The sequence below is a fragment of the Lonchura striata genome, chromosome 3 (assembly GCF_046129695.1).
Source record: "Lonchura striata isolate bLonStr1 chromosome 3, bLonStr1.mat, whole genome shotgun sequence".
NCBI lineage: Eukaryota > Metazoa > Chordata > Aves > Passeriformes > Estrildidae > Lonchura > Lonchura striata.
This window is the reverse complement of record NC_134605.1, coordinates 11,435,611-11,579,789: the sequence shown is the minus strand read 5'-3', so window position 1 is coordinate 11,579,789 and position 144,179 is coordinate 11,435,611.

The following is a 144,179-nucleotide window of genomic DNA, read 5'->3' as shown; positions in this document are numbered from 1 at the left end:
TTCAACAAAGATTTAGGCACACAACATAGATTTTAAAAGGTTTATCCCAAAAGGACTTCCACGTGGTGCCTTTCATAAAGTGGGAAAAATTAACCACATAATTACAACTACCATTAATTGTTATTGCCCCTTTTGCCTAACCTATGAAAGAAGTGCTATTCCATATTGTGTTAATTCTGCTGAATTTTCTCCTTTGCTTCCATATGAACACACCTCTTGTCTCTCTGTTAGGATGTCTAGATTTTGCCCTTTCCTGTGTCATAAAGTTCTGGCAGTCTCTTGTGTGTTTGTCACCGTGTGGGTAGGCTGCTGTAACGTGCTTAAACAAAGCTACTTTTGCAGGCAATTGAGAAGCCTGTGCTGGATCAGAGCATCCAGCCCAGCTTTCTCCGAGGATGTGCTGCTGAGAGCGTGCAGCACCTCTGTTCTCTCCTGCTGCTAAGGCAGGTCTACATGCTGTTGACATGCTCATTGTGGTGTGTAGCCTTCCCAGATGCTCAGGAGTGCTGCTTTTCTAAGTCAGAGAGAGGTGAAGATGCCTCACCTCTTGAAGGACTGTGTTGAGAAAAATTGTATAAATCCTCCAGTTTTATTCTAGGTGCTGCTTGCAGCACTGCAGCCCTACCATTGCCAGAACAGAAAAAAAAAAACTACTAATATCTCAACCATTATTACTCCTGAGGGTTTCAGCTGTATTTTGTCAGGAGGAATGAAAAGCAGGAAAAGAGCATCATATTTATTTCTGTAATTTCTCCTCCCTTTCTTTTTTTAATCCTTTAACATCTTGCAGCAGAAAGAACTGAGGAGGTCTACAAATTAACTGTTTAGATGAAAAGTAAGAGATGTAAACATTTAGCATCTACAGGTTACATTTCTTGTTCTCTTCTCAAACCTCAAGGCTCCCTTTTTAGCATGCTGACTGTGCTTTTAATTTAAGTAACTATAGTTCTCTGGGAGGCATTCTTCTCTGCAGCACTGGTGGGGATATACCACACTTTGTACATTTGTGCTAACTAACATCAACTGGAGTGATTGAGGACACATTATTAAAAGTGCTTTTCTACTTTCCTTACACATCATAATACTGTCCTAAACATTTTATTTTGAAGGCATGCAGATACCTGTGATTGCAAGGTATCACTCAGGCTTCTGTGCCAGGGCAGACCTGTGAGTGGATTCAGTGATGACAGCCCTGCTTAGAGCAAACATGTAAAGGCTGATCTTTAGTGCAATACAGCACAAACAGTCTTCAGAAGCACTCAAAATCCATTCTCTGTGTCCCATTCCCAGCCACCTGCTTTGTATCTCTAGATATTCTGCAGATATTCTGTGTGTGTTTTTGTGTCCGGCTACCAGCTGGCTGAAGCTCCTGACATGCTCCCATGTAGAACCACGTGTCCCTGCTTGAGCTCTGATAATTCTGGCCTTCCCATGGTGCAGATAAAGCTATTGGGAAAGATGATCCTGAGGAGCATGTAGTGCACAAGTGTATCCATATCCTGTTATTTCATGTGGCTGTGGTCTTCTAAACTTGTCCTAAGGGTGAAGCTTACTGTGAATGGAGTCTCAGACCCACAAGAGGAGTCTCAGACCCAAAAGAGGAGTTGTACCCGATTGCTATGAATCTGGACAGAATTAGTTCTTCTCTCCTACAAGAGGCAAATCATCAGCAAACTCAAATAAAGGGTAGTATGTAGCTGTCTACCTTTTAGGTACTTAGTCCTTCTCAGCAAATGAGTATTTTTTGTGTTATATCCTCCTGGATTAACTAAGCAACATAGATAAAGGTGGGGAAATAAAATCAGGCCTTATGGTATGTTATTTGACATTGATACTGCATTTGTTACTGTTTCCGGACATTTTCAGACAGATAGAAGGAAAGGGGTAGAACTTTTACTTCAGAATACATGAAACGTGTGTTTTGAAGAAGTAATATTGGCATTTTTTGTTTAAGTGGAATCTTTTTTTTAAAGCCAGAAATGAATGTCAAATGGCACATTCAGCTTGAAATCTGTATAAACAAGTGAATTAAAGCAGGTTCAGTTCCTAGACCTGCTTCTTAGGCCTCCCAGTAACTTTTGGGTATTATGGTTTCCAACTCTTCTTGTCCCTAAGTAGTTTTATTTTCTTTGTTCTGTGAAAAGTACCAAGGAAAACTTAGTTATATAATGAGAAAGCACTGAGTGGACCAGGAACTAGTCCATCAAAAGCTGAGATGTTAAAGAAGATTGTATTAGAGAAGATTGTCCCACCCTTATTAGCAGAATTAGCAGAATGTCCCACCCTTATTAGCAGACTTTTATTTGCAACTGTGCATACAAGAAAAATTAATAAGCTCCAGGAACAAAAGCTTCATCCAGTATTGAAGTCTCAGCTATGTCACTGGGACATTTGGGTTGATATATTTTATCCCTCCAGAATATTTTAATTTTCTGTACTAGTTCTGGCAAGATTTTTGGCCCCACTGCACAGAAACAACACTGAGTGCCACGGCAGGAAGTGTCACAACACCTTTTTTGGTGGCACAGTGCCCACAGAGAGACTGGCAGCCTAAAGATAGGTGTGCAAGTTTGGTGTAAAATCTAGATGGAGTTCAGGAGCTGGCCAGGGAGAGACCATTGCAAGGTGCTGCCCTCCAGGCACAGACTCTTTAACTGGCACTGTCACCCTGTACCTCAGCTTAGCTCAGTATCTGACCTTTCTCTCAAGAACTAACAAGGTAACAACAGTAATTTGATACTTTACTGGTTTGTAAATTCATCCAAAACATTGGAGTTCACTTTCCTTTTCTCCTGCCTTAATTCCTTCATCTCTTTTTTGGTAGGATTAGATCCTACACATCAAGCTAATCTTAGGCAGAGTGAGAGGAGAAGACACTCTTCATGACTCTTCTTAAAACAATTATTGTTGCAAAATTCAGGATTAATGGGGATAGAAAAAGGATGTGAGGAGAGCCTAACTCTGTAGCACATTAGTTAGCACACCTACTTTGGAAAGAAGGTTGTGTATCAAAGACTCTGAAGCATGTAACAGAAATCCAATGCTGCCACTGCACTAGAGGTGTGTCTTCCTCCTGTAGCCCTGGTGTATAGGAAATGGAGAGTTCTATAGAGATGGTTTTGCATGGAAGGCCCTTCCAGCAGATGTTCCAAAGGTACCTATAAGACCAGGCTGACCTCCTGAGGTAGATGGAAGGGTGTGGATGCATGCTGGGCCAAAAGTACTTGATCCCCATTGAGTGACTGGGCCTGTTCAAGACAGCATTTTCTAGCCATGCATAGAAACAAAATTGGGGAAACTGGGCAAAATGTAATGCAATTGATTGATGTGCCAAAAGACTTCTGGGTGTTGTGAGGCTTATATCTTTGCCATGCAGGCGGGTTACAGCTTTCCAAACACTGTTGTGAGTCTGGTCCAGAGAGTTTTCTACCAGTAAACTGCAGAAAGCCTCCTTATCTCCCCAAGGAGTTCAGTTATTGTACGTCATTATCAGATAAATAGTTAAAATAAAAAGGACAAAGAAAAGTTTAACAGTATCCCTTTCAGACTGCAAGCTGCTAGGAAAATATAATTTCAACTTGATGTGGGATGTTTTGACAGGCAGAGAGGAAAAAGGCAACATTTCAAAATTGTAGGTAATTTGTGAAGAGATGAATTTGTGATTTTTTCCAATCTTGGTTCTGAATGGTCCTGAGAAGCCAATGGGAACTACTGGTTCCCAGGCTTTCTGAGACCAGACCCTAGGAGCTGCACCTGAGTCCCCTAAAAATTGAAGATTCTGAGATCAGTGTGAGAAAAAATTTTGGCGGAGTACCCTATGTCACACAGTGGGCTTGTGCCGAAGCCAGGGCCCAGCATCCTTTCTCCAAGTTCTCGTAACAATAAGAACAACCTCCTCAGCAATTGCCTTACAAAAGGTTTGAACATCAGGTTACCCAGAGACATGAGCAGATAGTAGAGCAGTGATGTACAAATGAAAGTCCTACACTTTGACCTCCAACCACATGAAGCCCCATTACAATAAATATCCAACAACACATCCCTTTCCACACCACATGGATGCTGCCTTAGGTACAAAGGTACTAAAATGACTGTTCCATGTAATAAAACATGGTGGGAGAAATTATGAAGTATAAAGTGAGGTTATTGCCTTCACTGCTAATTAAAGTTTACTGTATCTTCTTGCAGCTTTGTTTAATGGGCTCCTACATATCATGGGGTGTTTCTTTAAAGAAATAAAAGAAAGCTCTTTTTAAGGTCACTCACTTGACCTCAATTCATTGTGTTGTGAATGCGGTATTGTAGTAGCACATATTGTGTGGGGTACAACACCATGTGCTGCTCCAAGACTCCTGTGGTAGCTAAGCACAAAGGGCTGCGTTAACGATGATGTGTCAGCCTTAGCTTTGAATTTCCTTGCTTGAGTGCTAGTTTTCATTACCGACACATAATACATGGTGTTAACCATTTCAGCACTGAACTGTGCACAGGGACACACCACCGTTTGTGCTTGGAAAGGGCCATTTCTGAAGTGCCAATGATCTGAGGTACAATTATTATTTTATTACTTAATGGCACCAATTAGGGCAAGCATTGTCAACTAGCACACAATGATCTCAGCACCACAGTGTGATATTACTATTACAATGAGTATCATAGCCTGATACTTATGTCATATAAGGAATAAAAAGCTTCAGCCTTTTTTTTCCTCTGATTTGGCAAAAAAAATCTAAATCTGTATTCTGAGGTTTTCAATTTGTGCCTTCATTTCCTCATCAGATAAATTCTGTAAAGCTCTTTAAATATTGTTTGCACTTTATGTAACGTTTCCTACCGCAAAAAAAATTTTAGTAGTAACTCATACAGCTCTGTTCTTTGATGGCTAAATCCTTGCTTATTTTCTGTTTTCTCTTCAGTCCATTTCCCAGTCTGCTAGCTGAGTCTAGATCCGTGTTTACATCATGCATCTCAAGCTGCAGCTGCTGTGGACTCTCTTGTTTGGTGGAACTCTGTTACTTTGGTATCTTGGCTCTTTATCTGGCTCGGGTTGCTTCCTCCTCAATACATGTTCCACTCATGAGGCGGGTGATCCAAAGCCCATTGAAGTAAATGGAAAAATTGCTGTTGATTAAATTATTTCACATCTGCACTCCCTGGCTCTACCAGCTTCTTCTATTGTCCACACATCCTGATTCACAAATGTTTTAAATGACAGCTTTAGGAACATGAAAGCCTTTGGGGCAATGGCCTAAAGAGACAGCAGAGGGTAAAATTTGTGAGCATTATAATGCTAGAGCTGTAGTGCTTCCATTAGTCAGTGCTGAGCACCAACTGAAAAGCCTGCTTCAGTCAGGCAAGGAAGGCTTGCATTTCACACACACAGGCAGCCCCCATCTCAGAGTGTAGTTCATCAGGAGGATTATTTCTTTCCAAGTGCAAACTGAGCATCAGCTATGCTTGTCCTCCAGCCCTGGAAATCACAGGGAAAAGCTGGGAGCACGTGGAGGGAGGAAACCAGCTCCTGTATACCTGATCTGCTGTCAGGCTCACAGATTCAAAACAACAGGATGCCTACACCCTTCATTTAGGTGCTGCCCCAAGTTACTTCTTTAAAGTGACTTCTTGTGGGGATCCTTTATAAGACTGTTATAATTTATACTGGAATATCAATGGACTTCTCAAATGGTTAAAATGGTAGTGAGAGGTATCAGTAGACCTCATTTTCAGATGACAGTGGTGAAAATTCAAGTACATTTTCAAGATGAAGAGGCTGTTTACTAACATTTGAAAGCAGACAGGAATGCCATGTACAGTTATGGCAACATTTGGTAAAGGTCACATGCACTTAACTGCTCAACAATTCAAATATAATTCCCAAGGTTTTCTCATTTGTTTTTTTTTTTCCCTCTTTCTCTCCTGTGCCCGCTGTCTCTTGGAGTGTTAATTCAGGCACAAAGATTATGAGGTAATTACAGCCAGGCCCAGATGTGGGGGATAGAAATTCAGCACTAGAGCTCACCTGTCCTGAGGAGAAAGTTTGTAAGCATTTGGGAGCTGTTTAAAAGCATTTACAAATCTTTTGATGTGTGTTGTGTTAAGGCATGGATTCAGCTTTACCAATGGAACAGATGCTGGTTTGTATGCCTGAATTATATAACTTTGTACCAAACCTTTCCGTTCATTGCTAAAAGAATAGCAACATCATTAGAGTTATAAATATAGTTACCAAGGAAACCAGTCTATCATAATTGGTTATCTTTCATTCTTTATCCCAGTCTCTTTCTGTTCTCTATCCCATGGCACATGACTGTGTTTTACCCCCAGTTAAAAGATATGATAACCTGCTATCAGACTGGCTTACTTGTTGATCTGCATCTTAACAGAGATGGATAAACCTTGCCTGCAAAATTTAAATCAGGTTTTCTTTCATTTTCCACTTTAGTTTTTGGGGTTCTCAGGGGCATCTGTCAGTTTATTGTGCCCAAGCTACTGAGGAGTGACTTGGATTTCTAGTATTTCCAAATTCATGTGCTGCCACTAAAAACACAATCAAGGAAAAGAGGAAGCAATTCTTGGCTAACAGTTGGAATTATCTCCCTTGAAATGTTTAAAATAATCAAGGAAAAGAAGATGTAATATCCTGTGGTAGAGGAAGGAAAGGACTTGGATTTCTTTGCCAGGACCTTGAGGCATTTATTTTCTACAGCAATTGTCTGGGGTGATTTTTTGGGTGTCTTTGGTCCTGATTTCCTACCCATGTCACAGGTGTAAGCCATGCCATTGATGAGATCAATGACATTATTTGCACAAACGGAGTGAAACACTTTGTTCTGTGAAGGCTGATGGGAAGGCTTCCTTTCCTTGAATTCCCCTGCATTGTCATTTTATTAAGATAGGTGAAAGCTTAAGCTTTAACTGAATGTCACATCAATTTTATTATGTCTGTAGGCGTCTTTGTTTTTAAAATTCATGACAAGTTCCTTGCAATACATTTTTACTACATTACAGCCACCTGTTCTACCTTGGTGGGTGGCTGTAAATCTGGGACTGTCCTTTCGTGTGTGTGCACATGAATGATTGTTTCTTTACACAGCATATTAGGAGCTTCCAAAATATATTCATAGCCTGGACCATTCTGGGGGGACATGTGCATGTTTTATGGATGGGCTTTCCTTTTCTGCTACCGCAAAAGGAACACCTGGGGTCCCAAAGAAAAACTTCCTGTCCTTCCCATGGGGCCACCATATGCATTTTATCCATTCCTAGCCACAGTCAGTTCTCTTGTCCTGTATGTTGCCATTAAAACAGTTTGCTCCTAGATCAGCTTCAAATAAATAATTCAGATTGGTGTGATTCTTGACATGCCTTTACATTTTATTGTCAATATCTGGCTTACCCAAAGAATGTTAACTATAGATACTATGTGTTAGGAAAACATGCAAACACTTCCTTAATGTCTCTGATATTTCTGGGGTTGGATTAGTTGATGTGTTAGGGCATGGGTTGGACTCAATCATCTTTAAGGTCTCTTCAACCAGTCATTCTGTGAATTCTGTGAAGAGCCCTCATGGAGCTTCCATGGAGCTGCAGACAGACCGGGGCAGGACTCCACTTCTTCCTGAAGGGAAGCCCACTTAGCACTGTTGTTCAGTGGTGCAATTGGCTTGTAGGGGTGAGGTGTGTTGAATGTGAACTCAGGATGACCAACCTTCTGTCCCTCTTGTCTGGGTCAGGCTTGGACCAACCATCTCACATCTGTGTGCCGTAGCTTCCTAATTTTCAAATGGAGATATTGATATTTGATATTTGCTCTCTGCATTTTTTCTCCTGTCAGTTTAATTGCTACTCTTCATTGGTGTGTGACACCTGAAAATTCTTGTAAAGCTGTTTGTTTCAATAGTGTAGCTTTTTGACACCATTTAAGTGCCAGAGGCCTAAAAGATAAGTGTGTTTATTTAGTGGGAAGAACTACAAATAAACTAACTCAATACATTATTAGAACACTGGGCTGATTTCAGGTGGAGGCTTATGGGCTTGTTTTGTTCATGGCCAATGGAAGCTCCTGGAGGCAGAATCTTCTCCCTCTGTATATTTGTTTTTAAGAGCTGCAAAATAATATCATTATGCAGAGGCTGTCCAGTCCCTTGTACAATATTGTAACCCAAATTCGTGGGCCACATAGAAGGCTTGTGATGATAGAAAGCAGTCTCAAGAGTCAATGCTGCAGGCTAGTCTTTTATTAATCTCCTGCAAAATGAGGTCCCACAGCAGCAAATCACCCAGTGCTGACACATTTAGTGCTTGTCTTCCCTAGTTCACATAAGGGGAAGAGCTCTGCATCCCCATTTCTGAGAGAACGAGGTGCAGCATGCGCTGTGTCTAAGGAAGAGGTTGGGTTTGCCAAGAGCACCAGATGAGACATTGATGAAATCCTGGGAGCGCCTGTGTACTTCTGGTGGTGTGGATTGTAAATCACAGTAAGGGATGTCGATGCTTTAATTATGTGTATGTGATGGTCTATGTGTTTGTGCTTGTGGGTTTTTTATAAGTACGGTAAATGGAGAAGAGAATCTGGCCTGGCTCTGAGGCTGCTGCTGCTACTGGCGAGGCAGGAGAACATTTTGGCAAAGCAGTATATTTATTTTTTTTAAACCTCCCTCCACAGCCCCTCCTGCTGTACTATATTTTTCTTTTTTTTTCAGGGTTTTTTGTGTTCCTTATCTGAGGTGCTGCTGGGACTGGCCGTGTGCTGCAGCTTAGTGAGCTTTTTCCCATTTATCTGGTGTGGTTCCCAACCTATGATTTAACCGTGGTGTGTGCACCAGAAAGAGAAAAACAATGTTTGATCTGCTAAAACGTACCTTAAGAGCAAACACACACACATTGATGAAGGTATCAGCTGGGTTCTGCCCACAGTTATGTCAAACAAAGTATGCTAGGAAGTGCCAACTTTCCTTTTGTGCTGTGACACCAAGCGCTGCCAAAAGATATTAAAAAGCTTGCGTGAACTAGGTGATGGCAGCTGTAACTATCTAAGTTATTGCCTGGCAGCTGTAATGCTTCTTCAGTGCTGCTGGCTGCTTTTTATATTTGGTTCCCCATTTGTTTGCCCTTATTCTAGCAACCGATACCACCAAAGCAGGCAATCAGTGTGTTACAGCACATGGCCACTTGCTACTGCAAAATAGGCAGCTTAGTAGTGGCAATTGAGAGACTCTCATGCAGCAGCTGATATAAGTCATATTTCTTTTGGAAGAGAACCAACCTAGCTTTTTTTTTTTGTTTTGTTATGTGTCAGTGTGAATCCAAGAAACCTTAGATGAGCTGATGGCAAAAGGCAAACACACACACATGCACGTACACACAGACATTCACATGCATACACACAAAAAAATGCAGCTTTCCGTGTTCTTTCCGTGTTGGCTCTAAATGTGCTAGAACAATATAGCCAGCTCCCAGCCCCTGCCAATCCTACATCTGCTCTCTAAAACCTCCAGCAAATAAGAATTACTGTGGGGTTGTTTAACCAACGCTTACAATATACACACTTTTCATTTTTCCGTCACTTCTATCTGTACACTGGTGGCAAAGGTTTGAGAGATAATGGAGAATGATACCCACTGGGCACTTGCTTTTCCAGTGCTGTGAGGTGGGCAGTAGCCACCTAGATCTCTCTGCTGGCATGATTTGGGGCAATATAAAATGTTTTTCATTGCTGTGAGCTTTTGAGAAATTGTCTGTACAGTGGGGAGTGGGTTTCTGCTGCTTTTAGTTTTTTTTTTTTTTTCCTGAGGGGAGGGCTTTATATCTTTATATTGTGTTCTTCTTTTGTGTTTCCTCTTTTCAGTAATCTCTTAAATAATTCCTACCATCCATGGATGCAATATTTCTGGGAGACATGTTATTTCTTTTATCTTTTCTCAGACCATTTTTGAAAATCCTACAACATGATAATATTTTCACAGTGTGATCAACCTCAGAGCAATTTCTTCAGCATGGAAAATGTACTGAAGTAGTAGTTGCATCTTGCAGAGGATAGGGCAGAAGATCTCAGTGGAGCTTTTAGATTTTTCTTCCTTTTCTGCTTAGGCTCAGCTGTTACAGAGACCTGAGACAATTGCATGTTGTCTCACAGTAATAAGACACCATAATAATTATTTCCACCAAAGAGTCCCAAAGCATTCATGAGTGTTTAATTACCTATTCCATTTCACAGATGAGGATGCTGAAATGCAGAGCAGTTAAGTGATGTGACAAAAGACACCTAGGTATTTGATAATGTAACTTGAAAAAGAAACATCATGTTATCAATCCATTTTGAATCACGGAGACTGGACTGTGCTTACCATGATTGTTTCTAAAGAAATACACATGGCTTCAGAGCCTTGACTCCAAATTAATTACTTAACTGTTGGTTTTTACGCTCCTAATATGCTGTGAGTTTAAAAATCCCCTGTTAACTAAATCTATTTTGTCTCTGAATTTTGCAAGACAAATTATCACTATTACTTCAAAATGCTGGAGAGATTTGCAGAAAGTGCTGTAAATGGTAGGGTGTTGTTATGACTAGGGAGAGACTCACATCTGGCATTACAGATTATACCAATCCTATAGTGTGTACTCTGGTGCTAGGAAAGATCTGTGTTGACCCTCTAAATTTTCTGTTAATTTCTCTCTATAAGGTGAGATTTCTGGGAAAACATAATTCCTGCCTTCTGTTGCAGGAGTCATACCTGCCTGCAGCAGTGAAGTGTGCCAAAGAAGAGGGCGTTTATTTTGAGAATTCAGATGAGTTCTGCTAGTTCAAAGTTCTCTTGGACTAGGTGGAAACCTGCACATGCACAATAATCTCATGTGGAAAGTCTGGCAAAGCTTGAGGAGTGAAATCACCTGGGGGGTCTGTGAAACAGCCCTAAGGGGCTTAACCTCATGCCTATCTTCTTCCAGAAGGTTTCTTTGCTGAAATAAGCTAACACTTGTTTTCTAATTGTCCCAGCACTTGCTTTTTTTCTGTTCCTTTTGTGGATAGAAAGCAATGCTCATGAGTCAGATGTGTGTGTGGGCAACAGCTCCCACAAAGCACCAGTGGGATGAGTCTGTGTCTTGCAGACTGCAGAAAGTGTTACCCTTTATATCCCACACATATCAGAGAGGCTGGGAACACCCACCCGTAGGTTCTCAAACCACTCCTGGCAGCAGGAGATCTTCATTACCCCTTGGTGTTCTTGACTGCCTGCAGAAAACATGTCCTTCTTCTTCTGGCCCCTTGCTCCACTCTGGTGTGACCCCACCTAGGGTACTGAGTCCAGCCCTGGGCTTCTCAGCACAAGAAAGACATGGATCTCTTGGAGCAAGTCCAGAGGAGGCCACCAAGCTGAATAGAGTGATGGAGAAACTCTCCTACAAGCAAAGGCTTAGAGAATTTGGTTTGTTCAGCCTGGAAAAGAGGAGGCTTTGGGGTGACCTAACTGTGGCCTTCCAGTACCTGGACAGAGCCTACATGAAAGTTGGAGAAGGACTTTTAACAAGAGCCTGTAGTGACAGGTTAAGGGGGAATGGATTCAAACTGAAAGGCAATAGGTTTAGATTAGATAGTAGAGGAAATTTTTTGCTGTGAGGGTGGTGAGGAGCTGGAACAGGTTGCCCATGGCAGTTGTGGATGCCTCATTCCTGTAAGAGTTCAAGGCCAGACTGGATGGAGCTCTTGAGTAACTGGTCTAGTGGAAGGTGTCCCTGTCCATGGCAGTAGGGTTGGAAAGTCCCTTCTAACCCAAACCAGTCTTTGACTCTGTGATTACCACTCTCAACTTAGAAATCTGAGGCTCCTGATATGTATTTAGAGTTGATCACCCACAATTGCTGATCTGTTCATCAAATCTTGTCTGAGATGTTTTTAAAGTAGTATCCTATCATCTAAATTAATTTCCTGAAAGAAGGTGCTTGGTAGGGAACAATTACCTTGTTTAGATTTTGTTTCTTTGTCTTCTTTTTGGCATTGTTGCTTTCTCTGTGATCATAGAACAATCTAAAACAACTTTCACCATTATTTGCCATTGCTAATGCAAAATAGGTTACTTGGAGCCTTTTGCATCTCCATTTCTTTTTTCTCAAATAATTCCATAAAATCAAACATGCAAATGTTTTTTTTCTGACACACTCATACCATTGTCAACCCCAAAATACATTCAGTATTTTTTTTTTTTCCTAGAGGCTGATTTGAGCCATTCCTTTCCTCAAGAAATGCATGTGTGTGTGTATGTGTGTAATGGAAATGCTGACAGACCCTTAACTATAACAGCACGAAAGGCGCCACTAAAATAACAGAGGAACAGATGCTGTCACCACTGCCCCTGGTGGGGAAAGAAGATGAAACAGAAGGGCATTAGAGTTGGTGGATGGCAAATTAATCCTATTGTACTAGCAGCTGCAACCACCAAGATGCTCGCATTCATGCTTAGACACTTCCAGTACACCAAGCTCTGGTAGGGGTGGTTGGAAAGGATAAGGCAATCAAAGGTCACTGGAACTGTTTATGTCTGAACAAGAACAACAATAATAATCATAAAAAATGTTGGTGAATGTTCTCTACTGTGACTAGGCTCTTTTCACTGTGGCAACCCAATCTATCAATCTGGTATTTTGAGACTCTCAGTATTTCTCGAATGCTGAAGTATAATGCCAATGTAATTTTTGTTTTCTTTTTTCCCCTGCACCCAAGCTTCCATATGCTCAAACTCTGATTTTAGATCTTTTTTTAATGCTTATATTAGCAGGAAAAAATATCACTGTTATTTTTAGACAGTGAGTAAGAAAGTTATAATTTTCATTCTTAAGACAAACTGGTTGATTTTGTGGGGGTGTTGTGGAAATTGAAACTCAGAAAGACCTGTGACCTTAAATTGTTGGATTAAAAAAGGAATCTTGTTTCCAATGAAGTGGATAGTGTAAATCAGAATTTTAGGGGCTCAATTTATCTCCCCAGAATTTTTTTTTGGTGAAAACTTGTTGAAGGGAGCTGTGCAAACAATAGCTTGTGTAAGCCAAAGCTGGCATCTAGCAATTCTTAATGTCTGAATGAAAGTGCTTTTTTTTTTTTTTTTCCCCTTCACAGTACATGTTGCCAAGAAAACAAGGAGTAGTTGCTTTAAGCATTTACAAATGGTAATGCACCAACAGCTGGTCTCAATCCAACTGAGCTATTGTAGGGGTATTAAAAAGACAGGCCAGAGTTTGAGATCTCCTGCCAACCTCCCTTGTGGAGTTAGGGAACATTTTACTTGGGAAAAAAGGTCTTCTCTTCCTGCAGAGATCCACGGCTGTATTCTCCTGCAGAGCCTGAGCCCTGCCTGGCAGAGTAGGCAAAAAATACATCGGTAGGCCAAATGCTTCATTGACATGAAAGTGTAGAATCTAATAGGTCTCCAGCTAGATTATTTATCTCAGTCTAATATTATTGTCTTCATCTGTGTTTCACACATTCTGTTTGTTAGATGAATAATTTTTTCATGTGGCTGTATTTTTATAAATTTTCTTGCTGTCCTAGAAAAATCTTTCAACTTAGTGAATATAATACAAGAATTAAGGAAATAAAGTTAATTCTTCTGAATTGAAGGATTGTTCTAAAGGGGATTTAATCTGACAGACTTTTCTGCTTTCTGCAAAAAGTACTCACAATATTTTCTCCAGCTAGCAGGAATTGTAAAATATTATTTGACTTCTAAGTTTGTAGGTAACTATAATACTTTTTTTGGAATATAATTGCAGATGAAATATGTTTACAGCAAATGTCCTAGAGAGAGCAATAAAAATTATTATTTTTCATGCTAAAGGCCTCTGCTATTAGCAATACATTTTATATATGCTACCTTTTCTGAATAGAAATGCAATGTTTGGCTTTTCCCTGAAAGATAAATGAACCCATTTGTTGATGTGGCACACTTGAGCTGGACATTTATGTGAAATAAAAGGGGCCAAATTAATTGTAAAACAAAACACCCTCATCCGACGAAAACAGGAAAACAGACCATCACATGAGCAAATGTGAAAAATATACATTTTTCTTTCTTTCTAGAGATATTTGCATTTCAAGGGTGTTCACAGAGAGTGGCACAATGCCCACTTGTTTAGGTTTGTGTGTGTGTGTGTGTATTTATTTAATTTTTTACAATCATATGGCTTGGTTCTGTTTTCCAGATCTCGTCCGAGAGCTGCTATTCGAAATAAAAATGTTTGTATCCATTTCCTCATTAATCATTGTAATACAACCTGCTGCAGCTAAATTACAAAACAGATGCAACGATGAAAATTAAAAGTGATGGATACTTATCTTTGGCTATAAAAGCTGCTAACAATTTAGAGAACTAGAGTGCCTTTTGGAGCTAGAATGTGGCAAATGAGAGAACAATAATACGGTTAAAGAGTTTACTGTTTGTAAACCAGATAACTGTGGGGAGGCTGCATTGCTGTCTAGCACCTGTTTTATGTGGTTTGTCTTTTCTATTGAGTGAGATCAAGTGAGGTATTATTTTAAAGTCTGATATGTATAGCATTGTTGGAGCTGGATGTAACCTAACCCCAACAAAACTGCTAGAAACATAACCTTGCTTTTGTATGGTGTTTTGAACTTGAAAATAGGCCTCTTTATTTTTCTCTACCACACACACTGGCTTGGCTTGTAAGCTTTTCCCTGAAAAATGGGGTCCTTTTCCCTAATGAGAGCAGACCTGTCATGATATGAAATCTACTTTTGAAATGTCATACTCTAAATCTGAATTCCTTGTGGGTTTTTTTTTGTGAAAATGCTATTTTTTTCAGTGCATTTTGTGGGGATACTCACCCTGAAGGGTGTAAAAATACAACAGTCAGAGTCTTCTAGTGAAAATATTTATGGCAGCTCCCTTGGGAGCTCCATTCTTGTATGCAGTAAGAAGTATTCTCTCATTCATCTCTAGATGCTCTCCTGCTGCAGCTGGGACTCTTAGAGATTGCTCTATGCTGTGCTATGCCTGTGATTTGGCTGTATGCTTCCAAAATTCTCATATACAGCTCTGAAATTGCAATCAAAACCTTCAGGTGCATGCAGTGATTGTCCTGCATGAATATTTTTAAATGCGCAAGGAAGACGTACAGATCCTTCACATTCACTCATATTTGAGAGAATTGGAAAGAGGGTCTCTGGAATCACAGAATAACAGGATATTCTGGGTTGGAAGGGATCCACTTGGATCATCAAATTCCAGCTCCTGATCCTGCACAGGACACTGCAAATAGTCACACCATGTGCCTGAGAGCATTGTCCAAGCACCTCTTGAGCTCTGCCAGGCTGGTGTGGTGACCACTGCCCTGGGGAGCCTGTGCCAGTGCCCAGCCATCCTCTGGGTGAAGAACCCTTTCCTAATATCCATCCTAAACCTCTCCTGACACAGCTCCAGGCCAATCCCTCAGGTCCTGTCACTGGGCACCACAGGGCAGAGATCAGTGCCTGCCCCTCCTCTTCCCCTCATGCAGAGCTGTAACTGCAGTGAGGTCTCGCCTCAGTTTCCTCCAGGCTGAACACACTAAGTGTGGCTTCCCCTCTAGATCCTCCACCATGTTCACTGCCCTTTGGACAATCAAATAGCTTCACATCCTTCTTACATTGTGGCACTCAAAACTGCACCCAGGACTCGAGGTGAGGCTGCACGTATTTTCTCTTATGAGACACTCTGCTCCAGGATGAAGAGCAGTGTAACAATACAAGTTCTGTTCATTTCTCATGCTCTGCCTCAGATGCAACTTCTCTCAAAATATTACTTTTACCCATGTGGTCTCAAATTTAAATAGAATAAAGATTGTGATTTCTCTATTTTCTACTATCATGATTTATTTGTTTAATTATTTCCTTCTTTGGAAATAGAAGTGTTGTCTTGCAATACAGAGAAACTAAAATGAGGAAGGACAAAGCCTCTTAGGGCATTTTTAACAGGTCTGGAAACTATTTTCTCCAGATAGTTAGTTGGAATCCACCCTGGGGAATCTAGAGGTGGTGAGTACCTACTTGTCATTAAGGAAGAAGTGATATCAGCTACTAAGCAGGAAAGAAGAGAATGATGTGCAAGGAAAATTATTAATAGGAAGTGGCAAAAGATAAGAGAAGCATAAAACTTCTTTTACTTCCTCATCTGTCACCAGGTATCTTACACTGTTTTGATTCTTTTCAGATCTGTTCTGAAGTTGCTTATTTCTCCATGCATCACCTGTAGTCTGTTTGAAACATGTTGGTCTTACTCCTGGCTGCAAAACCAGAAAATCCTTCCTGGAAGCAGGGAAGAGAGCATCCCTCTGGATGTGCAGCAGCTGTACCTTTGAATGAAGAGTGAAACTGGCCCTCATGTTTGACTTTAACTCCAGTGGATATCCTATGTGCCATGACAAGCTGCAGTAAGAGAAGTCACAATACCAGACTTCTTCCCATTCCCTTTATGTCAAATCATGTCTGCAGCCCTGTGTCAGTGAGACCTGTGGTGCTATAGCCTGGGGTACACTTGGCTCCAATATCTCTCTGGGAAAAGAGTGCCTGCTCTTATCCTTAGCAGCACAGCCTTCACTTGGGTGTAGTCAGAGAGCAAATCCCGATGCTCGGTGAAGCCTGTCCAGTGTTAGCTGATGGTGGTAGAAGTGTCCCTGCTGGAAGCTGCTGCACTCAGATCCTGCTCCATGAATTGAGAGCGAATGCCTTTGCATGGTTTTCTGTGCATAACTGAAGGAGTGTCTAAGTCATGCCATGGTGTCCTTAAATCTTGGTGTATTGATCACAGCTGAGTCCACTTTGTGCACTAAACCATGGCTCACTCGCCATCAAGCAGTCCTGATCTGAGCTGGTTTCTTCATTCACACTGTTGAACTACAAACCTGCTAATTCTGCCAGATATTATGGTGTGAAGTATTCCTATGGGTTGGTTATTTATCTTATTTCTTAAAGTCCAAACGAAATGTATGTTATTGGTACTTTCAGGAACCATCCCGTTTACAACATCTTGCTATCCTTTATCTCATCCCATAATTTCCCATTACCTAGTACAAGAAACTTGTAAACATTTTTGCTTGAAAAAAAAAAATCCAGAGTTGTGTTTCTTCAGATTCAGCAGCAAATTGAAGCTGAGTGTTCTGACTTTTAGAGCTGTTCTCCCCACAAAGGATATATTTTTGAGGACAGAGAACATCTCTGTTATGTGAGTACATGCCTAGTATAAGAGACACCCTAGATTTACTGGCCAACTTTGAAGGAGAGCCATAACATAAAGCAATAACAGCATCACCTTCTGAAAATTTAGTCATCCCAAAGATTTACTCTCCAAAATATCAGCAATCAAGACTTCAGAAACTTTCTAAACTTCTGACTATATTGTATTTTATAGTCCTCATAGATTTATTTATGCATTAAATTTTCTGGAACCCATTTATACTTCTGGCTTTCACAACACCCTGTGACAGCAAATACCAGAATTTGCGTTGCATGAAGAATAATTCTTTAAAAAAAGTTTTTCTATCCAATAATTTCATTGAGTGCCCCAACTCTTTGTACTAACATAATCATTCCCTGTTCACCTTCTTACTACCATTCATGCTTTTGTAAACTTTATCACATCCCTCTTTTGCTGTATTTTTTTCCAGTCTGATGAGCTGTAGTCTCATTTCTCACTGCAAAAAAAGGTCCCCTGTGCCTATGGTCAGCTATTCCACCCCTCTTCATAACATTTCTATGCATTCTGTGCTCTGAGATAGAGACTAGAAGTATTCAAGATGCAGATGCACTGTGGATTTATGCAGCAAGATTTTTTTTTTTTTTCCCATTCTGTTTTTCTCTCATTTTCTTTCCTGGCAATTCCTAAAAGTCCCTCTGGGCATTTCTGACAGCAGTTGGCACTGAGGTGACCTTTTATAATTATTCAAAGTGACTCCAAGATCTCTCTCCCAGGCAGTGCTGATCACTGTGTACCTGTAACTACCCACATGTGTTAGTTGCCATTTGCCACCACTGAGTTTCATCTTAGTTCATGACATCCTTCAGCAGCTCTTCACAATTAGCTTCAGCTCTGGCTCTTCTGAGCAATGCTGTATTGTCAGCAAACTTTGTCACCTCACTTGTACTGCTTCCCCAGGTTGTTTATGAGAATAGTGAAGAACATGCTTGAAACTTTTTCTGTTGGGAAAACTAATTGTGCAGTTTGATTTCTGCTATTAATTTCTTATTCTGAGAATGCTTAGCTTTACTGCAAGTAGAGATGTTCTCACTGTTTTGACCTGGTACTGTCTTAGCTCACTGAATACTTCAAAAAATTTGTGAGGCATGACTCCTTTTTGTAGAAACTGTTGATCTTTCCCCAGAACATCATATTTATATGTGTTTACTAATTTTATTCATCATATTGGTTTCTAGCAATTTGTCTGCTGCAGAGGTCAGGTTTCCTGATCTCTCATTCTCTAAGTGTTCTATGGAGCCCTTAGGAAACACACCAATATTTTCACACTTTTGCCTATTCTTTCTTCAGATGCTGGGGCAGAATTGAGGTCTTGGTTACAGGCCTCCATTCGGTAACTTAGTAACATCTTTGTTTTGGAGCTCTTAAATATGTATTTTCTAATCCAAGCAACCACTTAATATTCATTTATTGATTTATTCTAAGGACTCTTCAACTCACCTTTTATTTCCAGCTGAATCTTTTTTCACTTTCTTTAATACTTTTACATGAGTTTTGCTGAGGTAGCAGCCACTGGAGGCCATCTGAAAGCCTGGAAAACAGGAGGTGTTGTCCCCAGTAAATTGGAAATGTCCTGGACTATTTCTGGATATCTGTGCTTTTAAGGGTAGTGATTACTGCAAACATTTCATTACTCTCAGCAAGGTCTCCTTTCAGCCTTTCTGTATTTCTAGGGGGATTTTGCAACCTCACATTCTGCTTCTGCTTTTCAGGAGAAATTACGTGTACCAGTAAGTTCTGTTTTGTCTGTTTTCTATACACTTCAGCTAGGGCTTGAATATAATATCTTACTTTTTGCTTATTTTTTCCATCATGGATATTGCTTTTAATTTGAATGCCTGTGTCTTTTTCTAGCACTGCTGGAGAAACCAGTGTATTTTTTTCATCAAACACTTCTCCAATAAATGATGAGTATATCCTGTTTTGGGGTTTAATTCTGCTCCTTCTCTAGGCTAGTCTTTAGAGAATTATTAACTATCTCTCTGTGGTTTGGAATAGAGCTCATTTAAATAAACAAGAGGTCTGCACTCTTACATGTTTTATATTTGTTTACATTGCATTGGTGTGAGATGGATCCCTCTCCAGATGTGTGAGGGGATTTTTACACCCCGCTGGTATTCCACTCTTGGACTGTATGTTTGCAATTGTAACATTACATGATGAAAAGTAAATTTTTGAAACAAACTCCCCATTAGTTTCAACTTGGCTTCTGCAGTTATTTTCACTCCTAAGCAAATGCTACTAGGACTCAAATCAGCTGTACACAATTTCCAGCATCATCATCTTGATCTTCCCGCTTCATTTAGGGATCTTAATGAAAATGCAGTTGGCTGCTCCTCATGTATATAGACAGGATCTAATCATCCTGAAGACACATCTTTTGGCAGAGCAACTGATCTAAGTAAATCAGGATGTCTCTGATATTTGTGGACTGATGATCCATGTTTTTACATTGATCAAATATCTCCTTATAGCTGTACTTTAAATCAAGCAAAGTCACTTTGTAACATACCCTTAAAAATCTTGCCAAATAACTTTGTTATTAAGAATTTCTAAAAATTCCCCCTGCATTTGACTTATTTTGATTTCCAGTTCAGACATTCTGTATTGAGTATATCAGGTACATTATCACATTTCTTGGGTCAGTCTCTCACTAGATAAAAATGGATGGTGAAAAGCTTGCATATTTTTAAAAGTTATTATTATTTTAATTCTGCAAGTATTTGATCTTAAATTAAGCTTGCACAATATCATAGCCCATGCATTGACTCCTCTTTTACCCATGGGGTAAAAGACTAAGAGAATATTGCCTGATATCGACCCTCATTTAGTTTTTCTGTTCTGCATTAATGCCTATGTAAATAAGGCCTTTCACATGTAAATGTGAAACACTTCTGTTTCTTAGGATGTCTTTACTAAATGTTTCTTACATTTCTCAGTGCTGAAAGGAATGTTTTGACTGTCAAATTTTTCATGCAGCATTTTTGCACTCCCAAATGACAGAAAGAAAATGCTTCTAACTGTGGTCCAGTCCTACATAAAGGACGCAAATCTCAGGTTGGTAAGAAAAGAACTTGTCTGCCTACCAGATCAATCTTGAACTTGTTTGGGCTTCCCCAGAGCTTCTTCAGAGCCTGTAAACAGGTCCTCTTTTGCTTTAAAATTGCTCTTCCTAAATCTTGGTAATTTACACATTCAACGCCTGACAAGTGCTCAAGAATCAAACCTGACTTTGGCCTAAGGGATTCTCTGCCAGTAACTTCGAGATTTATTTAAAAGTAGGCAAGTCTGCCTGTCTTCAGACAGCATAGCAATGAGGAGGCATTGAAATTAAGTGATTTACAAGGGAAAATTCTAGTGATAATATTGATATTCACAGTTTCCTGGCTTTTAGTCCTGTAATTGGATCCATAAGCAATTCTTCCTCTATCCTGTAGTTGTGCTATCCTGGCTAAAAAAAGAGGCCAAACCATGAGCCTGAAGCTCAGCATCCCCCGAAGTCAGGAAGTAGCCTGTGGATTCTCTCTTAAATAGAAGTAAAATATGTGTGAAGTAAACTATGTGCAGATCTCTGAAGACTAGTTTGAGCTTTTATTTTCTCTACTAGTTTTTATTTATACTGTTTTTTCTGAACTGTTTGATGTTTGCGAGTCTGGAGGGGGGCTAGAAGTGAATAGTAGGTTGGTCACCAACCGTGTCTGAGAGTTGTGATGAGAAAAATTCTGATGATAATTCTTCAGCTGGGCAGCCTTGGAGGAAAAAGAGATGAAATCACTTTGGCTAAAATAGATGTCTGTAGCTTCATTAAATCACTCACAAAGAAACAAACTCTTGCCTGATAGTTTTTACAAAGGCAGGAACAGCCAGAATGCCAAGAGAAAGCTCAGTCCAGACCAACATTTCAATGGCATTTCAGTGCAAAATTGCTGATTTCCTCCCTGTGCTGCAAGAACCAAGAGCAATACAAAGTCTCAGGCTTAGAATATTTTTTTAATATATTTTTTCCCCTGTTACAGTCAGCTTAAACTCAAACACGAGGCGGATGGTGGATTTGAAAGTGCAGCTTTCAGAAGCAGTGAATCTGGCATCCACACAGTGCATTGTGCTGCCAGTCCTCTTTGATGTAGCAACTCGAGTGCTCCCTCCTGCCTTACGAGCTGGGGCTCTCTGTGCCTGTTGTGACAATGACATCGCCAGTTGCCTGCACCATCACATCCTTTTTGATTTGGAGTTACAAGAAACAGCAGATTGGAAAAAACAAGTAAATGTCAACTCTCTGGACTTAAAACTCATCCTTTCTCTTGAGGATCTCATTGCACTTTTTATAGCTAGGTCAATATTCCTGGGAATTATAGAATTAGACGTTCTCACCTCACAGGTATAAAGAGCCACAAGTTGAGCAGCTTGCCTGGGAGAATACCTAAAGAGTTTTCAATGCAAGAACATATTCACCCATACTTTGTGCTAGCCAAATAGCTGTTCTTGTCCAGAAGTCCTCTGAGCTGGGGCCTGATGAGTCCAAGTTATGAATCTAGTAAAATAACTTTTATTGTTGCAGGACACCTCTTAAGGGGAAAGCAGCTGCCTTTGATCAATATGAGATTTATGATTAGAAGCTTAGGACTTTTGAAAATCAGGACATCTGCTAGTATATAACATCCTGTGCTCAAATACAGATTACACTGGCTTGGGATCTCCAACTCAGCTGTGGAATGATTCACGTCTATTCTAACAATGATAAATGCTCTCTAACAAGGAAATAGAAAAATACATCTACTACATATCCTTTGCTGTTGTCTTTCTGAACCTGGATAGCTCATTTGTCTCTCTGGTTCCTCATGGATTCAGCCATGTTCAAAGCCATGAACAAACCATGTTTGTTCTTCCCTAAGCTGCTGGTTACCCACAGTTACACATGATCTACCTATTCAGCTTTGGGTTTCTGTTTTCCTCCTTCTCTGAGAATTCCTCTCCCTCCCTCTTTCTCCCTGCATAGTTTCCTTGTCTGGTCCTTCCTTTGCTTTCATGTCTTTTTTTTTTTTTTTTTTTTTTTTTTTTTCCTGTGCTGTGCATCTCTTCAGTCCTCCCTGCCTTCATTCTGGGTATATCCTGTGCCTTCAGCCTGTCTCCTGAGGAGGGCTGAGCCATGGTGATGGCACATTCCTTACAGAACCTCACAGTTACTCACATGTCAAAGACTCCTCAAGTGTGCTGAGAAAGCTGAGGAAGTTACTGGAGTAGGGGGAGATCTCTGAGCAGATAGTTGGAGGCAAACTAACTCATGTCTGTAGTCATGTGGTAACAGAGATCTGCAAGCTCAGTGTCTTGTGAGAACATCCACTGAACCCAGCTAAAACATTTTGGATTCTCATACTTCCAATGCGCAGCAGCCCAGAAAGTGGGTTAGGCAGAGTATTTTGCACAATGCTTTGAATAAATTAACTTGTATAATTAGCAAATAAACTTTTCCACCAGCTTGTCAACAACCCACTTCATTTTCTTGCAGTGGTTTCCAAGGTCAGCTGCAAAAGTAGTCATTTCACTTCAACCTGCTTCTGATAAGCTTTTTCCTCTGATTAATATTACAGTCTTTTCTCTGGTCCCTGCTTATTGTCCTCTCTCAGTACAGCCTCTTGGCTTGGATGGCATTTGCAGGGCTGCATGAAAACACCTGAGCTAACCATTTAGCTTAGGTAGTGAAAATAGTTTTTACAGATCACTATGTTACCTTTCCAGGGCTAATGAATTCTTTCTCTCTCTCTCTCTCTCTTTTGTTCTTTTACAGGGGTATTAACCTGGGAAACTCTTTCTTGTACCTGTGCTTGACCACTGAGAGTTATCTTGAGTATTTCTCCTTACAGAACTACTGTGCTCTATCCTTGTCTCCCTACATGTCTGAAGCTTCTTCCAGGCTATTCTAATGGCTGGCTTCATATTTCTATTCCTTCAAAACTCTTCTGAGAATTCACTTCAAAGACTCTTAGAAATGACAGCTTCAATGACAGGTAAAGTAATTAACCTACTGATAAAAGTAATTAATAAAAAACCCTAAACCATGTTTTATATTTTGAAAACTGGCCATAGTCAGACTAACCATTTACTGATTCTTCCTGTATTTCTATGTTGTCCCTTCTTGTCTCATCTAATCTACATCATGGCTGAATCCATGCTTACTTCTGTGTATTTTTGTGTATTATTAATGCACATGGGAGGCCTGATAATACAGCATGTACGTGTGATTTGGAAAATATATGCATGTGAATATTGCCTTCCAACTGAACTAGATCCAGAGAGAGAGACATGGGAGGCAGATCTTCTGCTCCCGCAGCTAGTGTGTGTATGCAAAGCACCAGACTGAAGGAGCATCTATATTACTGCTTGCTCAAAGCAGCAGAGACTCTGTCATACATAATACAGAGACATCATTACTAATATAAAACACTGCTGGGGAGAAGGGACACATGGGCGGGCCAAGATGGCAGATGGCTTTTAGTGGCATGCTGCTTTCAGTTCTTCTACCTTTGTAATTTGTGCAGTTTAAAGCTTTTGGTTACTGTTTTTAGTCTGCTGTCCATTGGCCCTTGTGGGAGTTTTTGTTGTTGTGTGAGAATGCAGTGTATTTTTAGTGAGGGCCACAGCCAATCCTAAGTGCTGTGTTCTCCTGGTGACTGGTGTTACAAAGGCAGCCTAGTCAAGAATAGTTTTTATGATCAGCTGGTTTGCTGAAGAATTGATGAAAAGAACAGTTGTCCCGGCCATAGAAGCTCTGCTCTGTTGTTCTGCAGGGTTTTGTGGTTGCTCTGTAAGGCACTAGTGCTGAGGTGGAAAGCTCTTTGGCAGCTAAAGAGGGACGGTGGACATAAAATATACCTCTATGAGAGGCAGTTTGTAAGTGGGGAAAGGGATGTATGGGAGCATCTTCCCTCATTTGCATAGTGATGGAAAAATCCTTTGAGAGGGTAGGAACATGAATAAGCCAAGGGGCCCTTCCTGTGCTTTAGGAAATCTGGGGCTCCTTCTGGCACTGTTGTGTGGCTTGACTCAATAGTGGAAACACAAAACTGCTTTTAAGGAACCCACTGCAGAAAGGAGAACCAGGAAATGGTGGAAATTTTGTGAGGTACTCTCTCTTCTGCTCTAAATTCTAGACTGAAGAAATTAAAAAAAGCTTGGAGAAGGTTTCATGGATGCTTCTGATCAAGAAAGAAGCCCAAGATGCAAAGCCTGCTATTTGGATCTTTCTCACTTTCTTCTTTTTTTGGTGCAACCTTTCTGAATTTTCTGATACTCTACTTCCATCTCTGATTTTTATCTTTTATTTATGTGAGGCCTTCTCTAATTACAGCAGGTAAAATCAGCTCAGCTAAGCATAAGCTTTATTGTACTGCAGTGTGGTTTTAACCTTTACACAGTGTGCATTTTCAAGGCAGTTTTAATACCAAACCCTATTTGCACAGGTAAAAATTCATATGCATGTTACCAAGTGTGGGACTTCTTATACCGAAAGGCCAATGCTCAAGCAAGCAGTCTTGCCATGGACTTTGGTTGCATTTCTGTTGTTCAATGGGCTCAAACCATGAGAAATAACAAGAACTTTAGTTCAGACTCACAACTCAGAGGAATTTTGAAATATCCTTTCATATGTATGTTAGTTCTTTTCAGCTCAGATGGTTTTTTCCACCTGGAGCCTAGGTGAATTCTTGAAATTAGTTTAGGAATTTTCTAGGCATGTTTTTGGATTAATTTTTAGAATCCAGTGCATTATATTTTTATCCATTTCTTATACTCTCAACGTACATTATAAGTGGATTTTTTTTCAATCAGAATTTGAGTGAACATGAAGCAGGAATCTAACAGCCTCTTTTCAACTGTATTTTCAGGAGTTGCTATAATTCACAATGCATACAGTAGCTATAAAAAGACACATTATATTTTCAAGGTCTGTCACATTGTTTACAATGTGAGAACATAAAACCTCCCTGATGTTTCCTGATAAACAGTCAGACCCAGTAGCACTGCTGAACAACGGGTTAGGTACCTCAGGTGCACAACCAGCTTCAGGTGGAGTAAGAAGCCAAGGGTATAGAAACAGACTCTTTTTAGAGGACAAGAGGGTACTTCAATATCTGCAGTTTCAAATGCTGGAGTATATGGGTTAACAAAAACATTTCTGGTATTATGTGGTCTACCACTGCTACCTTCCAGGCAGTCAGTCATCTAAGCAAAATTTCCACATGAGTGGCTGCTGAAAAACACAATGCCCCTTACCCTAGGGTGAATCCTAATTTTGTTAAAGTCAATGACAAAACTGCCTTTGACTTCAATGGGGTCAGAACTGGCGATGTCTGATTTCCATCTGAGTTTAGGATTGGAGGTATCTTTCAGGAAAACAACTCGGTCTTCCACTTAAGGATTTGCAGGTTTTTCACCTTCATGGCCAAAGAGAGTTTATCCTCCTCTGAATCTAGATGCACCCACAGAAGATATAACTGCCCTCCTCTTCAGAGGTCACTGTTTCCTCACTCTTTAAATTGTTTTAAGGTTAGTTACACAACTGGAAATTGTGGTTTCAGCTGGGATATTGACTTGGAGTGAACTGGGGAGTGCTCACACCTATTGCATAGACCATGGATAAAACAAAAACCAGGGGGTGCAGATTTGGTTGTGAGTGTTAAACGCTGTGTCAGGGAAAGGACATGTGCCTATAGTTTGGGTCCTTAGAAGAGTGCCACCAGCTTGTGACTCCTTAATGTGCTGAAGGCCACCACTTAGCAGAGCTGTGAGCACAGCTAATTCCTGTCAGGAAGAAGTTTATATGGATAGAAGGCTACATGGGGTTTGACAGCCTGCCAGAACCAAATCTTTTTCTTAAGGCTGAGTGAGAATTTTGTCATTGGGGTTCTACATTCATGTTGGAAAAGCTTTTCTTGTGCTCCTTCTCTTCTGGTCCTGGTACTCTCATTGAGCTGCTGCCACAGGCTGGGGCTGCTGGTGGGATGAGTTGTCATTAACATGTTCTTGTGCTGCATGCTTTGTGCACCTTCAGAGGGTGGGAGGTAGCTCACCACAGCTGTGTTGCAACAACCACATATGACTTTTTCTACCTTAATGTAGCTTTTGTTAGTGCTTCAAAATGACATTTCAAACAGCAAACTTCCCAACTTTTGATACAGTGTTTCTGTACTTATGTTTAAGAGCCACCTATACACTCCTAGAAAAATGTGTGTGGTTGCACACAATAGAAACTGAATCAGGACTTACAATGAGGTGTTTTCCACAGGTTAGTGGAAGGTCCTGGTGGGCACAGCTGTCCTCAGGTGCTGGTGAATGCTCTGCTGTATGGAACCAGACTGGTGTCTGGTATCTGCCATTTTAATGCCCCTGCAGGGTTTTGTTTATTTCTAAAATGGAAGCTGCTGGGCTCAATCACTGGAGAATGGTATAAATCAGAGTAAACCAGAAAAATGGAAAACATAACAAAATTTCTGGGAAAATACAAAAGGACTTCTTCAGCAGGGCTCAGACCGTTAATTTATTAAAAGAAAACTGACTGATTCATTCAGGCAGTGGCCGCTCTGATCCCTTACATGTGCAAATAGCTGACAAACGCAGGCTTCTAGATTTGCAAGTGACAGAAATAGTTTTGTTATGCAGTATGTGTTGCAGAACTGCAGGCTCAGATGTGTTTTATAAAAATACAAGGTTTCCCCTAATTTTTATTACATAGCTCTTCCACACTAGAATGTCCTCTTTTTGTTATCTGCTGCATACCTGTGTACCAAGTAAACAGGTATAGATGGCTGACCATAAACAGTTTTGGTATCTCTAATCTATATCTCCCCCTCTGTGGAAGAAATCTATTCTTATTTACATGAACATTTATGTAGCATACAATTTACTTTCAAAATGATTCCGTAACTCCATTATTCACAAGACTGCGCCACTTTGGTGCCAGCATTTCTTTTGCATCTTGTTTGTTTGAAAGAAGATTCTTCTGGCACTTTTTGAATTATAAGTTGGCAAACAAGAATTTTTTTCCTCTTGACTTCAAAGCAAACACAACAATAAAGACTTTACAGGTAGATCCTTGTGGGAAGCCTGCTGACACTTTATTTAGTGTCTGATTTTAAATTATGAGAAGAAGAGTGAACTTGTTCAATGTACTTTATGCCATTCAAATTCTGACTGCGAGGTGCTGTATCCTATTAGAGCAATGAAAGTGTGGCCCTTGTGAATGCAAGGCAGCTGGGATCTTGAGGATGGGCTTGTGGTAAGTGTGCCACAGCTGTACAGTGTGCAGCTGCTGACCCCTGTTCACCCAGGAAGGTCCTAGGGCTTAGATGGAGCCGTGTGCTCAGACCAGAAGCTGGCAGGGAGTGCAGAAACAACACCACACTTCATTTTGTGGTAGCTTTTGGGCTGAGTGGGTTGATCTGCACATTTATTTCCAGGACAAACAATTGACACAGCAAACTCACAAGGGATGTTTTGGACTCTTCTGTCAAAGTTTTAAAGTCCAAATTCAGCAGTTATCCATCAGACAAGGTGTAGATAGTTGATCTTGCCTGGCTACAAGGAGCTGGACCAGCAGATCTCTTGAGATTCCTTTTGGCTGTATACTTATCTAATTTTATTATTATAAAATGATGAAATTTGGGGTAAGAACAACTGAAAAGGAGACAAATTCTACTAGGTGACCAATAACAGAAAATGGAAATGCTTCTCATTTTTCCTTTCTTTGGAGGTGATTGCTTTTAAAATGAGCAGTTACTGTAATACTGTCATCCTTTCCATTATAATTTCCTTTGTGATTTATCCGTGTTGGGTCAAAAGGTGACCCAAAAGATTGGTGAAAATTGGTGATTTACAGCTGGCTCCACCAGAAACTCAACTTCTCAGCCTCAGAAAATTCAAGAGTGTTTTGTATGACTGGTTATATTTGCAGCTGTGATCGAAGAGCATCAGAGGGTTTGGCAGCACATCCTTGAAGTGATCAGCTTTTGGGCTCTTCTGTGCTATTGTACTAGGTTGTTGCATATTTTTGGTAGAGAAAGTTTTATTGCCCAATTCTGGGCAATTTTGATTGTCAGGTGCAGGTGAAGGCAGTTGAATTGTGTTGAAGGTTGTGGCTGGAGATGCCACAGCTGAAGTGTCAGGATCCTGCCTGTTTCTTGGTGCAGAGGGTCAGAACCTGATTTGAAGGTTGCTGATTTGGTGCCCTGAAACTTTCAAGGTGCAGCAGGCACAAGGCTCACCAGCATCCAACCTGTCTGGCATGACTGCTTCACATGAAAGGGAAAAAAACAGCTACTAGAAGGAGGTGCTTCCACCCTCATATGGACACAAGGTCAGCCTGACCTATTATCTATTTCTGTCTGAGGTAAACAAAACCACTTATTACCAAATGGCAGCATCCACACAGGTGATCAATATGGGGAGGTCTGCAGCTTGTTCCTTTTGTGAATGTAATAGTCTCCTCTGTTTTCTTTCCTTTGATATTTTCATCAGAATAATGCAGTCTGACAATGTTTCTAAGTTACTGAGAACAACCAAGGGATAAACAGTTCAGTCACCTTGGCCTCTTTCTTCTCCCACTATTAAAAAAGAGGCTAGCAGTTACTATGATATAGTATTTTACTCATTGACTTTCTTTTGAAGGTTCATAATGTGGAAGCTATTTAAAAAATCAATTTGCATAAATGCTTTTTAACAACAAAAAAAAGTTTACTCTTCCTTGACTTATTAGTTTTTTTACATAGCAATTAGATACAAAATCTTGTGTTCTTGTGCAGATATATGCATATATATTCACATACACATGCACAAATGTATGCACAAAACTTGTCTCCTGTAGCTGGAAACAGTTCAACTGAGAAAAATTATGTGCACACCAAAACAATTGTGATTTTTCAACAAGATCCCAGTGTTTTCTTTGTAAAAAACTAGGATTGGAAAAACATGAGGTTTTCCTGCCAGATTCCATTCATTTTCAGCAGGAACAATCTGCTCCTCTCAGCTGAACGTTTTACAGCAAGAATGGCTGGAACTGAGGAACCAGCTCCTGTTTGGAAATAGTAATTGTTTTTAATGAAAATGCCTGCCTACCATTTGGAGCTAATACCAGAACCACGATTCCACTAGGACAAAGCATCAGCTGGACAGAAATATACAGTGCAAGAGGGCAAGATGTCACATTACCAGGAAAGCAAAGGAGAAGGTCTTTCTTTTTTTCCTGCTTTTTCTTTTTCTCTCCTTGTCTGTTGGTTTCATCTGTAGTTCCCTAAGTGATACCAGATAATAAAAAGGGCAAGGGCCAAAAATCACCTGGTGGTGACTGGAGTCATGCCAAACCATTGTATGTTTGAAAACAAAACTGGTGGTAAAGGAACAGTGTGTTAGACCTCCCTGATAGTTAGGGTTTGCTTGGGAAAAAATAGAGCCAGCTTGGCAGAAATAATATGATATACAAGAAGATGGATGGGATTGAAGAAGCCTGGGAGTTCAGCTTTGTACAATCCTGTCCACTTATTGCAGAAGACAACATCTAAAGATACAGTAAAGTGTTTCAAGCAGAGCTAGAGATTCAATGATTTCTTTGGTATCTCTATTTGGAGCCAGGTTTTACTGCAGTTCTTATGACTGGATACAGATTGGGAAATCACAGAAGCAGAATATGTTTGGCTACATTTAAAGCCAGATGAATATTTATAAGAACAATGACTCCCCAGATCAAAAAATCTATGGTTGGACAAGCCTATTAATGGAAATAATGGCTTTCGCATAGCATGCTTTCCTTGTCCAGCTCAGCTTTCTACCCTTGAAAATGATGGGCTCTGACAAGGTTTTTAATGCATTGCATCTCTTCCTGTTTTCAGTGGTGTGAATCACCAGCACTACTATTAAAGACATCTCCCAATTAACAATAGAAAGTTAAAGCTGGCCCTTTCACCCACCCTTGCTGCTTACAAGGTTTTCAGCATTTACTGGTTTTGCTGGCTCAAGCTTGGCTGTGAAGACCAGGTTTCTCTTTTCTACTCTGACATAATTTTTCTGCAATTCAGTTTATACCAAGTAGCTAACAAGCTCAGAATATGGTCTATTAGCACAAGGGCAGTTTACTTTATGCAATTTATTTACGTTTTATTTTAAATTGAAGGAGTATATTAGCTAAAAAGGCATGAAGTATAGAATTATATCCATGATAATCTGAGAATATTAGAGAGGACTGAAAGATCTGAAGGGACAGGTGTTACCTTTTTCAGGTGAGATGATACAATACAAAATAGATTATAATAGAAATTATAATACATAGTATTATATATAAAAATAATATATTTTTTTAGAAAAAATTACATTAAAGTAATTTTATAATAGGTTATAACAGATATATGATATAATAAAAATATTATATTTTCAGGCAGAAGTTGCTGTTTTATCAAATCAGTGAAATGGACTATCTAGAACTTAGGCTATGATTCCATCTATTAGGGAAAATATCTATTTGGATACATCTCAACGATGCTTAATACAATGATGGCACTATCTATTTTCACAGCACATGCAGGATGGCTTTTGATATCAGTGACCATAGGGAACAAAGGCAAACAGAAGTGTGAACTCACTCTCACCCCAATAATTCCACTGTGATAACACAGGTTAATGCTGAAAATAATTCAGGTCACTGTGTGAATCTACTAGACCACATCAGGTTCTTTACAGGCTTTTCAGTTTATCATGCTGTATTTTAAGAAGTCAAAAAAAAGCCCCTTAATTTGTGGCTGTCACAGAAAGCTGTCCCATTGAGAAATTGGAGTTTCACCTACAAATCTTTGAGTTGTCTTCCTATATGTTCAATGTGTCTTGGAATAGAAAAGAAGGAAATAAAGGTTGTAGCCAGCTTTGAAAATGCCCAAATTTGGTAGTGCAAAGTGTCAGTTTGGTCTTGTGGTAGAACTGTGTGTACTCTTGGGATGTTGCAGGGTAGCCAGCTTGGATGGCTCTCACCCAGGCTTCCGCCTCCTTCTTGGAGGTCTGAATGGCTGCATGTGCTGGAGTATTAGAAATATATTCTAAATTGTTACATGTACTGGAGTATTAGCAATATATCCTAAGTTGCTTAATTTGCTTGGCAGTTGGCTGTCTTTTAGCCATCACAATGAAAAGTTCTTGGCAAAGTAACAGTTAATATTGATTTTTTAAAGTTTGCTGCTGGTTTATAAAGTGTTAGCCATACTCAGAGAAAAAAATTGAAATTAGGAAGACAAACTAATGCCTTGGCAGGGTAGAAATAGGACAGAAATCCTTTCAAGAGTCATCTCCTCTTTTTCTGAGTTTACTGACAACACAGAAGAGAACTGTGGGGGTGCAAGTAGATACCCTTAATTTGTGACTGCTTTTTAAGGACTTACAGAGAAAAGGGCATTAAAATGTGGTGCTTATATTTGCTTACAAATATGATCTGTTGATTTAAGATCCAGATTTTGCAATTTAACCCCAAAGCCACAGAAAGCTGCTCCCAGAATTCTCTAGTTGAACATACTGATGGGCCAGATGTAGTGACTTGGCAGGGAGGGCTCAGATGAACAGAACAGTGTCTTGGATTGAGCTGCTGTCTTGGATTCAGCAGGAAGACTTTTCAGCCTGGATTGCATCTGCAGCCCTGTACATTTGGCAGCTGATGAATTTTTGCTGTAAAACCTAGGTCCTGTGTTCTGACAGGATGTAGCATTATGGAATATACATTTTGGTTCAGATGCTTCTTGAAGTTTATCTTGTGGGCAAGCAGTAAATAATAATTTTATTTTTGTTTTGGTGAATGCTGTTCATCTGGAAAGAAGTTGTTTTGCTGCTCATACCTGAATCAGCCATCCAAGAAGGATGAGTAAATAAGGGTTTTCAAACATTAGCCTGCATGTTTTGTTAATAAATCCCAGTTTATTAGTTATTTCCTGTTTTTCCCTAGAAAAAGCCAAAAGAATATATTAAGAGCCTATCCATTGATTTCTAAGTGGGAATTAGAAAAGATAATAAACTGTGCAACTGCTTCTTTGAATTGAAGGAATTAGACTGATGCTATTTTCTTGTTTGTTGGGTTTGCTGTAAATGGGTATTTCTGTGCTGAGTACTTAGAAATCTGACATTACTGAGCATGTCCAGATCCATTAATAGTAATAACTTTGTGTATGGAAGAGGCTTATTGTGTTAGATGCAGTAAACTTATGCTTTGAAAGCTTGTAGTAGATTTTGAGGAAGACAATGGTGCAAAATTGGATGCTTTTATACATAATTTCCATGGGTGTTCTTTGAGTTTTATTTGCTTCTGACACTCACACCAGTTTCACACCAATATTTATCATAATAAAATACCTTTAGGTAATTAGTAGTCAGTATTAATAGTTGTTTTCCTATGACTTTATTGGAATTGAAATTTAAATTTCAATTTAAAAGGTACATTTTTCATAATTTGCTATTTTCTTTATTTCTCCTCACTTCTTTTTGATTTAAAAAAATTTAAAATACAATTTTAAAATGGAAAATACAAAATAGAATAAAAACTTTAAGAAAGTTAGAGATAATTGTGGAACACTGGAGTTCACTCCTTTGGATGGCCTTCAGAAAGAGCCTGTCGCCTCTCTATTGATTATATAGGGTCTTAGTGTGGGTATCTGAAGTTAGACTTTTAAGTTAGACAGTGTAAATTCCTCACATACTCTGTCACATTTATGCTGAATTCATTTGTGGATCAAAGCATATGGCCATGGCCCTTAGTTAGGCAACTTTAAAAAAGTTTTTGTAGAATAGCAGGCAAAAGAGAAGATATTGTACTTTTAGAAATATGGTTGTGAAGTCTCAGACATCATGGGAAAGCTAAAATAGAAAATCCTGAACACAGTCTATTATGCTGCCATTAAATTATGAGAACATTTTCTCAGGTTCGAGTTCATATGGTTAGTTCTACCTTTATACATTAGGTATTGTGCCTTCTCTAGGCTGCTTTCACTACTGAATTTGCTGTCTGTGGAGTAAATCTGGATTCATGCTGAGGGTTAGGATGATGAAGTCCTTTGTTTTCCAAATGGCTCTTTGTAGGCAGTACAACTGTTTTGCAGTGTTTCCCTTTGCATTGTAATTGAGTCTTTGCACTGACACAGTCTCTATACTTAGCCCCTATGGGTCAAGATATGCTTCTGAAGTTTGCTTAATAAAAAAAATTGCACAGCCAAAAAACAATGAAGTCAATGTAGGCAAGTATTCCCATACCTTTAGTACTATGATAAAGCACTATGCTTGAACATAACTGAAAAATATTTGGGAGAACATGGAATATAGCCTGTTATCCAGCTGTTGGCTGACTGGGAGTATTATCCTTCAAATCAGCTGAAAGTCCTGAAATGCTCAGTGCTATCACATAAATGTCCTATGAAAGGGCACATGTACCATGGGTGTTTTCTGGGCATTGCAAGTCCTGCAGCTTTCTTACTCCCAGTAAGAAAATCAGTCAACCCTCCTTTAATGTCTTTGGCCCTGGGCAAGTGCAGAGTTGCATGGTAGGTGAGGGCTTAATGACATGCACGCAGCTGCTAATACTTAACTTCTGAGGCAATATGGTCTTCAGGGGTAGTTTCCAGGCTGGCTCTGACATGTCACATTTACCATCAAACACAGCTAGGGCCATTGCACATTTTCTTAGGGCTATCAGGTGCTCCTGTTGGTCTTCTTCCTTTTTGGCCTGCTGTACAGATTTTCATTAACCAGTTGGACTCTTTATTTCTACATCTACTTCTTCTGAGTGTCTGTGTACGTATGGTAACTCCAAGTTTCCCTGACTGACTAGACATGGTTGCTGTTACTCAGTGACTTATCAAAGAGTATTGAGTCCTATTTCCCCAAGATGAGATGGGTCAGGAGAAGTAACTGTGAGAGAAGGTGTCAGTGACAAAATATGGAAGGCCAGATAGCACTAATGGTAAGGAGAGCTCAGGAGATATTTGAAAGTTTAAATATATAAAAAAGTAGAAAATTTTTGAAGTTAATTAGAAGAACAAAGAGATACTGACTGAAGTGGCTCTGTGAAGCAGTGGAAGACAGCCCCAAATGCATCCCAAGGCTGTGCTGTAGATTGAGGTGGGCAGATGCACTTGCCTTGCTACTCTAGCCTGGGGTGTAGCTGGTTTGGGTGGAACTCCCAGGAAGGCAGGGGCCTCATTTGCAGGTGCCAGAACTCTGGCATTCTTCTTTGGCCTGTGTTGACACCTGGACACTTCATACAAGTCCAGATCTTTCATGAAGAGGAAGGCAGGAAGGTCCTGCAGTCACACCCCTGACTGCAATGCAGATCTATCTTCCCTTGTGCCACTATCTGCTCTATCAGCTCTGCTCTCTCTTACTGTGAGGATAAACCCACAAGGACTCTGACATTCAGTTTGTCACACAGACCAAGAATTAAAAAAAATAAAATGAGTTAGAATAAAGGGAAGCAAGGTAATTACACTCATCTTCACAATATTCAATTCAGCTCCATCCAGATCTCTAATTTAAGGTCAGCCCAATAATTCAGTGAACAAAATAGAAGTGGATGCCATTAAAAACTGAATATTTACCAGGCTTCAGAGCTCACTGAATATAGCTTTTCTTTACCTTTGTAATTTACTTTCTTATTTGCCAGGCTAAAAACTGAAAAATTCTCCAAATACTACACAAAATATAACTACAATTTGGATTTGAATGGCACCAGTGCTAGTTGTTATTGATTTTCACACACAAGGTAATAATTTCAGCTTAATTCTAAAGGGAAATAGTCACACCTATGCAAAGAATTTTCTCAGTACCTGGATAGTCAGGGATGGATTATGGAACCGTACCTTCTTGTGAGCCTGAATTTTATTACACTCTGTGAAGGTTAGTCATTGAGGCAGGAGGCAGGTGAATGAATGCATGGTCTCTGTTTACTTTTTAATCTGCACATTACTTTAGCTGCTGTCTTTGATGGTATTCTCACCAGAGAAGCCAGGGGCTGGTAATGCAGCAGAGCAGAATTTTTCTACATTAAAATTTCCTACTGTTACCAAATAGGTCCAAGTGCAGCTCCCAGAAGTAAAAGTGATGAATAAGCAAAGCAATATCATCCAACCTGGAAAACAAGAAGACTAAAAGACATAATCATAAAAATGTTGGAAGTGATGAGTGTCTTGTCTACATTAGAGTTCCCATCAGCAGTAACAGCAGTGGGAAATTTTTAGGAAAATCTCAGTGATGTGGAGCCATTAAAGTTGGTTCCTGTAGCTCAGGACCAAGGAATGTTTCTGTAGGGCAGTTTCAGACAGGACTGATTTGTTTCTGGATTATCTATCCTCTAGATAAATCAGACATTGATTTTCTTTGGTTTGAGACCTTTTAAGCATTCATCTACATTAACACATCTATAAATTCATCAAAACATTAATCTATCAAGAATTTAAAGATGTTTATTAACTGAGGCATGCCCCCTCTTCCTACTGGTGTGTCAATGAGTTTCCAGTGCTACCTGGCTGTGATGTTTAAGGTGGCTCTTTGCCAACACGTGGTTCTGTGGCACAGGCTCTCACTGAGAGATCTAAATGGAAGGGGAGGCTGCAGGGAAGCAAGAACATACTCAGGTATTAGCAGCATCAGTAATTAGCAAACAGTAAAGAGAAAGAAATATAGAACAATAGGTTGTATGTGTGGCCTTTTATTTCAGAACTCTCTCTGTTTCAGGACTTGTTGCAATGTGAAAGTTGAGCCTTTGAAAGCCCTGCCCAAGGAGTCTTCCTGGTGAGAGTTATGTGTCAGATGAACAAGACATAGGAGGCTGGCTATATTCTCAGGTGCTGCTGAGCAGATGATGCCAGCAGGTTTGGGGACTTCTGGCTGTAGCAGGGAACCTCCTTGTCCCTGCAGCTACAAGTGCTGATCAGACGTTCCCTGTGCTCAGAGCTGGTGTCCAAGTGCTGTGCCACTAAGCTCTGGGAGGAGAAAGTGTGAGTCAGCCCATTTAAATGGAATCACCTGTTGTAAATACAGACATTTGGATTTTAGAGGGCTGCAGGAACTGGTTTTCTGGCTCAGCTGACAATAAACAATCCCCTGAATCCCGGGAAAAAAGGGAGGCAAAAGTTTTTTTCCCACTGTGGTAAATTCATGGCATTCTGAATCTGAGTGAATGGTGCCTATGTATTTCCTCTGAAAACCAATACCTGTTCCTTGAAAACCACTCCTGTTCCTTGAATATCAGGGCCAAATGCAGGATGTGGGATGGGAGGCTGAGGGCAATTCTCTTTCCTATGGGGTATGTATGTGTATAAATTTAACCAAAACAGGGCTGATATTTCTGCTAGCTCCTGAACAGTATGAGTCTGTAGAAAGACCTTAGGACACCTCCTAACTGTCCCTAGATCTGCAACAACAGATAAGGGAGTAGTTTAAATTGTTCAAAACTATAATTTTGGTTACAAAACCACTGAAGTATGTAAGTTATTCCAAACATTCTGGGATTAGTACTTTTTTTCTTTGTTATTAGCATCAGACAAAGATAAAGCAACAGTGTAAATAGACAACTGAGTGTTCCTTGGGCTATGTTTGCTGATGAGACACTTGCATTTCTCTCTGTATCTCTCTTTCAAGATGCTGAGGCTTTACTCGGTAGTTGCTCTCAATGTGGGTGAAGTTGGCCATATGGCAAGCAGAAAACAGTGCTGGAAGAACTTTCACACATAGCTATTGCAGTGCTTTCCTTGCTAAATGAGGATTTTCTTCCTTGAGTTCAGATTTCACAGTCAGATCTCTGGGGTGATGCATTAAACCAAACAAGGCTGAAGTGTTTGCATCAGCCTGTTGTAATGCCCAGGAGAAATCCACCTTCTCTTTCTCTTTTGTGCTATGGGGGTGTTTTGTTAAAACCTCTCTGGTCCAATTGATATGGAAGCTGGGGGAAGGAAGAACTCCATTAGATTTGCTGTTAAATATACACCAGGATCATCAACAACTTTGTTGCCAGTATGTTCTCTTAGCATTGTCCCTGCGGGGTTTCTCTGAATCCTCCCTCAGTTTTGCTTGCAAAAGTTCATTATGCTACTGTAAGTTTTAGATTAATTTTCCCATTTCTCAGATCTACAATGTGTTTCTCTAAGGCACCTGTTTCAGCCAGAGCATCTGTTTGAGTGTGATTGTGTGTGCATGCTTGTCTTTGTATGACTTAGCTTGTCATATTTCTTTCATTCTCTCTGTGGTATCTATCCATCCATGTGTCAAGCTGCAAACCAGTATTGATTTCAGAGACCATATGTTATCCTGATGTCTACAAGCATTTCTCCTGGTAGTATCAATGGGAGTTCTTCCTGTGGAGTTGGGGCTTTCCAAGCTTGGACTCTGCTCTTGGTACTTCTTGTGTTGGCTTATGAACTTTTCTTCACAACAGACAGAAATTTAGGTGCAACTGAAAGTAAAACATGCTTGGTCAAATAGCTACTATTTTATTGTGAATCACAGTTCACCTTTTAGCAGCATTTAACTGCAAACTTTATGAACAAAACGTTGTACTATGAATATGCCATAGCAGTTAGCATAAGTAACATCAATAGACATCTTTTGGCCTGTCTGTGTATGATGCCTGGTTTCAACCTGCTGAAGTCAACAGAAAGATAATAGTGTTTTTTAAGAAATCAGGTTTATAGTTACCTATACCCTCTAGTTAGAGGAGCAGGGTATTTTGAAGCAGTGCTTCTTCACCACACCCTGGCACAAATTTAGGAAGTCTGTGCTACCTTAATTTAAGTCTGGCTCTCCCTCCATGGCCCCACAAGATATAGGTTTGTCTCAGGCTTTTGGGCAGCCCTCTGACCCTGCTAGCAGGGATGGAGCATGTGAGATGGTCTATGGACAGCACATTCTCCTCCCTGGAGTTCAGGGACTATTCAGTGGGACTGACTCTCCAGCAGTTTTTGGGTTGTTTTTCTATGAGGCTCAGCCATGTGGGCTTCCTTCCTTATTCAGCCATGAATATGAACTATATTGAAGGTCACAAATTAATTAGACTCTCTTATGTAGCCCCCTCCTCAATTAAAGAATATATTAGAGTGCCATCTTCCACTGTGAGTGCTTTTGTGCTGAAAGATGAGTGGCACCCTTCTAGTCCTGTCAAAAAGGTCCTCCAGCTACCCCATATTTCCTGGGGTGTTTTTTGTTTTGGTTTGTTTTTTTGGGCTTTGTTTGTTTATTTTGTTTAGTTCTTGGTTTTGTTTTTAAAATATTTTTTCACATGAAATGCTATGGTCTTCAGCGTTGCACTTCTGTAGCACTTGCCTAATTTCAATGTGTTTTTACCCAATAAATGTCGAAGAATTTAAAAAAAATAGGTATTTCTCCTGACACAGACCTTTAATTCGCTGTCTTTTAGAGACAGTTCTTTCTCAAAAGAGATTATGGAATGCAGGCAAAAATCTACCACCTCCAAGTGCTGGCTGAAGGATGGCAGGTCATATCACAGAATATCTCAATAATATCTATTAATAATATATTTAATAACCAAATACATATCTAAGCATAGACACAAGACCCCAGTGTTCAACTTCAGAAAGAATTATGCTTCCCTTAGCCCAGAAGAGCAAAATGTTGGGGAAATATATCCGTTTTAGCCTATCTCTTCAAAAAGGCAAAAGGCAGAAAATCTAGTGCTGAATGGTTGTATCTACCCAGCTCATGGTCATACCTAGCCCGTGGTCATAGCTACTACTGCAGGTGTAAAAAATACAGGGACTGGAATCACTGGGATGAATACACCTTTAGTCATGAAAGTCTGTTCAGTCTTGATTTGTTGGACTGTTGGGGAAAATTCCTCCCAGACTCTTGCAGAAAATTAAACTGATACTTCTTCATAGCACACAAAATGGGCATCTAGAGGTGTTAGTCATTAACTTCAGGCGTGCACAGGCCTGTATGCCAAAGACTTTAAAATAAAACTTTCAAAGAGAAGAAATCCTAAAGTGCTTATTTCTGGATTTCTTCACCTGGTCAGCATTAAGCTGTTAACCTGTAGTCTGTTGTTTATTGCATTTATGTATTCACATTTCTGTGGTGGGCAAATACTCTATACAATAATACGTTATATGAGAGCTAATGAGAAACACATGCAGCCTGCTTAGTTTCTTTTAAAACATCTCTCAGGTTTACCCACTGTATCTGTGGTGATGAAAATAAGCTAGGATGAAACAAAATCTCTGTAAAAGGTAACACAAATCCTGAGTACCTCTGAGTGAAACGTTATGAAAATACTGTCCTGCTTTTGCTTATCTTTGCTACCATTTTCATTTCTTTATCTGGTTAAAGAAAGAGAGTGATGGTGGAGGAGGAGGAGGAAGATGGGGTGGGTTTGGGAGATGGGGGGCAGGGAGCAGACCTCCTGAATAACATGCTCAAGAGCTCTCCTGCACAATGAGATTAGCACGATGTGATCATTTTGGTGCCAAGGTGCTAACACAATAATACAAGCGAGTTTGCCAACTTTTCAAATTGAATGTATTTGATTATTTGCTTTTAATTAGTGTGAGTTTTGGAGTATGTACAGGATTGTTAGAGATACATGAAAAGCCTCCTATGGCAGGAGAGTGTATTCTCAGTAAAGGCGGTACAGCATTGTTCTTTTTTAGCTGTGGAGAATGAGATTTAACAGCTATGTTAAATGTTTTAGCCCGTTTCTATTGTGCCTCCATTTCAACCTATTGGCAAGCCCAAGTGATGCGAGAAAATAAACCTCTCATTTGATCTGAATGTTGAGTACTTTGCTATAAGAATTTCCAGCCTACCTTCAGGATACAGAAAATATCACTGTTTTATTTACAGGAGGCTCCTACATTTTCCCCCTTAACAAGATCTTGAGTAAATTAATGCTGTCATTTTTTTTCCATGCAGTGCTCTCCTTTATGTTCATTTATCTTGAATGTTGTTGTCAAGATTGTAAGTATTTAAAAATCCTTTTAAATGGCAGAAAGAGATTGCAGCTCTGTAGGAACTATAACAAGACAAAATATTTCTTTTGACCTCTTTCTCTTTTGAAGAAGGAAGGCAGAGCAAAGGTGTCTCAGGGATTGTTTGGCTGATTTAGCACTGGCTCGCTACATGACCTGCTAGTCACTGGGAGTAACTCACCTCCCTGGATCAGGAGATGTGTCAGCAAAAGGCAGAGTAACTCCTTGTTCAGCACAGATCAATGTCCATTTCTCAGTTTTAGCATTACCTGCCTTAACCAAGTTCAGACTCTTGGGCTTCCAACATCCAAAGAACAGGAATAAGAAAGACTGAACACATTCTACATTGTGTGTAGCAGCAGAACCTTCTACCTATAGTGTTTGTCAGACAATTATACACAGTTATATATGCACACACATATATATATTTTAAATACTCTCCCCTTAAACAATAGAGAAAAACAAATGGTTGACAATAACAATGGCAGCAGCTCTCCAACAAAAGCATGCAATTATTACAATTACACTATCCTTGATTAGGCTCCCATGCATTGCATTTCAATGTAATTGATGTTGTAGGTTGACACATTGGACACCAAATATTCTCGCCTGTCCCTTCACTCTTTTGTTTCAGAGCCTGATTTGCATTTTCTATGCTTTTAGTAATGAAGACTTAGCACTTTTCCTCCATTAGAAAAAAAAAGAGAGACACAATAATCTGCAACTCGGCACTTGTTTAAGGATTCTGACCCTCAAAAATACCACTTTGCTTCACACATTAGCTGCTTACAAAGAAGGAAGCTAATGTATCATCTAATTGGGCAAACCACTGCATCTGATTTCTCTCAATCAGACTATTAGCTTCGTAATTACCCATCTGCCTCATGTGGAAAAACGGCAAGGCGAACACCCAGCTAATAACATTCTCAAGAGCTCTCTACCACAATGAGATGAGCATGATGTTGTGGGATATAGTCCCTAACCATTTAAATGCCAAGGTGGTCTCACAATACAGTGGGAGTCTGCCAACCTTCACAGTCTGAATGTGCTTAATTATTTGTCTTTAATTAGTCTGAGTTTTGGGGTCTGTTCAGGATTGGTGATGAAAAATGGACGTCAGGAAATAAAGCCTCTCGAGCTCCCTGGCAGTCTGTTTTGAATCCTCTTGTCTGCTAAAATAGCAGTATGGATAGTAGGATTTATCTCCTGACCCGCTAAAGTTTCCTCTCACTTTACTTTTTATGGATTAGAAAAAGTTTTCTGGGTACATAAGCTAGTTAATTTTTTCAGAATTCAGATGGAGGATTCTCAAACAAAATTCAGCCTTGAATATCTTATTTCCTGCAGTTTTACACTCTTGACCCTTATGAAATTATTGTCAAATGACACTAATTTAAGTGAGGAGATGCTCAGATCTCTCTTCAGCAGAGAGAGATGCCATTCTCTACTTCCAGTCCTGGTTCTGCCCCTCCTGGATAGTTCACAGTATCTCTGAGCATGTCTCCTGCTCGGTCAGCTCGCAGATTGCAAAAGGCTGGAATGCCCTTGCTACCTGACTCCAAGGTTGAAACCATATGGTCAAGTCACAGGTGATTTTCTGAGAAGGGCCCTTGGCTCTGTTTTCACTCCCACATGTGGTTTAGTAAAGCCCACATCTGGTTGCAGGTAGAGTGCAGAGCAAGACACATCTGCCTAATCAGTGTTCTTTTCATTGATTTGGAAGCTTAGTGGAGATTCGTTAAAGAGAAAACAATATTGATCCATATCGACTAATTACAAATAATTGAGTTTCCTTCATGTGTCCTACCAAAAAACATACAGCATTCCTCATTTTATTGTAATTTGTTCTTTTATCCTTGTACCTAGGATGCTGGTTATGGGCTTGATCATACAAATACTGATGATCCCAGCAAGGAAATTAAAAACTCTTACAAATAATCTTACTGGAAAGGGAAAAACACTCTCCCATTAAATAATGCTTAAAGTTTCTTGTAAGAAAGCTGTCACATGTACCAAATTATTTTGCAAATTTATATATTTCCATTGAAAAACATTCATGCTTTGGCCTTTCCAGAAACCAGTATCCAAAATGCTGCCACAACTAGTGATATAATAATATATAATGGTATAGGAGGTATAAATGCAACTATTCATTAGTAACTCGATATTCCAACAACCCTCTCTGCCTTTCTAGCGGCAGGACTAGCAAGATGTGTACACAGCAAATGGAAACAACCAGATGGTCTTGCAGTTATGACCCTCACTCTCTTCTCTCCCATTGTTTACTGTTATCATTCATTGTACTACGTCCAAACTCCTTTACGGGTGTGCCAGCATGGATTGCTGGATGGAGGCCCTAAACTGCAAACTCTTCACATGCCTGTTTCTGATACTGCATAAACTCAGCTTGGGCCATCACAGATGATCTGAAAACTTGATCCTATAATGCTTAGTTCAGGTATTAGTTTTTGTCACAGAAAAACCCACTGCCGTGGTTGGGTCATGCGAATAGCTTTGTTGACATAGGAAATTATTACATGAAATTTTGATTCAAGGCTTCTCAGCAATGTAGACACCACTGAATATGAATGCCCATAGTGTGACAGCTAGGAGAAGCCACCTCTGCTCCCAGAGGGAAAGAGGCATGAGAAACGGCCATGCAGGGTTGATTCCAGTGATTCATGACAGGTTTGGGAGAAGTGGTGACTCTTCCTGAGGGGAGAAGCCTCTTCCTCTCCTCAGCAGTGGAAAATGCCCTGGGCACTGAAATACTTCTCTTGGAGACAGGAAAAGCTGGTCTGGCTTTCTGGACAATTGTAGTGAAGTCCTTGATTGCCTGTTTTGCTGACCCTGGCAGTTTGTTGCCACAGACAATTGCTTGCATTGCCTCTGCACAGAAGCAGCTCTGGGAATTTCATGAGTTCCTGTGTTTTTTTGCTGCTTGGTAACTGTGTCATATTAAATAATACTTTTCAGTTGAAAGGCACACAGAATTTTAGCCTCCCAAAACCTTCACCAGATATCATTACGGGATTCCCAGCTGCATCTCTGTGAAATGGTGTCCCTGTTTTATTGACTGCAAAACAGACACGAGGCCTTGGGCAATGCTGTGTAGTCATCTGAGCATGCTGTGAACAGCCTGAGTGTTTGCCTGTTTATCAGAATGAGTGCAGGGCATTAGATAACTTCAGCTCTCTTACTTATGCATGTTATCCTCACCCAGGTGGCATTCTGATCTTCAGGGTATGGCTTGTCTGAGTAAGGATGTGAGCCTGTCACTTCAGCTGCCTCAGTGTTTTGCCTTCACCTTCTCCCTAGTGACCTCTTTGGGGGAAAGATGTGCAATCTTTGGTGAGACATGCCACTTTAGTTGAGGTGTTGACTCACTTATGGCTTCAAATTAAACTGGCATGTCTTAAGTGTTGGTGCCCAACCAGTTGCCCTCCCCTGTGCTTCCTTCTGCTACAGTTGCTGGCTCCAGAGGGGATGTCCCAGCAGCTCTTGAATTCATACTATTTGTCATCCAGAATACTGCAGCAAATTCACATTGGCTCCAGTTTTCTTTCATATATAGGCCTGTAAAATGCAGCAGTTCAAGAGCTTTTCTGCTCTGAGGTTATTATTGTCAGCCACAGACTGGATAATCCCAGGAAAAAGGTTCCAAGCCTGTGTCCTAGGGAAGGATCCACTACACCATCCCTGCAGAAGGTGTCAGCAAGGCCAGTTCTTGCTGACTTGCTCTGTTTGTTGTGGCATGGATGTGTTGAGCACGTACCAGTGACAGTGGTTATTTATGCGTGGAAGTGTTGCTTGGAAAGATTCAAGACTGAGTTAAGAATGACATTAAACTTGATAAAACCATCCTGTTGGACCAACAAGAAGTTTCTTCTGAGTCACTCTCCAGAAGCTGCTGCTGAATATGACTCCTGTTTTCAGACATGCATGCATATTAACTGGCAGTAATTCAGAGGGAAAGCTGATGATGGGAGCTGTCTTGAGTGTCTTGAACTGCATGAGTGGCCTGTGTTGTGGCTGTTGTGAGGGGAGAATCATTGATGAGGTAGAAAAGAAAATATTTTACAGGCTTAAACTTAAAGGATGACTGAGAGACCCTAGGAACACATCTTAAGCATAAAAATGTTTAGGTTTTTCAGAAAAGTTCTCTAAGTTAAAGATTTCAGTTTAAATATTTTTCTTGGACATATTTTTGCTATCAGGAGGATTTTCTTGCTAGAGTAGGATTGATTCCTTCCAATCTAGATATTCATTGTACTCATAAGCAATGGTTTACCTTTCACTAAAAAATAAGTGACTTTTTTCTCCTGCTTTTTGTCTCCAGGAAATGAGTTTTGCTCTCCTTTTAATGAATGAATGAGGGATGGGTTAGCATTTGTAATTGTTTCTTAGCAAGGCAAGGCAGTAGTTCATCTTCTTTTCTGGCTCTGAACTGCCCTATTACTTTTGCTCTCCACTGGCCATCAGTATTTCAGCTCAGTATGACCTATTCCTTAAATCTCTGCGAAGTTACACCACTGGTAGTTTGCTTCAGTTCCCTGCTTGACCACGGTGTTTCAGGGTTTTCTTGATGTTCCCACTGAACTCTTGGTGCATAATAGTGCTTGTACTTTCTTGGATATTACATGTTTCATGCAGTTGTGAGATTTTCAGATGCTGAGGAAAAAAGGACATTTTACATGCCTGGGACGGGTAAAAATGTACCCTTCAGAGGTAATAAATGTACAGGTCATAATCTGAAGGGGATTCTCTTATGGTGTGTGTGTGTTCATGGAATCCCTTGTCTCAGCTGCTTTCTGTGAGTTTCTGATGGATTTGAGCATATTTTGTAACTCTGGACCATTGCTCTAGCCCACCTTAGAAGACCAAATACCCTTATTGGCCCCAAATTTTCAGGGAACAACACATCAGCAGATCCAGTGATGTTCTTGATTAATTTAACTCCCACAGCACAAGTGCAGTAAGGAACTCAGTCAAATTAAAGCCTTTTTCATCATTCCTTTTTCCTCTTAGAACAAAGCTGCCAGGGCAACTGCCCAGCACATATGAATCAATGTATTCATACTTCTGGGAAGTAATGTCTTTCTTTCATTATTTTAATCATTAGAAGCTGTTGGTTAACTAGGCTGAAATACAGAGTAGACAAAGGAGCCAGAAGGGTGTGTTTTGACTTCAGGCAGAGCAATCCAGGTGCTCTTCCCAGGGAGAGATTAGTAGCTCTCTTGCTGAGAGATTCTGGTGCACAGCCAGCTCTGAACAGCCACTATTGCATGCAGCCACCTCTGGAGTAGAGAGAAAGTGAATTTAGGAGAATTCTAATAAGGGTATTAGAAATATCAGACTAAAACATCAGAAGAAGCCTTCTGTGAATCATTTGAAGGAACTTCTTCCTTCCATGATTTAGTTTTTCTAAAAACTGCTAATACCCAACCAGTTTTGTCTAAATACTCAGGCTCCAGTTATTCCACTGAGGTTGTGTTTGGTGCCAGGCTACAAGGTCACTTCACAAAAAGAGGGCACTGTCTCCATCATAACCTAGACCTATTTGCAATTCACCTTGGCAGCAAAGCTGTTTGTTCTTGTCAGGACATAAGCTGAATATTTATAATAATAAGCCTTGATTGAACGGTGGTGTCCAAACTTACTTGCAGCAACACTTGGGGAAATGAAGAGTTCGGTATTATCAGTCACAGACTTGGTTTTGATTGCAGGGTACTGACTTCTGCTATGTGGAGAGACTAATGTAGCTGGACTGAAAAGGACTTTATAAACAGCAGTTTTGCTTAGGGCATCAGCTGTCAATCATTTTCTGTGAGAGCTTCCAAATGAGGTTAGTGTGCTGGATAGGCATGTTGTTTGTTGTTTAATCAAGTCCTTGATGCAAACTTCATGGTCCTTCTAGATTCCTGGAGGAGACTCTGGACAGGGATCTAAAAGAATTGTCAAGAAGTACACCTGGAGTGACAAAGAATGATCGAAAACTCCAGTCAGATGACATCCTCAGAGAGGTTAGTGAGCTTGACTTGGTGACAGATGAACTGGAGGGTGATGTCTGATTTCAAAGAGAATGACTTTTACATTTTTGTCTGACAAAGTGAAGCTGAATGGACTGGAATTTATGAAAGATAATATCGATAAAGTTATTTTAATCTGTAATGAAGTTTCCTATTCCATTAAGAAGTAATTCAAGTTTACACTGCAAATGGGCTGCTATTCAAACTGCACTGCTGGGTCATTAATTACAGTGTGAATGACTTTTATGGTAGCTAAATTAAAGAGACCTATGTCTACCCATATTCCAGTGGCAGCTACTCCCTTCTTGGCCATGAAGATCAGTTGATGGTTGTATGATGCAATCCCATGTTTTGTACCAGCTTGTCCATCTCCTGGTGAGGAGAGAGTCTTCCTGTAACACTCTCTTATTAATGGATCAGGTAGCTGCTGCTGCACTGAAGACCAATGAAAGCACACAAGAAATTTGCCAGTTAGGTCTTGTGAGGAGATAAGGAGCCCGGCAGGAAAATTGCATTTTCCCTCTGCTTAATAAAACAGGCTGAAGCCATATTTCTTCATCTTCTTCTGCCCTGGTGCAAGTTTTTGATAGGATTTTATTTGGTTGCACAGCAAAAGTGGCCTTTTGATCTTCATGCAGGCTCCAGGATCTTGAATAGTAAGAATCAGTTTTTAAAATTAAATCTTTAACAAGAAGCTACTATTTTAAATCAGAAAGGACTACTTGTTGGGAAAGGAATATACCTTTGGTTCCACCTGGCCAACAAAGTGGAGTTGCTGCCTGCCTGGTGCAAGGGGAGCAGCCAGGAGCAGTAACCCTTGCAGTGGCTGCACAGTGGCTGGCTCCTGGGAATTGCAGGGTCTCTGCCCAGTTCCAGTGGACAGGTGTCATTTCCACACAGTCAAAAAAGCCATCCTCTGAAGCAGGCACTAATTGGCCCCCTTGTTGGCAATCTCAGCAGAGATGCCAGAGAGAATGGGCATGAAATCTCACTCAAACCCTTCGTGGTTTTCTCCTCAGGTCAAGGTTGAGGTGCTTTGGCAGACAAGTGTGAGGAAAGCTGACACTGCTGCTGTCAGTCTCCAGGTCTGTCAAGCTGCCACCTTTTCTAAGCACTGGAACACAGGGGTTTGGGCTTTTAAGATGTGTTTTTATTACTGTGTTCAACTTTTTGCTTTCGGAAGTGCTGTCCTTTGGGGGGGCTGTCAATGCCAATGAACAAGGGAAATTTCTAACCTGCTTCTAAGGCAATATATACAGCAATTTATTGCTTACCTAGAGCCTGCCTTCCCTAACAATCCAAACACACTCCCTCACAGCCTGCCACCATCTTTTATACAGAATAAGGGAGACCCCACTCCTTTATAAGCAGTCTGTGTGACCCAGAATATTTCAGGACAGTAAGTTACACTTGTTCAATAGATACTTCATAAGGCTTGGGAATTTATCTTCTAAACAGAACTTTCATCAAATACACTACTTTAACATCAAATATATCAAGTATAGAAGCTTTTTAAGGCAGTATAATGATTTTTAGGGAATGTGATTCAAGATACTTGATAGTATAGAGCATACAAGGACACATGTAAAAACTCACTGATTCCTTAATACACACAAATGGTTTGTAAGGCATGTAGACATTTAAAACTCCTCTAAAAGATTGTGCACAGTACAAAGGCTTTAGCTTGGTTCTGCATTTACACACAAGCTAGTCAGGGAGTCTGTGGGGACAACATGCAGAGCAGTCAGTCAGCAAGACCTCTGACACCAACTTTTGCAGAGCTTGGATTCATCCCTGCAAGTTATTTCTTAGAAAAGACAAACAATCCATTAAAATGGTAAGCATCTTGACTATTTTTCTGTTTTCTGAAACCTTCTTAGAGAGGCTTACAGTGACTACTAATGCTGTTTTAGTACAAATTTCTGGCCCAGACCCTGAAGGCTCTTTACTTGCTGTGAGATTTTTTTTATTATTATTATTTTTTTCACTAATGCCTTGCAAAACCACAGAGGGTATTAGCCCATCTGAGTGCAGGTAATGTTGCAGAGGGAACCATTTTTTGTGCCATTTTCCTCCTTAATGTTCTTTAAAGCTTTTGTGCTGCAACTAGCTGAAATAAGCCCTCTGCTCTGGAATTTGTGCCAGATAACCCGTTTCCCCAAACTTAGTGCTCCTGTTACAAGAGCCGTACATTATCTATATTGAATGCTTCCCTGCAGATTTTGAACATGTGTTTTTTGTGCTCCTAATCCAAAGGAACAAGTGAGATGGAAGGCTTGCCTAAGGAGATGCTGTATGCACTCAGATTTTGGAGCTTACTGGTCTGCTGTGGCTTCTCCCTGTGCAGCATTAGCAATATAAACTTAAATCAGCCCCAAAGCTGCAGAAAGCAGCTTATGAGCTGCACCTGTGCAGGGCTGAATTCAGGACAGCAGTGGAAACAAACCAAGTGCACAGACTTGCCTTTCTTCACAACTTTTCTTTCTGTTTCCTTTCACCTGGTTCTTCTAGCAGCCAAATCACTTTATATGATACTAGAAATCTGCTGAGGCTCCAGCAGAGAAATTCTGGATTACAGCTGAATGTGGCCAGAAGGACAAATCCCTTGACTTGGAGAGAGAAAAAAACTTTAAGGAGAAGCAGCTGCTACTGTGTCTGTTCCAAGAGGCCACACTTTACAAGGAAGTTAAAAAGCTTAGAGTTCAGGGAAAAGTGGCAGAAAGAATTACCTGAAAGGAAAGCTGGTTTGGAATAAGGGAGCAAAGGAATTGAATAAATTTTATTAATCAAAGAGAAGATTATACAGAGATTAATCTACAGATATCTAGATATCTACAGAGGAAAAAAAATACAAGTACTGATGGGAGCAAGAAATTGTAAGAGTCCAGAGTTGTAAGGTGAGGCTTGACTCATTCAGACTAGATATAAGGCACATTTCTATCACGAGGATCATTAACTGTTGGAACAACTTAAGGGCTGAAGTGGTTTCTCTGTCGCTGGAAAATATTGCTGTGTTGTGCTGAGATGTGCTGCAGTTTAATCATGGCTTTTGGCTTCAAAATGGGAGATAATAGAGATTCAGTCAGAATGGAAGGGGAGAAAATAATAACATTGATGCTTGTCTACTGTTTATGCAGTTTATCAAGTCTGATTTGCAGAGTATGCATTTTTTCTTTCAAAATTATTGGCAGAAACAAAAATTTCTTTTTTGCCATATCTTTATATTTTAAAATGTTGTTCTGTGACATACACAGCACTTATACTAATCTGGATAAACAACTTCTTGAAAAATAATTAGTAAAGAGCATCAAACAGTTTTAGTGTCAAACAGTTTTAAAGCATCCAACCTGGAGAGAAGATTCTATTCCAGGAGTTTTAAGTAGCAACTGGCTCAATCTTTTTACAGTGAAGTGCAAAACCCACCAGGTATAATTCTGTATTTTTATGTATATGCACTGTAAATATTGACATATTGGAGAAAGTACCAATACAATTTTGAAATTAGGCTCTTCCTAATTTTATTAAAAATTAAATTGTATGGGGTTTTTTTGTTTGTGGGTTTTTTTTTGTTTTTTTTTTTTTTTTTTTTTTGCAATACGAGACTTTCATCAACATCCATTTCTTTTTCTGTTTGCATCAGGATGGGTATGGTTGTAGGAATACCTATGTAACAGTATAATTTGCAATAATTGTAAGTGGAGCTCTTTTCTTGCATTTGGAAGAATGTGATCTGCTTTTTTCTTAGGTTTGTCAATTTTTAAATCAAATTAACGTCAGTTTTGAAAAAGAGAAAAAAAAAAGTGAGATGATGAAAAGCTAGAGGATTCGGGACAGAGGCTGGAAAATATGGTTGTAAGGCTGTAGCCAGGTAAATTTAAATAAAGGCCAATTAGGTAGCTCCAGGGAAAGGGTTTAAGAGAATTGTTAAGATCCTGCTTGGTCAGAAGATAAGCAATGATGGTTCAAGTGCTCCAGGGTGTGATCCATTAAATGAATGCTCTTGTAGTGGTATAACTGCCAATACACACCCTCAAAGTTGTATTTCCACTGAAATGTATCTTTTAAGTATTTATGTAATTTGTAGAGGGATTAATACTATTTTCATGCAAAGTCTTCCTCTGATCTTTTCCTTGGGCTCACATGTATGATTTGCCATATATTAGATGGGCTGTGGTCATCACCTTCCCTTTGGTTTTAGTTGATGTGTTTTTACCTTATTTCCCATGGCAGAAGTACCAAACTGGTCAGGTACCACGGAGTGGCAATACTAGGGATCATTTACTCCTGTTCTAAATTATGCAGCAGAGTGGTACATTGCAAAACCTCCATAATCTGTATTTTGGTCAGAAGCATCCAAGGATGTTGTCTCAAAGGTCAGTGAAAGGGATTTAAAAGTAGGTCTGACTGACAGTTACTTGAACCGTGAAACTGCATGAGTACAGCTCTGTGTTAGCTCTATAAAACAAATAAGTCAGGTTAAAAGAAAAAAAAAAAAAAAAGAAAGTAAAGGTTTTACTGGTAATCAGTGAGCATTTAAATAAAATTAAATTTCTATTGATTTAAACAGATTTAAACATAGAAATGATATGAATTACATATGGAAGTATAATAGGAATTACACAGCTGCATTAATTTTATGTACTGGTAAATGTACGAAATATAATTTTATTATACAGTGCTGCTGGGTATAGCACCATGAACAAACTCTCTTCTGCTGCAATGCTTAAAAGACTGTGCCAGTCTATCTATATTTTGATATTGTTTGCTTGCCTTTAATTGTTACCTCATTCTCTCTTGTCTTTCACCCTCCCTCATGTGCATTTTGCCCCTGCTTTTGGGTTTGGTTTGAACCTGGATTGTAAATTATCTGATGTAAGAGGCCTTCCACTTATGAGTTGTGTGTGCTCAGCTGTGTGTGGAGTACCACAGCAGTAATGCTTCTCCAGGGGGGCAGTGAGGAGCTGCAAGAACTTGTCCAGAGATGTTGGGGCTGCCCCATCTCTGGAACATAATTCAAGGCCAGGGTGGGCAGGGCTGGAAGTAGCCTGGTCTAGTGGGAGGTGTCCCTGTCTATGGCAGGGAAATTGGAATCAGATGGTCTTTAAGATCTCTTCCAACTCAAACCATTCTATGGTTTTATGAATAATTATATAAGTTTGTTGGAGTCCAAGGAGCTGCTAAGGGACAAAGATTTGTAGGATTGAGTTGCTAATATCCAACAGAATCCATAGCATTTGGGAAGGAGAAGCAGATCTGTGGCAAGCATTGCCCAGAGCATACCGTGTTGGCTGAGAAGGTCAAGGTGGAGAAAGGTCAGGAAGCAGAGTTTCTTGTTAATCTCATGATTTTAGCAGTCCCGTTTGAGGATGGAAATGGCTTTCCTTGAGGTAGAGGATGGATTTGAAGAGAGAGGTAGCAGAGAATAAGATGAGAATAAGATAAGATCTAATTTTCTGTGCTTCTAACCCTATACAACTGAATCAGTGGAATATTTACCTCTGGTGTCCATAGAACTTTATGGATCTGGTCCCAGGGAAGGAGTGCTGCTCATCCCTCCTCCCTCTATGGCTCCTGACAGACAGGCTGAGCTCCTGCACACTGGGATCACATGGCATCATTCCTTTAGGCAAAAGGGCCACAGAGGTAGCTTCAATAGTAAAATAAAATCCTGCAAAACTGTGAACTAAGCTGGGAACTTGGAGCATTTCCTCATTTAAGGAACCATGAGAAAGAACAGGGCAGGGAATGAGCAAAGTCACTGGCCTAAATATTGAGAGAGAGAGAGAGAGCTTCTGAAGCAGGGGAAAAATCACAAGATAAAAATATCCTTGCATTTACAGCACAGGGTGGGGCAAGAAAATAAAGGTGGAGGAAGTTTCTAGATAAAGCATCCTTTAAAAGTACTCCAATTTTTGATGTGATAAACATCATTCAAAGCAAACAGAACAGCTGCAAAATATGATAAAAATCACTTGAAAGTTCATTGATTTTGCAGCAAAACTGTAAGTACTTCACTTTATAATAATTGTTCCTCTCATGCTTTCAAATCTTGTACTTGAGCTACAAGAGTATTCAGGTCAGGGCTGCATTCAGAAAATAGGCAGAAAAAGACAATGAAGCTCAACTAGAGAGATACTTTAATCATGAGCTAATTTACAAACCAAAGCAAAACAAAATCATTTTTGTCTAAGATTATTAGAAGATGCTAATTTGCTGCCTAAAATTATCTTTTTCTGTAACCTAAAAAAAAAAAAAAATTAAAACCCAACTCTTATCTTCCTAATTAAATTTCGTGACTTGGCTTACATGGTTGGTTAGATTTTTTTTTCTTGTATAAGGACAATATGCATGTGTTATTCAAATATGAGCTCCTCTGTAGTATAAACTCATATAAACACTGTCCTGATGGTGCTAAACTAATGATAGTGCTTTTTCCAATAATTTTCTCTTGGCTTGTAGCTATATTTAAAATAAGTGAGCCACTTTTATGGAAGAGAGACACATGTGAGAATGGAGTTCTGCTAAGTGTATGCAGCCTTGTAAAATTTGTAAGAGGCTTAAAAACACCCAACACAAAAGCAACACCCACCACACCCAGCTGCCCTCCTCCCCCAAACCTAGCAATTTAAAGCAATGTTGGGTAGCAGGAACATTTCTGTGATGATATGATAAGGACACTCAGCATCAGAGCTAGGCAAGGTAAGAATAGAGAGTATTCACTGTAATTAAAAAAGTAAATACATCCTTTGTTATCTGTAATAATTTTTATTTTCTGGAAACATTCATTGAGAGCTTTTTTTTTTTTTATTTTTATTTTTAAAAAATCCCACGGTGATTCTGTGTGTGTGTGCACAAAAAAATGTACACAGAGTTGCTTGCAAATTTTCTATATGAATAAATGTGTTTTTACGTACATTTATAATGTAAATAATTTATCTTTTCTTCAGATATGATTGCATAGCCATCTTAAAGCCTCTCTAGGGCCTTTAGGCACATCTTGTAGCTAATTAGTAATCTGTCTAATAAATAAGTGCATGGCTCAATAGTCTACTCCTTTACCTAGGTTAGCTTGACTGAATTTGGTCTTGTGGGGTTGGATATCATCCAGTCTGGGACAGTAATGACATGATCCACTCTAGGGGCCCTTATGCTCTGTGAGCAATGGGGTATGGGAAGTTATTAGGCTACCTGAATGAACTGTGTACAGGAAGAAATATTTTGCATGAACTATCAGCCAAATCTGCAGCACTTCACCCCTCCCAGTTCATGAGCACCTGAGTGTGCTGGCAGGCAGAGGAGAGGATGGGTGAAATGACTGCCAGAAGCGATTTGGTTTCTGAGTGCTTTCAAGTTTTTAAAATCACAAAGCCTAAGAGCCACGTGGGGTTTTTTATGATTTAAATGCTTGATGGTGTTCAGTTCTGTCCTAAGTATATAGCTATACAAAGCAATAATATACACTTCAAGCCTTTCATATTAGTAAAGTTCAAACATTCATAATACAGCCCTTAATTTCAAAAGACTGTGCTTGCACAAAGCCAAATGTCAGCAAAGGTACAAGCCCCATTTTTTTTTTTTTATTTTTTTTTTATTTTATTTTATTTTTTTTTTTTTTGATACCTCGTGGCATCTTCTGTGAAGCAGCTCATCTTGTTTTGTCCTCCTCTTTGCTTACGGACTATGCAGGCAGTGCCTGGTGCCTGCTGCAGCACTGGTGCTCTGAGGGTATCACCACCTTCCCACCACACAGGACAGAGATGGACCTAGACCTTGTACCAGCTGCCTGAGCTGTGGGTCCTGGGGACTCCTCCAGCTTTGTCTTGTCTGATTTGTTGTGACTGCTGTGCTGCCAGCCGGGCCTCTGGGTGCCCTAAACCGATGCCCCCCTTGATGACTTGCCTGTTCTCCTTTGGTTTGGTTGTTAATTAGTGCTTTCTGGATGTTCTTGTTTAGGTAACTGCTCCCCAAGTCGTTGATTGCTTCCTCTTTCCACATTTCTGGTCAGTTCTTTTAACTGTATATGTCTGATCACCCTGGTGTAGTCTGTAAAATGCATCTCCCATTGCTGCTGTCAGCAATCTGTAATCCTATCAGTGCTGATTTGTCAGGTTTCTCATGGGATCATTATTTTTTAAATTCAGTTATCTGCACACCAGATGAAACAACAATGCAAGTGAGAGTACCAGGTGTTGGAGCATTACTGTTGTGGTTGTGGTCCTTGTCATTCTGACCTCATGGTGATGCCCTGTGCACCAACTTTCACAAGTGAGAGGTTGTGATGATGTGAAAAGAACTTTTGCAAAATGTGTTTGATACAGTACTGTTAAATCTGGGCAGCCTGTGTTTTTATGCAGAGGAGAGAGGGGAGTGGGACTATTACACAAGGTCATGTGTTTATTTGTCCTTTTTTTCAAGGTCTATCTGCAAACATTTGAGGGCAAGTTTAAATTACGCTGCTGAAACAATCTTTGCATCTCTTTTATGATGCAAGGGGTTTGACTGCTCTCAACTAGCATAAAATGACACTTCTTTGGGAACAGCCAGTACTGCCTGGTCTGCATTGAAATCAGAGCAGCAGATTTTTGAGCAGAAGTGTGCTATCATTTCTGACTCAGGCAGCGTTCTAATTTCTCCTTCCTTTTACCTATGTATCTGACTTTTCTCAACATACACATTTGTACTCTAAGGTTTTTTAATTCCTTTTAATTTGATCGTAGCATGTGTAATACTGAGTAATAGCAGTAGGAAGAATATATCTCAATGCACTCCTCTTTCTGCTGACAGCCAGTGCATCACACAGGTGACACAGCTAACTGTATCACATTGAAGTTCTTCCACTAGACATATGGCCTACATCTATTGTGTGCTTGAGCTTTGTCCTGTCACTAAAAAAATTAGTTGTACCAAACCCTGGTATTGTGCTCACATTGCCCTTGTAGGCTTCCTGCTGCAGGAATAAAATGGGATTTGTAGGCAAGGCCAAAGCCTGGTCTGATTTTGTAAAAATGGCCCTCAAAATGCAAATGAAGCATAAAGGAGTTTTTGGAAGCTTCACTTCAAAAGAATGGTGTTCTTGGTTGCCTCTAAAAGCACAGGACCAGCCAAAAACTTTCTTCAGCTGTTCCACTGCAGCTGTGAAAGAACCAGCTCCAGATTAACAGTCTGGGCAGTGAGTATATTTGGCCTCGAAGCCATTGATAAATGTAAGTGGTCACTAGCTCCTCTCACGGACACAGCAGGACACCAAGCTGATTGATGAAGAGATTAAAACATCTGTAACGTGTCATTCTGGTGTTAATCTCACACCATTGTTGCAGTAGGACTTCAGCTGTTGTTTCCTCAAGTGCATGTACAAGTCACTGCAGATCAGTCTGCCCAGAGCTCTAGAGTTGCTTCTCACTCAGGGCTGAGGTGTGCTCACAGCTGGCTCAGCATCTGTATTTTAAGAGACTGTCAGTGTGTGAGACTGTCCCTAGAATTATTAATCTTCAATTTCAGCAAGTGTTGACTCTCATTTTTCTTAATGTCTTCTGGAACCCAGTCTTCCAAGGTTCCCAGAAACTTCATGAAGCTAACATATGAAGTCAAAAGCTATGCACAGTACTAACTTTGATGGGAAATTATTAAGATTCAGTGATTAATAATTTTGTAACTTTTTGACTTAACTGTCACTGGACAGTTTTCTGCTGGATTTATTTTTGGATCTCTTATAATTCACAACTGGGTAGGGTTTGGTTCATTAAATTGCAAAGTTTTCAAGCCAATGCTTACATTGTCCATCAATATCTTGGCAGAATTATCCATGATTCTTCTTAATTGAGGGAAGCTGTGAGAATGGGCATCCAATTAGGGCATTCATTGTCTCAAACATCCATTCCTGTTTACGCTTCTTGGAAGCTTTCTCAATGTGCTGTGTTGTACTGGCCTGAGAATCACACTGGTCCTGACCTACTTGGCCTGTTAATCTCGCTCATCCTCTGTCTGTCCCTTTGTCCGACTTCTGTACTCTGGGATTCTGGGACAAAACATGTAGATGTCTTTGTCCTTTGGATATTCCTTGAAATGCCAATTTATGGGCACTCTAAAACCAGGGAGTTTAAAACTTGTTCAGTGAAAAGCTGAACTTCTTAACCATTACTTCCCACGAGACCAAGTTCTGCTTTATGAGGCATGTCAGGAGCACCCTGAGGCCGTGTCCCAGAGCACAATGCAGTGCACTGCAGAGATCACCACATTGCTGGTTGTGTGGGGGCCAATTTGCCTTTTTTTTTTTTTCCCCTAAATGTTGAATCTCATCTCAGGTTGGATGGCTGTGCACTGAGCTGCACATGGCACTGCAGGGACCCCCAGGGACCTTTGGGGACAGCTAATTGTTGATCACCTACAGCAGTCAAACAGCCTGGTGGCCAGAATAGCATCTCTCACTACAAGTTCACCAGGATAGAGGGAAGTATTTAACCTTTCTGCCACATGGCAGTCCCTCCCAAGGCTATGGGAATGTGGATGGCTGTGCCCATCCATTCCTCAGGGGTGATCTTTTCTGTACTAAAATTAGCATATTGGCACTGGTATGCCCTCTTTCAACAAATGCATTTCTGCCATGATGTCCTGGCTTCTGTGGTGACAGGGCTGGGAAGATCCTTCTCCTTTGGTCACATTTGACATCACTACAATCAGCATTATGTCCTTTACCATACATCTGGTCTGCTTATTTATGGAATTCCCAGGTTAACAAGATTTAAGACTATTTATTACTATAATAATAATAATAATAATAATAATAATAATAATAATAATAATAATGACTCCCCAGTGCTAATTTCTGGGCACATAATGAAATCACAGCAGCATGGTGTTGCAAGGATGAGGAATTAAATTGCATCAACTCAAGGCCCCTTACTGGAGATAGCCTGAATGATTGTGGTAGGAGCTACCCTTGCACCTCATCCTATTATTTTAAGGTATTTTACTGATGAGAAACAACCAGCATACACTGAGACATACCCTAGGTCTGTACAAGTAAAGCTAGATTTGGCTTAACAATCACAACCCAACCACCTGCCCATAACCTTGTGCTCAAAAATGTGACTGCAGCACTGCTGTGTGTATCTATGTGAGTGTATTTCAAAAATACATCCATTTGAAATGTCCTTCTTAAGTACAGCGAGAGTGCTACAGTTAAGGGATCTTGGTTTAGAGGAGGAGGATTGATTAGAAATAATAATAAATTCTGTAGAATATGTGGCCATGCCACATTCAATCTGGTAAACCTCTTATGTCTCACAACCCGATCACGAATTTTCTGTGTCAGTGGGTGTGTAATCACTCTTAATACAATGATTTACAGTTTGTGTGCAGACAACAGATAGACACACTCAAATTAGGAAAGAATATCCAAAAACATATTATATTTGTAATTAAACAACATTCCAACATTGTGCATGCAGTGTGACTAAAATCTGTTAGAAAACAGAAAATGTAGCAGTAATTTTCATCTGAAAATCTGTATCATTAAGGAATTGCCCAAGATTAGACCCCTACAAGCATTAGCTTGTGAACACTGGGGAAAAAAAAAAGAGCAACAGCTTTAAGCATTAATGTGGTTAATCCCACAGCGTAGCACTTGGTTAGAGTCAGGATTTGGAATTATAGCTCAAATGGTGATATTTCAAGGGGAAGGTCAGTTTGAATCAGTGATAATACTTTGCATTTTTGCTGTGCCTTCCGAATAAGAACCTCAGAGGGGTTTATAAACATTAGTGAATTAAGGTTCTCAGACCTCTGCCAAGACTGCAGTTTTATCCCTGTTCTACAGAGGGGAAAACCGAGTCATGAAGAATTTAAGTGGCCCTGCTGAAACAGCAAAGGGTGATGCTGTGTGTGGTGCTCCTGGATCCCTACAGCTCTGTAGGGAAGCATGGACACAACTGTGGGGAGCTGAATGTGCCACTGGCTGCAGCAGGGACATGGTGAAGGGAAGCCTTGGGAGGATGAATTTGGCAGTGGTGTTTTGTGGATAAAAGTTAGCAATTTCCTTCCTCTTGTTATCTTGTGATGTGTTCTACTGCAGTTCCTCAACATGGACTTCTTATGCTTTTTCTATCCATGGTGGCTGAGCTGTTCCATCCTGTTCTTTGTCCTAGAAGAGCCCACTTAACTCTTCAGCAATTCTTTCTCAAAGATATCCTTAACTATTGGAATTTGGTGGCAGACATGTTTTCCCCCTTTTATTTTTTTTTTTTTTTAATGGAATTCTGTGGTGGACAGGTGTGCTGTTCTTACACAGCAGGAGGCAGAGATAGGAACTGAGAACAATAACAAGCATTGTGCCTCATCGTGCCATATTTCATTTTAGATAGTGCTTCCAGTATGTGGCCTACAACACAACTTATTGTTCAGATTGAGACTCAATTGAAATCATCTGCTAATTAAATTTATGTCTAAATTAATTAAAGTCACAAGTATTCAGGTCATGTTGATATAAATAATTTATATTAAGAGAAACATAATGTTTAGGCTCTGTATTTAATGAACTGTGTTGTTTGATAAGGCCAGTAGGACCAGAGCAGTGATCATCCCTCTGTACTCAGCACTGGTGAAGTCACACCTTGAATACTGTGCTCAGTTCTGGGCCCCTCAACAAGTGACACTGAGGTGCTGGAGTGTGTCCAGAGAAGGGCCATGAAGCTGAAAAAGATTCTGGTCACAGATTTTAGGAGGAGTGACTGAGCAACTCGGAGCCTGGAGAAAAGGAAGCTTGGTGGGGGTCCTTGTCACTCTCTACAGCTACCTGAAATTAGATTATAGCCAGGTGAGGTCAACATCTTCTCCAGGTAACAAGACAAGAGCAAATGCCCTTAAGTTGCACCAGAGGAGGTGTAGATTGGATATTAGGGAAATTTTTTTCATAGGAAGGGTGATCAGGCATTGGAGCAGGCTGGTCAGGGAAGTGGTGGGGTCACTATCCCCAGAAGTGTTTAAAAGATGTGTAGATGTGGCACTGAGGGACATGGTGGACTGGTGGACTTGGGAGTGTTAGGCTAACAGGTGGACTTGATGATCTTACAGTTTTTTTCCAATCTAAACAGTTCTTTCAAATTCTTGTGACAATTGGGACTAATAGAATATGTTAACCTTTATTCGCCTCAGCTTGACACCACATTAGACCATGAATTAATTTATAAGTGTTTAGAAGAGTTTCATAATTAAACAGTCATTCTGACTCCTTTGGCCTGTGGGCTGAGTTACTTATCCCAGGTCCTTCCTTTGGAAAGCACCATTCAGAGCAAACCAACAGAGGTCTGTGAAATGCAGACAGGGTGCTTTGTTCTTTGCTGTCCCTCTCTCTGTGCAAGCAGTGTTCTGGGCTGTTTGTGGGAGTGCTGGCAAGAAACAATACCTGTGTTGCCTCCCATAAACACTTCAGCCTGGCCTCCTTCTTTCCCTCCCCTGCCACAACCTTGAAATTAAGATCTGGGACCTTCCAGTCTCAGTGGTTCTTAAATATGTGTAAGTCCTAAAAATTTCTGCACACTAAAAATATGAATGCAGATGTGCTGTCACAAGAGAATTCCTATGCTAACTACCTTTGCCTATTTTGCTATTTACATTATTGAGGAGAAATCCTAGGAACAGTTTCTCTTTGCAAGGCTAGAAGGCAAAACCAAGAAATAGATACGAGGGAACCCAGAGGATTGAAGTCCTCTGAATGCTTTGCAAATAGGTTTACAGGGAAGGGAAAGGCTGGGACACTGGAATCCAGGTCCCTGTCATACCCAGCTCTGTGGTATCCCATGGACCTAATGACTGCAGTCTAAGTCCATGCAGCTCCATGGAAAGATTTTAAACCCCTCCTCCATGCCATGTGCTAAGGGGTTTTGATTAAGGACTTTAATGTGTCTGCTTTCACTCTGAGGTATATAATCCCTGGAAATGAACAACTAAAAGACATTTGGTAACTATGAAGATATTTCCAAAGCAAAACCTTTATGTTCTGGAAAAAAACAAATGGTAGCAACAACAACAAAAAAGATGAGGGAAACAAAGTAAAAGTGTTGAGCTTTGCACCTTATAAAGTGAAAGCTATGAGTTCATTTAACTTGATCTATTTGGTCATCTTAAATTATGCCTCGGTGGTATGCCCTGATTTCCATCTTGCATATGGGATTTCCACGTGGGAGTTTATCTGCTGGGACCTGCCTTTCTCAAAATTTAAAGAGGTTTCCATATGACCTTCCATCAAATGCTATTACTCCTCTTATTTTAAATAACAACAAGGTATGACAGAATTATCATTGCAGGTCCAATTTTACAGCTGGAGAAGCAAAGTATTAAGGGATTTCTCAAGCATGACAGAAGTTTAGTGGAGGAGTAAACAACTCGAGGTCTGGGGAGATGTTCTCCAGTGGTATCCTTCGTGGAATGTCAAAAATTAGAAAGCAAACAAGATATATACTTATTTATTTATAGATTATTTTTACTAGTCCAGATGTATATGAGCAACAATGTTTTGTAGCTGTTGATTCTATTCTATAGCGGCAAGCAGTAAGGCCACAAGAAAATGATTTGCTGAGTAGGAGGAAGAAAGGCCAAACTTGTTAAGGAAATAATGTTACTTCCAAGATTCTCAGGGGATATTAGAAACAATAGAGAGTAAAACAAATACTAGAATTGCATATAAAAGGTACTTGACAAAAAAATGTCAAATGGCCCAAACCACATTTCTGCAAAATGCTGTGATGTTACTCTATTGGCAAGGATACAAAAGGGAGCAGAACTAGAAGATGCCAACTAATCATTTAAAGAACTCAGAGAGCAGAAAAATGAATGGGAAAATTGAAATGTAATAAGAACTGAAGAAATGACAATGCATTTAGTAAAGCCCATTTAATAGCAGAAGTTTTATAATTAAATTGACTCACCCTGCAGCTAACAAGAATGTGAATGCAGTGCCACTGCATGTATTTTGTGTCAAAGTGTTCAGTGTTCATGGACTTCTCCATGTAGAATGAGAAAGCTTTCTACTTGTACCTGTATCACAGTTTCTTTCTATTTCTGTTTCTGCAGGTTCTCTCCTTTTGTGCCACAGCTTCTGATTCAGCTCCAGCCATGACCCTCTACAAGGTCTGCTCCGTGTGAGCAAACATGATTTAAAATCAGTTCTGGTGCTGGGTGGGAACAGAAAGCAGTATGGTAGTGTCCTTTCTTCAGTGATTTTAAACAGGGAATGGGAAAATAAAAGTTCAGATATGTGTACTAATGGAAACAACTGTGCCTCTTTAAGGAATATTGTCCCATTCCTTGACAAAACAGAGTTTTTGAAGAAGAAGCTGGCTGCTGGCTACCCCATCCTGATCTGTTCAGAAATTGGCACTGATGTCTTAATAGCAAGTTTTTGTTTGCATCTAATTTCAGGCCCTGGAGTAAGGTGCTCAAGCAATAGCGATGACACTGTGCAGTGTAGGGTTTGTTGATTTTTCTGGATGTTTTTCTTTTGTTGTTTGTTTTGTTTTGAAGGGTTGTTTGGGTTTTCTGGTCTATTTTAACCTTCAGTTATCAGTACCTTTCCTTTGGAGTACAGGGCTGGTAAGTGAAGTAAGACAGGCGTTAGTTAATTCCTTTGGTCAGACTCATGATGCAGATGTCAGGTTTTTGGTGTGGAGAGCAAGAGTTTACCCCAGAGCTCTCAAGGTATGAGCAAGGCAGAAGTGGGTAGGACATAGAAAACAAGCTGCCCTCATCCTCCACACACCTGCCACTGGCCAGAGGTGTCAGGCTGTGCTGTGGCAGGGGTGACTGCACGCCGTGAGACATCTTCCCAAAGTCAGGGAGAGCAGGGCAGAAAACTGACTTGCTGAGTTGCAATCTGCTTTTGGCAGAAAAAAGATATGCAGCAGCCCTTGCTCAGAGCAGATTGTGCAGTTACCTTTTAGCCCTTTGCTAGTTCACAGAGTTTGTTCTGTTCATGCTCTAATGCAGGGACATTAGCTCACAATTTCCTTTAATGTTAAATGTAGATGTTTAAAAATAGAAGGCAGATGTGAAGATTCCATAAATACACAATAATTAATTACATCAAATATATACCTATTATATTACCACATTATTAAAGGATTATCAGAATGCAGATGTCTTTCTACACAGTTTTGGAAACTTGTGTTTTCATCTTTTTTTCAGGGGGTGGCCTGACTTTCAGGACAAGCATTCATCATTAATGCTGAGTTTCCACAGTAGTTTTAGCATGGATGTGGTGGAATCACAGAATCATAGAATGCCCTGGGTTGGCGGGGACCTTAACGATCATCTAGTTCCAACCCCCCTGCCACAGGCAGGGACACTTTCCACTAGACCAGGTTGCTCAGATTTTCATCCAGCCTGGCCTTAGATGCTTTCAGAGAAGGGGCACCCACAACTTCTCTAAGCAACATGTTTCAGTGCCTCAGCACCCTCACAGCCAGGATTTTTTTTCCCTAATATCTAACTTAAACCTACTCTCTCTCAGTTTGAAGCCATTCCTCCTTGTCCTATCACTCACTACATGTTCTCGTGATAGAGTCCTAATACATATTTGAACCTACACCAAAACTGTTTCTTTAATGTAGAGGATCTCACAGTTTCTTTCTTTGAAGTTGGATTCTGTATTTACTTGAATTTTATTGTTGTTAATTGATTACTTCTATTCATTAATATATTAAGATGTTCTGTTGATTTACCTGCAAAGTGCTTGATAATTTATTTTTGATATAGCATTATTTTTTGCATTACATTTTGGGCCAAATATTGCTTGATGATTAATTGGTTACACTGGTTGAATTAAGCTGATTTCTCCCAAAACAGGGTTGCTTGGAGTTATTTCTGGTTTTCTTACCCGTGCACATCAAGGAGAAGGAAATGGTTCACTTTGTCAGTTTTTGGCCCATGGTCCTTTGCAGACTGTGACAGAGGGACAGATATATGGGAAATAGCAGTGTAAACCCAGTTCTATTTTTCGTTTTACTGCATTGTCTTATTTTTCCTCACACTTTTTGCATTAGTTGAAAGGAGAGATTGATTCTTATTTGCTGTGCTTTAAATCTACATCTTGTATTAAAGAGCTATAGAATTGCTTCCAAATAGAAGAAAACTCATGCCATTTTTAAACTGAGAAGTTACATTCTGGGGAAAAAAAGGGGATTATGTTTTGAAACTCTTTCCATTTGTTTTCTCCTTGCTTTAATTTATGTTCAACATGTATTCACTATGGCTGTGAGATGGAAGAAGGCACATGGCCCTACATGCTTTCGGTAATTTGGACAAAGGGCTGCAGGGGTGCAAGGAAGGGAAGACTTTCCTGCATCAGAGACAATTTATGCAAACCTAGTGGCTGCAGTGTCACCCATAGCTGACGTGATTGTTATGAGGATTGACTAGCCTTTGGGATTATCTATATTTCTGTATGGAAAAGGAAGAAAAAAATGGCAAGCTAATAGAGCTGATGGTGTTGCTTTGTACAGATTTGAGGCTGGACATTAGAAAGGCTCAAATTCTTGTTGCAATTAGATCTCTGCATTATTCTGTGGCCTTGAAGTAGGCCTTATTCACTGCAACTCAGCCTCTCACCAGCAAACTTGATATTTATTTTAATTTAATAACATTTTAACTTAATATATCAGCAAATATTTAAAAATATTTTAAAAAAAATCCAACTCTGTTTTGGCAGTCGTTAGTAATCTTACATTGACTCCATCAGCCTTTACTTCGGGAAATGCTGGGAGCTGGGGTAGAAGATAAGTATTGGTTTCACCCTGAAGGTCTGTGTCATACTTGGAGGGCTATGGACACCTGTGCTGGGGCAGCTTCCTCCCGTGCTCTCAGGAAGGAACTGCAGCCCAGTATTACCAAACCAAGGGCATGCTGTACTTGAACTGTGCTAGATCTCCGCTGATGCTGTGGGTCTGTGGCTTAGCCCAGATCCTATCTGCCAGCCAGGCTCCTGCTGCTCTGGGCCAGGACTGAAAAAGGAGAATTTTTGGGCCTCTGTGTTGGCAAAACAGGTGCTGGTGGTCTGTTCCCCAAATCTGAGCACCTCTGAAGCTCCCAGGGCTGCCCCTAAGCCTGGCATAAGCTAAGCTGCACACCCAGCTGCTTCCTCTAGCTTGTGCTAATGAATCTCCAGCGCGGTGGAGTTTAGAAAGGAATTGCTCTGATTCTAAAGCTCTTTGGTTGCTAGCAATAATAACAATAAAAAGAGCCATTTCTTAAGGACTAAAAACTAATCAGTGAATGTGTAGTTTCTGTGTCTCCTGCAGGTTCTCGTCTTGTGGGGCTGCCAGACCGCCCGAGTCATGTGACTGGCTGTCTGATTTCCGACTCCAGCTTTTCATTTCCTAAATGATAACGGATAAAAGATAAAATCTGGCACACACAGGTAATCTTTGCCATCTTAATATTTGTTAAGCTTTTTGATTTACTGAGAAGTTAAAGTCACTGCAGGTCACAAAACCTGCACATTAGATCTGCTTCATAAAACACTGTGAGTGAATGCTTTAGTCATTCATTTCACCATCTTTAAACCAATGTAGCTGAAGAATTGCACCTCCAATTTATAAATCTTTTAATTTATTTCTGATTCTGGTTTATAGGATGGGACTATATCCAGATTTCCCCAGCCATTTGTGCATAGCTAGAGAAGAAACCTAACATATTTCTTGCATAATGGAGACTTGATGCAGCTTACATTTGTTAAATCATCCAAAAGGAAATATTCTCACTAGGAAACTTCACACACAGTTAATGTATCCAACCTGATACCTGTGTTTTAAGTTTCTGTTTCACATATACTTCTCTCTCCCTCCCCAGCCCAATACACACAGTCACCCCTCCCTTCTGTAAAAGAGAAACATAATTATGACAGTATCTCTGTCTCTGTTTTGCACATCTGCTCCCCAACCTTTTTCTGAAGGGGACATACGATCCACAGAGAAATTAGAGATGATCTGAACCATTTTGGATACCTACTGCTATGGAGGCCCATGGGTAGTTCATAGGTTTCACATCTGCCAGCTTTCCAGAGGATGTGATCAAGGGCAGAAATAAGCAGATGATGATGATGATGATGATGAAGAGGCTATGGTAACTGGTGTGAAGGAAATGGGATCTCTCCTCCCAGAAATATGTGTACCCCCTAGCCCAAGTCAAGATCATTTGGATGTAGCAGGAAGGCTAACACAAAGGAAAGTGTATTTTGCATAATGCATTATTTTAAAAGGGAGCCTATGTCTTTAAAATACAGCATCAGAATTAGACTCTGCTTTAGATTTGGGCATGGTCTTTGACCTTGGAACGCTGACAATGTAAAAAAGAGTGAAATGGGTCAAAGAGTCTGTCAGACAAGGTGAGAGATACTAAGCTTGCCTCTGATCTCACACCAACATGCAGTGGTGTAACACCATTGCCCTCTGTAGATTTATGCAAACATATGGAGAGAAAAACCTGCCCCAGAATGATTCAGTACCAAAATAGATTCCTTTTTTTTCTATGGCAATGCAAAAGCCTTACAGGAGGAACACATAAGATTCCAAAGGGCAAAAATTTGGCTTGGATTAATACTGCTTCCAGCCACCCCAGTGCAGAAACTTCTCTCCAATTAGCTGACCTTGATGGATAAATTCCTCCTTTTTATCTTCCTCCAACCTTTCCCATATTCCATCTCTTCTTCTCCTTGATCCCCTTGATAAAGTCAGGCTGTCCTTCCAACTGTGATCAGCAGAGCCTTTAGCCAGTGCACAGCTCGCTCTCCAAGGACTCCTGATGCCAGGGGCTCCTTTCATTTTCTCTGCAAATACTTTTTAACAAATTCAAAAGGCCTTATTGGGAAAGGAACAAAATACATTTGTGTGTAGTGATGTATCTGCTAAACGGTGTGTGCTTTTCCCCACGCAGCTCCCAAGGGACCTTTAGGCACGTTCTGTGGGCAGAGCACATGGAATTGCTCAGATGTATTGTTTGCATAGTGCAGTATTTCTCTGAGTATCAGATCCTGGGAGAGAATTGGGAGCACACACAGTTTTTAGAGGCTTCCTAGGCTGAGTGGGCTAGATTCACACCACCCTGTCAGAGCCTGACTTTGCCTTTGCAGTACCAGGCAGGAGTTTCTGGCCCTCACTACAAGGCTCAGAGCACTTCAGCCAAGTGTCCAGGCTCTCTCCATCGTCAGTGCAGCCAGGAGAGAGCATCAGTCAGACACTTTGGGTAATTGGTTTGGGGACGGGGGATTCAGCCCAAAGTTCCTCATGTATCTGCCTTGTCTGGTCAGCCAAGTCTCTTTGGATACTGCACAAGGAGTGACAAGTGGGGGGCTTCAAGCACAAACTGGAAAAACATTGCTTGAACTGGGAGTTTCAGCAGCTCACAACTCAGTCTTCCTCTTGTGGGAAGGAGGATATTAATGGAAAACAGCCAGTGGTAGAGTTGTGAACAGGCATCCGAGCATCTCTGCCTTTCAGAGTGGGGCTTGTGTGTCAAAAAGGGATTTCATCTCTTTGGATAAGAAGAAAGAGGGAGACAGAAACTTTAAAAATCTCTTGATGGCATAAAGAAGTATGTTTGCACTAGGACACATGTAAGGCAGCTATTAGGTGTGTCAATATCAGGTGCTTTACCCTATTGAATTGTCTGCTTGTGCTGTAAATCACTTTCTGTTTTCTTTTGTTCCTTCAAGATATAACAAAGACACATTTTGTTTGAACCTCCAAATTTACCTCTGAGCAGTTTAGGTAGGGAAAAAAACCCTGAGAGTTGTGGCTGTACATGTATGCAAGGACAAGAAAGCAGGAAATGTACCAGCTGCTGGGGGAAAAGAGGAGAGTTCTTGCAATCTAAGAAGGGCTCTCAGTATTTCTTTTCCATATATTTATTAGTTCACTGCTCTTTGATATCTTTCCCCCAGACACTGCGTCCACTAGATTTTTTACCATTTTACCAGCAAACAATTACCATTCCCACAGCTTGAAGTTATTGTTCCTCATACATTCCTGTTTTGGGTTCACAAAAACATTTACTGTACTTTTTATTAGTCTTAGGTCTCCTGAGCTCTCCTGTAAGTTTTTATAATCTTCACATTCCGATAACATAGGCCAAATTTGTTTGACCCTGCCCTCAGTTTCTAATAAGATATCTTTTTTCCCAAGGTGCTGGGAAAAGTGTAGCATCTGGGATGGAATAATGTGAAATTAATTCATTTTTTGCATGTCCTCAACCTTAGATCAGGCAGTATTATCGCATGATGTGCTTTGTTCTGCCTCTTCCTGAAGCTGCAAGCTGCCTGCTACCCTAACTGGAGAAAGTGAAATTCAGCCTTGACACTGGATTGGTGAAATTTGGCCTCACTTTCACTGACAAGTTTGTAAATACTACCCAACTTTTCATTGTGTAATGTGCCTCAACTCAGAACCTGTTTTAGATTTGTTGCAACCCCTCCTCATGGGTTTAAGTAGTGCAAGGGACAGATGTTCATCCTCTTGCTTCCTTCTCCTGGTCTCTGCCTGGCCAGTGGGTAGGTGGTTCTGAGATGGGCTGCTGGGAGTCGGTGCCAAGGGTGCTGTGCATCCCTCTGTGCCCAGATTCCCTCCCACTGTGGGGACAGGGAGGGCTGGTGTGTTCCCTGAAGGAAAAATGCCAGGTTAGAGGGGGGAATTGTCACTGGTCCCATCAGGCTGGATTATATTTTGGGGTTGAAGGTTGGACATATCTGTCCTTCCTCTTGACGTGGTGGGGACAGCTCACACACCCCTTCCATGGAACACATGTGGTGAGGCTCTTGCTGAGTTAACCCTCAGGTATCAGCTAAGTACTCTGCCTTGACATATATGACTTTTTGCTAGCATTTCTCAGCTTACTGATAATAATTCTTGGCCTTCATAAACCAAGATTGATACTGATTTTTTTTTTTTTTCTGCAGCTAAATGGTTCTGTTTTACAGAATACAAACAAGTGAGCCAAAGGAAAATTAAACAGGGAGAAACAGTGTTACTCTGGCTCTCAGAAAATTTAGGACAGTGCTAGAGGAAGATAGGAAGATTTACCTTAGCTTTTCACACCATTAGAAATGCATCTTCAAGGTGGAAAATATCTTGGAAAGTCCTGTGACCATGTTTCAGGAAAGTGAATTCATCTGTTCTATTTCACACAGCACAACTTTTTATGTTAAGCCAGTTTTTCTGAGTGACTTTCACTGTTAAATGATTTCTATACCATCTCAAGGTTTTCTTTCTGCTAGAGCATTTTCAGGGACTCCAGTGATCAGCAAAATCACCCCTTTAACTTCTTCACATAAATGAATAGGTTTCTGGCCCACAAAAAAAAAAAAAAAAAAAAAAAAAGGGAAAAGAAAAAAAATAAAGTGTGTTCATGCAAGACCTTTCCAGGTAGCTTTGAAGTCCTTTGTTTTCTGCTTGGTCTTGAGTTGTCAATGTTACTGTGCATTTGCATTTCACATCTCTCAGTAAGACAATGTCCTCAGGGTTCTGACTCGTTATTGGATGCCAGAGCTAAAAACTGAGCCATACCTTCATGTTCTATTGTATTTGATGGGGGATTCTCAGCACTGCTGTGTCTCTTCCTGTTTGGAGGATATCTCCTTTCCTGACAAAGTTTGATACCTGCTGATGTTCAAGGTGTATCACAGAGTTAACCCTGTTTCTGCCAAGCAGAATGGTGTTTGGTGCTGTCCTATTCCACCAACGTGTTTGGTGGAGAGTGAGGGGGAAGGATGCCACCCCTGCAGAGTTGTAGTTGATGGATTCCAGCAGTCTGTTCAGGAGCTCCTCTCATGGCCAGATTTACTCAGGAACTATTTTATTAGGCCCTGGTCTGTAGCAGTTTGGAGAGGAAATTTTGCTGTGCTGATGCAAAGACTCTTCCTGCTGTTGCTTAGGTGAGCAGTTTTGTTAAAATACAGTCCGTGCCACTTCATACCTGAAAGTGGACAAGAGCTATTGCATGGTGGGGTATAATAACAGAATGCACTCTAAAAGTTTGCTGACGGATTTTTAAAGTCAATATAATTTTTGTTGCAGGCTTATGTGCCTGAAACAGCTCTGTTAGAATTCCAGTTTACTGAGACTAGGGAAGCATGTGAAGAACCAGGGAAATCACTGGTGGAGGAAGACAGTAGAAGATTTTTTGTAAACTTTTTCTCTGTCTGCATTGAGAGATTATGGTTGATGTGCTTTTGACTCTTAGGCAATAAATGACTTATTTGCAAAAATTTCAAGTTGGTAATAGACATCCTCTTCATTCCTCTAATAGACATTTCTCCATGTTCTTTGCTGTATATTTATAAGAATAATTCTTATTTGATAAACCAGGATTTCTAATTAATTGTTTCAGGTATTTAGTTCTGCCATAAAAAAAGAAGAAAATTTGACAGGCAGAAACTATATTGATCCATCTTTCTGAGTAATCAAGGTGAATATTTAGTTTCACCCAACTTTCATATGCATGACATTATTTGTTTTGTTACTAGAAGAGACCAGAGAAGAATGTATCCTGTGTTCTGCTTGTAGAGTCACTGTGATTCCCTCAGTTTGGTTTCTATAATTATTTAATGATAGACAGTTAATTCTCAGTTCCAGTGACCTGCAAACTCATTTATTCTACCTCTAGGAAGGCTTCCACTCTGAAAAGCATCTGAAGCAGTGACTGAGTCTGCTGATCCCTTCCTGAATATCTTAAAGAATCAAGTCACTGCTCAAAGGATAAGATATTTCTTCTCGTAGTGTTTTAGAATAAGATGTTTTTACAAAGAAAGCCTTTGGTTTCCAAACACAGAGAAATTTTCTGTGGAAGTATGAAATGGAAATCAAATTGCAAGACCAATAGCTTGGACCTTGCCCTACAGTTGTCCTGGCCTGACATTGTTTCTGTGCTCTGCGCAGCGGGCTTGTGTCTCATTAGAGCAGGGACAGTATTTCATATGCTGTAGTAAATACATTATTTAGGAAAAAAGGGGTGGAAAAGGGTCCTTTTAAGGTGACTGTACGATATGTTCTCTGTCCAGTTTGGTGTTACATCTTACCTTTCCATACTTGCAAGTATCCCTCAAGACACTCCTTTTGGTGTCTCGAACTACCAGATATTGTAACATCACAATCCTTTGGATATATTTTGCTGTTTTATAGATTAGCTATTTTTTCTGTATCCTCTCTGGATCCTTACCTTATACTTTACTTCTGTTTTCAGTTATCATATCTATTACCCAAAGCATTCTTTTGTATTTCATGCAGATCCTCCCTTATTTTCTTTCCTTGAGGACCTCCAGAAGTACAAGCCATAACTAAGCACACTTCGTTCAGGTGTCCCAAGAGACTGAGACATTTTTTAAATGTCTTGTTATTAAAAAAAAAAGCATTGAAATAATAAAAAAATAAATTGAAGAACTTTTGTATTGAGGTGAACCCAACTAAAAAAAAATCCCAATTCAAGAGACCTGAAATCACCACTATACCATGTTTCATTTGGTTAATTTTTAGCATGAAAAGTGCTGTGGCATTTTTGTGTCTCTTTCATCACCTAATTGTTCGACTGATGGTATGGAAAATAGAAATAAAAGGTTTTTTGATTTTTCCAACAGCAGCAGTTCCTCATTTGTTTGGAGGACTCAGGTACCCCAGGGTGAATGTTATGGAGAAGCTTGGGAAGGCCCTGCACAAGGTTATGCACGTGCTGTGCTTCACCATAAATGAGTAATGTCAGGTGTGCTGCCCTTGAGGAGTGGCTACACATGTAAACAGAGGTAGATTTAAGAACATGGTTCTATTTGCACTTTTCTCTATTTGTATATAAATTCACACATTCTTTTTTGTTTGTTTGTTTGGGGTTTTTTTGTTTGTTTTATTTTGTCCCCCTGGATTGTCCTATTGTTACTCAAATGATGATCATGTTGATTTTAGTTACTTGTAATACAGCTTCAATTCTAACAGGATTTTGTTTCTATAAGGGCAAGAAAACCATGTTTTGGTAGACTGCTAGAAGTAATCATGTTGGTAGCAGTATGGGTTGTGTGCATATTTTCCAAGATAACAAAATTTTTAAAACAGTAACATGATTTGCAGGTATTTTCCTGATCTCTGAAAAACAATTAAAATTTAAAATGTACTGTATATATACAGTGCACATTAAACATTTTCATTATTAATTTATTGTTTGTAGTGAGTTTAACCCTAATCCAGTGTTTATTAAAACTGGACAGGATTTATTAAATTGGTTCAAGATTATCAAATATGTGCAGATCTTTACATATATTACATTAATTCTCTTTCTAAATATTTGCAAAATTTATTAAGTCTTTGTAAGTCTTCTAAAAATGTTACATGACACTCAGATTTGCCATATTCATAACTCAGTCAGAATTCACTGATTATAAGAATATCTGAAAACAGCATCTGAAAAATGAAACAGCACAGCGTGGTGATTCCATTTTGAGATGTTAAATTTAAAAAAAAAATGTTTTTGCAAGGGGAAACTCCTTTGAACATCTCACCGTGTTTTCAAAGAAAGTGCAACATCTCCTTCACAGATGGGGTCAAGGTGCAGCTCCACTTTGTGTCCTCCTGGTATAGCTGGGAACTTTGCCAACTCCAGGGTGCAATTCAGTGAGTCCTGCAGCCCCAGTGAGCCTTTCTGGGCACCATCCATTCCAATGTTTAGTGAGGGCACTGGATTCAGACTCAGGGGATCTAGATTGAGAAGGCTTATGAAAATTTGGATTAGCAATAGTTCAGTGTCTTACACTGAGTGTTCAATTCTATGATAGTACAAATCACCAAGAATTGAAAAAAAATCTTAACATTACTCTTTCTGTGTCTGTTTATTCTCTGCAAGGTAAGGAAGAGGACACAATCCTGCAAGTCAGGGCAGGTGGCATGGATATGGACTGATCATTGTTTACAACATTTTTACAGGATGTGTTGGTCCCAATCATGTAAGTACCTCTTAGATAAAACAGATTTTTTGCCACTACCGAAATGTTTTCAGTGTAGGAAATACGTTATTTCAGACTCTAAAGTTTCATTTTATAGAACAGTTCTTGATGTTTACCAAAGTGTGAATATTGTGTTTGGGGTTTTGTTTTTTGTACTTTGATGACACAAAGACATGGTCTAGAACGGATGGTGGCTGTGACCTGTGCCCAGGGTCCAGTCCAGGCTGGCCTCATGGAGCTCCAGTGGTTGCTCAGTCCTTCACAGCCTTTGGTGGGCACAACTGCACGTGCTGCTTGGGAGGCTTGTGAAAACACCAGAGGTGATGTTAATTTTCCAGCTGAATTCTGCAACCTGAATTTCCCCTGGTGGCATAAACAAGAGGAAAGCACATTAGGAAGCCTGAGAACCAGCTCCTAGAAAGTAAGTTCTGGCTCAATAGATAAATGGTTGTTGGGAGTAGTAACATTCCACTTTTATTTGCTCAACAGAACACCAGAAATATTATCCAAGGGACTGACAGAATTCAAAGATAATTTTTGTTTTTGCAATATTCGTTTTAGACATTTTCATTTAAATACACAATGCATTTGTTTCAAGTACACAGGGAAATATGTTGTGAACAACATCATTGACTGATGCAAACCAAAACAGGACTATGGCATTTCACTGGAACCATGGAAATTAATACAAAATATGGTCTCGGTGTTAATGCTGAATTTTAAGTCTGTTTTCTGTTGTATTTAACCTTTGGGTAAGCTCATTACAGTAGGCATTGTATATATCTTTTTTTGAGCTATTCATTTAAACAGCCTTCCACGGAGTATGTGAACATTTTGCTTTGGGCAAAGAAAACACACACTTAACATTTCATTTCTGAACTGTATCTTAAATGAACCCTTTTGTAGTTATGAAATATGTAATTAAAGCTGTAATCCAGTGGAGCACTGAAATGTATGCTTAAGAACCTGTACAGTCTTATGAACTTTCTGGGTCTATTTGCTAGGATTATAGCACTCCTGACTTAGCCTACATTTTGTTTCCAGGCAGCTGGTACCATGGCATGAAGGTTTTCTTGCAAGGGAATATTTTATACAGCTGTGAGAAATTCTCATGTTTAATTTGAAGCTGAGAAGAATTCCTATTAGCCAAACAGAAGATAAGGAAGAATCTGACAAAAAAAATCCTGTGACTGTGCTCTTGTACATGAAAAGGAAGGATGAGTTCTAGTCTACTTATGCAGGAAGCATTAGTTGTCACATTTTTTTACAATGCAAGAATATGTACAGAACAGCAAGATGTGAGATTTTCAGAGGGCAAAACCCCAACATTTTTCATCTCACTTGCTGGACTGAAACTGTTAGTCAGTTGAGAACTTAAGATACAGAGTCAAATGTTGTGGTGCAGAAGGTCACTCCTGTGGGAGTGATAAAAATCAGTGAGACTCTGATTTATAATAGCTAATTATTGACTTATATCCAGAAACTCTTCAGAAGGAAAGGATGAGAGCCCTAAACCCTTTTCTATCCTAGCAGAGGAGCATAACTACAAGATGAGGATCAGATATTTCTGGAGCTGTGATTTTTTGATTCCTGTCTGCATAGCAGCTTGAAAATCTTTTGTATATTCATGGTTTGTGCACTCTCATGGAATTTGAGTTCAAAAGCCTCAGGCCCAATATTTGAGAAATATTTAGGCCCAATATTTTGACTTCAGAATTAGATAAGTGCTGTAAGTGCCAGACTATTTATCAAGAAGTAAGCACCATTATTAGTGTGAGTGTTTGGAATATACCTAACTTCTCCAGGGACTTAGATGCCGGGTTTTGTCTTTCCTAAATCCTAAACAGCTTTAGGCAGAGATGCCCAGGTGGCCAGCTCAAGAAAAGATAGATATCCTTTGGGACATCCTCTGTCGTACAAATATAGCCATGGTTCTGTGCGTAAATTCCTGAACACTTTGTTGAATGCTGACCTAAAATAGTTCATTGTAATATCAGAGGAAGCCATTTAATTTCATCCAGTCACTTCTTCATGAAGCCATACAAATTGTTATTTGGCTAGAACATATCAGCCAGAAAGGCATCTTGTTTTCATTTGAAGAATCTAAAGGATGCACCCACCATTTCATCCCTTCATTGAAGCTCATGTTAAATTATGCGTCCAATTCCTCAGTTGGATTTGCCTGGCTTTCATTTGCAGATGATAGGAGCACAGTCTCACAGAGTAGCTGCAGTGTCTTTGTATTAGTGGGAATAGTTTTTAAACCCAAGCATTTCTTAAAAACTGTAAATCTCTTTTCATTGGCTCTTCTGGAGGTCTGTAGCTTTACACATACAACTTGTTTACTAGAGCATTCTTTTGAGCTGAGTATCACATCAACAGTACTGTGAGTTAAACAGCTACTGGTGGAGTGGGAAGTTGCTTTTTAGTAATTGTTCTTCTGTGTTTGTTAACATTTGATCTCCTTTAACACCTTAGAGATACATTTTTGGTGGCACAGCTTGCCCCAGTTTGGATAGATCAATCTGGTGTATGTGAAAAACAGCTTTATTTACTGTCCTTGACATAACTAGCCTTATGTTAACAGGAACACTTCTTCCTAGCTAGACTTACTATTTATTCAGAATCTTAATAGATGGGCTTTATGCTTAGAAATTTTTAATGCTGCTTATCCTGTATTTTAAGTCCAAGTGTTTATTTCTGTGGAGAATTCCCCATCTTCTTTTTTTTAATGATTTTTTTTTACAAAAGAGGTGTTTTCATTCACCTTTTGTGACTTACAAGCAATTGAGTAGCACTTGTGTTTGAATATCACATTATATGTATTATAGCTGATAAGGAAATGTCATTTTCCCTCTGTTGCTAATATCCTTTAAGACATTTAAAAACAAGATGTTTTGACTGAAACTGTTTGTCTAGCAAAATATATTAAAAATAACATAATGAATTTGTTGGAGAAGATCAAATCATAGTGAGGTTCTTCTTTCCCATACATTCAGTGAGATGATTCCTTCTAAGTTAGTAAATAACTGAGAACTGAGCTCTGCAAGGCATATAGGTTGGGAAGGTGTTTGCCTTGCCAGATTTTCTATAGACACATGTATGTATATCTACACACACAAACCAAAATGGCTTCTAGCAAGCCATTCCAGAGCTGGAGATTGCTTCCAAGCTGTGTAGCTTAGCTCAGTGGGTTAGAGCATGATGTTAATAATGCCATGGTTGCACAGTCAGAGTGGTCAAACAAGCAAATAGGGTACCTGTGAATCCTTTCTATAATTTACAGATAGGATGGGTCCATGGCCCAAAGTCAGAGTATGTTTTCTAGAGTTAGACTTGTCACAATTTCTCACAATTTCTGCTATTCATCACATGAAGGTGTATTTTAATATCCTTGTTCTTTAGCGCTTCAGAAACTACTGAAACAGGCCTCTTTCTCTGTGGATATTAGAATTAACAGTGCAGTTTCCTCCTGGCCCTGGGCCTTATTTTCCCCTGTGCCCCTTGCCCTAGGAATACTGGGAAGTTCTGATAATGAGAGGAATGTCTGGGACTGGCCTGGTTCCCCATGATACTCAATGAGCAAAATCACAAACAGGTCTAGCAAGAGAAGAGCTGTTCTCTGGGGTCCAGGACAGCTGGATTTATGTGCTCTCCTGCCTCATCCTTTCCTATTCAGGAACTTGTGTCTTCCTGTAAGGAATGAGTGGTGCAGAGTGAGTCATCCTGGCACTCAGCCACCTGGCATTGCTCCTTTTTTTTGAGGAAAATCCCCTGGCTTTTGTGGGGCACTCCTGAGACCTAGCACAAAGGAGCCAGAATCTGGCCCAGGAACCATAACACATGCAGCTCACTGAAATTGCTTAACTTTGTCCCACAGCTACAACACACCATTGTCTGCCCATCATATCTTGTGGAAGCTCATGGTGATTTTTCCATGCATCTTATCCAACTGTATGTTGCTATCAAGTGCAGCTTCTGTTTGTTAGTTCCTTAGATAAAGGCCTCCCTAAGTCTGATCCACACTCTGTTATTGTGCCTCTTCCTATATCACTGTATGTGGTGCATTTCTTCTTTTATGTCTCTTCCAAAAGTATCTCAGAGCATCCACCCGTCATCTTGGTGATAGGACCTGCTCATTGTGATTATTCTCTTTTCCAGAAATAAAAATGTATGGCATACATAGTATTTAGCAACATTGTACAGAACTCTGCTCTGTATCAAAAAGAGATTAGGGCCTCTTAATGTAATACAGTTTCCTGCTACAGCCATAGACTTTTATTAACTCAAAGGTATGTATAGATTTGTCCTGTTTTCCTGAGTTTCATTTCTGGATTCTACTCTTTTCAAACTTATCCATGCCACATTTTCTGGGGCATACATGTGTATTTGTGGATACCTTGCAATAGCTTACAGACTATTTCCAGGGAAGATCTGATCATATCCTCAGACATAAACACACGAGAGACCCCAAAGTGTACAAATGAGTATGTTTCTATACATAGGGCAGAATGTTTCTTGAATTTTTTGTTGGTTTTAATAGTATTTGTGGTATATTTGTCAGCTATAGACATAGAAATATCAGTAAAGACTTTCTATCACTTTAAGTTTCAAGATTTATCATTAAATACTTTTCATGCTTTGTTTCCCATCTTTTCAAAATTCTAATACTGTGAAACTGATGTACATAGGGGTATGATCTTATTTGGTTTTTGCTGGAAGAGTGCAGATTTTTTTCGAGCTTTTTATGAATTCGTAAGACATAAAAGTTGGGTTATCTAGGAATAAAGTCACATGCCCTGAACAAGCTCCATATGGAATGAAAGGCAGCAGCACTTGTTTAGCAACATGGATTGACATGAACACGCAAGCCTGGTGTGAGTTCCCTGTCCTGGTTTTTCAGTCAATAACAAGGTAAAAATCAGTGGAGGACTGAGAGGCCATTTTTAGAAGTATTGGCTCTGAAAAGCCACTGTCTTAAGAACATTAGAAAAAAAAAATACCAATGCAAAAATAATAATAAAAAGTAATTTTAGACATGGAAAATTTCATGCCAGTTTTTAAAATGTCAGTACTGTTGTTGTAAGTACAAAGAAGACAAATTCTCAGTAGGAGTGACAGACATTTTCCCTAAAAGTTGACACAAGTTGTCTTGTCTACCATATGTATATATCCAAAACATAAATCCTGGAGACAGTGACTTGGATCTTTTCCATATTCCTGTCTGAACCTAATACCTGTAAAGAATGAAGGATCTGCAAACAGTGCTACTGTAAGTCATTTCTTTTGAAGCTTTTCTTGGTTAGAGTCTGAGCTGATGTGATTCTTGTAAGTCTTAGGGGTGATTCAGCAGGAACTGCCTTGGTACATAAATGAAGCCAGTCCTGGTGTCTGTGATTTTCTTGAGTAAGCTGTAGGTTCTGTACAGACTGAGATCAAGCAGGCCCCACAGCATTTGAATAAAATGTGAGACTGAGACATAAATGCATGTGTGGAAATTGTCCACACCTCAGTACTTGTCAATGAATCGTCATTCAGAACTGGGATAAGAGATCAGAAACAACATGAAAAATAAAACCTAGACTGCCTTGGATTATCTGATGCTTGGGAATTAAAAAAGTCTGATGGAAATCTACAGCCACATTTTTAGGGTTTTCAGTTGGTAGATTTTGCTTCAAGAAAGTATTTGCAGAGATATTTTAAGAAAACAATAGGGAGGTATACTTTTAGCAGGGTTGCCTCAGCTTCTCTTTGAATTTTTTTTTTAGGAAACCGGCCCCAGTGGTAATTTCTGAGCAGTTCAAACTCAGGAGCAGAGCAGAAGGGAGGAGCAGTGGGTGATGCCTTAAATCTCACAGCGTTTTTTGGTTCCTTCATGGCCCATGGTCTGCCAGGTGACTGAAGGAAGACTGCCTCTCTCTCTACCTGCTTTGTCCCTGATTTGGCCTTCTGGGTTCCTGCTGTCCTTGTGCTTAATAAACTCTGCAAGCACTGAAGTTCACACCTGGGGAAGTATCAGCATAAGGTAAGGCCCCAGAAAAAGTATAATTAAACTAAGCACAAGTAGCATGAGGTCACCAGCATAAAGGCTTTTGGAAATTTTGATGGTGTGTTCTTTGTTCTGTCTGTCTGTCTGTAGGCACACAAACGCATGATAGATTAATTGAGTTAAATATATCCCAAAGTTGTTTGAAACAATGCCTATTTAATTTTTTTCAAGAGGCTGCACAGAAGTATAGCATTGTACCACAAATAAAAGTGTTGCCACAATGCCTGTAAATCAGAGCTTTAAACTATGTTTCAATTATCCTTCTATTATCCAGCTGGTGTTTAAACATGTTTATTATTCAAATCAGTAGAGAATGTGCTGCTGTTGTGTAAACAACTGTCAAATGCTGAAACAATGATTACAAGGCACCATCTCTTTCAGGTGTACTTAGAGGTACTTATACCTCAACCACTTGTATTTAAATAACATGCAAACACAATGCTTGAGTGACTACTTTCACTCCTGTTTCCAATACCTCGTGCCAATTCTATTATATTAAGAGGGAAATCTATTACATTTTTCATTTATACACATCTGTACGCTGTTTTTAACCATTGTATCATTAAGGCTTGAGTTAATATAATAGATATGCCAAGAGATGCAGTACATATTGAGAAATCCTGTTCAAAATAAAAGCCAATTTCTCTGTATTATTTTAGGGCATTTGAAAGCTTTTATGAAAACAATACTAAGAAAATTATTTTCTGAAGAGGAAGCCTGAGAAATAAAAGATTTAGTCGTGGAACTCTGCTGTCCTCCAACCTCTATTTGTTTTGATGTAAACCGAGTACATTACAAGTTGGTTGGTTTTGGGTTTTTTTCAGGTAGGCATTAACAAAATATAATACTGATGGCACTGAACTGTCTTTTCTTGCATGTGACAGTATTCAGTATCTTAACACACTTAGGGCAGGGCAAAGGTAGTTTAACAAGCAGTGTTTGCCAAGTGAACTTTTGAGGCAACTCTACTGATTTGTCACAAACTGGAAGGGAGAATGTTTTAAAAAACTGCATTTGGGAAAATGCTGATAGGATCCTGAAAAACAGTAACTGAAGGAAGAATTTTATCCTAATCTCAAGGAAGCAAAGAGACTCTTTGTCTTCTACCTTCTAAGAGGACAAAACCTGGAAAACAAAAGCAGATACTAAAAAAAGTAAAAGAAGTGACCATTCTGGGTAGTGACACAGCCATTGCTTCATGCACCCCTCCCCCTTTTCCTCTCTTTTAAGTTAGATGCTTAAATATAAAGCTAATGAAAGAAAGAAACAGTGCAGCACTACCACAAGGATAAGCTGTTGTAATGTGCTGATAAAATATGACATTCTTTTTCAGAACTTAATAGAGATGCTTTGACTGTTGTTCTGCAGTCAACAAGGCTGGTCTAATTGGTGGCCATGGCAACAAAATCAGGTCATACTGAGGTTCATACTGAGATCAAGCATATGTAGATCTTCTTGTTCAAATATACATAAAGATAAGAACCTTTAGTGAGAGTCCACAGTGAAAGGCTGAAGATGGATGCTCCCACGCACATCTAATATTACTTAGAAATATTTACCTGTTTGTAACATAATGATGTTTTGCAGAACAGAAATAGAAAAATCCTTCATAGCCATTGGAAAACAATAATTTTTTAAAGTCAAAGTAGAGTGTATGCATGCACATTGCTTCATAGCTTCTTGTAATTTACTCCCTGGAGTTTTTAGTGATCTGACTTATATTTTAGATGCAATTAAGTAATCAGTGGTGTACTCTGTAAAATGAATGTTTAGGCTGCTTAAGGTTGAATTTTCACAGCCTTAGCAGCTGCGCAGTTATGGTTCCTGCCCCCACCTCCCCTAGTACAGCCATCCCTTTACAATTATTACTTGAGTTATTTACATAGTTATGATATGTCATAGAAATGAAATACCTGGTAATGGCAGGCAGCAAATGTACAGTAACTCTCATGATTGCATCTCTCTTCTTTCCCACTAAGGACACCAAGGTGTGCAAGACTTGGCTGGTTGGTCCCCAGGTAGGCTAAGCCCAGCTCAGGGCAGCCAGCAGCTACTGGCTGTATTCCTGCAGAACAGAATCTGATGTCTTTAGCAGATCTCCTCCCTCTCACCAAGTGCCTGTATCAGGTCCTCTACAACCTTTCAGCCTCTCCATCTGTTTATAAGCCAGGGTTGTAATAATTAAAATTTATAATCTTACAATACTCAGCAGTCTAACAAAAATATATAGATACGCTTGGGCAGATACATCTGGGACAAATCCACACACCCACACCCAAATCATTATCTAAAAAGACCCTGCTGAAAATGCTCCAGATCTGGGTTCTGAATCCAGTTGATACACTAATGTGGCAGCACATTGTTGGAAAGCTCTTGCTGTGCTCTCCACTGTCTCTGAGGGGATGCACAACCAGCACCTACACTCTCAGCTGCATTCATTTTCTCATAAGCAAAAATTTGCAGTTTGAATGCCTATTGCAGTAAGTTTTTGAATAAGTTGAAATAGGCATACTAGAGTAGAAAGAGAGGAAAGCGTTTTGAGGTAATTTCCATCTCTTCTGGACAGTTCCCTGGAGGTTTTGCATCAGGGAAATATTTTACTATTTCCTGCTTCCTTCTAGTCTTTGCTAAAGATACATGTAACTCACAGATGGTGGGTCAGTGTGGTACTGGTGGAGCCTCTCTTGCTCTTTTCTCAGTTTCTTTTGCCTGATGTTATCAGTAAAGCCTTGCTACCAGCCCCTACCCCCTCCTTCTCAGCAAAGCTGTTTTCTTAGCTACAAGGATATGCAAAAAATCTGATTTTAGTTATCTGCTCTGCTAAAGGCAAGGATTAAGATTAAGGTTTAAATTTGTTGCCTTTTTTCCCCCTAGAGCAGAATACTTTGGTCTAGTCCCTGTGTATTCCCGAGTCTTTCAACAGTTCCTTACAAAATCACATATTTTAGCTCTAGCTAGTGTGTGTAAGTCCTTTTTCTCTCTAATTCATTGAATTTCTGTATGTACCCATTGCAGGGTATGGAAACTCTCTTCCCTGACACACTGTTTTGAAAACACATTAAACTCATCTGTGATGTGCCACATTAGATTCAATTTTTGATATTCTTTTCCATCAGTATAAATTGTTGCTACTTTAGAAGCTACAAGAATAAGATTTACTCATGCAGCTGAATGATAGCTGTGTGTGGTTAAACCTGATCCATGGAGAGGGACTGATCTAAACTCTGAAAAAATCAAGTCCATGGGAGAGGTTTGGCATGGTGATCCATGTGGATATGGAAATATGAAAAGGAGAAGAGATGCTGGCATGGACCTTGTGCTTGTGAAATGAATGTTAAATTTGTAGGCCCTTAGCTGGGACATGAGCAAAATAACAAGGTTTGCACAGACTTGCACTTAAATATCTGTATTGGACCATGGAAGAGAAGCATCTTGCCTGGTCAGTCCTTTTTCATTTCAGTGGGCATATAGCTCCTTCTTCCCTTCAGACATACAGATCTAGAAAAATATTGAGGTGAAAACCTACAGAAATATTCCAGGCTTGACCCAGTGCCTGCTTAAAGCAGAGGATGATGGCTGGGCTAGGAGCTGGACATACTTTCAGGTACTGCTAATCATGGGGAGTTAAACAACTCCCTTGTTCAAGGAATCCTTTTCTGGCATGTAAGTGTCAACAGGTGTGAACAAGAGCATGGAGGTGCAAAGTGCCAGTGCCCCGCTGCTGGCACCAAGCATGGCCTTCATGCACAAGAGATGACAATTGCAGTGTTGTGCAGTCTGCCCATCAGAAAGCATTGTTGCCTGGCACCTATATATCATTCAACTTGTGAGCAGGCACCGTGCCATCGGAACAGATGGTAGGGAGAGAAAGCAGCCAAACTACCACGTACAGGAGATGCATTAAAGTATAGGTGTGGAGAGTGATTTCCAGCCAAGAACGTCAAAACAGCTCTCTTCGTCTTGAATTTACATGCCCAGAGTTAAGGGGATGGGCAAGCATTTAACTGCTCTCCCAGCTGGATACGGTTCCATACACACACAAAAAGCTTCTACTTCAGCTCACTTCAAGTGACATTTTGGCCCAGCTGAATTAGGCGGGGTATTGGAAATGACAGAGAGAAGCATTTTAAAGTGATCTCCACCTTTTCTGGCTCTTCTTTGGATGTCCCCCTCTGTGGAATAGGTGAAAAGAACCTCTCATGGCCAATTGTTATTTATGGAAATTTGCAGGGTGCTGTAAAGTACTCTTCGCTTTCTAGTGTAAATGTCTTTACAAAGAAGACCATAACACTTAGAAGTAATGGCATACTTAAAAAAAAAAAAGAAGAAGATGAGCACTGCATTGTTGCTAGGCCTTCTCCTATGGATAGGACACACATTCAGCAAAAAAAAAACAACCCAAAATATTTTCAGATAAAGACTGTGGAAGTGTATGATATACTTGTCTGGCATACATATTGGGAATGTCCTTTCATGCTACTAAAACAAAGAAGGATTAATGATATCCTAACACAGAGAGAGGGAAAGTTGTTTAATATACTCCTTCACAAATCACTCTGCTGAACCATTCTACTGACTCTTAAAATGGTACACTGCAGCCTTCTGTGTTTGCATCTTTGTGCTTTCCAGGGCAAATTTACTTAGTTTATGAATAAAAAGACATTGGGTTTGGTTTTTTTTTTTCAAACCTCAGTTTTTCAAAATTCTACTAGGAATTTAAAGCCAGCCATCTGCCATCACCATAAAGAACTCAGGCTGAGTTCTGTCCCCATTTTCACTTGTGAACTGTACTGTCTTTGGATTATGACCTTCCTCACACCTGAAGCCTCATTGTTTTCAAGATGAAATTTTACTTCTTTTTTGTTGTTGGCCTGGTTTTCATAGCAGTGTGAAGAAGGGTGTGTTTCTCTGAAAAGCTGCAGGTGTGGTAATACTTTCATTTAAGTCTCTAGAGCTCTAATAAGCACAGATGAAGGGAAAGGGGATTTTTTTTTTCAAAAGGACCTTATATTCTGTGGCTGCTGTAAGACTGCTTAATGTCTTTCAGAATCAGCCTTTAAAGCTGGCACTGACTGGAATTTCTTTGGTTGCCAAATGTGTTTGGAATTGGGGTTTGGATTCAGCCCTCTCTGTTGATGATAAAGTGAATCTTGGTCTAAGAGGAAGAATGGGAGAGGGGAATAAATAGGCCAAAAGTAGAGCAAGACATTACTGATGATGAATTCCCACATTTTAACTGATTACAGGAAAGTTAAAGGCTTAACAACAAATATTTTTCTTTTAATAAAAGTGAAGAGCCCTTATCAAATAGCCATGGGCAAAACCATTGGACTCTCTTATGGGAAGTTTCTTTTTGCATGGGATTCTTAAGGCAGAGAATAGTTCCCATTGTTACAGAAAACCTTCCTTAAAGGACACAAGGAAACTCTTTTTTTAAAACTGATAGAATGATAAGTGTTTCTATAGTTCACTGATTCCCTCAATATTTGATTTCCTGCTTTTTCTTCTCAACTGTTCTTCCCATAATACTATTTCAGAAAACAAAGGTGTGTACTAGGTCTTTGTCTTAACTTATGGGATCTTGATAATTCTATGCTTTAGTGGAGAAACAATTTTAAGTCTCAGTAATGAGTGTGAACAGTGCAATAAAGACTTCCTGGGTTTCAGTTTCCCTTCTGCAGAACACAAGCAAGCATTATTTTTACTTGCCTAGAGAGACTGTAAATTTTTGAGGACAAAAGGAATCCAACAAACTCCTAAAAAAATGGGATTTAAATGGGATTTAGTTCAGGAGTATAAATTTTCAATGCAAACTGAAGCAAAGATGTTAAGGGAAATGATGAGTGAAGGGGTTTCACATTTGTGTGCAGTCAGAAGTTGCTTAGAAGTGCACTAAGTGGGACAATTCACAGAGAAGGCTCTGGTTCTATAAAGGGCTTCAGGATCTCTGAAAGGAGGCTGCAAAAGAGACATGGAGAACTGGTGTTATCAGTGTGTTATAATGCATTTATGGCTTTTTCTTCTAGGCCTACCCTATGCTGTCACAAGCAGAACACCTTAATCCATTTTGTGTGTTTTTATTCAAATATAAAATCACAGAATGGCTTGGGCTGGAAAGAATCTTAAAGCCTATCAAGTTTTCAACCTTTCCACTAGACTAGGTTGCTCAAAGCCCCATCCAACTTAGCCTTGAACACTTCCAGGGAAGTGCAATTCTCAGGTAGGTCCAGGTGCATCCTATCTAAGAGAAAGTAATTGGCTGCATCTATTTAGGGGACAGATACCTGGTTTTCCTCAGTCAGTGCAGAACAACAGTCACTTCAGACAGCAATTCACATTTTATTTAGCTTGAATTGCTCCTTAGAGGTTCCTGTCTCTGCTCCTGCAGAGACGTTGTCAGGAGGAAGCCCAGGGTGATTGCATCCCTCAGCAAGGGCCTCAGGTGCACGTGGTTCTAACCTGCCATTGCAGGTTCTAACCTGGGCATTGCTGTGGTTTAACCACCCAGCACCTAAGTTCCACACAGCCACTCCACAATGGAACAGGGGAGAGAGTCCAAAAAGTAAAAGTGAGAAAACTTGTGGGTTGAGATAAAATCAATTTACAGGTAAAGCAAAAGACATGTGCACAAGCCAAGCAAAACAAGAAATTATTTCACCACTTCCCATGGGCAGGCAGGTGTTCAGACATCTCCAGGACAGCAGGGCTCCAAATGCCTCCCTGCTGCCTTCTTTCTTCCCCAGCTTTATATGCTAAACATGACACCATATGGTCTGGGGTATCCCTTGGGTCATTTGGGGTCAGCTGTCCTGGCTCTGTCCCTTCCCAATTCCTTGTGCACTCCATGCTCACTGGCTGGTGGGGTGGGGTGGAGGCAGGAAAGTCCTTGGCTCTCTGTAAGTGCTGCTCAGCAATAACCAAAACATCTTTGTGTTACCAACACTATTTGCAGCACAGATACAAAACACAGCTCAATATTAGCTACTATTAAGAAAATTAACTCCATCCCACTCCAAACCAGCACAGTGATCTATCCAGGAGATTTCATACCAAAGCCAGATGGGAGGCAGTTGTCTTCTCTTTAGGTAAATACTGATGTTGCTGAAATACTGATGTTGCTGATTTTGACTGAAATGAGGTTGTGGGGTTTGTTTCCTGTATGGAGTGAAATGGAAAAGGTCTTATTCTAGCTGTGAGGAGGGTTGTTGTGCCTTGTGCTGAGTTTGGGGGGGGCATGGGTGTGACTTTCACTTCTCCTGTGCTCCTCCTTCATCTACCCATCTGCATCAGCTGCATGTAGGAGACTGTATCTGTCCAGTAAGGATTATTTGGATTGGAACTAGTGATGTAAAGGCAAAAAGTCCACTTAAGAAGAGAGTTTATTTTCTTTTTAAACACAAAACCTGATAAACAAATTTTCTGGTTTTTTTGAGACAATCCTCTGGTTTAGGTAGTTTATAGAAATAAGAAAGTTGCTGACTTTTTTACCTCTCCAGTTTTTTTGACAAATAGGATTGAAAATGGTGTAATTCAGCACTATTACAGTGTTAGCATACCTGCCAGGCTCACTGGAGTCTTTCCTCCAGTTTGTGTTCTGCCATTCCTTCCTGCCCCTGGAGGATGGAGGAAACATTAGGCACATGTGAGAGTTGTGATGGTCCAATTTCTTGGGATGGGATGGATTTCAGCTTGTGTCTCAGTTAAACCCCTTTTCCAAATCACTGCGGTTCCATCTTGATATATTAGGAACATCCCAGTTTAGATGCAGCTGGGCTGAAGGTGCCTTAAGTGTCTGATGGAGGTCATGGTTTGCCAACTGAATTTCGCTGGCTTGGCAGTGGTTGGTGGAGTAGGAATCCAGCAAGCATTCCCCTTCAGAGGCAAGCATGGAGAGACTTATGGCCCTGTCTTGTGCAGTGATTTCAAACACAGATTTACATAGATAGAGGAGATCAGAAGAAAAAGATCTCAAGAGAGTATCTGTCTATGTGTCTGTGTGCATCACACATGGACAACAGAGCAGAGCTGGGGCAGTGAGAGCTAAAAAAGACCTGCACACTAAATAGCTTTTGTTGAGATTTTAGCCTTCAAATGCAAATAGTATAGTGGGACGGGAAAAAGATGTGATTGAGCAGTAAACATGAGTGATGGTTGCAGGATAAATAATATTATTAACTTACATTTTATTACTGTGGCTGCTGTGATAGCAGAGGGCACTTTTTAGAGACACAAGTAATAATAGCCCAGAGAAAAGCACATGGTCCATCAAACCCTTCCCTCTGGCAGCAGAAAATACAAATCACCAGGTATGGTAGCTGACCATCTTATGCACAATTATCTCTCTTATGACTGCATGGCTACATTCGCTCCCTGCTCCAAACGTATTCAGCTCCCTCTTGAACCAATGCTGCCCATTTACATCTATTACTGACTTCAACAAAGACCATTTTATTCTGTGCAATGACAGTCCTTTGCAGAAGGATATTCTGACTGAATTTCTCATACTGCTGTTTGAAGTCTTTCCCTTGTCAATGTCGGTCCTTGTGACCTCGTGTTTTGAATGATAAATTTTCAAAATTCTTATTTGTCAGTAATCAATTCTGCTCCTTATAGGATCCTCTACATTTTGAAAGAGCTTCTCTTCTGATTCTTCTCCTTTCAAAGCCAGTGTACATTGACAGTCTTCATGTACAGTTTGTCTACAAATCCACAAATTAGAAAAAGCTTTAAAAATGAGGGATAAAATAAATCATTGCTGACTGGCTGAATGGCATTCTTCTCATTTAACATGGATATTATTGAAAGGAAAATGTGCATTTAATATAAAAAGGTGTTCTAATCACTCTGTCCAATTACAGCAAAGCATGAATGATGGTAATGTTTTCAAGCTTCCAAATAAACCGAGAAACATTAACCTAAATGGGATGTTGGTATTCTGCTGCAAATGCCTTAGAGTTTCTTTCTTCAGTAGCCCTTATTTCTGCTCTTATTTCCCAAGGGGAATTTGCACCTCCTGTAACACAGGTGGTAACTTGATGTTCTGCCTCAGCTGGAGGAGGTTTTTTGCTAGCCTAATACCTATAATGGAAGGCTGGTTGTCTGAGAATAAATAATTCTAAAGAGCACATGGAAATGTGTGTGCACCTCCCCAACATTGACTGATGCTGGTGTGCCTATTTCTGTTTCAGTGGTAGGATTCTGATGACAAATGCTTTGTAGGCTACTTTTGATTGTCTTCCAATGTGTTCATCCCCAAATTCACTGACACTGTTGTCTCTATTTCTGGTTGACAGCAGTATTCTGATGACAAATGCTTTGCAGGCTACTCTGATTGTCTTCTGGTGTTTGCACCAGAAAAATATTACTACTAGTAGTACAAATATTTAGTACCATCAATACCTCGTACTAGTACTAGGCACTAGTAGTACTAAATTCTAGATACTACTGCTACACTCTAATACTAGTCAATAAGGTTGCTAAATATACCATACAGTATACAGTATATTTGTGCTTAAAGTTAAAATAAATTCTTTAGATAAAGACACTTCAGACTATAGACTCTTCCATGTTGATCATACTTCCTCTCCTCTATGGGCAAATTTAAGCTGATCCCATAAATCCACACAGGTGGTTCAAGAGAGATATTGCAGTAAGTTTCATCCATTATTTTTAGTTTGATTCCACTATGTTGTACTCTTTTATTTTCTGTTGGACTCTGTGAAATCAAATGTCATAGTCAGAACACTGCTTGAACACTGTAGTGCTATAGTCACACTATAGGCAGAACCTAAGACTTTGTGTTTATTTTAAAATTCTTACCTACCCATCTCTCTCCTAACTTTATTAAAACCAAACACTTGCCTGCACTTTCTTGAAAAAATAAATGATTTGTTTTAATAGCCTTCATTTTCTTGTTTCGTGAAAGACCCTTGACATTACAGATAAGAAATTATTTCAAATTATAAAAATGATAAGTTTTAAGTTCAAAGTGAGCTAATTCAACTTTTTTTGGGTTTTCTGAGGAGCAAGAGTACATACACAAGGGAGTAAGCTGTTGTAAATCAGTGGCTGTGTGGTAACTAGGCTGTCTATTCTCTTACCCTGTCATAAATGCAAGGTGGTTTACTCAGAAGTGAAAGATGAGGAAGTGCCCTCACCGTTACCGTGAGAATATACACCGGTAATTACCCCAGAGCAGCTGATATGTGGCAGCTGCTTCCCTGTGTACACTGCATCTTATGATATATGTGAGGTAATTTGAGGGAGTTTATCCCTAATAGGTGACTCCAAGATTGTCACTCCTTACAGCATGAGAAAATGTAGTATTAGATTTGAGGAAATACGGCCTCTTCTTCGGCAATTTTTTTATTTACAAGGGTTGGTAGGTCACTCAAAGCGCAGTCCTGTATCATTCCTTCCCTCTTGCTGGGTGTCTGAATTGCAGGTGGTACTAATTCCCATGAGAAATTCTGGATGAAAAATCTCTGTGCTGAAATCTTTGTGTCTTTGGAACTTAAGGTTGTTTTTATGAAGGCACAATTCTTGTCCGGGTTCTTGCTAATAATGTCTCATGTGGCTTTAGAAAACAATAAAGAATCAAATATTAAGAAAATATTTGCAGGTTTTCAATGACAGATCCCAGCTACATGAAAGAAAATAATCTATTATCGGAACCCAGTTTTCCAAAGGTTTGTATGGGTTAACTTTCACTCTAATGTATTAAGTGAAATTTTGTGTGTTCCAGCTACTGCCTTTATTTTAACAAACAGATCTTTTAAAATATTGTGAAAATAATTGAAATCCCTTGAAAAGACTATCAGAATTCTCCCTTTTCAAGCTACATATAGACTTTTCAGACATAAGATTTAAAATTTACATGTGGCTGGAGACTTATTCAACAAATAGAAATCTATCAAGAAATTGGGGAATGATCTTTTTCTGTTTTTTTTTTAGCATTTTACCCTCTTTATGTAGGTTACTTTATTGCTTCTTGCAAAGTCTCTTCACTTGTATTCTGCCTCTCAATGCCATAAAAAGTTTTTGTGTGCCCACTCAAGTAGATTGTCTTCCAGGGGTGAAGAGAACCTTCTAAGTCTCTTATCTCTTTTAGACATTGTAAATCCTTGTAATGTATTTAGATTCTCGGGATGAGAAAAAAATATCGAAGGCCAAGGCATTATTTAGTTCAAGTTCTGTTGACTGTTTTATGTTTTTGTCCTTCAAAGAAGTTCAGGGCTCAGTAAGTGCATTATGAAGAAAGATAAAAGAATTTTGTGGTCCAGAGCCTAAGGAAAGAAATGTGTATTTTGTTACTTATGAAATTAAACTAAAATTATTGTCTCCAGAAATGCAGATAAACACATTAAATCCCTAATAGGCTGTGTTTCATGGAAAAATGTATTGCAGTTTGAGAGGTTCTCTCTTTGAAGTCATCTGATAAAGGATTTTAATTGCGATCATTTGAATATGCAAATATGGTCTGGCCATTACACATCATTAATGCTTAGGCTTAGTGTAAATATTCCAGTCTAAAGGCTGGCTTTCTGCATGCTTCCCACCTACACAGAGAGAGCTTATCATAGGCAATTATCTTACCCAAATAAAAAATGAAAATGGGAAAGTTAAATAAATAAAGGAACATTCTGATGGAATCACAGTAATGTGCTTCTTGGTTAACATTAGCCCTGGCTTTCGGACAGCTGGATTGGTTAATGCTTGTCCTTTGCTTTGACTCAGTGAATCTTCCTGTATTCCACAGTGACATATGCCTAGTCATATCTTTTCTGCCTAACAAATAAGCCATTGAGATAACGAAGGCAGGATCAATATGGTAAACTAAAGTCCTAGGAGAACGTAATCTCAATACTTGGTCTTGATCTGAAGTAAAATCACAGCATAAAAAAGTAATAAACTGAGCTCCCTCTGGAATAATTGATATCCTTTGGATTTTTGATATTTAGAAGGGTATTTAGAAATCAAGCTCTATCCTTTCCAAAAAAATACATAATTGCATATAGGCTGTTTTTGGATGCACAAAGAACAACAGCAAGAAAGGCATCCAACTCTCAGTGACAGTTGAAAGGCATGAGATGCCAAATTTTCAGTTGTACTACTGAAAATCTCCCCTATCGTGGCAGGGTTCACATATGCAGTATTGGGAATGTAACTTACGTTCTGTCTCTCAGCATGTACTTAAACTGGCTGCAATGAGAAAATCCAATTCTCAGAAATTAAAGCTGTTGTGAGCAGCTGATCCAAGTTGTGGATCTCATTCTGCATGAGAAATGCACAACTTCTCAAGGTCTTCTAGAGCAAGAAATTCATTCTGTTTGGAAGCTTAATATAACAGTTGTAACATTCATAACCAAACCCAACCTGTGACTTACATGTTATGGTTTCTAATTTTAATGTGGATACACTTATTCAAAGCACAGTCTAAATAAAGGTTTAGTGTCGATCACATTTACAAACACTACTGTTTGAACTAATTAAAACAAACAGATGAAAAAAAATACCTGCTAGTTAATTCTACATATACATGTATTTATTATTATGCAAATTAGGGGAAAACCTTTTCAAATGGTCTCATCTCATCCCTTAGCAGCATTTCCAATATCTGTATTCAAGCTGGTTCTCTCTGCTGCCTAGGTAGTGGGCTGGGAATCCAGAGGGCCACTTTACCCCCCATTTTTGCTCACTCATCTTCAGTCAAAACACTTGGTCCTTTGGCATGTCTGTTTCATGAACAAATAAAACGAGAAGTACCTTCCTCTGTAAGACACTGTGAGGGTGATGTATCTAAATAATTAATCTAGCTTTTTGTGCCTGTGGTGCTTTCTAAGCTGTTTCTTCTGCCAGTGACGTACAAGAGGGTACATGAGGAGGTTTGTAAGGATGAATTGGACATGGTCTAAGGCATGTCCAGTTAGTAAGGACCAAATTCCACAGCTTCTGTAAACCAGATAGTTTTGTACTACTTCTCCATCTACTCTCCTTTTTGTCTCTGTCATGCCAGCTTCCATCTTTGTTCCACTTCTATCTGTATTTTCTTTCCAGCCTGTCTTCACTATATTCTATGAGAGTTATCAGTTGAAGTATCTGTATTGCTTATCTTTCCTGAACTATAAAATACAATCTAAAGGACCATTGTATTGCATTTCAAAATTCAATAAATTAACAGAGCCATTTACAGATAATCAGTGGGAGAAGGAAGGAAGAAAGAATCCTGTAACAGAGAGGGGTTGTGAGAGTCTTAGAGGCCCTGTTTACTTTGGGTGGATGTAATGATCAGTGCTACACATACAGATGTTTTGGTATCCACAGCAGTATTCACTTTAGTCTGCCTCTGTCATGTCCTATAGACAAGAGGGGGATTACAGACTGCTGCAGAATTCTGAGCCTCAGAAGTGTGTATAGATGCCTCAGCCCTCCTGTCTACTGTGGGCAGGGGTGGATCTGTAAATTCAAAGGGCTGTTTGCTGCTCAGAGAGGGCTGTGTGGGAACACGTGTCCCTGGCTGTGGAAGAGGACGTGCCATAGCTGTGCTTTTTGGATGGGCCTCCTAGAGTTAAATGGGCTGAAAGCAAATGTTTACCTCAGATGTCCATGTGGCAGCTTGGTCTTTTCAGCTGTCCATTAATAAGAAGCAGTGCTGAGTGTAACACACTGCCTCAGTGTGCCCCACGCTTCATGCAGGACACTCCCTGCTGCTGGCAGCACCCTTCATGTTCCATTGCTCCTGTCATGCAAGAGACAGCTCAGCAGTGGTTGTGCAGGGGTGTTTGCTCAGAAGGGGGTGAAATGTGTGAATGAGCAGCTCAGCTTGCTTGTGCACAGGTCCTGCTGGACACAAATGCTAGCTGAAATCTGGTCTTTGGTGTTCAGGCTGGCTAGGAACAGTGAGGGCACAGGACACAACTATTCCTCCCTAGCAGCTCATACCCTGTAGAAATCAACCCAGTGACTCCAGCTGCTGCAGCCAAACCTATTTTACCTTTAAACTATGAAGACAAGACACAAGAGGCCTTGTTTTGGGCAAACTATCTCCCAATTTCCTTTGGTTCATGGGGATCATAATTTTACCATAACCATGGTGTTAGCAGGGGTCACATTAGCTAATTTAAAGCTAGATCAGCTATAGAATGCAAGACTAAGGTGACATTTAATCCTGTTTGTCATGATGTGCTGCAGAATTGCAGTGTGTACCAGGGACCATACAAGCGTAAGGCATTTAAAATCACAGCACCATTTCTCAAAGATCTTCAAACTGTCATGGTTTCTTCCTGCCTTTTCTTAGCAGTTAAAATCCTCTGGAATTACTGGAAATTTTGTGCAGAAGAAAGTCTAGGGAGGACACCCCATCTCAGTATTTAGAAAGGAAGGATGAATTTCCCATTCTACTTTAAAATCATTGTTTGATGTTATATACTCTAAATGCCATGAGTCAAAGTAATATTCTTTTAGCATTTCAAATTTTGGATATTTTATTTTGATTCAGAACAAAGCCAGTGTATAAAATCCAGAACCAGAAGTCTGCCATTCATGAGGCTTTGCCAGCTGTCAACCTTTGCCAAAATCTGGGAAAATTCATCTGACTCTCACAACTGGACACAATGTTCACAGGGCATGGGACCAAAACTCTAGATCCAAGTGCTGAGTCTCTGAGAATATTTATTCTGGAGAACTTCTTTTCTTGTCTTTTTCCTTAAAAATTTGAGTTATAAATGTCAAAAGAATCCTGTAATAGGAAAGAGGTTTATGTACTGGAATGAGGCTAGAAATTAGGGCTTCTTGACTTGGCACAGGCAACTGCAACAATCTAATTCAGGTCAAAGAGGAAGAGAGAGAGAGAGAGAGAAGAATAGGAAAGAGGCAAGAAATAAAAAAATAATCAAAGAACTGGGACTGAGGAGGAGAGAATGTATGCTGGTGAGGAGCAGAGAAAGAAAGGGGAAAAATAAGGGGAGAGGAGGGACAAGATAAAGAAATTGGGGAAAAATAGAAAAAGTACAGAGGGCAGAGAACAAAAAAAAAAGAAGGACTTAGAGACAGAAGGAAAAGCTGCAGGGAAGAGGGTTTATTAGAGAAAAAAAATCACTGCTTGCTGAAATAGGGTTGGCGTAGAAGATTTTTATTTCATATCCTGCTGCCTAGGCTCTGATGATTCCTAGGCTGAAGGTATATGACACTGGTAGATAACATACAGGCAGCTTCTGTGCTCTTCTGAAAAGCTTTTTGTGTCCCTGACAACTTGTTCTAATTGCACAAGTTCAAACACTTTAGATGTTCTGTGTGGCTACAAGCACTTTAGAAAGGGTTGATGCAGAAAAACCATCTCTCTGTAGTATCTGTGGACTGGCTTTTCTTCACAAGTGCTTATGTTGATAGTTAATCCAAGCTCAGAGAAGATACTGCTAATATCTTGAATTAAAAAAAAAGAAAATTAGATTGTAGGAAATTTGTGGGGGAAATGAAATTTGCTTCTGTATTTTTGGTGGGACTTTCTCTATCTTTTCCTGAACTAAGGAATATTTGTTCAAGCCCTTCCTTCGGTCTGCCTCCAGCACACCTAGGTTCTTTTTCCAAGCATAGCTCAGCCACGTCAGCCGCTGACTTCACTTTTAATGAGTAATAGAAAGTGCTTTCAACCTTCAAAGCCCTGAGAAGTACATGAAACTTATTATGATGTGACCAGGGAAAGAATAGTCTATGTCTCACCTGGGACCTCATTTAAGGTCCTCTTGGGAACTGATCATGGAAATGGCAGAACTGACTGGAGCTGAAAGAGCAGCATAATGGGGGAAAAAAAAAGGGGGTTAGCAAGCAGAGATGGGCTTCTAAGTTTTAAGGCTCCTTTGATTGCTGAGGTGAAGAATTGGTTGCATAAAGGGATTTTGGAGGTAGGAATCACTCAGAACGAGAAAGCAAAGGTTGCAGATTAAGTTGAAATAATGTTCCAAGAGAAAGGAGATGTATTTAAAGGGGAAAGATTACGTGGGAAAAGAAGCAGGGGACTAGGACTTTGAGTCACTGGGGTGCTTCAAACTGTGTATATTTTACTCTTATTTCTTGTTGCTGACTTGCATCACCTGAAGTGAAATCCTGGAAGTGCATGATCTGCTTATTTTGTATAGAAGTGTAAGAGAAGACATCTACAGGTCTCTTACACAGAATAGCTTCTCTCTGACTTTGTATTTAGTACTTTGGGCAATCTTAAAATGAAGACAAATCAAATAGATTAAAATGCAAGAGAAATACAGGCAGTCAGGGAATGTATGGTATTTCTTTCCACTTTTTTCAACCACACCTAATTTCTGAATGGGAACAAAAGCACTGTAGTCAGTTGAGGTGGGAGAGTGATATATCTTCATAAAACATTCTGTGTGAGGCTGTAGAAGGTACCCAGGCTGTACCTTATCTGTGATGTGCTTGGTTATGCAGGTGTCCACCTTGCAGACCTGTACGTGTAGTGTTCCCACAACACCACTCAGATGGAAGAATTGCTGCTGCAGACACTCTTCACCATTGCCAGGTAACTCCCCATTGGGAGGACATGTAATTCACATTTGGGCTGGACAATGCATTCACAGTCTGATCTGTGCTTTGTCAGAGATCTGGAGTTGTGTGCCATAAGAAGTGTAGCTTTGTAAAAAACATTGACATGGAAAATACAAGAGAATACTAATATTCTTGAATTTCCTGGAGGATCATTACCCAGCATTGCAATCATGGTAGCACAAAGGAGGCTCATCATATGGCTGGGATGTTGACCCAAAGAATGCAAACTTGTTTGAGGGTGTGGGGAGGAGAGGTGACAAAACATATACATAGAGATGAAATGTTACAATTTTAGTTTTTGTGAAACAAGGCTGTCTCCCTTTTAAACATCTACTAAAATGATCTTTACCTGACACACCCACACAGGAAAGCTGGCTATTCACACATGGTGGGGGGAGCTGTGGGAGAGAGATGGGCCTGTAAAAGTTAATCTATAGTTTAAACAGTCCCAGCTACTCATAAAATCAAAAGATGATAACAGCACGATTTTTCTTCCGCCTGTTTACATTTGTTATGAAAGGCACTACAAAGGGAACAACAGTGGTATATTCTGAGAGAGTGCAGGAGCTGGCAGATGTTTGCTAATTAAAAGAATTCAGGTAATGAAACAGTACCAAGAGTTCACAAGAGGCCACATTTGCACATGCCAGTGCCTGTGTGCATCGTCTCTCACACACCCCTGTTCACCAAGCAGCACCTGATCACTCAGTTGTTTGTAGTCAGCACAGAGAGAAAAACATGTAAAATCAGCTTTGGGACAAGTGTCCTGTGCTTGCAAAGATGCTGCAAACGTTAGTTGGGTTTGAACTCACACAACAATGGCTCTGCTTGTCTGAGGAATCTGGGATACCTGTGTGCCTGTGCTTCCCAAAACAGGGAACCTCACCTGGCTGGGGGGTACTGTCAGGACTAAGGCCATGTTTCACAGGACTGTCAGACCTTCAAGTGAGAGAACAGCATATAATGGCTTGGGTCAATGTTGGTTGAGGTCATAGTTCTTTCCCAAAGTCCTTACAGAAGATGGTAGTCATAAATACCATGTCAACAATGGTGTCAAAATCTATATCCTTGCATACTCCTTCCTACAGGCTGCTTTTTGAACCAACCATACTAAACAACAAAACAAAACAAAACCAAAAAAAAAGAAAAAAAATAAAGGAAATAAAAAAAAGAGAATAAAAGGGCAATGCCCTACCATAGGAAAACCCTCATTATATAAAAAACAAACAAAGAAAGTTCATGTTCAAGCTCAAGGACGGCAAAGCCTGACCTAAGCATCAGAGCCTTCTGGGTCTGTCTTCAGGTGCCACTGGCTTTTCGGATCCAGGATAACAAATGGGTTTTGTCAGCCAGCCAACTTAGAAGAACTTTGGTATAGGCAGGTGCCTATCCCACTTAAGAAATAAGAGTTATCTTATTCCTGGTTGCTTGTTATTTTATTTTCTTCCAAATTGAGATGTATAGTGAAAAGAGTCAGAAAAAACCCCACTGATTCAGTTGAGATAAACTTCCAAGTTGGGTTTCAGGGATGGGCTGAGGATTAAGGAACTTGGGTTAAATCATACCTCTGCCATAAATTCCTTTACAATGTTGCTTCACAGCAAGCTTCATAGCAAACTGAGATTAGATTTATCACATAAATTAAGGTTCTTGGAGAACTTTGCTTAGTATACACTGAAAAGTCCAATTTTATATTGTGTTGAGTATTTCTGGTCAATAAAACAACAAGGAACAAGCGACTCACAGCATGTCTTAATGACATTGCAGTTAATCTAAGCATAGTTTGAAACCAATTTTCTTTGTGGTTTCTTTTCACTTCTGCTTAGAATTTCAACAAAAATCCAGAACTGCAGAGGTGTGCTAATATACCCTCCCATTGCAGCCCAGGTTAAATATTTATTCTCTCTTGATGATTTTTACCTTACTAAGAGCTCCATAAAGCAGGTATCTGTGCAAACTCTGCAGGAAAAATGATTGTTTGTTCATTTCAGGTCATTTTGGGTGTTTGCAAATTCATCATTCAACTAGATATGAGTTATGTTTGCCACAAGAACAGCAAAGACTCAAAATGTGTCCAAATTTACTGGTTATAGGTAAATGTGAAAGAAAATTAAAGATGTGACTAATACTTGTTGCATTACAGCCCCCCAATTTTTCTCTTAAAGCAAGTATTTTTCACACTTCTACAGCATTTCTGTAGAGGTCCTGTATTTTATCTTGGAATATCTGCATAGCCTAAAAGTGATACCACAGAAAATCTCATTTAGGTAAGTGAAACAAACTCAGGTCTTCCCAAATACTTGAGTTGTACTGAAGCCAAAAGAAACCCTCTGTGGAACAAGCTAGTAAGTCTTGAAAACAGTTTTGTACTAATTTTGGGGGTAGCTTTTGAAAGTCCACATGAAACCATATCCTAGTTATTTAAGAGCCTTATGGTGGGCCTGTTCACACTGGTCATTAAACTTCCAGTCTGAAGTTTAGAATTACCCTGAAGCTGAATGAACTCTAAAATTCTTCAGATTGTTTCATTAAATTAATTCAATCATCCCAAGTGTGCCTGTTTCAGGACATAAAGCAAAGGACAGGAGTACATTGCAAGTGAATTTACAGCAAGCTGAGATGTACGGCAACACATCTCCTCACGTCAAACCCTGATTATGGATGAGCCATTTGTTCTTATGTCCTTTCTCAAAGCCATATGCACTTTCAAAAACCAGGTTTTTAAATATATCTATGGAATAAGCCTTATAACTTTGAAGACAAGACCATTCCAAGGGTTGCTGCTCATAGTGGTTTGCAGACAGAATTTCTCCTCCATTGATGAGTGAGAAGGAAGGCCAAGACTGTCTTAGTACAGTAGTTGTGCCAGTAAAAAAGGCTGTACTCCCCGTGTTGGCTTTGGTGAAGCAGCATTCTGGTTTGTACCCCTTCTGTGCAGTGCTGCCTGAGCCATGAGTACTACTGGAAGATTCATGGTAAGTTCTGGAAGGATGTCTTGGAAGGGGTCTGACTCTGCATGGTGCAGTGGCTGCCTTGAAAAACCTGTGGTCTTGAGTTGTACATTTTTGGGATACATTAATGGTGCCTTTTTCTCCCTAAGGGCCTTTTTCCACATTCACAGAGCTCATTCGCCTAACAAGTGCAGATGAAGCTTTTCAAATGGGTCTATGTTCATACATGCTCATATTTCTGTGTTGACTTGGAATTTGTCCTTGGAGCATTTACTCCTCAGTCTGTTTCAAAGGTGGGGGTCTGCTATGGTACATTGTAGTGTCTCTGAAGGTCTGTGAACTGTGGATCAGGAAATGACATTTTTTAAAGTAGCTTTCATTTTATCCTGTCTCTATCTGTGGTAGGTTACTTTAGAGTTGTAATGGAAGGACTGTGTGTGCTACAACTGTGGAATATTTATGGAAACAAAGTGCTCTGTGGCAAGCAGGAATGATACTCTACTGCAATCTGTTCATTCACAACTGTGTTTTAAAGCTTCCCATCAAAATGCTGAAAGGATGTATGATGTGACTCTACCTTCTAAGGTAAGCAGTCAGACTTTTTTGTCTCATAAGCTTAATTCTTGAGTAAAACTTTACAAAATATGGGGGTCTGCCACTTGATTCCAAGGCAGCTGCTGCAATTACATTTCCCAAGAGCTGTTACACTTCCTTGTCACCTTACTGTAATTTCAATCCTTCATCAGCATGGAACATCATCAATGTAATCAGGGCTTTGTCATGAGTAGGAGGAACCATGTGGTAAATGCATTGTGGCTGAATAATGAAGAAGGTGGAGTGAAACACACTCCTTTCCTGTGTCCCACACTGCCCTAGAGTGCTATGAACAAGCAGGCTGAGGTTTTAAAAAGTTCTTATGGAATGTTTGCAATTAATAGTAATGGGATAGGATTTCCAATTGTCTAAAATAGCTTCTACAATCTCCTCTCCTCTCCTCTCCTCTCCTCTCCTCTCCTCTCCTCTCCTCTCCTCTCCTCTCCTCTCCTCTCCTCTCCTCTCCTCTCCTCTCCTCTCCTCTCCTCTCCTCTCCTCTCCTCTCCTCTCCTCTCCTCTCCTCTCCTCTCCTCTCCTCTCCTCTCCTCTCCTCTCCTCTCCTCTCCTCTCCCTGTTGTTTTGTTTTTTTTTTTTTTTTTTTTTTTACAGTAACTAGCAAAATAAATGTTAAAATAGAAATGGGAATTAACAAATGGAAAAAGCTGCTGACAAAACATACATAACAGTTGTCGTATAAACACCCTGCTCAAAAGAACAGATTTTCCATAATATCTGTCAGTTTGCAAGAAGGAAAAATAATGCTTCACAGAGCAGTATAAATAAATAACAGTGTGATGTGTAACTAATATTTTCTAATTTTCATAGGAGCCACCATCTTGGCAATATTGTGTTGCCTAGGAACTAGCAAAAACATGTCTTTTTTTGTTTTGTTTTTAATGGTTCCTTTGTGCCCTGATATTTTTCCAACTTGGCAGCTGCAAGGAAAAACAATGTGATTTGGTTAGATTCAGCCCCTCTCTCTCTCAAGTCTGGAACAGAACAGATAAGAACTTGTGTGTCAGAATACAAAGTTTACTCAGCACGAGTCAAAAGCTTTTGATGTTTGCTATCCAATCTGGCCCGGCATCTTTGAAGTTCACTTACTCATACTACAGCCCCATCCGTAAGAAATAGCCATTTTCCCTGTGTTAGTTAAAACACTTGATGAATAGGAGCAGCCACAGCAAGATCAGCAGGATATTTTTTTCAGAATAAAAATATTCAACCAAATATAAGGAAGAGAATGGAAAGAAAATTCTACATGTTATTGTTTTTCTGTATGTTATTCATCAATTAAATGTAGTACACAATTTAGTCATTCTAAAGGCTCTAAAATACTCATCTGAATCCTCTTTGCATTACTGGCTTTGAAGTTAGATATTGGTCTCATTCTTTAAAAAGAATGAAACTTCTTAAATGCCTTAACCAACATCAACAAGCAACTCTTCTGACACAAAAAATGCATTTCCATTCCCATTTTTTCTCTTGGTCAAGAGGTCAAGTTAACAGCTGGTGCAAATCAGCAGAGTGCCTTTCCAGTTGGGAGACCTCTACTGATTTACACCAGCAAGGATGTGGCTCAGGAAGGCTGAGATGAAGGAAGCTGCCCCCAGTAACCCATCACAGAGCGGGAAGTGAAGCCCAGCCCTGAAACCCTGTCATGTGCTTCAACTACAAATTCATAATTAAAGCAGGAAAAGCAGTATGGTTTGTGGTGTACCTCTTATCAAGGTCCTTTGAACTATGCCGTGAATTATTTAATTAGCATGGATAAATTCTTTTCACTTGAACAAAATCCAGTTGCGCCATTAAATATTATGGATGTCAAATATTAAAATGATTTTCCTGCGCTACTAGTAGTGTTCTTTGAAGGAACACTGTCTTTGTTCTAGGAAATAAAGCCATACAATCAGTATACAACTAGTGAAGTCTCACATTCTCTACCTTTTACTGAGTAAACCTTAGACAACAAAGCAGGAATTCTCCTCTTTCATCCTTCATGGGTTCTCAAGGAGACCAGTGTTTGTGATTTTTTTGAGACTATTCTAAAGGGTCAGTTAGTTTACATTCAGTAGCCAAGTAAAAACCTCTACAGACAGAAGTAATATCATCACCTTTAATTAGAAATCTGCAGTCTCAATGAATTGTAATAAATCCAACTTCTGTTTTTATTGTAAATATACCCTAAGTTAGCTTTGGGAATATGAAAGTCTGATATAAAGGATACAATTGAGTTAGAAAGAAAAATGCTGCACAATGCATAGATGTTTGGTTTTTTTCCCCAAGCTTTCCTTCTGTGACACCCTGCCAGGTAACCATTGATGATTTTTTTATTAATATCTAGGTATTTTGTGTATGATATTGAAATTCTTTCTTTTCTCTCTTCTCCATCTCTTGTTTCCTTCTTAGCTCTATTTCAAGTTTTGCCTCTTACCACCAATCTGTTGACCTTTACTACTAGAAGGATATGAAATCTGGGTACCAGTTCTTACCATGATAGGAGAAATTAGAGACAGACTGATATATGCTCACTCCATGAAGTAAAGGAGTGAAGGACTGAACTGCCCTAGAGATAGATATAGTTTGACTTACTGGTATATGTAGAAGCTGCTCACTAGGTGACTCAGAGTGTTTGGAAGGATTTGTCTAGTCCTAAATTGCTCTGTCTGACATGGAATATCCTTGAACTTTACCCTTTTTTAACCTTGTAGTTTGAAAAAAATAATGCTAAGATTCTACTAAAACACAGGCATTATGACTGTTCCTATTTCTACAGTTAAAAAGAGGGACATTCATATGTGACCGCAATAAACTACTAGGTTATTGTCGAGTCTCCTTTTCCTCTAAGAAGGAATGAAAAACATAGAAAAGAGGGTTAACACAGATGTAGTAGATTATGCTACTGATTTTAAAACCTCAAATCTTTCTATTGGAGGGCACATCTCCTGCCAGAGACAGCATTTGCTCTACATGACCAAAAATGCATATATTACTTGTTTCCCGGTAGGCAGAGGTGAGAAAAAGTTAGAACAGAAATGAGGGATGAAAAAGTGGTAGTCCTTGACCTGTTGCCCAAGTCTGATGTCCCCTGGCAAGCCCATGGGAAGAGGTGAGGAAATGGATGTTTGTGCAGATACACCTTCAGTTGGTTTACAAGTTGCAGTTGTGGGCTCCTGAGTCCCACTGAACTCCCTGGTCTCCAGAGGATTGATGCAGGTGGCTTTACCACTCAAGGAGAGTGAGGGTTTCCTTGTGAGACATCCTGTAAAAAAGGACAAATATACACACAGATACACAAATACTTCTTTAGAAATGTGTTAATTAATGCAATGTCTTTAAATGCTGCAGGGTAGTCTTGCTGACAATTAATCTGTCTGTGCACACTCATGTTCTGTGCCCTTATCAGAGTGAGAAGAGGTAGGTCATGGGATGCTGGGCTTTTTTTTCTTTTTTACTCCCTGGGGAATAATACCCATCTCCCAGGGTAATTCTAATAACAAACTTTTCCTCCTACACAAATGCCTGAAAGGTGGTTCTTGAGATACAGTCCAGCAAGGGAAAATCAGCATAACTCCACAAACCTGATTTACTGCAGTCTTTGTTTTGATCCAATAGATCTGGTCTGTAAAATGAACCTTTGCCCAACAGAGGATGTGATTTTTACATTGAAAACACTATGTAATCCTAGAAAGATAAACTGCTGGGAGTTTTTATTTCATGTGCAATGTGGCTCTTTGAAGAGTGGAAAGAAATCTTAGGATTTGTTTGGTGTAATTGTGAACGAGATCTGTAGAATTTAATTCCCATACATGTGCAAACTCTGAAATTAGGCATAAAGTCTCGTTGTGCTCTTTATAATTCTCTTCACTGCAATATAATTGCAGGCACTGTACAGCACTGTTTTCCACATCTATCTGCAGTGGAAGTATCTGTGTTTGGACTGTGGAGTAGGAAGCTCTGTGATAAATCCCCATTTGAATCTATATTCTGAGCTATACAGCAACTGCTGCTGGTGCGTTGTAGCAGAGAGGCTCACAAGCGGGTTTTTTGGTTAGAGGATAGGCAGAGCTCACTGCATAAAAGCAGCTCTCATTTCTGGTGCAGGCTTACCCATGGCATTTGTGATTTGAAGGTTATACCCTGTTACAGCATTCTTTTATTTCCCACATTCTCCTTCCAAAGAGAGGAAACTCGTAGGCTGATGTTTTGACAGTAAAGCAAATGTCGATTGCTCTTTTATAAATTCTGACAAGCTACTGTATGTAGCGTTTATTTAGTGCTCTGTGTGTGTTGCCAGCAACAGTAGCTAAATTTCTTCAGCAAAAAGAAAAGGGTTCAATCAATCATATGATCTGTGCAACCTGTATTTATATCACCAGTGTGTCATAACCTAGTGTTGCTTGTCATTTCTTAACTGATCTACAAATATTACAAAAGCAATTTTCTGTCAGACTAAGGCTTGATCATGGTTGACCTCAAATGTCTAAGCATACCCACTGGAGAACCTCCAAAGCCCCATGGAAATTTATGGGTCTTGTTCTTTCTCTCCCATTGGTATTAAAGAAAACCTACCAAATCTTTTCTATTCAGGTTCCTTCTCCCTTCATGCACCTTCCCATCACTTACCTTTTGCCACTTTCTAAATGTTCTAGAGACAAAAATAATGATATCTTTCTGTCTTTAAATGGGTAGTGTGTAAGCTTGGAGAGACACCCACTTTTCTTATGGAGCTCTCGCTCTCGTTCCCTTTTCTCTCTCTTACTAGTTAGGTCTTTGTTATTACAAAATGTATCTTTTTTTTGTTGTTTGGAAAGTGTACAATGAAAACAGAATGCCAGCTGCATCTTTGCTGAAAGAGCAGCCTTAGTTAGCACAGTGGCTTCGGAGCGCACTGGGAAACTGTTGATGCTGCAACCTCTATGACTGTGAGAATATTGCTCTGTGAGTTATTTTTTATCAGGAACTCATAGCTGTTGGCTGAGTGTCTGTGGGTTTTTCTGGATTCAAAATTATCCTCCCCCTGCTTTTTTCCCCAATACCAGATTTATCTTTGAAATGTACTCACAGATGGTATAAATCGTTTCTAAATGTCCCTGGTACAATGCAGTTTCTTAGGAATTCCTCTTCTCTTGTTTTGCAAATGTTTTTTTTCTTTGGTGTATTGAAGTGACCTTGGTGTGTCTTACAACACTCAATATCGGGAGGCTTTATAAAACTCATATCTCAGAAGTGTCTGACATTACATTACAAGAGGATCTGTAAACCTCCGTGAGATGACGAATGTCTTTTTTAAACAACAGACCAAGACTTCATTTAAATTAGTAACATGGAGATTAGAGGAGCTCTTGCAGGCTGTGCTGCAGCCATGCCAGGACTCTAGGAATATCAGTCACATGAAAGCTGTTAAGTTTGAGATGGAAATAAATCAAGGAGCCTGTAAAAACTGTCAGCAGGTCGGGGAAGTTTATGAACTCTTGCTGTATCTAATCATAAATCATAAGAATAAGCTAAAACTGAGAAGAAAAATGTCCTCTTTTGTAATCTAATGCTGTCTGTTAAGGCAATAAAACTCAAATGAAATGCATGCATTGCAATTTTTAGTTGATACTTTACATTATTACCAAAGTGAAGGAAGAGTTTCAAAGTTATAAAAGTGAGACAAATGGACTTGTGGACTTCTACTAGTTGGTGTTTCCAGGCCTGCATCTTCTCTGCCTCCCAGAAACAAAGAACACTCATCCAGCAGAACTCTTTAAGTGTGCATAACTGCAGACACTCAGGCAGACTTAATAAGGACAATGGCACAGATTCACATGCTCAAAGTAAAAGGGAAACAAGCTCTCCATTGGACTGGAGCTTAAAGGATGGGTGCAGTTTTCAGCATTCCACTACTGTGCAGCAGGCAAAGGGTCATGCCTGGGGTATATGTGGAGCTTCAGCCTTAAGAGTGGAGTAAAAAGCAGATCCATGAATGTTTGACCATTTTGGGAAAGAATGCGAATAATCTGTGGAGACCGACCATTTAACCTTCCAGTTTCTCTCTATTATCACTTTCAAACTCCTTATGACCAACTCACTTGCTTTCTAAGCTCTCTGACTCAAAAATAAAAGTACTCACATAGGGCTTTGTCAAGTTTCAGCCCCTTTGTGCCTCAAACTCATAGTTTTTCTGTTTGTGTCACTCAGGAAAGAGTCTGTATCTGTTTAGAGCCCTATTAACTTCAATAATACTTTGTACAGGGGTGAGGGTTTATTTGTGGAGATTGGATTGCAGGATGAGGGCCAGAGATTGGAAACCTTTCTTGCCTGGCACACTGTTGAAAAGCACTATGAAATGTTTCCGACACCGATATCATTACACTGGCTGTCCATCTCAGAGCAGGGTAAGTGCTCACAGTACTTTACACTGGAATGCCAGACAAGGAAGATTTTACAATCCTAGGCCCTGACTTTGCAATCTGATCCTCACTGACAAATCCTTACCCTGTCTGGACTACCACCTAAGTCAATAGTACTAACTCAGGAGTGAAAAACTGTTTAGGATGAAAAAGGAATTACAAGGAAAAGCCTGATACTACGCGAACAATGCCTGAAAGAGGGAGAGGAAATACCTCATATTTCCAAGGATACAGAAAAGTTTGAGGTTAGGTTTTGTTCCTCTGCTTCTTAGCAGGATTGTGCTCATCAGTGTTGGAATCATCTGGACTGTGTTTACTGCTAAGAAATTTGAAAAAGTTATGTGTCTGCAATTACAAAATATGTACATTGATTTTACCTGTAAAAGCTGAGGGCAACAGAAGCCAGTGTGAAAACATACCACTGAAAGAAATACATCAGTGATAAGGAAATCTTGATGTGGTTGTAAAATAAATACAGAATGAACACCATACTACTGCAAAAATACGGTTGTTAAAGCCTGATACAAAGTGGAGTCACACTTGTTTAAAGAAAGCATTGTGAATGTCCTGTAGAAAAGCAAAAATCTTTTACTTGCACAAAGATACTGTGTGGGGCTCTTCTTCAGAATGCAAACTCTCTCGTTGCAGATTTTATGAGACAGTCAGTGAGTGAACCTTGTGCTCATAAAGCCAGGGAGCTGCTCCATCTGAGCAAACCCATGAACAGTAACTGATCTCCCTGTATTTTAAGTCGGGTATTTTCAAAGCAAAGCTCTTCATGGAATGAAGGTAAGAATGTAGTGAATTCTCCTAACCTCAGATAGTATAGCCAGATCTTTATGGTATGGGTGGTAAGTCATTTAATAAATAAAGCTAAAGATGGTCGTGGAGGGGAAATACTCTGCAATGAGGAAAACCTGAAAAGAGAGGCTAGAGTTTAAAGCTTGTAATAGGTATTGTAGGTGTTTCTAAACAGAAGTACATTTCTGTTAGTCCAAATATGTAATTTCAGAGGATGGTGTGTTCTGAAAACCAAAAAAAATATGGTTTCTTACAGTAGTTGCTGATGTTTCATGAGCCCAGTGGACTCCTAGTCCAGATTTTTTAACAGTGGACAAAGTCAGCAATGAACTGGAAGGTGAACATGCCACATCTGGAGCAAAGGTTCCTATGATGAGAGCCTCTTGCACTCATTAGGAAATCCTTGATTTACATGAGATATTACAGAACTGGCTTGATGTTATATATGCAAGTTGAAGGAATGAAAGCAATGTTTTAGAAAGAAAACAGTAGTCAGCCTTCATGGGGTATTATGGTGATGAAAATCTTCTCTCTTGAGATGGAATTACAGCTATTCCAAGTAAACCACCTGTACTTTTGATATTTCTAAACACAGAAAATCTGTCCCCTCTTTCCCTGATGTGTTACCTTGCATGTTCTGAGCCAAGAAATCTGACCTCAGGAGAAGCTGAAGTCCTGCCTTCCACCATGGGTGAGAGAAGGGCAGCAGGGTGGAGGATGTGGGGATGGGGAAAATTTTGTGTGGTGCCTTTTCTGGGTCTGTAGGAGAGCACAACTCTGTGGAGCAACGAACCCTTTTCCACTACTGTGAGACTGGCAGGTTAAAGGGGCTCCTCTGACAATCATTCACAGATCACAGAGCTGATAAAGGCAGGATAATGGAAAGAAGACAGGACCAGGCTAGGTTCCCTAAAAACATTTACCCAGATCCCTATTTTGCTGGTGCACACACGCTTCAACTTGCCTCCTCCAATGCTCATGCTGACCTCCTCCTCTGGCCAAGCACTCAGCCTCCTGTTTGTCCCCTCTGCTTTAAAACCAGTGAGGGGCCAGATTAACCTCATGAGTGAATTGTGTGGTGAGGACTAATTACTTGTACTTCCTTCTGTAGCACTGAAAAACATGTTTTATATTTGCCCTCCAGACACAGACAGGACATCGGGATTGGGAAAAGGCTATAAACCAGCTCTTCATTAGTTTCTCTTAATTGTTACTGGGACAGGACCTTATGGCTTCACTTCCTCTGAGAGGGGGTGACTGAGACAGAATAAAATGCAGGTGCCCAGGTGCCCATGACATAGTTTTCCCCTGCAACCAACCTGAATAGCTTTCAAGAGGAGAGATCAGAGACTCCAGCTTTTGTAATGTCAGCATCTTTGTTAAACATTTAGCAATCTGAATTCAGCTGCAGTAATGCCTCCAGCTTTTTTTGTTCAATGGGCACAAATCCTTTAACAGACTTGTAATGATATTAAAGATGAATGAAGAACGTACAATATTTAATTCCTTGTCTATGATCTGTATTGCAGAGCAGTTTGATGTGAGTGATTGCTCATTATACTGAAAGTGAAGGTTTAGTAAATAAGAAGGAAAATCCAATGGGTGTCATGGCAGGGAGAGCATGGATGAGTAGTTTGTGGCAACTGGTGGAGGATGGTCTGGAAGGCTGTGGTTGAAGTATAACTCTTATGTCTTAGAACCAGAGGCAATGAGAGAGTAAACTGGCAATGGGATTTTGTAACATTTTCCATGATTGGAAAAATAAAGGAAAAAATGTTATTACATAAATCAAAAGCTTTGCTAAAAGAACAGTCAAGTGCAGACTCAAGGGACTGGCCTTGGTAGCAAACATCTTTACATTGCTAGGTCACCCCACTGAATGGGGTCAGATGAAAGAATTTTATTAACTGAAGTCTGTTGAGAAGCAGGTGTGGATCAGATTAATGGTTTGGAGCTCAGCTGGCTGAGAATGGCTAGACAGAGAAACAAAAATTAACCCCAGACTATTGACCAGGGGTAATGTCAGTGCAGTGTGGCTGTGAGAGCCATCAGGCAAGCCAGGGAGTAGGTGGGTAGGGAAGTGTAAGCAGCCAGCCTCGGTGGTGAGAACTAACCAGTCTATCCCAACACACTTAATCATACTGACACTGTGCTGGATAAGTAAAAGGGGATAGGGAGGTTGTTCTCAGTGAGAAAAGTGTGTACATATTGCCTATCCCCAGGAAACAGGGCCAAAAAGAAACTGTTTCTTACTTTTAAGAGTTTAAGGGAAAGAACAGAATTGTGTTGGTACAGTCTCCAGATTATACGAGCCTGCATTGGGTTAAGTGAAGCTGAGCAGTGTGGTGGCAGTGAAGTATGCTGCAAATAAAGGCAAAGAAATGTGTATGGAGAGAACTGCCTCATGGTTAATTGACCTGGTATCACTTCCCTTGCCTGTGTGTGTCCCCCTCTGCCACCTGCACTCAGGGCTAACTCTAGGTTGTGGCAGACCACTTCTCACCAGTCAGTAACTGTCCTTGGGTCACCTGGGATTTTTGAGGTCACAACCATGAGAAAAGCCAAAGATACTATTTTTTAAATCACACACTCTCCTCTGCTCTTAAATATCTTTTTCTTGTCAAGTAAATGCACCTACATGTATGTATATGTTTTGAGCCAGGAAAGAAAAACAGTTTTGACCTACATAAAGTCAAGAGGGTCTGCTCCTCAGTGGTGTTTACTCTTCAGATAAGGCAATGGAGATGATATGAAAGAATGAAAAGAACTGGTTAATGAGAGCAAACGAAAGGATTTGACTTGTCTTCCTTAGGAAGGAGACAAATAACTAGAAAACATGTAGGAAAAAAGCATATAAATGTTAGTGGTCATTGCAGCAGGATGTTGTTGAGAGAATTAATTCAGTGGGATTAAAGATTAGAATAGGTTCTTATTTGGCTAATGAATTTCCTAAAAATTATATAATAGCTAAAGGCAAAGATTTAAGATGAAATATGCCGTGTTTGACCTGAGATCTGCTGAACACTGATCCGCTATTAGAGATTCATTGGTTCAAGCTACTGGAAGCAGATGAGCTGCTGATCTAATCCGGTGTGAGAGACAGGGTACTTCTCTACCTCCTGTATTCTGCTTTGAAACACTGTCATCCTTCCTCTTTCTTTGAAGTTATTTTACTCCTCAACAATATTACTCATTGCTGATTGTTCCTTCTCTCCTCCTCTCCAGTTTAAAACCAAAATTGCTTTGCATTTTCCCTAAAATATTTTAGTCTTTTTTCCACACTTTTCTCCTGATTCTTAAAAGACAAATCAGTTTAATATTAAGTTTTTTTAACAAAGCAAAAAACCTTACATTTTAGTGTCCAAAGGTGTTTTCTGTTGATATTGATGACATTTCAAACTACAATAATGATATTAAATCTTCAGTACTTTACACTTTAAAAAGGTACATTTTGTTTATTGAGGAATGTAGTCTTTGCAGTTTTGGGAAAACTGACTTTTGCCCCAACATTTCTGTCGGAAAAAATCTCTCATCTTTATGACATAATTTATTTTCCAGTAATTATCAATATAAAAATATATTCAGGTTAGTGATTAGACTACAGTTGCAATTTATCCTTTTTTTGCCTGTTGCGGTAGCTTCTCAGAAGAATGGGGTAGGTGTGTGGAAGCAAGGCCAGTAATTGGGATGAAAGGGAGAAGTGTTTGCAGTCATTATGCTTCAGGGCATAATCTGATCACCAGCTGTAGTCAGAAGAGATCACTGTCTCTAGCATTTAAAGGACTAAATTTGCCATATTTTGATGAGAAGGTGAAGAGGAAGGATCTGTCTGTGACTGATCAAGTATTGAAAACAACATCACTAGCAAAATAGTTTTTTGATCTGAACTGAATGTGCATACGTTATACATTAGCTACCTGCCAGCTAACCAATTCCACAACTTTGTTCAAATCCACATTTTCTGAGAGTGACTGTAAAAAGACAGTGTTTAAAGTGAGCTCAGGCAATGAAGCAGCCTAAGCATGATGAGAGACGAAGCAGCTTGTCACTGTTGGTGAAACCAGTGGAAGGTCACTTTTTTTGGTAAGGTTTTGGTAATGTGAGCAATACAGTATTTCTGCTTCATGGTATTTACTGAAAGGATGTTGGTTCAGACAGAAGTTAACTTTCTCCACAGCAAACTGCAGGCTGCTTCCCTCTTCAGTTGGCAGAAGAGATTTTTCTTCTGCAAAACATCTCCAGGGAAATGTAAGTGGAGAAGGGGAAGTTTATTATTTAATTGTACATGTGAATTGGATTAGTTTTCCTTACAATCAATAGAACAGTGTTATCCCACTAATTTAAAAGAGTACCATAGGAAAACTTTTACTTTATTGAGATTTAAATTCTTCATCCTATTTTTTCTCTAAATCAGTATTTTTCATTAATTCACTTTTCCTTGAGAAAGGTGAAAATGAGAACCTGTTGGAGGCTTTTTTCATTTCTTGAGCTGAACCTGAACTTCTCAATTTCAGAGGAGTATGGATTAACATTTGTGTAACTTGCATCCATGGCAGCATTACAATTCATAGTGGCAAGTGAGGAATACCAGCTGGAAAAGGCCAGGAAAGGAAAGCATTTTGTTCCCAGTGCTGGGGTGATGGAGGTGGGTTTGAAGGCTGGGGTGCCTGAGTGAATGATTAGTGTGGCTTTACACTGGCTCAAGTGCACTCCAAGGTTTCCAGCTGGGTTTGTCACACTGCACAGGGGCTTCATATTGCTCCACGCTGGCTTCAGGGCCCAGGCAAGGGACGCTAATCAGGTGGGGGTACAAAAGTTTTGGGAAATAGGCAGCTGCTGAGGATGGTACTTAAATTTCAGCCCTGAAGCCTGAAACAAAGGGGAAGGACACGAGGCAAGTGGGTGAGATGAGGGAACTTAACTGGGCTGCCAGAAAGAGCAGAAGCCTGTGTGCAGCTCAAATGACTTTTACAGTTGGATGTGTAAGGAGTAACCAAGCTGAAGGTGTAAAGCACCAGGGAAAGAAGAAGACTTGAACAGATTACAGAATGAAATTAAGAGTGCAAAAAGAGATAAGAAAAGCAAATGCTGAGAATGAAAGGAAGCTTGTACAGGAGGTTAAGAGAGATAATGAAAAATGCTTCCAGAGTGTCAGGGCCATGAGGTCAGTGAAGGAGAGCAGAAGGCTTCTAAGATGCTGCGAAGGTAATTTATGGTCAGAAAACATTTCTAAATGTAACGTATGCTGTGGCTTGATACTCACAAAAGGAGGACAGGGGACAGATGCCACAGGCGGACATAAATTTCCCCAGAGAGGAAGAAGAAATATGGGGAAGGGGGAAGGTGTCAGGCTGACACAGGACTGCTTTGTGACCTTCCAAGACTGGCGAACAGTGTCAGGATGGGATATTAATTGAGAAAAAAAAAAAATCTTTTATCATTGTGCCAGCTGAACTGAAGAGAGCTGAAAGCAAAACCAGTCTGCCATTTGGGCCACTATTAATGCATCTGAGTGGCTTCTGTGCAGCATCCTGTGGCCTCACAAAGAAATCAGTTTGTCTGGAAAGTGAACTTTATTTTGCCCAGTGTGGGTGAAAAGACTGTAAAATGCTTCTGAGGTCACAGCTAGCTTTAAGTTACTCAGTTTATATATGTCTTGTTTTCCTGCAGTCCTGAAATAAGGGAAATACTTAACTATTGTGGGGAATATGTTTAAGGCAATGATGACTTCCCATGGTACTAATAACCAATGGCTTCAAGCCAAGATGTTTGTACTCATTGAGAAATAATTGTGACTGTGTGAATGTGTATAGGGAACTTCCTCATGATAGGGCAGTAAGAAATATACCTCTAAGATGTAGTCAAATTACCTTTAAAATACTGGGTTTTGCTATTTGCCTTCTACAGATGTTCCTGGGTACTTATGAAACAAACCTTTTCTTGAAAAAGCCTGGGGCTTGACTCTTAGCTGGTGCAAGTCAGAATTGCTACAATCAATGTAAAATGGAGTTTGATGCAATACTCCAAGTATGTTTATGTGTCATTTTGCTGTTCCTAAGGCCCTTATAAAATCTCCCTATGGTTTCCAGAGCTGTTTTCCCAGTCTAGACTTATGAGGCCAAATAATTTTTTATTCTCCCAAGTCCTTTCTCAACTATTGTCTCACAATTTTTAGTGAAGAATTTATCTGAAAATGAAGAATCTCTAAGGATGAGAGTTACTGGATTTGTCTCCAGCACCAGGTGTTCTCTCCATTCCTTCCATAAGGCAGAAGACAGGGAGTGTCCTGGGAATGGGATACAGCTGTGCTTTGTTCTGCTCAGTTGTCAGCTGGTATGAAGGTACTCGCTCCAGCAGCACACACAAAAAGCAAGGGAGTTGAGAGAGCCACAGATGGCTTTTCCTTTTACCTGGGGCAGTTCAGATGGAGGAAAAAAATCCATTCTAAAGTTGATGAGGCAACAGGAAATTTTTCATGTTCTTCACTGCAGGTAGGTTGAGTCGATTCCACTAGATTACACGGCCCTTACTTTGGTGAGTCTCTTCCCATCATTATTCCTGTTTGCTCTTCTGGGGGTAACATGTGTGAGCTGGTGCGTGCTCACTCATGTGAACAAGGGGGATGTGCTCTATCCAATAAATACTTGTGTGATTAGTCATTCCTGTAATGAGGGAACATCTAAGTCAATTGCTTCAGTTGAATGTAGCTCACAATATCCATTCTCAAATTCAGTAACCACTTGTTTGACACAACATTTAAATTAAAAGCACATTTTCTTGGAGACGTCTATGGGCATAACCATTCCCAGAGTGCTGAGAACACTGACAATCTCCTTTTAAAGCCCTGCTCACTGGTGATGTGGGCATAAAGAACAACTGTTAGCTTTGCAATACTTAATACTGACATGTGTGAGGCCTGGGTAGATTACAGATTGGCCAGCCTATCCCAATATATCAGATGGTGCCAGTCTGTGGGTCCAAGCCCTGGAACCTGCTTGTTTATATTGCTAAATTATCGGTAAAACTTTTTATTTTGTCACCTACCAGTGTCTAAACAATTGTCTGGCATGACTTCACCTTAGCACAGCCCAGAAGCTCTTCACAGTGAGTGTTTTGGATGTGGCCACCCTGTTTTGGAGACAAGGAGAGTTAAATGGCATAGATGTTGTCTGTTTCATGCCAGTTGTCCTCTGTGCCCAAGAATGAGCCAAGGGACTTTATTCCAGTGGAGAAAAGCTTTATCTGTCATAAATGACATTAGCATTACTGTCAGAGGATGGTATGGAGGACCTGACTTTTATTTCATTCCAGACTTGCTCTAGTGTCATCATCCCTAAATTCTGGTTTGTTCTGCTACAAAAGAAAGAGAACACGTCTGTGAAAGTTGCTTTCCACAGAAAATGTCCTGCAGTGTAGTGGTCAAAGCACGAATATCCCCTTGGATGGACCTCTTCAAGAAGGGAGAGCTCTGTATCAAGGCCTGAGGTTTCTGACTGTTTGCTATGACAACTGGTGCATCTGGAGATGTCCCATGGCAAACAGAAGGTTTGGTAGTCTGTGTTACTTATGCAAACACCAACTCAAGGTGCTCTTCAGTCTTGCAGTCATTGGAAAGCCTGGAGCCTACTTATTGGATACCTGCTGCTCCAAAGCTTTGTGATCTCTAATTTGAGCCAAGGGTTATCTCTTTGATGCTGTGACAGGAGCCTTAAAGCCTGAAATATCCCGATTTGATTGTCAGGGATGTGAGGCTTTTTGCTAGGGCTGGCAGAGAACTAGGAGGGACCATACCACTCTGGAAATGATGACTGAGTTGAGCTACAGGACCTGAGCTTCTAGAAATCACTCAGGTTTTAAGTGTTTAAATAATTCTTATATAATCTCATTTTTACAGAAATTAGGCATTTCCTGCGGAGTGGAGCTCTGATTTTACAGCTGAAGGGTTTCTAACTAAAAGCTGAGGAGAAAACAAAAGGTTAACAACCAAATTATGGCTGCTCCTAGTCAGCATACTAAGCAAGTCACTCAGCAGAGGACACCAAAGAAGGAGCTAGTGAACACAAGGCAGTGCTTGATTAAAAAAGCCTGGCTGAGAACAGTTATGGGTGGGCGGTGGTGTCTGTTAATGCAGCAGAGGAAGCAGACCTCGATGGGCTTCCTGACCCTTGTCTGTCTTAAAATTTCCTATGTAATCTCCACAGACGTCTCCTTCAGTGCAAATATACTTTGGCCAGTAGCCTTGAGGTTTATTAACACCATGGAAAGTAATTATTGCCTTGTCCACACTCCCCATGGCGGTTATTGTTTAAGTATTTCCCTTATCCTGGATTGCAGGAAAACAATCCACTACATAAATCTAGTGACAAACAGTTAGGCTGCAGCAGCTCGGGAAGCGCAATATTCTCTCTGTGCTAATTTCAGTAAAACAGCACGTTTTTGTAAATGAGCTAATCCACAGAAAGTGACAGAATGTTACATTGCAGAGGCCTGGCTGAGCTAATGGTACAAAATGAAAGAATGTTTTCACTGCCTGTCCTCTGAGTTCAGTTGGCATAATAAAATGCTGTTTTTCCCAGTAGAATATATGTCCTTCTACTTTGCTTCTCTGTCATAATAAATGACTGGCCTGGAATTAAATGGGTTGTTCCTGGACAAGGGGTGTTAGTGATGGAAAAGACCTGTTAGATCACACAGGCCATCTCTTTGCCAGTACAATGCTACTCACCTTGCATTTCATAATGCTCTTTCTAATTTAGTTTTAAAAGTCTCCTGCAGCCAGCCTTTCAGTGCCCTCCTTTCAGGTCTTTTGCTCAGCTTCAGAGTGTGAACTTGTAAGCAAAGACAGACGGGTTACAGAGGTTTAATGAAGTAGCCCGCTGTAATTATGAGGAAAACACATTAACCTGCCTCAGTAGCAAAATACAACATGTAAGCTTAAATTACAGCAGCTGTAATTAAGAAGAAACCTCAAAACCACATGTTGACATGGTATTCCATGACTGGGTTGGAATAAAATTCTCAAGTAATCTGCTATGCTGATAATTGAGAACTGGGGTAACTTGGTCAGTTCTGCTCACAGTAGTTGCAAAGTTTCCTCTCAGAGTTGGTCTTCCTCATTTCATCTTAGAATTCTCACCTATAACTCTGTGCAGCAAGGGTAATAATTTCCCTTCCTGTGGGGTTAATATGTCTGAAACATCTAAAAACTGCAAAAACATTTGAGGCATTGTTCCCCTCGTAGAAGGTCGAAGTTCTGTGCTTTATTGAGTTGTGACAGCCCAGAAGTTGCTTTTATGTGTCCTCACTGGTGGTTTGTGCCTGGCCATAGGGCTTCAATTCAGGTCAGAGAAAGAATGACAAATATCACTGCTATCTTGGCTATGGCTTACAGCCCCTTAAATCAGTGTTTAACACAGGTCTCGGCCACATAATGAGTAATAAAGGCAGAAACTGAGTTTCATTTGGGAATGTGTAAGTTTTTCCATTGAATGCTTAGTTTGGTGTCATGAAATCTTTACTCATGTGCCTCAGTGTACACTGATAGTCTCTTAGGCCTAGGGCAGCCCATTGTGTCTGGTTAGGATGAAAATTTAGTACAGAAATCAAATAGGGGGATTAAGTCTGCATGAAGTAGGTGTGATTAAGCATATGTCCGGATTAACTAAGCCTGAAGCAAAAGTGGAAAAGGCTCAAACAGAACCCCAATAAGATGGAAATCTCTGTCTGACTCTCCAAATGGCCCAGTTTGTGGAAAGCCATTATTAGGTAGAGCTGGCAAAGAGCACACCAGTCAATATTCCTTACTCTCCAGCAGATCTGTGTCTCTCTGCAGCTCAGTCACTGAGACATTGCAGCTCTTCCACAGGCCAGCAAACAACCTTGCCAGTCTGGGCTGCAAGGATCCTGAAAAAGAGCCCTGTCATTACAATTTTTATAAAAGTTTCTACACTTCAGTGTTTCTTCTACCTTTTTTCCCTCCCTTAACTTTCCCTAAACTCATGTAACTTCGGTGTGACTCCAGAGAGCAAGATAGAAAGGTGTCTAGATAAAACTGCTGTAAATGAGAATGAGACCTGTTCCCTACATGATTCTAAATGTTCTTTATTTTCTGACATAACTTCAGTTGTAAAGCAGCACATTCTGTTCAGGCTTAATGGAACTTGGTTATTATTTTTAAAGTTTTAATTATTACTATGTGCATCACAAAGTAGCTGTCTCCAGAAGAATGGCTTTGAGAAAGATGGCATGTTTAGATGTCTTTTCAATAAGGCAGCTGAGGAATTTATTGGCTGTTGTTCAGTACTGGAGTTGCCACCAGTATATTTTTGGACTTCTTGTTTTTGTATGTTAGGTCCTTAAAATACTCTTCTGTTTCTTCCCTCATCTTGGCCTAGTGTACCAAGTATTTTAACCACAATGTAATTAGTGGCTGCTCCTCTCATCTTTAACAGACTGCATGAGCTAGACCTTTAGTTTTACGCAAAGATGTCAGACAACAAGTGTTGCAAAAGCTTTAATTTTATTTTCGCGACTGAGTCTTGGTTTGTTCATTCAAATCTCCATAAGCCAAACATAGGATGTTTAGAAATAACTTTGATAAACTCTGATTTTAAAACTGCAGTAAGAAAAAACTCAAACACACTGTAAATCTTAAAGGGAGATGTCTATTGCAGTAGTTGAAGTGATTCAGTATCCATTGAGGAAGTTTCTTCCTTGACTCAATCTCGGTGTAGCTTTACTTTTCCTGTATTTAGAAGAGCTCTGCGACAGGGATTAAGTTTGTGAATCACTTGTGGCAAAGCAGGGATGAGCACATAGGAATGTCACCCTCTGCTGGGATTCAGGATCTGGCTTTCTTTCATGAAAACCCTTAGCTGTTTCCTATAGTGAACTTGTTGACCCTGAGCATGTTTTATTGCCCATGGTACAAGAAGGCTCATGCCTGAATGGGCTCTTTTAAAGAACCGAAATTGTAAACCAAACTTCTTATTTAACATTAGGAAAAGGCTTATTTAACATTAGGTTACTAGAAAAGTCAAAAGAATATGCTAAGGTACCATAGAAAGATTTTAACTTGTGCTGTCCTGTGTACCAGCTTGATTCTAGAATCACTGGAATCACTGCTTTGTTTGGCCCACAGTCATGGATCTAATTGCCATTTCTGTGATCCATTTATTTCAACATATATCTGTCAAATTGATGTGGCGTGGCCTTGGCCATGGCCTATGACAGGTGTGCCTGATGTAAAGAAGGTTTCTCATATATTTATGTGTTGCTGATTAGAAAATATGAATATTCTTGTGCTCACTTGCAACCTGACCACTGAAAAAAGATCAGTTGCATCATTCATTACTGCAGCAAGTTCGTGAATCCACTGATAATTGTGAAAGCAGTTGCCCCAGGCAACTACTAGTGGAATGACTGACAGCAGTTTGGGGTTTTGGCATTGTGGAGAGCTGTTACTGCAGGTTCATTTTACACATACTGAAGGTTTGGAGGATAAAGAAGACTCTCCACAATTATTTTCTTAACCTTTTGTTTCCTTAAAAAAATATATATGTCATTCTATTCCTTTTTCTGTTGTTTCTGGAGGAAGTGACCAGAGACATCTCTTCGTTTTGCATAGTGAGGTTTCTATCTATTTATCTATCCAGTAGCAGCAATGCTGTTGGAACTGGAGTGCTCTAGCATATTCTCTAGTGTACCTGAAGGACCCTTAACCCCACAGCTTGTTCATTTTTGTCAGTTGTATAAGCTAGTCTCATGAAAGGTATTAGCTCTTCCTACAAACTCTCTTTTATCTAGATATTATGAGTAACAGGAATGTTGTGGCAGCTGTTATGGCAGAAACACATAAGAGCAATAGGGTATTTCTGTCCTAAATATGACGGTGAAAGAGGAGAGAGGCATCACAGGTGGAGTGCATTCTGTAAGAACACCAACAGAGCTGAAATTTAAACTTATGTCAGCTGAGTCTTCATCCATGGCCAAGCCATAGGTACATCCATGCTGCTTTCCAGGAACACATACAGATTGGCAATCTCTGTTATTGAGCAAATTGGAAATACACTCTGAAATGCAGAATGTGTAAGGGACCAAAATATCTATAGATTAGTTCCCTGCTCACAGTTTTCTGTTTGTTTTTCCGTAAAGTTTAAGTGTTTTGCTCATATGCATTTCAGCCAGTACAAAGCAAGTGTAGAGTTCAAAGTGACATTTTCATTTTGAAATGTTGTTTTCAAAATAATTAAACAGCTCAAAAAATGAAACAAATTCTTATTTCAGATTAGAACTTATCAAATGGTTCAATAGCCAAATACACGTTGTGTTTTAGCAATGAAGATGACCTCTCAATGCTTTGCTCCTATGTTTTTTCCCACTCCCTGCTCCTATGTCGTTCTGACTCATACATATCACATCATTACTTTACAATGTTCAGGCAGATCCTTGTGACAGGAATTGGTAGTGAGATGGAAATTTGAGGGTGTCATCAGCCTGGATTGAAATGGCTCTTCTCTAATGGCCTGTGTGAAAAACGTGGGTGGGCTCAGCTCAGTAGCTGAACGTGCCCACACTATAACTGGTTAGGTTCGTGTTTCCCATCCTGTGCAGGCCAGCAGCAGTGGTGCTGCTCATCCCCACAGCTGGGGAGGAGGATGAGTCTTTTCTGTGTCTTCTTCACACCAGGCTTTCGGGTCTGTGTGGTCATGAGCCTGGAGGTTTGGGGACGTGTTGAACATTGTTTCGCTAGCAGGGAGAAATGTTTCACACACTTTCTTCCCCTCTTGAACCAGTCACAGTGGCCAGTAAAACTGGACTCCAACTCTGGGACTCCAGGTTGTGCAAGAAAACAAAGAGACTGTGTTGAAGACAAGGGCCCTCTTGAGCCTGATGTCTTTTTTCACAGCTATTCCTTGTTTTTTCCTTCTGGCAGAGACAGATACTCTTCCACTGCAAGGTGCAGCTTGGTATTTTTCCATTCATTCCTGCAAAGAAGTGACAGCAGCAGGCTCTTAAATAGTGAGGTGCTGTTTGGGTAGGTGTCCACCTTGAAAGGAACTGTTTGAAATCTACTAGATGCTTATTTTGATGGATATGAGCATCTGTCAGGAAGGATTCCATGTAATATTAAGTCTCTGAAGCATTTGTAGCAGGAATGAACATGTTTTTGAGACCATAAATTACATCTGCAACTTCGCTGAATAGCAAAATCAACCTTTCAAGTGATGCCCGGGCATTTTGCAAGTCTAGTCTGGTTCACATCTGTGAATTTGGACCCCTTCTGCTGCCATGTCACGTGTGAATTCCATGGCAGACACTTATATCTTGCAAGCTTAGCACCTTTAATTTTGTGGCAGTACTTTGCATAAGCCTTTAGAGTTTCGTATCTTCATACTGTATATTTGTAAGCCCTAATATTTGTAAGGAGGATGTGAAAGACAAATCAAATGAATTGAAGCCACAAGAAGTCAAAAGCATGTCTTCCTCTATTTTCTTTCCTGTTTGCCTAAGGATTATTTATTATGTTTGCCTTGATTCCAGCCACTTAATTTTTCCAAACAGATGCAGCTGATTGATTAATGGCATTTCATGTTTAAAGTCAAAAGTGTCAGCAAGACTCTTGCACGCCTGTGTCATTCTCTCCTAGAACAATAGCTTCGGCTGAGAAGTAGGGACTTGTGCCAAGTATTCTTGAGGATAGGAGGTCATGTGCCACTTTTCTGCTAGGAGACAGATATATATATAAGGACAAGGGGAGGCAGGAGTTTGGGGGCTTGGAGGGCTAACTCTGTTCTAATAATAGGTGGATCACATGGTTGCTAAGTCACCTACAACAAGGCTTAGTTTGTGGAGGTGAATCAAAGTGCCGGGAATTAAGGACATTTCTTCGACTATCCTATGACATATAAAAATAGGCCCAGGGAAATACATATGTGATGAAGAAAGCATTGACTGTCTAGGCCAAAACTCGCCAGAGGAGAAGAGGGACTTCATTTCTCTCACCTTCTTTTGTGATTACTCTTCTCTTCCTTTTTAATAACGCTGCATGTAAATATAGCCTACAGGTGATCCAGGTTCTCACCCAGTATGTAATATTGAGTATTTGTGTATAGTAGGGTACAGGGCAGAACCTCAGCTGTTGGAAACAACAATAGCTTGCCTGATGCCAATTACCCAGTCAGGATTGCCCATATCTGCTCTCCTGGTGTGGGAACGGGGTGAAGAGTTGCAAATGGAGGATTACGCACTCGTGCACCACATTGGAAACCTATTGCGTAGTCTGGTGTCAGTAATAGAGAGCATCTATATTTGTGGATCAAAATGAAACTGGCATAGGCTCCCCTTTGACAGCTGTTTCAAATATAGGGCTCATCATGTTGTAATTCTTTCCCAGTATATGCTTAGAAACATGCAAAACACCAAGAAGCCTGAGACCCTATTGTTCTCTTATGCACGTTCTGAGTGTTTTGTGTAAATGTATCTCGGGACTTGAGGGCCAGATTCCTAGATACTGAAGTCAGAGACCAAGCTTTGCTGTTTATTGTCAATAGCATTAATCAACAAGTAGGGAGTCCCTTTTTTTTCCCTGACCTTCTGTGTATTTTCTGAGCCTCACAGGCTAGGCTTCAGAGGAAACTTCCTCTGAAACTATAAGCCACTAGAGGCCTCCTGAATACTTGAATTGATTTTGCTTCCAGGAAGACAGAGTCTCCTAAAAAGTACATCAAGTTCAATGAAGAAAATTATTCCCCTTTTGCCAAGATGGGCTGACACACAGTGTGGCAAGGGTGAGCGAAAGAAAGCACAGCTGAAATAAAGAACAGAAATGCACTTGAAATTCAGCCCTTAAAATACAGTCCATGTAATATTGAGTCACGGTGAATTACTCATTTCTATTTAGCCTTTATCTGTTGCAACCTGATTAGAGAGAGAAACTACATTCCTTTATTCAGGCATGAGGCCAATATTCATATTAGTCATTTTTGGCCAAAATAAATTCTACAAACTTTGGTCAAAATGCTTAATCCAATAATGCAAATGTAGGGACTCTTTAAATAAACCACCCCACAGCAATCTCTCTGTTTATTTTTTGTTTACATCCTCACACCTTCTCTCTCTCTTCCTGTAGCTCTTTTTTCTGTTGCACCAGCCTCATTTGTGTTTACCTCTTTTGCATAAGCATCCATTGCAAAACCCCCATGGATATCAGGGATACTTCGATGACACAGTTGATGCTTCCTCTCTGAGCTATGCCAGGTTTGCCCATTGATCCAGGAGCATGTTACTGTTCATTAATGCAAGGTCACCCCTAATTCCCTCCTTCTCCTCTTTACCTCCCAGCCCTCAGGGGGGCAAATACTTGGAGGAGAAACCCATTTGCGTTCTGTGTCAAGAAGCTGGTTGGTAGCTTGCTGCTAATTACTTTGGCTACAATAATTCTTAACCCGATTACAGTGATACAAATTAAAGCACTCTTGGCGAAGGGCAGATAAATCCACATGTCAGACACTAGAGCCTTGGTTTATTTAGGGACATCTCATTTCTTCTGATCTTGTTACCCAGTTTTCCATCTTCTTTAGGTAATCCTGAGTAAATCTTTCTGCAGTGGAAATCAGCACCATACACATAGGCCCAGATTATTAAAGAGGCCTTTGAAATTGCCTCATGAGGTTCATCCTGCAACCCTCTGGGAAGGTCAGGTTCTCCTGCCCCAAAGGATGAAGATCAACTCGTGATTTTGAGAGCTCCCAGTGGCGCATCTTTGACAGGGCCTAATTTTCAGAGACATGGCCTGCACCCCATCTTTAAAATCAACCTCTGCAATGTGTTTCAGTGTCGATCCACCAAAGGAACTTGCTCTCGCTAAAAACAGAGGTCTCTGTACTTGCGCAGCCTTTGGCCTTTGTTTATGCAAATTGGACACTTGTCAGATAACCTTGTCGCCAGTACCTTGTGCACAAAAAATTGTTTTGCTTTCTGCATTCCTTGAAAAATGTTATCTTTTTTAAAGTCATGTGGGTTGGGATGCAGAAAGAGGAATTGTTTCCTGGATAAATTGGCATCACCTTCTATAGATAAGCAGCATCTTTCTGCATCTGTTTTCTTTGCTGTGGTGAGGACCCTTTTTATTCAATTTGTTAAAGAGACCATGTTGGCATGTAGGAAGTTGGACTCCTCTCTGTCATATGCCAAGCTGGGTCAGTGAAGCTGAATCTCTCAAATGTAGTCATGTGCTATAAATTATGAAGTACTTCTGCTAAAATAATGTTTCCAGTATCTTGCGAATAATGTACTGATCACTGAATTAGTTCCTTAGTGGGAAGGAAAGTTACAAGATTAAACAGAAACCTGGGAATGGATATAGTTCTCTTTTACATTTTTTTTACTCTGACATTTATCAAGCTGAACTCCCCACAAGCCAGGACTATATAAATATTGAGTAAAGACTGCAGGATTTAACAGTCAGTTCATGTCACAAAAGTATTAGCGTCTGGCACCGTCTTAATAATTTCTAAAGTCACTAACATTGATGTATTGTACCAGATAACAATATTGCCAGGTATTTTATTTAGCAGGTCTATTCTGTTGCAGCTTCCTTTCAGAACACCTCAGCTGTACAGTATGCAAAACCCAGAAAGTACATTTTCTTTACAGTAAAGTATTGCTACACTACTTTGCAGCTGATCTCAGTTTTCTTAGCCATGATATAACCTTCCCTTGCAGTTTCACATCTCTTCTGTGAAACTGCACACTGCTGTTCACACTGAATTACATAAACATAAAAATATTTTGCAAGGGGGTTTTAAAGTGTGATGTAGCGAAGCTTAACCTTATATTTAGGATTTTTCAATGAGTTTTATACAGTTCTGGATATATTTCATTGATTCATCTGCATTTTTAGGTAGAATGCACTACATAGATGTAAGGGCTTTATATGGATTTTGTGGACTGGTACTTTCAGGTAATATAAAACTCCCCCCAGACAAGGCTGAACTTGTCATGATAAGAAGTTATCCACTGCTTTGCTGAGAGCCTGTGCTTACATCTCACATGTATCTGGGTTAGGCCTTTAAACTTCCTGATTAATTTTCAACAGATTTCTTGTTTCAGGTGTTAGGAGTAGAGCTGAAAGTTTGAGTCAAAAATCTGTAAAATTTATTCAGATAATTATTATATGAACCCACACCTATTCATGCTAAAGGGAAAAAAAAGAACCCTACTAATTCCTGTTTTTTGGTGCTGTTACCAGGCTCTCTGAAAAAGAACTTGAGGCACCTCTGGGATCAGGTGACTGCTACTTGTATATACAGACATGGGCTTTAAGTTTTGTATTTTAGTTGTGTGAGGTATTTGCCTCAGCACCCCGTTTGCTCTGTGCCAGAGCTCTCAGGAGATATTCCTGTGGGCATTCCTGTGCTCTGCCTTGGTGTGTCGTGTCCACCTCTTCCCTCTGTGGATTCTGACTGACTCTCAGCTCTCGTCTCTCCTGCAGTTTCCAGGCACTGGTTCTGATGATGTCAGTGATTTCCTGTGACCTTGCAAAAGCCAGCAGGCTTCTGGGCAGACCAGGACCCATCTCCCAAAGGAAAGTTGCAGTAGGTCAGATATTCCACTCCATCTCACTGAGCTCATCCATCCAACTTCTTTCCTTTTTTCCCTCCCCTCCTGTCCCTTTTTGTTTGGTTTGACCTTGGTCACTGATGACAAGGCTGCTTTTCCTGCCAAACCAATCAATAAGCTAAACAGAGAGAAGATGAGTATTTAGAATATGGGAAGCCAAACTCAAACACAGATAGGTTATCAGCCTAGCCCAGAGCAGACTTCTAAGCAAATATTTCATTAACAAATTTTTCATGGCAACTTGCATGTTAAAAGAAAAAAAAAAAAAAAGCAACAACAAGAGAGGGAACAGTAAAGGGGATAAAGTGAAAAAACTGGGCTGGAGCCATAGGGCTTAGGCTGTTGCATTGCTGTCTTTGGTTACCAGTACTTTCCACAACACACTGCTGCTCCCTAGGGAGGTGGTAAGCAGGAAGGGTGAAGACCTTGCACAAATGGAGCTTTGAGAGCCCGCTCTGAGCTGCTGCACCTCGTGCTTTCCTGTCAGACAGGGAAGGGCTCGGGGTGGCTCTGTGACCATGCAGTGTGTTGATGGTGGAGCATCATTCTGGGCACAGGCTGAAGTTTGTAACTGCGCAGTCCCTGTGCCTCTGGCAAGGCCTATATACATTTTCTGTTAACAAACAGGAGCCTCATCCAGTTATATCATTAAGTTCCTGGGTAGCTTAGTGACTTGTGGAAAATGTATTTGTAATATTGCAAAACTTAGTGAAAACATACCCAAAGATCTCACTTAGATACGTCTCTCACCCCTTCTGTGTGAGACAGCTTTTTCTTGGATGTATTACTGCCCTTTATTTAAAACAATAAACACAAATTAATGCCTTTTTTGAAGACCAGAATATTTTACAGCATTCTTAGCATGGATTAACAAACCCTCACTTTCATATGTCATGGGAATAAGGAACAGAGTCTTAACCATATTTTTTCTTGACAGTTATTTTAAAAGGTTGACTGAAGAGCAGGGAAGTTGCTAAATAACTTTTCAAATAACGTAGAGGAGAAAAATATAGGTCACTAAGCAATAAACTCCCTATATCCTTCTGGCTAAGGAATCTCCATCCACCTTTTACTAAAATGAGACCAAAATTCAAATCCAACATAAAGCATTACAGCTTTAAGTACTGAAAATATTTATTATTTTTATACCAGTAATCCAATAGCATAATCTCAAGAACATCAGTGCTCCAGGAATGTCTAGGAACACAATGGATTTGCCTTTATTCCTTTATCCAGATGTTTCTATAAAATACTCTGGATACTAGGAATCTGTAGGGGAATTAAAGATTTATTTTTAATACTTGAAAAACTTGAATTTCTAATAACTATGATCCTTTAAAATGTTTTAACTGTGGATGCAACATGCTTTGACTCTTTGATGAGCTTTCCCTGTATCTTTTATCTTGCTTTCCAAATAGTGGGCAACTCTTTTACACAGGCAGCTGCAAGCCAGTCACAGGACACAGACACTTCAGTGCTAGCTGTGAGTGTGAGAATTAAACTGTGTTGGCTTTTGTTCAGAATTTTATCCTTATTCAGCAAAAGCAATTAGATTTTTGCCTGTACAACTCTGTGTAGATATACCTGAGCTAGGGAAGTAGTCACCAGAATATTAAATAAACCTACATAGGGCAATAGCCACCCCTGCTTATTGAGGACTAACTTTCATTCAGCTATTGCAGGGTGGAAAGCCTTCCATTATTATGTTACAGTCTGTAATGCTGTAATTTTACCTCATTTCTGAAATAAGATTGTACCTTTTTTTTCTTGTTTTTCATTACAAGTGCAGTGCTATGCAAATAATTTCTGAGCCTTGGCTGCTTATACACACACTTTATGTTCACCTCCTGAAATTGTCACGTAGCTCACAGAGAGGCAGTGAACATCAGGACCCTTTTCAGGATCCGTGTAGGAAATGCTGAAACAGCGTCCTTTCTGTTGTTTATAAAACACTATGGATTTAATGACTTGTTTAATAACAAGACAGGTCCAATAATCATGCAGGATTTTAGAGGCAGGCATCTCTAAAGATACTGTGTTCAAGATAGCAGGTCAGAAACTGATCCTCTGAGGAAATCCAATGTAGAAATTTCACTGCATGTCAATATCCAGTTTCATTTTGGAGTTGTCTATCATTCGTCTGCACCCAAAAATCTTTAACAAAAGTGCAGCACTAGCTAGTATTTTGCGTAACTGTTCTAAAATATTTCTAGATTTCTACATCTGAGGAAAAAGAGATGATTTTAATGTAAACAGAGTGAGGTCAGAAATCAAATATTCATCACAATTTCTTCAGCTTATTGAGTTTACAAACTTAACATGAATTTGGGTCAATCAGGTTCACTGTTTCTGTTTAATGGCCACATAGAAATTTAATAGATATAGAAATGGGATAAAAATTTTAATCAAAAGAGATGAGCAGAACATACACAAAGAAATCCTGGTTCTTGTTTTAAAAGTAGTGTCCTGGCCACAGCCGTGGACTTGCTTGCAGAAACTGAAGCGCTGAATCAGCCTGAAGCGATGATTTCCTAAAGCACAGATTAGTGGCTCACAGTAGTTTTTCAGCCTTAAAATCTGACAATAAATCAATTAGCCAGGTCTTTTGCAAATGGAGAACAATTTGGTAGGAAGTGGCAGGGGGGAGGTGGGAGAAGCAAAGAAGAGAAAACTGGTTGCAAAAACACAGCTACTGACAAGAGGATGCGGGGCACTTGGTAGTGTTTTCATGATCCAGTTCCTGCCACAGTTTTCCTCGATGACTTTGGAAAATTTTGTGGGTCTGTTACTCTCTTCTGAAAACAGTGATAAAAGGCCTACCTTAGAGGAGTGACATGTGGATGAACCAGATCAGAGCGGGACAGGAATTCCCTGTGTTTGCAGGTCCTCTTGAGCAGTGCTGGTGACTAAACTGTGTCTGTGGCTTTCTGATCTGAGGGGTTTGTGGCCAAGAGATGGGCGTTGTGTTTGTTGCATTAAACACTTTCTCATTATGGAAGGGAGATGCCTTACCTGCATCTGCAACTGCAAATAGGAGCCCTATCCCACAGATTTAAGGTTTGACACTGTAAGCTGCTGAGTAAAATCCAGCAATTGCTCCTCACTTCAGCACATGGCAATGTTGGTTATGTTGACTTTTTAAAGGCAGCCTCCTACCACGATGCAGTCCCACGATGTGTCTATAGGGACCAGAGGCAGTGGTGTCCACAGGGATGTGTCTGCACCTTTGCATTGCCACCTCCCCTACTACTGGGGAAGATCAGAAAGAGGAGGGCAGCCAGCTGTAGCAAAAGCTGCTCTCTCCCTGCAGCAGGACACCAGGCTTCTCTCAGTTTTCAGGGTGGAGGCAGCCAAAGGCAGACAACTAAATCTTCCTTCTTTTCTCCCAGCCTACCAGAAGACTATATGGTAAATGCCCAGCTGATGTGTTAGAGTGCCTCCTGAATTCACTTCAGAGTGCTTCTGTTCAAAATGCAGTAAATCATCAAATCCCAGTCTGCCTGCAGACCACACAGTGAATTAAGAATGCTCCTCATGTAATACTGACTTGATCTCATCTTACACATACCCCAAAGCAATAGCAAGGGGAAAATGCTGTGAAGCATTTTTTCCTTTGTTAGTGCCCTCAGGGCTCAATCTGAACTTTGTAAGAGACAAAAAAGAATAGCTGGGAAAAATGGTGAGTTTTTGCACGCCATAAGGACCGGAGGAGCTTACGCTGTCATCTGCTTCTGTTGTGAGGGGGTGTGCAGATGTGACACTGAGCAGGGCTTTTTTAGCCACGCTCAAGTCAAACGTGACCTATATTGCATCTCTTTAAACAACCACCTTCAACTTTTCTCTTACCTTTGTTCCAGCAGGCAGGAAGATACCATCTCTGTTGAATTTTTTTTTTTTTAAATGCGCTTCTTAGGCTGCTAATAAATTGTGAGGGTTTTTGTTTGTTTGTTTGTTTTTTTCCCTTCCTTCCCGGATTAGTTTATTTTATATCTATTTCGTTACTTGAACCTATTCTTTGCAGAATTGTTTCTCCCAAACCCAGCTGATGTGGAAAGAAGCCTTTGAGGTAGGGATTATATTCCTTCTTGCACTTAGGTACAAGTGGCTGGAGTTCCCAGAAAAGGGCTACTATAAACCACATCAATAAAAATGATCCTTGGGAATAGCTGCAGTGTGATAGCTCACATGGAAACTGTAGGAAAGAAAGGGTAGGCTGCTTTCAGAAAATTATTCCTTATGAAAAATCTGTGTTATTTGGTAGTAGAGAACACTACAAACCTGAGTGAAAGTTTGTGCAAATTGTCATCTGTCTGTATGAGAGTGTTTCAAGACTTAAACCACAAGGGGCAGGATTAAGTCTCCGAATTCAAAGTATCAGTATTTATTTGAAGCCTGAAAATTTTGTTTCTAAATTTTTTTCTATTTGATATAGAATTTTCTGAGTCACAGAAAAAAAAAAGGAAGAAGGAAGGAGATAAACATTATTCTAAAGCTGAAAATTTAGTTGATACTGTGCTGTCTACCATAAGAAATAGCATAACAATATTTATGTGTTGTAAAAAACTTTACTGTTCTTGCAAAGATGTACTTAGGTGATGAACTTCTTTTGTTCTGAGCCATTTCACTGAACTCACAATATATCAAAAGGTCTGTGTTATCTCTATAGGAGGGGGGCCTTAATTGCAACATACATTTACAAGAGTTGGGATATTTTTACTGTTTGTACTCTATGTGCCCATCTATAAAACATGTAATAATCTTATAATAAGTTTTGTGGTTTAACCCCAGCTGACAACTAACTACTACTCAGCTGCTCACTCACTCCTCCCCCCACTGGAATAAGGAAAGGAATCAGAGAAAAAACATTCATGTGTTGAGATAAGAACAGCTCAATAGGTGAAACAAAGTAAAATATAATAATAATAATAATAATAATAATAATAATAATATTGATAATAACAGTAACAATAATAACAGTAATGAGAAGAAGAGTAAGACATAGAAGTCTAGAGAAAAAAGCGATCTATGACACAACTTCTAACCTCCCACCAGCCTGTCCCAGAGCAATGACCAGCAGCTCCTGACCAACTCCTCCCAGTTATTGTGATAGCCAGGGCTGTGGTTTGTATGTGTGAGCAGTGTTTATTAGAGAAAATTGTATCTGAAAAGAAAAACAGTCTCTATTATATCAAAAAATACTTTGTAAATATTAAATCACTTTAATGATAGCTAGTCATCTATCACACACGAAGGAGCTTCAGACACTGGGTGCTGCTTGTTGCTTACAGGCTCTCATGGGAGGCTCCCAGTCTTCAGAGCACCTCTGGGTGCTGTATCTGGTATGTGGAGCTGGAGGAGATGAGTGAGATGAGCAGAGCATCACCTGCAGGGACAGCGGGGTGCACTGCCCTGTGTGGAAGTCCATGTCTGTTGCCTTGTTCAGCAGTTCCCAGATCACATAATTGACACAGCTGCTTTCAGTGGGAGTGAGTGGAGATAAAAATCTAGATTTATAATGAAATCTTTTTGTATTATTATTTTATGCTCTAGATGTCTGGATATCACTGCTGAAAATGATGCAGACTCAAAGACATGTTAAAATTTCATTTCAATGACTTCTCATTTCATCTCTGAGACAAGGTGATGTGAAGTACTTCAGGACAGGTCACAGAACTCAGCCTTGGCCCAACCAACTTGTTTTCCTCCACTTTGGTGATGCACACCATTGACTGTGCATCTCCTTGATAGACTGATGGGGTTAGCTGATATGTTGTCCACTTGCCCACATCCTCACACGTGGAGAGAGGACAGCACAGTGATGTTCTCCAGTCTGGTGACCCTCCTCTGGCTGAAGACACCCTCAGCCCACAAGGTGTTTCCACTTCCAGTTTGATCTCTGTTGATCCTAGGCTTGGGAAAGGCATGAAATTGGCTGAGAGCTTGGTATACCCAGGGTAACATGGTCACAAGGGTGTTGCATGTTCTAAGTTTTTCTTTTGGGCTTGCAGGTGATTTTCCAAAATTTCAGTGTGAGCTTCAGAAGTCTGTGGGAGGAGCTGAATGAAAAGTAATGGAGAGGACAAGAACATTGATGAGAAACTGAAAATGTGCAGAACTGAAATTAATATATACCCAAGGGCCATCTGAATATGCAGGCTTGAAAGAAATATATTCACACTATGATGAACAAGCCCACCCTCAATTAATCAAGTGTAAGAAAGAGGCATACGTGAGGTATTAAACATCAAGTACAGGGGCAGACCAGAAAGATTACAATGTGAAGTTCAGAAAGTAATAAAAATTATAAGAAAAGGTAGAGAATGAAAAGAAAGATTGTGCAGGAGGTTGTGAAAAATTATGACTTTTTTCAAGTACACAAGAAAAAAGAGGCCTGTGAAAGAGACAGAAGGGCCTTTAAGACATGGCAGAGAAAAATTATTGAAAGGAAATTCAGGTATTGCTTAAAATATTCAATGCACTTCTTACTCGTGTGCTGTGAAAAGAAGGTAATGGTGGCAGACACAGGTGTCAGAAACAAGCATAAATTTCCCTAGGGAGGAGAAAGAAACACTAAAGGAAAGCAGAATCATGCCAGAACAGGTTATTAAGAAATCAGAATATCTGAAGATTTGAAAAATAACTTGTTCAGATGGGAAGCAGTATGTTTTCAGTAGAAAACATCAAGAAAGGTAGAATGACCTCAGGCAGGCACATTTATGAACCTGTTTGTAGGAAAATACGTGGCTAAGGAGAGAGCTGAGAGGCTACAGATTTAGGCTTCTGTGGATCCCAAGGGCTCTGTGGACTTTATGGGAAGGGTCTGGTGGCATAATGCTTGTCACCCTGCTGTGGATTGTATAAAAAGTGCTCACATAAAACAAAGAAACCCAAAACATAACAAAAAAAAAAACCAAAAAAAACCAAAAAAACCAAAAATGTCGCATATAATGTAGGAGTCAGCTTCTTAAAGCAGTATTTCTGTTCTGGGGATTATGGACTCTGTAACAAACTGGACTTCAATTATTTGGCAGCATCCTTAGTCCTGCAGCCTTCTGGTGAAGCAGCCTGCAGTTCAATAGCAGATTTGTTTAAATTAAATTTATATAAAAGTTTACTCAACTAAGTACCTAAATGAATAAAACAATTAGTATTATTTATTTTGATACTGAAGTCAATTTAATTGATGCTATTTTCCTGACGTTCACTCCCTGCTTGGTTCAGCGCTGTAACAACAATGCAGAACTGCACTGGAGGAGTTGCCATGGGGAAGCTGAAGTCTTTGGCAGTTGGGTAGGGGACAGTTGGAGCTTTTGGCACCTGGGAAGGCATGGGAGGCAGCTTGGGATTGTGGAGTAAATGCATTGGCTGGATGCTTCTGCTAAAATGATCATCAGTGGAATCATTAATAATGTTGGGATTTAAATTGTCAATTTTTGTTTCAGCATTAACACACCAGTGAGGGGAATGGGGCTGTCCACACCTCTCAAAGATACAATTTCCAGCTCTCTGCCATGTCAGATAACTATTGGTTTATGGTCCATTAATGTGTTCAAGGTTATCTTCACAAGCATGGCACTCGGCAAGATAACGTGGAAGTTTCACTTCAGAAACACAGTTGTGCAGCAAGGCAAAGATGCTTTGGCATTTTCCACAGTACCAATACCACGGGCTACAGGAAATTCAGCTGGTATTTCACAGATATATCCAGGGAAGATCTGGAAAATTGCATGTCTGTGGGTTTGATTGATTGTAGCAGTTGGAAGAGAAAAGGATGATAAATCAGGGTCTAAAGGAAGGAAAAAAATTAAGAGAGTTGTGGTATTACAGCAGATACTGTCTTGTAGGTTCATAGAAGAGAATTCCTACTGGAATTTTTAAGGGGAGGTATGAAAGACTGGCAGAGGAAAGGCCTGGAGACAACTCATGTGATCCTCAAGAAAACTTTTGATCTGGTATCACACAAAAGATGGCTTCTTAGGTTGGTAGGCAGGTTTGGATGTGAGGTATATCAGTGGATAAAGAACTGGTGTGGATATCAAAGAAGGCATTTAAAAATGGATGGAATCTAGGTCAAAGGGGAGATGGGATAGAGTGAAATGAAACCAGAATAGGTGGATTAAGTAGCATAAGAAAGAGGGACAGGGGGAGGCAGAGGAAATTACCAGCACTGATGTACACTGATGTACTAATCAGTAAAGAAAAAAGAGTCAGGATATTACAGGGATTGTTCACAAGCCTCTAAAAATGTTGCATGAAGAAATTTCTTGGGAAATTCAAATGCCATGATAGCCTCTTCTTCCTCCAGATCATTTCCCCTCCCTGGTGTTATCAAGAATGGGCCGAGAAACACTGCTGCTGGAAGGAGCAAAGTTGGAGAGGGCTCAAAACAGGCAGGAAGTGATAAGACTTAGTTCTCCACATTGGAGAAAACCAAAGCATCAGCTGGACTGCTGGTAATTGCAAGACAGTGGTTTGAATGGTTGTGGTAAAAATATAACCTCAGATATATATTTAAGTTCATCCATGTTTGTGTGTCTAACTAAAACTTCCCTTTAAAAATTTCATATTTTTTTCCTTTGGCTTTCCTCACTGTTTAAATTGATTTAATATGTGTTTCAGGTCAGCCTTTAAAAAGAACACAGTGGTAATTCTATTACAAAAAACATTCAGAATCTCAATATTTATCCTTTTTATTATAGTAATGTTGCAGAGGGCATACACTTTTTTTTTTTTTGCATGATTATTGTCCAGAATTAATAATCAGGTTATTTGAGCTAATATGAAGAGAAATAAACTGTCTGGTTTTGCTGGCAATTGCAAGCAGCATGTATCTAGGTTGTCTACATCTTTGGGTCCCGGGAATTCTTTCTCAGGGAGTGCCATCCCCTTAGCAGAGCATCACCCATCACCTCTGCAGGCTGACAGCCCTGGCTATCTTCTTCAAGACGGGCACATAAGAATGCTAAGATAAGGTCCCCATGTTTTCAGAAGTAGGACAGTGAAGTAATCTGATCTGTGACAGATTCAGTGTCAAATGTTCTGAGCCTGGACAAGTTCACTATGTGTCTTGGAGTGTGCTGGAGCTCTGTGAGTGTTGGAAGAATGACTCACTTCAATTAAGATTGCACACATAGTATTTGGAAATTTGAGCCTGAAAAAGGTCTCATATGTTGCTTCATGGTGATTGTTCCCTTGGTTTGTGAGTTGATTTCTCAGCTTGTGTAAGCTAGTGGAACTTGCTGTTGAGTTTAGACAAATTTTACAGCAGCCAAAGACCTGGTGTATGTTCTCCCTGTTCCCTGTAAAAAGATATTTTTGGTTTAAAATGTAACAAAGCAACCATGTGAAAAAAGTGGCCTTGTACCCATTGTAGTGAAAACAGGAGGACTCCAAATTGCAGGAAGACTACTTAAGTCTCATGTGGCTGAATCTGTTGGTGTGTCAACATCCAAAGCAGGTGTGGAAGAGAGAGCAGGTCTGTCTTGGGTCTCCAAGTCAGCGCAGATCCCAGGAAAGGTCTGAGCTGTGGAGATCATGTCACTGCTGAGGTTCTTACTAGCAGAGAGGTGGCAGATTGACTTTCAAATCTCAGGATGACATGGCAGAGTTGGCAATTGGGAAAATCACTGGATCTGTAAACAGAACAGAAGCTTATAAGGAAGGTGCACAAAGAGAAAAAAATTTACAGAATGCCTCATTATTTACATTATTATTTTTCAGAAGGCTAGATTCACTGTATTAAGCAAAAGCTAATAAATTTATTTTAGTGTCCTAGTATTGCTCAGATACCAGTTGCTATTCCTAACATTGCTGAGTAATATTTTGACTTCACTCCAGGGCTAACAAATAGTTGCATTACAATTCTGATATGCCGTATCTTGAAATCTGTTATGACTGTTGCTGCTGGCTGGGTTGGGAAGAAAGGTGATGTATGTTCATTAACTTGTTGCTAACGGTTGCTGCATCTCACACACCTCAGAGGCTGCTGTGAGCAGGTGAAGTAGGTTTCAAAGGTGGGGGAAGGGACCAAGCACACACATCTGTCCCATTCCTGCTCAAGTGAGTGAGAACCCCAAGCTCACCATAAGGAAGTTACAGTCGTGCCCAAGACAGCTTAAAGGTTCAATTAGCTCAGAGCTGCAGGAGTACTTAGGATTTTCAGTTCTTCAAGCACCCTCAAAAGATAAGAAGTATTATTTTAGGTCAGATGACATGAGAGATGATTTCAAAATAAAGACATTAAAAAAAAACCTCCCCCATTTGAGACTTCTTGTATTAATGAATACTTTTGATTGACTCAAACCTGCATTTCTCAGTGAGCAAATTATCAATTGAAAAATTATCCACTTCAAAATGTCCTGAATCTGATGTAAAATATTATTAATAGAATAAATAATTTCATGCTTCTTGACCTGTAAAGCCATTCAGGAGACTATCAGTAAAGTCTTAAGTACTCCCATGTCATTATAAAGGCTAAAGAAGTATATTTTGGTACTGGGGATAAGTATTAGAGGGATACTGGGAAGCTGTTAGTCTGTTTAACATCTGTCTTACAAATAAGCTTCATATGCTCTCTTTCTAAATTCTTCTCATTTAATTTGCAAAAATAATCAAGAAGGAACATTTGCTGTCTTTGGATCAAATCTTGAGGCCTTATTCAGGCAAATGCCGACTGAATAATTAGTGATCTTTCCAGCAGAAGGAATATCCTACTGACTGCAGAGTATACAGAACAGCTTGACATGGTTTAGGCCATAGCTTTGTCACCCATTGCTCTAAACACAAGGGGATCTGCCTGAGTGAAAAAAAAAAAACACTAAAAATTAACTTACAGTTTGGCTTACTGCCTTTTAATAGGATTCTTTCAAAGTAGTAATTGAAGAAGTGGTATCTTCCAGGGGTGATTATGTAATGCCATAATATAATGAGCTTTTTTCATTAAAGAAGATACTAAATGTGAACATGACTGCTGCATGTTCATCACAGTATTATTCCAGTCCCAAACATCCTTTGCTGGTGGGGCAGAGGCTTGTGTCCTGTTTCCCTGTTACATGAGGAGAAATGTCAAAAAGTGAACCTTCCCTCGGGCTCTCCTCGGCCCTGCACCTCTGGAGCTGCCAGATGGTGAGTTCAGAGGGAGCAGGACCACAGTTAATGCAGCTGCCCCTAATCTTTCTTCAACCCTGTATCACCTCCCTCATTCCCAGTTCCCCTCTGAGTTTTTGCTTTTCTACTTGTTCCTACTTGTTCTGGTTGCTTGTTCCCTGGACAGCCCCAAGCTGCAGTGAGCAGTCCTCTAGAAATTTAACAGGATGAAATTCCTCTTACCTCTAAGGTACCCATGAGTCTGTATCTTTCTTGTCTCTTGTGTTTTCTTTGTTTTATACTCTGGACTGTGTTTGGAGGATGTGCTTGTTCCAGGCTGTAGCAGACAGGCTGAATCATGAAACTTCAACACAAAAGAATCCCAGTACTCTAAATCCATTAGATGAATAAGACAAAAGACTAAGCAAAGAAAATACATTAGGAAGTAGAAAAGAATGGACACTGCTTGCACATTTTGCCTGCTAACTTGAAAAAACATAAAGAAAGAAACTGTGAAAAGAAATTCAACTCTTTTTCTTACTTGTACTCTTTTAATTATGCTGTCTCTTGTGTAGCTATTGTCCTTAAAAATGCTTTTACTGATGTTCAAGAAATGTCCCTGAGTTCCCCCTAGCTTTTGTAATTTCACCTTGGCTCCTCTTTGTGTCTTTGCACTCTTTCCCTTTGTTTTTCCTCTCCACCTACCTTTTATTTTCTCCTTTTCACTCTTCTACTATGCTTCAACCAAGACCAGGAAACAAAGGTTTTTTTCTAAGAATCAGAGCACACTCTGATCACTGCCACATATGGATATCTTCCTTTCAGAAGGTTTGCTTGGCCAGGTGAACATCTGTTATTTAGTATTCTTATGAATAAACAGCAATAATTCTTATAGACTGAGCTTAAGATGACAGCTTCACTACTTTCATGCAAGAACATAATAGTTCTTTCTTATCTGACTCCCCCTCCTGGATTTGCACGCACACACGTGCACACACACGTACACACTTTCTTATCTTAGCTATTAGACTGAGTTTCACTCTGGAAAATTAATCTGCTTCCCTCTGTTCTGATTCAAATGAAATCTTTGTTCAATTGTATAGGTTTTTTTTTTTTATTGTTACTTGTTTATTTATTAGGTAAAGAGGTTTGATGTGAAAGAGATTTGGAGTGACCCCTGTGTCCTCTCTCAGGTGAACTCTGGCTGCACCATCCCTCTCCAGCTCTCCCAACACGCTCTCCATACTGAGACAGCTCCTCGGCAGCGTTGGGGGGAGCCCCCTCCCCGTGCCCCTCTGCTTGCTGCCCGCAGGTTTCCTGCAGCAATCCCTGCTGGCTTGACTCTGTTGCCTTTGCTTGGCAAAGTCATTCGGGCAGTGATTCTGAACAGGTCGTGGAGGGAGCTAACAAAGGATATTAAAGAGGAAGTACCTGGGTTTTATCTGTGCACGTCCGAGGCACAGCGGAGCCTCACCTCCCTCACTAAAATCTGGAAAGCCCATCCAAAGAAGGTACTGGATTTGTACTTTGCTGCAATCAGAGTGCAGTGTGTGTACTGAAGAATAAGAGGTGGGCATGTGAAGAATACAGTACCCTTCTGATATTATGGCTGCTGCTGCCCAGTGGCTCTCAGTTTACCTGAGTAAACAGCACATCCCTGTCCCTTCAGCAAGACCAGGATTAGTCCAGGCAAGGCCCTGGCCATCATTTTGCAGGGGCTTTGTAGTAACAACTGCAAATGGTGCGGATTCATCCTGCTGCTGGGAAAGAGGACATGGCACAGGACCTCCTGCCTCATGGTAGGTCTGCTGCTTGTTTCTGGCTTGACCAGTGTGTGGGGCATGAAGCACTCTGCCTTTCCCTACCTGGAAAAATGGCTGTCTCCTCCCATCCCTCAGTAAGCCTAAGTCGTGCCTGTGCCTTGCTTCACTGCAGGTACAAGTCCTGTTAACATGTGAAAACTAGTTGGGGAAAGGAGTTATTTTTAATTCAGGAAAAGGGTGTGCACAAATGAAACGCAGTTAAAAGCTGCCGACACGGGAGTGCCCTTTTCCTTTGAAGACCAAGTCTGGAAATGGGAAGAGCAGAAAAGGAAAGGCAAGAGAGCACAAGAAACAGAGCAGGATGTAAAGTGAACAGGACGAGAGAGTTGACAAGTTGTCACTTTCGTTTGTGTCGGCCAAGGAGGAAACGCGCAGCCGCCCCCTCCCTGCACGGCACACTTGATGTATCTCAAGGCATGACAATATGGCTCTGTTTGTTCTGCTCTGGGGGGAGGGGGACAGTTTATTTTCTTAAGACTATTAAGTCCTTCTAAGTACCACTATTGGCATTCTATGATTGAAAGTGACAAACAGAAGCAACCCTATTTAAAAACTGCCACTTTGAATTAGTGGAAGTATCAGCTTAAGTTTTACAATATTTTACTGCTCCATTTTTGCACTCTTTTACATAAGGACGGCCAAATAAATATCCCAACGACTTGTCTTTGCCAGAATTCCTCCCCATGCTCCCGCCCCATTAGCTGCTGCCTTATGAACGCTGCGCTAAACAGAAAGTGACAGCAGCTGACAGCGCAGCCAGGGCCAAATTATCAAACGTCTGAAGCTGCGCCCGTGTGGCCGTGCACAGGCTCAGGCTTCCACGTGCAAAGCAGATAACTGTGTGCACACAGGGGCTCACACGTGCGAAGACCTTCTGGACAGACCCAAGCCCGGCGCTGTGGAAGGCTCTGTCTCAGAAAGTTTGGTACCTGCAAGTCCTTGGGGTTAGAGGAACAGATTTTTCACATGGTGAGGTGTTGTCCATAAAGAAGGAAATGGTTTTTCACAGTTCAGCTTTAAACTGTGAATGTAGACTGCCCAAAGAGTCAACAGGGATAAAAAGAGGCTTCCAAGCAGTGCTGTAAGCATGCAAGTACTGGTGCCAGCCCAACTGAGGCACTTGCTCCTGGGAGTGCATGGTCTGTAGGTACCCAATCTGGCTGCTCAAATTTGCCATGCCCAAATCTCCAAAAGCTTCTTCCCCACCACAATCCCACCACTGGCATAGCTGCAAGTCCAGCTCACCTAAGTCCTGGTGGCTGCAAGACATCAGCCTCCAGCATATGAGATGTGAGCTTCATTGTACTGTGCAAATGTGGTGTGATAAAAAGCTTGAGTTTCCACCTCAGATCTCTCCTTGTCTTCAGTGATGTCTGGGAATCATATTACAAACCTCTGCCTTATCCTGTTTAACAGGAAATATCCATTTCTCATAATTTGTGTGTTCCCCTTCCCTTGGGGACTGCTGCTATTTCCACTGTGCAAAGGCTTTCCAGGCAGGCTGGCAGGAGGAGTGAACCTCAGGCTTTGCTGGGCTCCGTGTCTGTGGGGAAGGAGAGAATGTGGGGAGGCACAGGGAGTTGAAATGCTTCTTGTGGAGCCGTCATCTACTGTGGCAGGCCAAGGTGCAGTGTAAGTCTGAAGCCTGTGTATAGAAACCTTCCCTGTTGTTTGAAGGGGGTAAGGCATTTTGGCTTTCAAAACAAAGCTGCTTTTGAAATCTTTGATCTTTCTTTTCTATTCTTTGTTTTTCATAAGGAAAGACATAGACAAAATAATGCAGACAAAGCAGGTTATTTGTAAGGCAGCTTGAGCACCCATTAAATCTTAAAGGCTGTATTATTCTGACTTTCAATACCAATGCACAAATAGCTATTCTTTTTTTCCCATGGATCTTCCATATGGCCAGATGAACAGGCTGGCTGCATGGTGAGCAGCAAAAAGAACAGCTGACATATAGTTTGCAACCACACTGCAACATCTGGGCAGAATTTGGTCAACTGCATGCCTGATAATAGTTTTTACATTCAGGAAGAGAGACTCCTTTTTATGGGATCGTGTAAAGAGGCAGAGAAAATATTAATATCAGCTTTGAAGTGTACAATGAGTGGTGTGTTATACCAGCAAAACAGTCCAGCCTGTGTTCTACAATACACAGAACATTGAATTGGGAAGTACAAAATTAATCTTTTCTGCCTCTTTTAGCACCTTCCTGTGGGATCTTAAATAAATAATTTACTCCTGTTTTTTAGCAACTCTTTCCCCTCCTCCCTTGCCTCCTCTCTCTGCTCCTGTTTATTTTGTTTGCCTTACTGGTTAGTCTGTGTACTCCTCCATGAGCAGTTGATTGTCATCATTCACAGTTATGACCTACACTCACAGTTATGGCCTAAAAAGTCATTTAAGTCTCACTGATCAAAGCCTGTAGTTTTCTCTTTGCTATTCATCACTACAGATGGCATAAAAAGGGTACCTTTGTCTGTTCCTTGTGGAGACCAAGCAAAGCAATTGTTAAAGGTCACTACGTAGCACTTCTGGTGGGACTGCTGCAGGAATATGGGACCACAGAGAGAGGAAAATAAATACATGGATGAGGCATACCTGGGTTGTACATGTGTGCTAATACACGGAAAAGATAGTCCACTGAGCAACATCTCTCCTTCCATCCAGATGAAGGAAAAACACAGTGGCAAATGCCACAGTGAGCACTCACTTTCTGTCCAAACGCTGCCGGTGCAGCAGCATTTCAGCAGGAGCAATTACAGCTTCATGTGTAATCTGGGAAGGTGAACTTGCTGTTTCCCCTCTCTTTTATTAAATATGAGGAGGGCAACTGGTGCATGGAGCCGTTTCTGGGAGTCTCTTCCAAGGCTGGCTCTCCCTTGGTTAGGTGAAGGAATGTCCCAAAGCGCTGCAGATGCCTTGTGAGGCGCGGCTTCACAGCCCCAGCTGTGTCAGCGTTCAGCTCTGCTGCTCTGCACATGGAGGAGGCTCCATATGGTGTGTGCATGGCATCCCAGCACAGCCCCTCCCACCCAGGTGCAGAGCCCAAAGCCAGGAGGTGCTGGTGGGGAGGGGGGTGGTCTGCAGGGGAGGGGAGTTTGCCAGGGAGACAGCATTACCCCGTCTGTGCTCCCTGGGCCAGGATCCACAGATCCTGGCTCCCCTCTGCCTCTTCTAGCTCTTGGACCAATGTTTTGTCCTCATTTTGCTTGTTCTGCAGCAACAGTTTCTTAGCAAACACCATTCTCAGAGTGGTGCTGATATTAATTGATGAGGCTGGTGCTCAGAGTTGTCTTGGCATGGTAAGGCACTATCTAAGTAGAAAAATAAACAGCCATGTTCACTCCAGTTCCTCTCAGAAAATGGAAAAATAAATCATCGCCTTCCAGATGGAAGTGCACAAAATCATCAGCAGAAAAATATCTTAAAGCTCCTAAGAAAGCTCTGAGAAGGGAGGATGGACAGCCCTAGTTTTCTGGGGATTTTGTTTCCATTAAACAAAGAACTATTGCTTCTCTGATGTTGTGCTTTAAACAGAGGAGTTCAGGGCTCCAGATAGGACATAACATTTTAGGAGTTTAATATCCTTTCAGAAAGAAAATCCCTCTCAGCTGAGGAAAAATGATGATTTGTCTTGCAAATGATTAGTTTTTCTTTGAAAAATGCAGCAATGGGAGATTTTTCTCTCATATTTAAATGTTTCCTTCATTCCTTTTTACAGACCTGACATAAAATATTTTGCTTTTAACAAGTCTGTTGCCACCGGCTCAGGCTGAGTGAGGGACACTGTTCTTGCTGTAATGGAGGGGACAATTACATAGGGCTCAGTTTTAACAACAAAGTAACATTTGAGATCAAAAGTTTCTTGAAGAGATGTCTACTGGACAGCATTATTGCCAATATTGAGGAATGTGGTTTGGATGCTTTTTCTTTAAGTATAGGAACTCCTCCAAAATAGTTTTATGAGTTTAAAAAATATATGTTATTTCCTTAAATGTAGCCTAGAGTAACTGTTTTTCTAGTGTATGACATTAAATATGAGCAATGCGTTTTAGAATTAGTACATAAATGATCAATAAAAAAGAGCAAACCAAAACCATAACCTGAAATGCAAAGATTTAAGCTTTCTTTGAGACTTGTTACATTCATTTTTCTCTTTCATGTCTGAAGTTAAAATGAATTGTTTTAAAAGACCTTGAGGACCTGATACAGTAAGCTTTGAAATCATGGACTGCATATTCATTTTAAAGAAACTCAGTAGCAGTTTATAGGGGTCTTCAAAGCAGAGTTTATAAATATTTCATGCTTTGGTTTTCTATGACATTTCTCTAAATAATAATGTAGAAGACCCTTCACTCTTCCTTTTTGTTTCAAGGATATAATTTCTTTAGTTTCAAATGTTCTCCCCTAAAAAAGATGTCATTAATAATTTCACTGAGCATTTCCCTGTTAATTTCAAGTTCTCTGACAACTGAAATAAGGCTCCATCTGTAAAATGCGAGCTATTATTTGTTCAGACTCCGAGGAAGCTCCTGATTCCAATTTTGTGAGAAAACAGGACACAACTCAAAGCTAGCACAAGTGGCTGGTCTTCATAATTTTTTAGAATAGTCTTCTAATGAGAAAAACTGGTGTGATTCTCAGGATGAGCTGTTTACTCACTATGGGTAATCCAGTGTGTGTACAGGCAATGAAGTGCCAGGCTGAGAAGTGAAAATTGGGACAATAGAGTCAACACATTGTCAGAAATCAAGTGATTTCAGATTGTGAGATGGCTTATCAGCAAAGAACCATGCAATTGTATTTAAGAGTATAAGGTGTGCAGGAATTATAGAGTTTTTTTAACAGGTCTCTGAAGGCAAGGTGAGAGGCAATTAACAGGTATCTCCCTTTTACTGCTCTTTCAGAGGCATCAGCATCAAGGTAAAGTACAAAGTAGTAGGTGTTGTACATGTCCTGATAAAAGTTCAGAATAATTTTGTGATGTAAAATGAAAGAAATTGTTAGAATAAATGTTATGGAAATTGCCCTTTGTTACATTATTTGACTATAATTAAAAGAGAAGCCAAGTGCTGATAGCTTAGCAGAGAAAATATTTTCCTACTTATCTAATCTGTGGTTTTAAGTAGGGACAGACAAACTCATTTTGCCTAGTTTCAAACCCACTTGAACACTATTCAGCAAAGCACTTATGGTCATATTTTCAAAGCTTGCAATCTTTTCTTTCCCCCACAATGGTATCACTGCTGATATTCCTTCAGTGAGAAAGTTCACATGATTTTATAAATGAATTTCAGGAGCATCTGAGTCTAAAAGCTCTATGAAAGTCTGAATTATAGCTGTCTGGCTGTCTCCTTTCATCCCTCAGCCTGTCCTTTCCTTTCCTTTAAGCAATGGGCATACAGGTTGTTAGCAAGTTGTCTATCCAGCACAAAAATTGCATGGAGTGAACAGAATATAGACTGCTCCTGGATTTCCCGTTGGGTCCCTGTCTAGCCAGTTTTATCAGGCAAATGTATGTGCTCAGCTTAGGTTTCTTGGTACCTTTTTTTGTTTCAAGATGAAGCTAAGATTCGTTGGATGTCTGAGAATCTGGAGGGTTTTGATACAGAGTGGGAAAGACAAAACTCCCTCAAAGGCTTTCCCTGTTGGGCTGAAAAGGAACTTCAGCATGCAACCTGCTTTGTTTTAACTGACTTTATTAGACCAAGTGCAGTGGCCAGCAAAAAAAGCCCAAAAGCTGTGAAAGCAGTAATTATTTCTAACATCTGGTAAGAATGACCTCAAATGTACAGAGGTACTGTTTGTACCAGCACTTTTGTATGCATGAACTGGGGACCAGAGTGGGTTTTGGCTGCAAAACAGAGGCAAGAGGTATGATAAGGGACAGTATCTACTTATTATTATGAGGTGGAAGACAGGATTAATAGAGTCAAAATAGAGTCAAAATTGTCAGCTATGAAGTAGTATATACCATGTTTTTATTTTTGACTCCCCTTTAAGCATATATATCAACACAGAGTAAAGGTGGCAAAGGAAAAAAAAGGCAAAAATAACTCTCTTCAGCACTTTGGGGGAAGCTCTAAGGCTGTTCTGTCCTGTTTCATACTTGCAAATTGCTTTAGAGCTGCTACTGGTATAAATACACTACTGTGATGCTGTGAGCTGACAGAAAAAAGCAAGCACTACTTTCTAGCCATTTGTCCTTCTTAGTTTAAACAAGACAGAAAATTAGAGTGAAAGAAGGCCAATCAGAAGACAAAGATGTGAAAAACTGTTGCATGACTGCACAGTGAGAGCAGATGGCTGCATGAACTGTCTCTCAGTACACATGAGCACATGGATAATGAAATAAGATCCACACTCATCATCTCTCTGCAATGTCCACTGTGTCACACCGAGCCTGTGACCAAGTATTAAAGATCAAATAGAAGCCTTTTGTCAGAATGATGATTAACACACAGGCTTTGCTCAATCTTTTTCCTCCTACACATAGCTTTGGAAATCTATCATGATTTGTCCAAAAGTGAATTGTCTGTTGATGACCCATGTTAGCTGTAAGTCAGGAGTGCTACAGGGGTTGGCACATACAGTTTTCTGTGGGAAGAGTTCTGTGCAATCTTGTCATCCAAACCAACACTGGAGACTTTTTGGCTGTCCTCTCATACCTTCTGTTACAACTTTATGTCTATTCCTACTGCACTGTTTTCCTCAGAGTCTAAGACAGCTGTAGCTACTTTTACCACACTTTGATTTCATCCTCTGTTCACATTCTTTCACTCACATAAAAACAACCACTTCATGCCTAATCCAAAGTAAAATAGAAATGAAGTACTAGAACTGAGAAGTATTTTGGCATTCTTGGTTTGCCTAATCCAAAGTAAAATAGAAATTAAGTACTAGAACTGAGAAGTATTTTGGCATTCTTGGTTCTGGGAAATTGCTTTACAGCCGCTTGTTCTTGGCTGAGACAGAACTGAGACAAGAAATGGGAAACAATGATGGGACTATGAAGGATTTAATGAACTGTTTAGCCAATACCCAATTCTCACAAACATTTCCTCATCTGACAGTATTTTTCTGCCCTATTACTTGAGTTTGTACTGCTACTGTATATCATTCTCTGGAACACTGTTTCACATTATTAACCAGTGAATCTTTCCATTCTTGTACCTTTAAAGTACAACCAGCAGTGCTGGCCATCTCAAAGATCAGGTGGCCAAAGGCTGATGTTGAAAGGCATTTTTTTCATCCAGGAACTTTAGACTGACACCTTTAGAAGATTTAATGTCAGAAGTCTTTTAAACAAAGTATTGGGCTGTAAGAGTAAGGTACAAGTTACTGACTTCACTGTGTGTGAATAGTCTTACAATTCTGAATGGACATCTCTTAACAATATGTGTTGTGTTGAAATTAAATATGAGAATATATTCCCCAAATCTCATGTCTGCTTTATCTAAACCAAGTCCCTGGCTAGGACTCTGATATGACCAGGGAATTTTAAAACCATGTTCCTTTATTCCTTCAGCCAAGTGAACATCAGTGTCTTCCATGTGTAGTGAAACAGCTTTAGCAGTGTATCCCCAGCATCCCAGCTTGCTTTATGGACCACTGGTCAGCACAAAACTGTGGAAATGAAAATGTATAGGTTCAAGTCACTGCAAGCAGATGGAAGATAGGAAGTTCCATCTTTCACACACCAAATTGACTTCTCTGTTTATCTCCCCTCATGACTCTAGATATTGGAGTACAACAAATCCTTGAATCCCTACAATCTTCAAAACTGAAGTGGATTTTTCCCTTTTTAAAAATATCATTGTTATGCAACGTGTCCTCCCACACTTTCTTTCTGGATAGCTTTTAAAACCAGAACAGGAATCACATCACATACTTTCTCCTTCCTGAGAGGGTATTGCCTGGAGCAAACCCAAAATCCTCTGATTGAGGGAAAAACAGGTTAACAGGAAAAGTGGATGCATAATGCTGGAACAAAAGTTTTCAGCTCGATTTAGCATTCCCTCCAGGGTTTACAGAGACTAGTTGTTGGAGGTCTCTGGCACCCACATGAGTTACATGGTTTATTCTTCA